Source organism: Paramisgurnus dabryanus, chromosome 4 (assembly GCF_030506205.2).
Source record: "Paramisgurnus dabryanus chromosome 4, PD_genome_1.1, whole genome shotgun sequence".
Classification (NCBI taxonomy): Eukaryota; Metazoa; Chordata; class Actinopteri; order Cypriniformes; family Cobitidae; genus Paramisgurnus; species Paramisgurnus dabryanus.
Window position 1 is genome coordinate 20664726 of NC_133340.1, and position 144179 is coordinate 20808904.

The window sequence follows — 144179 nt, forward strand, 5'->3', positions numbered from 1 at the left end:
CAGCACCGATTCAGCACCGCTTGATCGTCAGTATCGGCTCAGATTCGTATTGCAGATCTGGACCAAATCAGTGTCAGACACAGCTAATGTCTTTCAGTTACCTACTGTAAGGGAAAAGTGATCTGGGCCAGATCTGTAAAATGATATAAATACTGAACTGATGTTTAATCTGAAACCTCTATCTGGCACGGATCTGGTTCACAATCAGAAAACGTCTTAAGATAGAAGCGGAGGCAAGGAGCTTAAAACGGATCCGGGCCAAATGTAATTGCTATCTGGGATGTGTCAATGCAGATATATAGTGCGTGTGTTGATTCTTACCGGTCTCTGTTAAAACACTGACTGAAACATAGATTGACTTTCCAACCAGCTGGTCCATGTTTGGAAAGGTCTTAAGAATTACGTTCTTGGTCAGATCGGCAGTGCCCTCTCCTTTAACTATCTGAGAAACAAGTTCTAATGTAAGAGTATCCTGATCAAAACTCACTGACAATGCACTTGAAACCAATGTCCCAACTATTATGTTGTTAAAAAGACCTTACCTTAACTGCTTTCAGAGAGTCAGGGATACTAATTTTTCTCTCACCATCCATCACACCAAACACCACGTATCCTTGGCCCTGTACCTTCTGCCCAAACAGATACCTAGAAAATCCATTTCAGTTATTAATAAACTGATTTATCCTCAAGTTTATAGCAAATGATTAAGGAAATGCACTGCTAAATTGTTTTACTTGGCAAGAATTTTGACTGTTAGACGGTCATCACCCACATAAAAGAACGACTTGCTGAGTGTTAATGTGACTTCAAAAGTTGGAAGCACTATAAACCAAAACCAAACAACCATATAAACACATTTTATTAATTATCTTATTATTGCACAACACTGGTTTTCTTGCATCATATCTCACCATATTCTTTGACTTCAAAGTCTGCAGTGAACTTCTTCTGTGGAGTGTTTGCATACTGTGTGACTACCTTCCAGATACCAGAACTTAAAACATAAACACGTCAGATGTCATATTTCATACTAATGACTACAAAGCATGACAACAGAGATCACATTCACTGCTGTTTACAGCTTCAGTTTACCAATAAATTAAGGAGCTACATTACATGAGCTAAATAGGATTTAAACATCAACATACCTGGCAATCTCAGGGATTTTATAGTTTCCAGACTTCATCCCTTGCACTGAAAATACCTTTTCTCTCATTATGGTGATACCTTGTGGATTCTTAAAACACATTGAAAGTAATAAGAAAACAATATTCTGTGCTACTACCAGCATAATGAACTTCTTAAGTGTTAAATGTTTTGTGCATTAAGTCACTCTGGGCCACATTCGCAAAACTTGGGTAGTGTCAAGGAAGTCATATTACATATAGGCATTAGCCCACTTTTTTAGCAGACTGATCTACGTTTTTGACTTTGTGTGTGCCAAATCATTTTACAAGTGATTTCTTATTACTAGTTATTTTAAAGCGTGGATGCAGTGATTAGGTTTTTAACTGTTTTTTTTTTGTTTCAAGTATTTTTACCGTCTCTTTCACTAATAATAAACATATATTTGCATAAAGCATCCATATTTGTCCATGGCTATGTTGATAAGTGTATTACAAACTTGAAAAGTGTAAAATTGTGGTATATATAGAACAGATAAAAATATGTGATTAAATTGTGATTAATCACAAGTTAACTCACGACAATCATGCAATTAATCTAGATTAAATATTTTAATCTATTGACAGCCCTAATATATACATATATAAACAAATGGCTTTCGTAGAATAAACGTAACCTCCGGTAAACTTCTACAAAGAACCAACAACAGAGTCCTTTTAGAGTAGATTATTTCTAACAAACAAAATAAACAAGTAGATTACCTTAGTTCAAATCATAGCTAAAGCTTATTAAAAACTACACTTAGGTAACATTACTGAGTCTTACTACAGATCGGCTACCAAACCTCCCTTCATATAGCAGTGATGCATGATCGCCTTCTCCACTCGTCTATATAGGAAACTATCCAGACCACAAACTGTAAAGAAAATATGGACTTGTCTGTGACGTCACCAATAGGATTGTGAAGAGCTTTTTGAAGCCAATAGTTGGTGGAGCCTGCCGTCGAAATCTTGGCATCGCGTCACCAATTCACCCATCACAGACGTGACCACGCACTTAATTATGGAGAACTTTAAGGCTTAAGATTATTTAAACGGATGAGTTCCAAAACAATTCACGACCTTACATTTGTCATAAATGGCAAAATTTGCAATATATGGGTACCACCTGGCCTGGTTAGCCAGACCTACATCAAGATGTAAGGTCTGGCAACTCTTCACACAAACGGCTCAATGCAAGGGGCGGGAGATAAGGTTGTCCCTCAAAATGCCTCTGCACGCAATAGGATAGCGCTATGACCAATGAGAACAACGAAGAAGGTGACGTAGTTACCGTAACCAGTCGGCAAAACTCCAAACACATCTTTCTTGCTTAAAAAGGACTTCAGTAGGGTTATTTGCTCTTCTCTCAAAGAAAAACATAAGTCTAAGTCCTCCAGAGTCGCGGCCAAAGCCGCTTCAAAAGAAAGCTGTTCGCCAGCAGCAGCAGCCATTCGTTGCAGCTCTGTCGTCATCATGTTAAGCCCGCCCCACAGACGCTACACACGATGTGATTGGCCTGACCAAATTTTTTTTTTTGGAGCTGTTAAGTGTATTGTGAGTGCCTAGACTAAACCCTGGCAGCAAATATATTTTGCGGCCGCTAGGGTGCGTCTAGATTTCTAGGCTAGGTACCACCAGCAGGGTGTTAAAAGTAACACAGAAGCAGTGTTAGAGTTAATAAGATACTTAAGCAAACAGTTGAGTGATTATTTGATTATTGAAGACACCTGGTGATAATGAGCCGAACTACAACTACAACTTCCAGCCACTGCCTTAGATAAAATCAACTGAAAAGACATTTCTCTTATTACAAACCAGACTGACTTTTGTCTACTTTGAAATTGTTTGGTCACCGTTATGGTGATCAGTGGTTCCTTTAGTTGGTCAGTTTGACTCTTGTTTTCACACAGTCAAAATTCAGTACTCATAGAAAATAAAATGTTGATCAAATATATTTTACTCTCTATTGGATTTAACTTACAGAGCTTTCCTCAAATCAAGCTTTTCAAATTTTGAAAAATCCCATTAATCGCAACAATGGTGACATAATTCATATTGCAATGCACGATGGGAGTAATGAGTTTTATACTATGGTGGATCCCAGCATGCTTTGCAACATTGTTTGTCACCATGGGTCTGATTAATGGGGTGATTCATGATATCTGCACGTGAGGCAAAATAGTATTTCCAGCAAGTATTTTAACAATAAAATGTAAAAAGCTTTATCTGAGGAAAGCTGTGTTAGTGAAATCTAACAGAGAATAATATACATATGATCAACATCTAATTTTCTATGAATACTGAATTTTTTGACTGTGTAAACAATTTACTTATATCTATAAACCCTGTTATAAATACTTTATGAACTTGGTTTTAACAACCTTTGAAACAAATAATGTGTTTAATAAACACTGTTGCAAAAACCTCAAAAGCAGAAACAAGAGTCAAACCACCCAACTAAAGGAACCACTGATCACCATAATGGTAACCAAACAATTCCAAAGTTTACAAAAGTCAGTCTGGTTTGTGATAAGAGAGATGTCTTTCAGTTGATTTTATCTAAGGCAGTGGCTGGAAGTTGTAGTTGTAGTTCTGCTCATTATCACCAGGTGTCTTCAATAATCAAATAATCACTCATATGATTGCTAAAGTATCTTATTAACTCTAACACTGCTTCGGTGTTACTTTTAATACCCTGCTGGTGGTACCCATATAAACACTGAGCCGGTCTTAATTTAACACCGGGGAATTTGCTGTGGTCCAAAATCACTTTTTGTACCAGGCTTTAAACACATTTATCTCTGCTGTAAAGTTAGACATTTTAATATGAGGATTGACTCCCTTTAGGAGCCAGCCTCTAGCAGTTGATGAATTGCAATTTAAGTTGCCATAGAGATCGGAAAGTTGCCCCGTGGCCCAGACGTATAACAATAACAAAGTGCATGCATCCGAAAAACTGTCTATATATAGTTTCACAAATGAGACCCAATGTGTTTTAATTTGTCTTCTGTACCATGATCTCCACTGAGATTGCAGAGTGACTGACTGGATGCAGGTTTGGAGTCAGAGAAAAAATCCTGTATTGAACTGCAAAAGAGAGCAAAGAGAAAATGTCAAACCGATTTTTATCTTGTAGCCTATATGTATTTCTCTTTATTAATTGTATTTTATTTTGGATTTACTGTATATCTATCTTGAAGGGAACTCTCACGATATTTGTGGTTGTTGTCCATAAAATTTAAGTAACATTTAACTAGCTCAGATGCAAAAGCTGCTAAATGTCAAAATGAGATAATGATATTAATCGAATGCTCTGTGCATGTATTGTACATATATCAAATACTTTCACTTTAAATCCGTGGGTTGGAAATAAAATTTCAATTCCAATTCGGGAATCAGATCCATAATAGAGGAATCGGATCCTTGTTATAAAATTAAAATTGCGGTTCCACTTAGTGATTCCGGATTGCACGGTCACATAATTTTCACGTCATCTGCCAAGATCTGAGTAACCCGACCTGTAGCCATCCATCTGCGCACAGTGTGCAGGACATTTGACCGCTCGAATAATAAAGCTGCATCCAAAAACTTAGATGTGTTCGAGATCATCCGGCGCTGCGCAGACCGATCGGCGAGGTTTGCCGCTTGCAGTCGAGGGAGGAACTGAAGACGAAGCCGTCAAGCCGGACACCTGCTGCTTGCCGTAGTGACGTGTACGCCGTGTTTTCTTGTTTTTAATTGCAAATGAAGTGAATTAAAAGCTGAATTTGATAAAAACAAACCTTTTAATAAAAAGTTGCAACCAGAAACATTTTATATCGAATATTTTAATTGCTGCTTATACTGTATACCCGAAAATAACGGGAAACAAGCCTATATTATTAAAATACCAATAGAGTTTGTTATTTTCATTTTTATTATATTACAAGACACAATATAACTTAAGCATATTAAAGTGTTTTTTCCTGTTTTAAAACATCAATTTATAATGTTTAAAGAGGACATATTATGAAAATCTGACTTTTTCCATGTTTAACTGCTATAATTGTTTCCCCAGTGCTTCTATCAACCTAGAAAATGTGAAAAAGATCAACCCAGTAACTTAGTTTTGGTAAACCATTCATTCCAAGCATGTGAAAAAATAGGTCATTGTAATTTGGCTCCTATTGTGATGTCAGAATAAGGTAATACCGCCCCCTTTATCTGCACTATCCAACCACAGCACTGCCATTTAGTTCAAAGAGAAAGAGAAAGAAAAGAAGGACTTGACACCACAATTGAGTTTCAATTTCAACAAACCACCATCATTGTGATCAGTGTTTGCACTTCAGCCGCTCATTTGCATTTTAAATGACACACCCCAAACGGCACACTTTTGCTCAGAACTAGATTAAGACTTAGTTTACATATTAAAAAAATCTTATAATCTGTCCCCTTTAATGTTTATAAGTGGAACTAAAGGTTGGATTAAACTTGAAACGCACGTGATCGTTGTCATCAATGAGGCGACCAATCACGTAAAGCTGTTACGTCATCACAACTCCGTGCAGCCGCTCTGGAGAAGCTGCACCGGCTGAGCTAGCCGGCTACTCTCGAAACGCTCTTGCGGTACTTTAAAACCATATGACACAGTCACGTGCCTGCAGCGCCAGCTGAAGTCGGACAAAAATACTAACCGGAATGCACTGCTTCAATTCAGCCGCCGATCGGTCTGCGCAGCGCCGCATGAAGTCGAACACACCTGTTGACTTAATGACTCGCTGCCACATGTGGCAATGACCTCAGAGGCATGAAGGCAGCTAAGAGGAACGCTATCAGACACACTTCAAAGGCACAGAGGCGGACAATCCATGTGCCATGAGTAAAAGTCCTCTCCAGTATTTTGTTCCAATCAACTGGATTTGCTAATAAGCACAGTTTTTCAGCAGGAGGTGACCTCCTGGCTCGTTGGTGTTTTAAGCCCTCAACGAAGCCTTCAAGGCAGCGCTGCCTGGAAGGCACTCCACGTGCCCCAAGCGTTTCAGCCAATCACAGCACTGGTGCAAGATATCGAGCCTTCTGCCAGCTTCTGGCAGTTTGAGCTCAACGTTAGTGAGGTGAGTAGCGCAGATATGGTAAGATAGGAATGTGACTCTATTTGAATTTAGCTGAAAATGTTTCGAGTGTTTAAGTGACGTGTTTCCACGTGTCTGTGGCACGACTTTCTTTTTTGTGCCAGTTTCACGTATTGGTTGCTTAACTGTTTTTCCTATTTTCTTACCATTGTCGTTTGGGATTGGGGTTAGAACAACTTTGTTACAGAATTTTACATCCTCACCCTAACCCAACCCAACCACAAACGAAAACAGTTTAAAATTCTGACAAACATAAACCAATGCATAAATGACATAAACATTTATGCCAAACCCAACTTTATCCTCGCGGGAAAACAGCTGGAAAGAATGAGAGGAAACCACAAATCTAACCCCAACCCTTAGCGACAATGGTTTGAAAAAATGAAAAACGATTGCATAACCAATATGTGAAACTGGCACAAAAAGAAAGTCATGCCATGGACACGTGAAGACGCAAAAACACGCCACTTAAACGCTTGAAACTTTTCGAGCTGAATTCAAATTCAGTCACATTCCTATCTTACCATATCTGCGCTACTCACCTGACCAACGGTGAGCTCGAACTGCCAGAAGCTGGCGGAAGGCTCGATATCTAGCACCAGTGCTGTGATTGGCTGAAACGCTTGGGGCACATGGAGTGCATTCCAGGCAGTGCTGCCTTGAAGGCTTCGTTGAGGGCTTAAAACACTAACAAGCCAGGAGGTCACCTCCTGCTGAAAAACTGTGCTAATTAGCAAATCCAGGTGATTGGAACAAAATACTGGAGAGGACTTTTACTCCTGGCACATGGATTACCCACCTCTGCTTGCACCCGGGTTCCATGCTGGCCCCATCTGACTTAGCCCACATGAACCTTCTGTAGAAACTAAAGCCAATGTGGACTAAACCAAAGTCAAGTATGGGTGTGGTTGGGTTGAAGAAGTGATGAAGTTAATTAGATAATGAAGAGATGAACGAAGTGATGATTGACCATTAATGATAAACACCTGCTGTTAATAAACAGAATCACTAAAGAAAGATGAACAAGAAGAGAATAAAGACAAAAGACAAGCAAAACCACAACAACTACAAAAAATAAATAAACATTTCTTGGTGGAGCCAATGTAGACAGAAAAACGCTTAGGTTACTCACGTAACCCCGGAAAATAATAAATAAGTTAAAAACAGAGTCAAGAGTCCAACCAAAACAAACACTGATCACAATAATGTTGACTTTATGTGAAACAGCCAACATCTAAACCTAAGTTAATAAATAACTCTACAAGTAAGATGTAAGATGCTTCAGTTTTACTTTTTTAACACTCTGTAGTGTGGATCTATATACACATTAAGCAGTGTTAATGTTAATTTAACACTGGGGATTCCCTTTCAATACGGTTCACTTCGCATTGCGTCAGTTAGCTGACGCTATGGGGGAAACTCCTGTTTACTCCGTGACTGAAGCCTATTGGTTAACGTCTGTACAAAGTACAGACCAATGACGTTTGAACCCGCGCGCGGGAGGAACGTGTCCTTATATAAGCGCGGTTCAATCGTCAGGAGCTCATTATATTCGACTGAAGCGCGCAGCCGAATAACACTCGCTGCGTAGACGTTTGTAGCACGGCAAGAGACGCAATGCTTCGTTCCCGTTATTTCAGGGAACCGGGGTTACGTGAGTAACCTAAGCGTTCCCTTTCAATACGGTTCACTTCGCATTGCGTCAGTTAGCTTCCCATCACGCCGTGCATACACAACGTACTGAAGTGCCTTACCGGAGAGACACTGCGTGTGGCCCTATACCCGGCATATTCACAGCTTAAAAAGCAAATGTGTAAGCACCATATAAATTGTTGACGCGCACACGGTGGGGTTTTAAACGCACCGGGGGCACATAACATAGCACAAGACGGCGAGGTACCGAGCGCGCCGCGGCTGTGCGAGATAAGTAAATTCAGAGTCACGTTGGTGAGCTCGCTGAGCGCACCGTGGTGTACACATAAAACGCATGAGCGTGCATGATTGAGCCGAGAGAACCTGCGCTCGTAGGGCAGGGACGTCTAAGCTGTACAATCTGACAACGTAGACGGCGAAGACCAGCCGGCCGCGTAGCAGATATCAAATATAGATATAGATACCCCTGTAGACCAAGTTCATGAAGAAGCCAAACTCGCAGAGAGTGGGCTCTATATAGGACATAGCTCATAGAGGGGCGTGAGCCAGTGCGATGGTTTCAACGATCCATCTAAATAACCACTGTTGGCAAAAGACATACGTAGTGAGTGATCTGCGAAGCTCACGAACGGCCGATCTGACTATAATATGCGGCAGAACGGTTCGTAGCGTGGGATTATACAGATACCACAATAGTGTGAACCCAGGTGCACCCTCGAGCGCATCGGGATGCATATAGGTAGTATTATAGTGCACAGATCGGTGAGCTTTCCAAGCGCGCCGTAAATGTGTATTGACTATAAATTGCACGGGCACAGGTGAACACTTGAATACATCGTGAATGCATATAGATGAATCAGAGTGTTATAATGCACAGGCCGGCAAGATTCTCGAGCGCGCCGTCATGTGTTCTGATAATAAATTGTGCGCACATGGGTGAACTCTTCAGTGCACCGTGAATGCGTATAGATAAATCAGTGCACAGAACGCGCCGTGAATGTGTACAAATATGATTGATGAACGTAACGGTGGGCACCCAACGCACCGTGAACGTACACAGATGAACAACAATGTATGTGTCACAAATCATAACACAGCTGTGTATACAGGTGAGCTTTCCCAAGCGCATCTTATTGTATACCAAAATGTTATAGCGTGTACATGTGAGCTTCTCTAAGCGCACGGTGGACGCATATAATTAAAAACCATATCGTGCATACAGGTGAGCTAATGGGCACACCTTTAATGCAACAAACCTCAGTAGTGCGAAGCAGGGATGTCGAAGCTGTAAACTGACAACGTGGACGGCGGGGACCAGCCGGCCGTGTCACAATTGTCAAATGAGAAACCTCTAAGACCATGCCCATGCTCTAAGACAAGTGAGCATAATTGTCACGGGAGGTGATAACGTCAACGATCCATAAATAGCCTGTATTGACAGGTGCTCTAGTGAGTGATCTGTGACGCAGATGAACAGCTGATCGTCTGATGTACGTCAGACGTATGTGTCATCCAGGACCTTGGACAGTTCCAGAGCGCTGTGCCTCGGGCACCGTCCGCATCTGAGAAATGACAGGCTTATGAATAAAGTGAATGGCCAGCCGTAAAAGCATGGTTCGCTGTTACCGCCGCCGTCCGCATCTGAGAGATGACAGGCTTGTGAATTAAATGAATGGTCGGTCGTAAAAGCGTGGTTCGCTGTTATCACGGCCACATAGATATAGGTAGGGGAGAGAGCCGCCGTGCCTCTGTAGTGAGGAGAAAAGTGTTCCACCCACGATTCGCGGGGGGTATTGACTTTCAAATGTCACTAGACAGAATGGATCAGACTTTGCATAAGGACGCTTCGTGAAAGGGGTCCTAGCAGCTTGTGTCAATGTGTCATAAGGCACGTAATGTAGGTCGTGTCCCACGGATGCCATCTCCGCACGCCCATCGTAATGGGTTAATATTGGTAGTTTAAGCATGAGATGCGTATCACTCTGATTGAACATAGCTTATAAAGCGATGCAATGAGTTTATAAAGGAGATGACTCGTCAGCTTGTTCAGGGGGCGAGATCTCAGTCTGGTTCGGTAAATAATGAAACCACCGTAGATTGCCCGACCGCATTATCACAATAACACGGTCGAGAGTGCTGCAGTGCTAAATCATCCTCTTAATGTACCGTATTCACAGTACAAGGTGATTTATATGAGACAAACGGCGTTCCACGCGCCGAAGGCTGATTGCCGTCGTAAAGCGTGTTCAACCCACAGCAAATGCTGGGCTAGCTCGTAAGGACAGCACTTCATGCAGCAGTGTGTAACTTAAGCAAGCTTCCCGGCCGTCAGCTCGGGGCGGGACCTTTGCTTAGTCAAACTGAAGTGGACTTATGAACAATGCCACGATATTCAGCTTTCTGAGGCTCGTTAGAGGGGTACGTGCGCCCGTCTTAAACGAGATGCCGCGCGCGTCTGACTGTGCGCGCGCTTTAAGCTTTGAAACTTATTGTGGCGGGTAGCAAGCTCACTTGAGGTTGATATTACCCTTAATATCTCCGAGTATTGGAGCGGAGGTGTGAGCGTCTTCGGATCCGCTAATATAAATCAGCTATATGGCCGAAAAACGTCATAAACCGCTTGGCTGTAAGCCTTTGAGTGGCCGTCCGGAGAGGGCGCGATTCAAACGCTTGGAGCCATGCAAAAGTCTGAGGCTGTCCTTCCTCTAGGAAGAGAGAATAACAGCCGTAAGACCGTGCTCGTTTGCGCCATCAGCATCGTAGCGGAGAAACTGAGGTGGGCTGCGAGCGAATTTGGCAGAAAGGTGTTAGAGACACCGTACAGTCGTGGGGTGTCAATACACAGTATATGGCCAAACCGGGGTTTTTTCGGCTAGCGTCGATAGAATTATGGACAGCGGGCCGTGTGTGCGTATTACTGATTGCTTGTCAGTAAGGCGATAAAGTGTTTAGAGACACCGTACAACCGTGGGTGTCAATACACAGTAACGTAAGCACGGAAATTACTCTTTTTAGAGGAATTAAATACCGTTCGCCACTATAGTGAGGTCGCATAGCCGACAGTATTACACAGTATGTTTGGATAAACAGCACACAGAAAACATTTCAGGGCAGTCCAGCCGAGGCGCGACATAACCCCTTTTTCCCAGACAGTTTCGTTCTCTGTTGATGCAGCTATGCTGCGGAGACCAGAGCTCAGCCGTTCAGGTGCACAAGCCTCAGTAGTGACGGTGACCGAACGGCTCACGGAGCAGGGTAGTATGTCTAGGTAGTTTAATGTCAGACTGAACCCATCGCAGAGAGGAAGTCTGCCGCGAGGCCCGCGGTTTTGCCGTTTATTAAAAGGGCAGAAAAACCGGGTATATATATATAAGAATGTACCAATATTCAGCGCACTGATATAGGACGGGACTGAATAAAGGGAGGTATTCGGGCCTCAGTATATTATAAACAAATTCGTTCTGCCTCTGATTCCGTCTAAACCAGAGAGAAATTACCAGGCAGACGAAAAATGAGCTATCTGAAGTGAGATCGGCTCAGGCCAGTAAAGCTCTATAATAAGTGTTTTAGCGCTCCAATAGAGGCGTGTCCGCCTTATCGAGCAGACGAATGAGATCGTGCCGCTCCAGGAGGGGAGGGGCATGAAGCTCTCTTATAATGAGTGTTCTTGGTGCTCCAATAGCGGCGAATCGGCCCTATCGAGCAGACGAATGAGATCGCGCCGCTCCAGGAGGGGAGGGGCATGAAGCTCTGTAATCGTTGAACACTGGACAGCTGCATTTAGAGGCAGCGAGCCGTAATACCGCGTGCTAGCTAAGCCGTTAAGAGACCTCACCACTGTGGGGAAAGGAGCGAGGGACTCCGCGAGCGTGGAGCACGAGTGGCTGTGCTATGACAGAGACAGGGGCAGACCGCCCGTGTTTGCTTGTCGTATGCATCTATCCAGGTCCACGGTTCCCCGCTTGTTCATCTCAACAAGAGAGGAACGGCAGAGGGGAGCAGCTACACAGACAGAACAGCCATGCGTCGTGACGGTATCACCCGATGCACTCGGGGGATTAATATATGTGCCAGAGATCTCGCCACTGAATGTGAGAGGAGCGAAAGGACTCTGTAAGCATGAACGGTTGCGGTGTGACAGAACACAGGGGGGTTAGTCCGTGTGTGCTTGTCTATGCATCCATCTAGTCTCATGGCTCGCCGTGTGTTCATCCCGGCGAGAGAGGAACAGCAGGGGGAGCACGAAACATGGATAAGACAACCAAAGCATAAGCGCGGTCCCGGCGTGGGAGGTGCCAGACCGGTAACGCGCTCGGAGGAAATTCATAGCAGAGAGGCTCACCGAGCCGCTGTGCTGGACGCTATTACAACAGCGCCTGCTCTTTTAGCTTATAGCTTTATATTAAAAATATTGATCTTACCGGGCGGCCGCAGGGGAGACCTCGTCAGGCGTGTGTCCGCTGCACAGGGCTCGAACCACGGCAAGCGAAGGCTATCTTCGGTTCTCGGCCGGAAAGCGGCAGGGGAAGACGCTAGACCTGGACTCTGCTATCTTCGGTTCTCAGCCGGAAAACGGCAGGGGAAGACGCTAGGCCTGGACTCCGCTGCAGGGCTTTTGTCAACGGCGAGGTAAGGCTTCTTCTTTTTCTTCGGAGCAGCGAGAGGTTCGCGCTGAAGGAGAAAATAATGAGCTCCTGACGATTGAACCGCGCTTATATAAGGACACGTTCCTCCCGCGCGCGGGTTCAAACGTCATTGGTCTGTACTTTGTACAGACGTTAACCAATAGGCTTCAGTCACGGAGTAAACAGGAGTTTCCCCCATAGCGTCAGCTAACTGACGCAATGCGAAGTGAACCGTATTGAAAGGGAATCCCCAGTGTTAAATTAACATTAACACTGCTTAATGTGTATATAGATCCACACTACAGAGTGTTAAAAAAGTAAAACTGAAGCATCTTACATCTTACTTGTAGAGTTATTTATTAACTTAGGTTTAGATGTTGGCTGTTTCACATAAAGTCAACATTATTGTGATCAGTGTTTGTTTTGGTTGGACTCTTGACTCTGTTTTTAACTTATTTATTATTTTCTGATTGCTGTAACTTGTGTGTTTTAAACCTGTTTGTTATGGCAGAAAAGAGATAAAAGTGTCCAGTGTGATTCTATGATGGCGGTTAGGATATAGTGTCAAATATTGTCATGTAAAAAGACTAATATACTATTTTAGTTCACTTACCAAAAATATTTTTTCTGTCATTAACGTGATACTGTAGTATGACATTTGGCACTCTCATATCAGTTTGTAATTTTCAAGAAAGTTGAAATACTATACAGTTCAAATTTAACTGTTGTCTATTTTAGACACCCAAACATAAAGAATCAGAGTATGGATCTCAATAATGGTGACCATAAAATGAAAAGCTTCATGCTGCAATTCTGGGTATCAACAAATTACAAATCTTATCCAGAACTCCCAGAATGCACTGCGGCATGAAAAAATCATGATCATTTTGGCATTTTTCTTTGTCACCATTGTTGAGATTCATACTCTGAGACTTGATGTTTGTGTGTTTAAACTACACCATGGTTAATCTTTAAGTATATATTAGTGATGGAAATTTTCGTTCATTTTGGTGACTCGTTCATTTTCAGTTCGTTCACCAAAATGATTCGTTCAGACTCGTTCACTGATTCGTTCAGTGACCATTTCTTAATTTTACAAAAATACGCCAATAGGTGGCGAAGATGTGTGTCATTATGTGTTATAAGACAATGAATGACTTTTTGCAAAAACTCATTAGTTTTTAATAAAGCTCAAATTGTGAAATACTAAGCATAATTTTATCAAGTTACCGAATATATTAAGACACACGTACATTCATAGTACATCTAATCTGGATTTGTTGTAAATAAAGACTCCCGTGCATGCCTCCTCTGGTTCGTCAGTCATCAGATCCTCGTTCACGAATCATATAATTTCGGTCATGTCGTTCAAGACTTCGTTCAGACGCAGATGACTGATTTAAGTTCGGTGAAAGGGTGGATTAAACTATATAGACATATAAAACTATATTAAACAGAAATACAAATTTTTTTCAACAGTAATTACCTTGCTTATCATTTGTATTAAGGTAAATAGTCCGCCTAAACATGGTTACTATAACTTTATTAAAATAAAACCACATGATTCTTTTACAAGATTGTTTACGTTGCACTCGCTATCTATACGATCTCTCTCATTCATTAGGTTGTAACCTGTACCAGTCATTCAGTTTGTTTAAGAACGCGATCTCTCTATCTCTCTCACGTTCGTTCAGACTCAAAACAGCGGCTCGGTCAGTGAAGGGCGTATTCATTCAGTACGTTGAGCCAATCATATGCTCGGCCACAGCTTATACTCGATTGCCATTGGCTCGTAGTTTTGTCACTCTTTGAAGGCGGAAAGAAAGCCGCGCATCATTTGTCCGTGCTCCTCAAGAAGGGAGGGAAATTTCAGTGAACGAGAAATATGAGTCAATGGATGGCGTGAACGAGAACGATTCGTTCACATAAAAGATTCGTTCAAAAAGAACGATTCGTTCACGAACGTAACATCACTAGTATATATTGTTTTAAAATCTTCAGAATGACAAACCACTTTGAGAGTGCAAGATATCACACTGTAGCATCACATTACTGAGACAAAAAGATAAATCTGCCAAATGAGCAAACATAAATGAATAAATACATGTTCTAGATGTTCAATATTACGTATCAACCACCATAACAGAATTGCAATATAGTCTCTTCTTTACAATAACAAATATAACATACACAGTAATAGCAGCCAGTCAAGAGTCCAACTAAAACATCCACTGATCACAATAATGGTGACTTTAAATGAAACAGCCAACATCTAAACCTAGGTTAATAAATAACTCTACAAGTAAGATGTAAGGTGCTTCAGTGTTACTTTTTAACACTCTGTAGTGTGGATCTATATAAACACTGAGCAGTGTTAATGTTAATTTAACACTGGGGATTTTGCAGTCTACATCAAGCTCCACCAAGAAATGTTTATTTATTTTTTGTAGTTGTTGTGGTTCTGCTGGTATTTTGTCTTTATTCTCTTCTTGTTCATCTTTCTTTTGTAATTCTGTTTATTAACAGCAGGTGTTTATCATTAATGGTCAATCATCACTTCGTTCATCTCTTCATTATCTAATTAACTTCATCACTTCTTCAACCCAACCACACCCATACTTGACTTTGGTTTAGTCCACATTGGCTTTAGTTTCTACAGAAGGTTCGTGTGGGCTAAGTCAGATGGGGCCAGCATGGAACCCGGGTGCAAGACCAACTTGGGGCCCATATTGCAAGCCCATGGGGCCTACATTGGCCCCACCAAGCACTGCTGGCTGGGAACTATATCATTTTCCATATCTTACCTGTGCTAGCAGGTGTGTAGATGGGCTTATCTGTTTGCACAAAAATATATCCAGACTGGAACGAGACCATGACCACTTTCTCGAGCGTTGTGTGTACGTTTTTTGAATTGAATTTGGCTTCTAGAAATACATACTGCTTCTCCAGATCATTGAAATAATTTTTATCATCAGGAATCTAGACAACATAAAGGTCAAATAGCAATGAATTTTGCAGAAATGTTAATACGCAGACAGAACAATTATTTATTTTGCATTTCATTTTTATTTAAAATTATTAAATTTTTAGAAATTTACAACATAACTTTGAAAACTACACTCACTACAGTACATGCTTTCATAAAGACACAGAATCATGTAGTGTCACCTTTATGTCTGTAAGCATCTGGAAATTATTGCCCTTTGTCAGGGTCACAGATTTTGACAGCATGTCGATGTTTTTAGCTGGGAAGTTTTTTACTACGATCCTCACATTAATTTCTTCATCAGAGTAATCCTGAGCCTCCACAAACACGTTCTCTGAGGAACCCACCCTCAGTAAATTCGGAGCCGACAGGACAAATCTGAAAAAAGATAAAATCACTTTGTTTCAAACACACACGCACGCATGCACGCACACACGCACACACGCACACACGCACACACACACACACACACACACACACACACACACACACACACACACACACACACACACACACACACACACACACACACACACACACACACACACACACACACACACACATATATAAAATATAAATGTATACTGTTATAGTGTTTTTAATACTCACAGTGGATCACATAGTGTAAAAAGCGGCGAGGAGAGAAGAACAACAGACAACCACAGCAGCTCCATGTCTGTCTGTTACTGTGAGTGTCTGTTTATGTTTGTGCAGCACCACAGATTTATACCCATCTTCCCCTCCCGACACCACCTTTGAACATTACCCAAGAGCAACCTTTCGATCTCTATCAATTCTAGAGTTAAAAAAAATTATTCTTATCGTTTTACCAGCTAACAGAAAAAAGTTCTAAGAACGTCCCCAATGTTCTCAAAAACGTTCTGCCATCATAAAAAGTGACAGTAACACTTTATATTACGACCCGCATTGTACGGTGTAATTAAACAGAATTTACAGAGTATATGATAAGTTTGGGGTAATAACAGCATCGAAGCAGTGTTAGAGTTAATAAGATACTTAAGCAATCATTTGAGTGATTATTTGATTATTGAAGACACCCGGGGTCCGTTTCAGAAAGGTGGTTAAGTGAAAACTCTGAGTTTGTTAGCCCTGAAATAAGGGAAACTCTGAGTTTTCCGTTTTAAAATGAGAGATAGGTTAAACTTGAGACAGCGGAGTAAGTCAAGCCTGTTTCAGAAGGAGAGGTAACTTATACTCAGTATCTGTTTCCGGAGTAACTTACTCTCTGAACCTAACCTGGTCGGGAGCAGGTTTTATCCTGTAAACTCAGAGTTTATGGCAGTCTCCTCCCCATTTTTAAAGGAGTAGCTGTGTTTAATGTTGTTAGTTGCTTTAGTTCATTCATTCATTTTATTACATACACTGTAAAATATTTTTAGCTGTATTTAATTTAGAATCAAATTGCCAGTGCAAATCATTTTACCTTAGTGCTTTATATATTTTATAAATTACACTTAAATTTAAACAAAAAAATTAACAGTATATTAAAATGACTAGTAAAGCTAATGTGATATATTTAGGTGCAGAGACCGTCTAAGTGACTAAACTTTAAAGTGCTTTTACAGAGGATCCTGTAGATGATGATGCTGCATTTATTTGTAGGAAGTTACATTTATTTTGCGAGAGGATTTTGAGACCCCGAGTAGATTTTTGTCATATCCATTTGCATTTATGTGAGCGGTATTATTTTTCTTTGCAGTCATTTTAGATATATAAATATCCTTACATGAATAATATCAGTCTTTGTGGCCGTGCTCTTACATCTGAACAGCTGCCTTTACATTTCTTGTGAATCTACTCATCATTATCACTGGTCTAGTGGGTAGTGCTGTGTGCAGTGGTTTGGGCAGACGTACTGTCGACGACATGATTTCGAATACCGGCTTGGCGTATATTCTGTTTTATTCATGACAAACATTTGTAAGGTTTGTAGCCTTTTTATGCCCAAGTATTACGGTATGCCTAATTTCATTTTTGGCTGAGCTGCTGTCATCTTTTTGTCCATGGGATTGCATCTGCATGAAAATGAATATAATAACGTACAGTCCTTAGTTTATTTACTTCTGATATTTTTACCGTGATGAAAAATTTAATTTCACATTTACTAGAGTAGCAATTTCCAACATTTTTTATCTTTAAAAGATATGCTCGTAGTTGCTGTACACTTGCAGCAACACTTTCAGTTTTAGTAAAAGACTTCTTTGTCACGTGCTGTTGCCATGGTAAATCGTAATATCTGAGCTCCATTGATGATGGCTTTTCATAGTGGTCGTGCACGTGCTTAACTCAGAGTCAACTTCTCAGAGTCGATTGAACTAACTCAGATGAGCTGTTCTGTAACCGAAAACTCAGAGTTTCCTATCTCAGAGTAAGTCAACTCAGAGTTTAAGTTTAAACTCAGAGTTGGTTGAACCTCCTTATTGAAACGGGCCCCTGGTGATAATGAGCCGAAATACAACTACAACTTCCAGCCACTGCCTTAGATAAAATCAACTGAAAAGACATCTCTCTTATCACAAACCAGACTGACTTTTGTCTACTTTGAAATTGTTTGGTCACCGTTATGGTGATCAGTGGTTCCTTTAGTTGGGCAGTTTGACTCTTGTTCCTGCCTATGAAACTGTGTTTATTAACTCTGTGGGGTTTGACCATTTGGGGGCATTGTCAGAAGTTCTGATATGCTCTTACATTTGGTCTTTTATCAGTTGCTTTAAAACATAACAATGGCAAGTGTTTCATACCACTGTGTTCAGCACAAACTGGGCTAAAATATTATATGAGCTACATGCATGTACATGTTTGTATTTTTGAGTGAAAAAGGTTTATGTGTGGTTTTAAAAAAAGCAAAAATTTTAAAGGGGGCATATTATGAGATTTTTTTAAAGATGTAAACTAAGTCTTAATCTATGTCTGAGCAAAAGTGTGCCGTTTTGGTTGTGTCATTTAAAATGCAAATGAGCGGCTGAAGTGCAAACAATGATCACAATGATGGTGGTTTGTTGCAATTGAAACTCAATTGTGCTGTGAATTATTTTCTCTCTCTCAATTTCTCTCTGTACTAAATGGCTGTGCTGTGGTTGGTTAGTAGGGGTGTGCAGCGGAGTCAGTATTTGTATCTGTATTTGTATCTGTAACAGTCTCAAAATTATTTTTATCTGTATTTGTATTCGGATGGAACCGGAAGTGGGCGGGTCTTAACCCGGAAGTTTGTCATATTACACGAAAATGGCATTTTATATGCATTTTTGCTTTTATTATAATTATAACTTAAATAACTGTAAATATTTATTAATAATAATAATAATACAAAATTTTAATCAAAAAGACAAATAACTTGATTCTTGTTACTAATACGCATGGAAAGCAAACATCTCATTTTCAAAGCCTCATACAGCTTGTGCCTATGTGCTATGCATCATTGTATTGTAGCATTAAAATAACAAACTTGAGAGCACACTGACAAAACTGTAGGCTACATCACCTTTAAATGTTTTTGTGCCTGTCAGCACAGTTCCATCAGACCCGTTCTGTCTAAATGAATAGCCTACATTAATCCCTCGTCTAGCGATTCAAATAATTAAACATCTAAAATGATCGTTATTTGTAATTTTTCTGAGTGAAATATAACCTAATACTACTCATACATCCACATGTCTGACATCTTTGTTTCGGTTTAAAAACATACAGGAATTTGAAAATAAAATGCAGGACTTGCTTGATGTTTAAAGGGTTTTTAAGGGAGATAAAGTTCGGGAACTGATTTATGTTAAAAAGTTATTAAGATCGACAAACTCGCGCTGACTGACAGATCCGAAATACAACGCAGAGACACACAAGTGCGGCACTATATACACAGAATAGTTGAAAAACATCTGTTTTGACAAGAATTTATAAAAGCATAATAAGCATTACAACAAACTTGCTGAGCTCATTATTATCTATGTCCATATAGGATTTGCGTGAACATAACGAATTGTTTAAAAAAAAAACATTTCTCATTAATCTTCATCTAAATAATTAAATAATCAGATATGTACAGTATGCAGTTTTGACTTAGCTCAAAACAAGCAACATGATTTTAAACAGTAAGGTAATTAGAAAGATTTAATTCAAATGTTTCAATTGTTATTTGATTACTTTATTTTTATGTTAATTGCAATTCAAGTCATAGTAATCTTTAGTTTAAATTTAGCTTTTAAAATGTTACATTTTCATATTTTTTCTATTTACTTATTTATTTTATATTCACCAAGATTGACAATAAAGCTTGCTTGGATTAGAAGTAATTAAAAGATCATCTACCGGAGTCAAACAGAGACACGGAGTTATTAACGAATATTATATTATTACAGTGCAGCATTTTATCAAGGTTTTTTGGTCTTGTGTAATTAGTTAAAACGAAGAAAAAAACTAAAAGGGTCATTTTTTACAGCTGGGTTTAAAAAAGTTTGATATTAACAGCTTTTTTAAGATTTTAAACTAATTCCAAAACAACTCGCGTTTCTAAATAAGGATTGTGCCGAAAATGTCATTCATGTCATTTTATAGATTGCACTCATTCACTTCACATTCACATTATTCGTGCTTTAAGGGGTTTATAATTTACAGCTGTTCCAGTAAACACGTGATTATGCCCGGCCGAATATTTTCTCTGTTATTCGGATGAATTTGTTATTCGTTTTGAAGCAATTATCCGTGCCCTTCCGAATAATGTATTCGCTTCGGGCACATCCCTATTGGATAGTGCAGATAAAGGGGGCGGTATTACCTTATTCTGACATCACAATAGGAGCCAAATTACAATTACCTATTTTTTCACATGCTTGCAGAGAATGGTTTACCAAAACTAAGTTACTGGGTTGATCTTTTTCACATTTTCTAAGTAGAAGCACTGGGGACACAATTATAGCACTTAAACATGGAAAAAGTCAGATTTTCATAATATGTCCCCTTTAAGTCACTGATATAAGTCCACAAAACCCATACTAAACATGTTTTAACAAGACTTTCCTAAACAGAATCTAGTAGTCTAGAGTTTTTTCTTTAAAATAATGTGAAAGTCATCCTGCCTACTCATTCACATAAACCAATATATTGATTTAGAAATTGTAAGACACTTTTTGTTTAGAGAGGCCGTATGCGAGAAGGATTGATTGACAGCTAGCAAACAAAGGATAACATAATGAGCTGCATAATGAGCTGCATAATGAGGCAGAAGTGAACTACAGTAAAGAATGTGAGGATAAATGTATACATGTTTGTTTGAGGTTATATTAAGAAGTTAGCAATATAATCAAAATAGAAATGAAGGTCAGTAGGACATTTTCAGTTTATTTGGAAACAAACCCTATTCAAAAACTTAACTTTTATAAGAAACTGATAAACAACAGAGCTGTAAACTTCCCGTGGCTCATGTTACCATATAACTTTATGTCCAAAAAGTGTGAATATGTTTTTCCACTTCATAGTTTTGTACTGATGAGAGGGATGCAGACCTGTAAGAGAGTTATGAACAGCTGTTAGCATAAATTGTCCCCAGAAATACCCTTACATACATAACTGATGGGTAAATGGTAGCACTACATTCAGATAAACTATCATGTACATAAACTAAATTAGTATTTCAGATAAACATGCAATGATTAGTTATATAAAAAGCTGTTTTCAGATTACTGTTTTCAGATGCCCATCCCCTTATCGTCGAGCTTCTGTTTTAAATGCATTTCTTTAAGCGAGTATGAACTTTAAAAACACATCGCATATGGCGTCCATGTGAGCAAGCTCGCGTCTCCGTGTAAACAACACGGAGCTCATAATAAAACGGTGTCGCGTGTAATGCGCAATGTATGGAATGCGTTGCATGTAAACAATATCATATTACAGCAGATCCCCCAGTGCAGCATTACTCGAAGTTGCCATGAAGGATACGAAAGTGAATAACTGTGTCTAACACTGTACAGCATGTAACAATGAAATCCGCCATTACGTGATCACGCATACTCGTTTCTAATTAAGCATGTAAACATGGAATCATATTACAGTACACACTTAAAAGATACAGCAGTGCAGCATTACTCGAAGTTGCCATGAAGGATACGAAAGTGAATAACTGTGTCTAACACTGTACAGCATGTAACAATGAAATCCACCATTACGTGATCACGCATACTTGTTTGTAATTCAGCATGTAAACATGGAATCATATTACAGTACACACTTAAAAGATACAGCAGTGCAGTATTACTCGAAGTTGCCATGAAGGATACGAAAGTGACTAACTGTGTCTAACAATGTACAGTATGTAACAATGAAATCCGCCATTACGTGATCACGCGTACTCATTTGTAAACAATGCGATTAATGGGGTGATTCATGATATCTATACGTGAGGCAAAAAAGAAAATTTCCAGCAAGTATTTACAATAACATTTTAAGAGCCAATTGTGAACATATATTTAAATCAACATTTTATTTTTTATGAGTACTGCATTTTTTGTGTGTGTAAACAATTTATTGAAATCTACAATCTTTGTTATAAAAACCTTATAAACTTTGTTTCAACAACACTTGTAACAAATAATGTGCTCAATAAACACAGTTCTCAAAAGGAAAACAAGAGTCAAACTGCCCAATTAAAGGAACCACTGATCACCATAATGGTGACCAAACAATTATTGTCTTCAATAATCATATAATCACTCAAATGATTTTTTAAGTATCTTATTAACTCTAACACTGCTTCGGTGTTACTTTTAACACCCTGCTGGTGGTACCTATATAAACACAGAGCCGGTGTTAATTTAACACAGAGGATTTTGCTGTGCAGGTAACATTTGCGGGCATATTTGAAGTGTTGCTTTGCAATCGGATATGCTTGACTCTGAAACTCTTGTTAAAAACGTTTTATTTCAAATGACATAATAATGATGTTAAGCAGGCTTATCACCCTGTAGCCCAAGACAGCTTTCCACTGAAGCTAAGCAGGGCTGAGCCTGGTCAGTACTTGGATGGGAGACCACCTGGGAAAACCAGGTTGCTGCCGGTAGTGGTGTTAGTGAGACCACCAGGGGGTGCTCACCCTGTGGTCTTTGTGGGTCCTAACACCCCAGTATAGTGATGGGGACACTATACTGTCAAAAAAGCACTGTCCTTTGGATGAGACGTTAAACCGAGGACCTGACTCTCTGTGGTCATTAAAAAACCTTTGCCCATTGGCCTACTAATCATCCCTCATACTAATTGGCTATATCACTCTATCTCCTCTCCACTAATGGTGTGGTGGGTGTTCTGGCACAATATGGCTGCTGTTGCTGTTGACGGAAAATTAAAAGTTGCGATTTTCTAGGCAGATGTGGCTAGGAACTATACTCTCATTCTGGCTTAATAATTAGTTACTTTGCAGCTGTAACATGGCTGCAGGAGGCGCAATGATATTACACAGCAGCCGAAAATAGTCCCTTAGTAAATTTTAATGGCAGCGGATTATTTTTGGGCAGTGTGTAATATCATTGCGCGTCCTACAGCAGTAAAGTCCTTGATTATTATGCCGGAATGAGAGTATAGTTCTTTGCCATATCTGCCTAGAAAATCACAACTTTTAATTTTCCGTCTGTCTTAGCACACTAACTACAGAAGAGTCAAGTTTTAAATAGGAAAAATATCTAAACTATTTGATTATTTTTAGGTGCATGCTAATGGTCTAATCAGATTCTATTGATTGTGCTAAGCTATGCTAAAAGTACTAGTGCCAGACACGGAGATCAGCTGAATGGATTCCAAAATGGTAAGAATTAAATGATTAACTTTAGGGGAGCTGGAAAATGAGCATATTTTTAAAAAAGAGGAGTGTCTCTTTAAGCCTTACAGTTCTGCATAATTAAGGGCATGGTCCCTTGATTGACGTCTGTCACTACTGTTGAGCTAGGCAGGCGTGGTTTCAGCAACCAGCCACTTCAGGTTGACCTCCATACCGCCTCTTTTCACATTTTCGGTTATGCACAGTGACGTGATGCCAAGATGGCAACGGCATGTCCCGCAAACTATTGGCTTGAAAAAAGCTCTTCATAAACCTATGGGTGATGTCACAGACACTACGTCCATATTTATATTATTTTAAACAGACAGACCTCTGCAGATTTCTCTGAATTATCACAAGACCTGCATCATCATGATAGAAAAATGTATTATGACAAAATGATTGTGTCCCTCTAGAATACTTCATACTTATTCATTTAGCTGACGCTTTAATCCAAAGCGACTTACAATTGCTATATATGGTCTCTCACATCAAACGCGGGTGTCTTATCCACTGCGCCATTACCATCCCTTTAGAATACTAAACTGCATATATTCATACTCTCTTTTATTAAAAAATGTTTTTATTACCACAAAGCATACAGTATGGACTCATAATAGGCCAAATAACATGAGAAACAGAGCTTCAGTGAAATTAAGTCTGATTCATATAAACAGCTCATTAGAAAGTAAAAAGTTAACCAATGTCTATGATTTCCAGTAAATGACCTGCTGAAATGTTGTGTAAATTGAACCTTTGATAAATTGGCAAATGCTGTATTGATCTTTTGGGGGTAAAGCTAATATTGATCAGCACATTTTACCTTTACCTACACATTTTTTAAATGGTTCTCTATTTAGACCAGTGGTTCTCAACCTTTTTCACTTCAAGGTTTTATTGTGTTGCCCACACCAATATTTGAAGGCCCCCCACTCACTCAATGTTTTCCAAATAAAATGAACTAGAGCTTGGAATGACTAGGCAGATGTATATTCACAACGAAAATTGTCAAAAAATTAAGAATCATCTTGATTTTTGCTCGCTTTTGCTTTTTTAATTGTCTTGTTTTGTCTTAATTTTAAGTCATCTTGAGGCCCCCCATGGAAATCTACTGAGATTCCCTCCTCTATGGGGCCTCGGCCCCCTTGTTGAGAAACCATTTAAAAATGTTTTATGTTTGACGTTACAAAATAACGTTTGAAAATGGTATAATGTAACATTCTTATAATGTTCAGACAACCCAGAATTAGAATGTCAAGAATACAGGACACTTTTTATGTTGGCAGAATGTTTTTTGGAATGTTGGGAACTTTCAAGGAACGTTCTTAGATTTTTTTCTGTTAGCTGAGTCATGGTGCTAGTTACACCAAGGTTTTAGTCCCAATGAAAACACACATAGTGATTAAACATAATGGGCCCTATCTTGCACCCAGCGCAATTGACTTTGTCAGTGACGCATGTATCATTCGTATTTTGCGCCGGCGCACAGCGGGGTTTTTCCCTCCACAGATGCACGTCAGCAAACTAGGGAATGAACTTGCGCTCCCTGGGCGGTTCAGCGCAAAAAGGAGGCGTGTTGCGGCGCAAACCATCTCTTATGCTATTTTGCAGTTTCAAAAAACAATTGCGCTACTAACAAAAAAAACTAGTCTAAAGTCAGTGGCGCGTTGCGCGTGGTTCATTATGCTATTTTAAGGGCGCATGCTTGACCATAATGTATAGCGTGCACAACGCGCATACACTTTGCTTATCTAATCTACACAGATGCAACAGTTATTTTTGCAAATCATAAATTGTTACACTTAAAAATATTAATACACGAGATAAGGGGAATCATAATGGTGAGCATTGTGATGATAGTTTTTATTTATTCTCATGCAAATAACGATTAAAATATTTTCATAACTTTGTTGTGTGGCTGTATTACGTTTATTTTATGTAAAAAATAGTTAAAATGTTTTCATAAGAAACCTTAATGTATATGAACTTGATTTGTAAGAGTACTTTGGGGTTGGACCTTGTTTGCGTTTCTTGGGTCCGATTTCAAAGCCCCCAAACCCTTTCAGCGGTGAGGGTGGACGCAGCGATGTCCTCTGCTGGCGTCAAGTCCTGAGGCAGATCCACCTCCCGTTACACGGCGTGCCCGATTTATGCTGGCAAGCGTGGGATTCCCCCGTACAAGGACGTCGGTCTCCTCGGCTGTGAACCGCTCCTGGCGTGCGCCTGGTAAATCCGTCATAATAATAGCAACCCGCCATGGAACTTGCGCCCTTGCGTTTAAAGGGAATGTTGGCTAGCGTTCTGATTGGTTTATTTGACGTTACGCCCAAACCACACCTATGAATAATGAACCTACTTCAGACCAACCCCTTATTGATTTGCGCCCGGCGCAAGAGTTATTTCTCACGCCGGGAAAATAGCAACAGCGCCCAAGATCCACCCACAAACTCACTTGCGCGTTGCGCTTCGCACTTGCGTTTCAGATCGTTAAAATAGAGCCCATATTGTAACCTTTATGCGGCATAAATCCTTTAGGATTAAAGCACTGACGCGTCTCTGTGGCAATTTCAGCAGGTGCGTACACTGTAAAAAATTGCTGTTAAAAAACAGCCAAATTTAACAGTATGATTCTGTTTTTTAACAAAAACAGAAGTATACTGTTAAATTCTGCATTCTGTAAAAAAACAGTTCTCAGAATAATGTGAATTTACAGCCCTGAGAGTCCACCGTTTAAGACTGAGTCCCAAATCACACCATACACCCTTATTCACTATTCCCTACATAAGTTTCCTAATGATCCACCTAAAATCAAGTCAATGAGTTCAGATACTGAAGCGTTAATGATTGACACCTGCTGCTAATAAACATAATCACTAAAGAAAAGAGAAATAAAAAAAGAGAAGAGATGAGCAGAAACACTTACAGACACAAAGACTTTGATGAACATCAACTGAAAATAACAGAACACAATAAATCTCTCCATATATCACCAGAGGAGAATTAAACATTTCCACAAACACCATTACCATCTTCACTTAGAAACCACTTTGACTTGATTTCTGTTATACATTTACAAAAGTTCTTACTGAGAACAAACAGGTGTTTACTAGACTTTACAAGCAATTTCTTTAAAGTCACCATTATTGTGATCACTGTTCTCATTAGTTGGGCTCTTGACTTGGTTTACAGTCAGGTTGCTATAACTGTGTCTTTATGATGCATGTTTGTTATGGCAAAGAAACCCAAGAGATGATAGAGTCTCGTGAGGTTGGATGAGTGATTGTAGATCAGTAGTTTATTTTACCAGATTCATGGAGCTGAATCATAACAATTAATAATACTTAGGAATGTTTATGACTAAGTATTTACATATTTGAATCAGAATCAAAACAAGAATTATTATTAGTCCACTAATCTGATAGCTTGACAGAGTTGTCTACAAATGGATTTTTGCAAACTTGAAACCAGTTCTCAGATGACACTCACAAACATCAAGAATCAGCCTACGATTCTCAACTAGGGTGACAAAAGAAAATGGAAACACAGTTCATCGGCCTAATGAGTTTTGTACTATGCAGATACCTAGCATGCATTGCAGCATGAAGCTTTTCATTTGATAGTCACCATTGTTGAGATTCATAGCCTGATTCTTGATGTCTGTGTATGAATTTTGCTTGCATTTTTATTTCATTTAATCCCAATGTTTTTAAGATTCCTCTGGCTACATCAACACTCGGTTTCTGTCACATTATAAGACTACTATATGGGCTTGACACCCATCTAATCACTTATGAGCTTCTGTATAAATCAGTAAATAACTTTTGACTCATGAGACAAACACCCTAACTGTCATTAGTCAGTGACAGTAATTTATTTATACTTTTTTGCCATATTTAATGTCTTTCAAATCACATTGATAAGCATGAATAAATATAACACCAAATAGCAAACCCAAGGATCAAGAGTCCTACTAAAGCAACCGCTGATCACAAGAATGGTAACTATTATTTAGTGATTAGACTATTAGACTATAGACTAGAGCTGTCCAAACTCAAAACAACTTGCACTGACATATCTTAAAATACATCAGTGCCCTTTGTTTCGCCTGAAAATGCACAAGTAATGTTTTTAGTTAGGCATGTTTGTTAAAACTTGTTATATTTCCTAATTAAACTATTCCTGGTTTAAGATAATACCTGTTCAGGAAACCACACATTATGATTTACTTCTCAGTAAGAGCTAATGTACATATAAAATAAAATCTAACTGGTTTGTAATAAGTGAAGATGGTAATGCTGTTTGTGGAGTTGTTTGATGATCTTCTTGTGAGATCTTAGGAAATCTGAGTAAGTCTGAGTCTCTTCTAAGTCTGTAAGTTGAGTTCTGCTTGTTTTCTCTTTAATTCGGTTCTTGTTCATCTTTCATTCAGTGATTGTGTTTGTTAACAGCAGCTGTTCATCATTAATCACTCAATCATCACTTCATTATCTCATTCACTTCAACATTGGCTCTGTGTCTTTTACTCTTTGTAGTGTGGACACATTAAGCAGTGTTCTTTTGACACCAAGGATTTTGCGATGGGGTTTAAAGGGTTAAATATGTAAGATATAAAAACACAGAATGCTAATGTTTTTTAACAGTCCGAAGGAGACCGTAAAAAAACATTATCTTGCTGGCAACCAAGCTGCCAGTTGATTACTGTTATTTAACAGAATGTGCTGTTAAAAAACAGAAAACCTAACAGTCAAATTTGCATACAGAAATATGTTAATTTTACACAGACATTAGAGAAAAGTCCTTGTATTTTGTTTTTTAAATCATGTGAAATTAAAAACTGATCAGGGGATTTACACAAGATGATAATGTGAGAGATCGGTTAGTGTTTAATGTTTTGTTTTGTCAGGATTTGGCTCAGTTTTTGGGTTACCATTGTGCTGAAGAGTAGTGTGGTTGTTTAGGTCAAGGATGGGCAGTAGATCATTGATGTTATGCTGCCTGTTGTTTTATTTTAAAGCAGTAACTTTGTAGTTTGCTTATGGTGAACTACATGAGATTTGTGTGAAAGTTTAAATGTTTGCAGTTCAATTTTAGAAGTAATATTTGTGTTCAATGGACTCAAATGTATTAAGTTCATAATACTAACACCACCATATAAATATATATATATATATTTATAAACTTGAATGGATCCTGCAATTGGTTTCCTAAATGAAATGAGTTGCTTTCAGGGCATTATAACATTAACATACTGTTAAAATGGGGAGCTGTAAATTAACGAAGTAGAACTGTATTTTAACAGAGGCAGAACCGTAAAATAACATTATCTTGCTGGCAACCAAGCTGCCAGTTGATTACTGTTTTTTAACGGCACAATTTTTTACAGTGTAGAAAGGGTTTATGATAAAAAAAGCTTACGTAAAAAATACTCGCAAGACATTAACTTTACTTTAAATTGAGTTTCAATTGCAACAAACCACCATCTTGTGATCAGTGTTTGCGCTTCATCCGCTCATTTGCATTTTAAATGACACACCCAAAAACTTTTGCTCAGGCCTACAAAGTGGCAACTTTAACATGCTGTAATTAATTATCTGTGAGGGATTTTGAGCTAGAACTTCAATTACGCACTGTGGGGACACCAAAGATTTTAATTGCAATTATTATTATATACAATTATTAGAGGAACATTTTACCTCATATGTGAGCATGTCATTCTGTGCCCCCATGAACTCGGCCATTGTTGAAATTGTCGTCTGCGACTGTACTGTTGCGTCTACACTGCCTGTCGAATGAACACGTACCATGACCAAAACCCTATCAAAACAATCTCATTAAACAGGTAAAAGACAGTATTAAATTAAAGCCCGGAATACACTGCAGGATTTTTGCACTCCTATAAGATCATTACCTTATCACACTGTGCGACATGGATCGTTTAAACTCGGGTACGAGAGGCATGTAGACTGTACGATGTTGACACGGAAGCTTTGGCGGCTGCGTCACACATTACCAGCATGCGCTCATGGTAAACAAATACCAGCGCGCAGGTTGTAGCAGCAAACACACTGTGCGGTGATCATGCCGAATTTCTGACACTGTCAGAAAACTATCGAAGGCTATCTTTGGACGCAAGACCGGGAAAACGGGCGTATTTGAACCTCTCTCACTGTACGACATAGGACCACAGATGAAGAGCCACGATCACAGAAATCGCGACGATTGTTTCACGATGGCAATCTTTCATCTGGGACAGCCAATTATCGTGCAGTGTATCCAGGGCTTAATGGGCACATCTTTGATTTGGAGTTTGTATGCAAAATCCTCAGTTTGAATGGGCATGAGACCTCTGATTGCAATTACATACAAATAGTTATGAGGAGAATCAATGAAGGTATACTGCTCGTTACTGAAAAAAGCTTATTACGAAATGATGTACAAATCAAGTGAAGTGTACAGTGGTAAATTTTTGTAAAAATGTGTAAAATATAAAAAGCTCACAGTAGAGATAATTCAGTACCAATAACGTAAAGGTTTAAAGGAATTTCTTCCTAAAGTTTTCTCCCACACATCATAATGACATCAGAAAAAAAAGAGGCCACACTCTGACATTTTTCTAACCAGCATGCATCTTGCAGTGATCACTGGTGTGTGTATGTGTGGGTTATTTCTAAATTAGCTTGTTCATGTATAATGCATGTACAGTATAAGGATTTTTATGTGCATTTTTCTTCAACTGTCAGAAAGATATCTGGAGATCATTCAGAGAGTTTTCATGGTCTTGCATTACTGCGTCTTGGTCGGCCATTTTGCTGTTATTTAGGAGAAATGATGAGTGTTGAGACATTGTTTGGGCGGAGAAGATTTTAGGCAACCCTAAACTGATAAATGCTATTGCACAAAACTAACATGCACCAATAGCACTTCTTTGCTTAATCATACTTCAGTTACACCATTTAAGTTACTCAATAATCAGCTCTACAGGCAAAGATTATATCTTAAAATAATATAAGGAAGAAAAATGAATGATAAAAGCACTACCACTTCTAGTTACTATCGCACGCAGGGAAAGGTGCAGGTTTACCGACATAATGGATGTGCTTGCAGTGTCGTTGGCTGTGGTTATTATTAACTTTCCTTTGCTAACATTATGTGAGCCACTGTAAGTACTGTACATTGATTTTCATTAATAAAACTTTTGCTGCTGCTTTTAACTTGAAAATTCTCTGAATGTGAAATTATGAAATGTGTATTGATTTTGGAAATTCAGATACGTTCTCTTAGCTCCTAATTTGCTGAGGGTGGGTTCCCCAGAGAACGTGTTTGTGGATGCTCAGGATTATTCTGGAGAAGACCTGAACGTGAGGATTGTGGTCAAGAACCATCCACGGCAAAACCTTGAGTTAGTGTCCAAATCGGTCAAACTGACAAAGGACAATGATTTCCAACTCCTTACAGACATTAAGGTAAAAGCTACTTGTTTTCCTAACTACAATAGTTGTCATTTTAAGATCTCAGTTCGTAAAAGTTTGGTTGTCGAAAGCAGGTCAGTTGATGTTTTGAGATCTCAGTTTGTAAAGGGTCATCGAAAAGCAGCACAGTTAATATTTTGAGATATTTTGAGTAACATAAATTCATTTGACAGAAGCTGTATCCCAGTTTAAAATTTTAAGACCAAATGTGCCCAAGACCGTCCTATTTTGAAGATTACTTCAAATGTGGCCTTAAAATGTGTGCTTCTCTCCCTCAAGTCAGATTAGTACTTGTAAACTAAGAAATTTGGATTATCAGATATAACTATTACAAATGTTATATATTCTGCAGATTCCTGCTGATAAAAGCGTCTTCTCTGATGATCCTCTGGAGAAGCAGTATGTGGTTCTGCAGGCTCATTTTCCAGGCAACGTTCTGGACAAAGTTGTCAGGGTGTCATTCCAGTCTGGATATATATTTGTACAAACAGACAAACCCATATATACACCTGCCAGTACAGGTAAGATCACGTAAACTAAACAAAATATGACTTCATGCCATTACGTGAATTAAAACAAAACTGCTTTATGGATTACAAGGACTTCTGTGATTTAGCATTTTATTTTATAATTTGACATGATTTTAAAACATGCAATCGAAAAACTGAAATGGCCAATACCATAACAAGATTTGATTTAATCTTATAAATGATTTGACAATTGTAATGTGGAAAGAACTAGGGCCTGGAAAAGCCTGTGGTTCCCAAAGTGAAGGGCGCCGTGGGGGGGATGTTAGGGGGCAGTTGAATTACATTTTATATTTATACAATGTGTCTGTTGTATGCTGTATTCTGATTGGCTGAGAAATGTTCCGTGGGTATGCATACATTTCTGATAACTGCACACCTAACTTGTCAAATGTATTAAAAATAGGCAAAAGAGCAATGTTTGTGGTAACCGTGGTATAAGAGGAATAATTGACTCCGGTCCTTTGCATTATTTGAAAATAATGCACACCCGCGGTGTAACCGCACTCCGCTTCGTGCTGCATTGCACCTTGGGTGTGCATTATTTTCAAATAATTCAATGGCCCGTCGTCAATTATTCCTTAATTATTTTTTATATTTATTTATTTGCTTAAATATTAAATATTTTATTTATCATTCATTTATCATATATTTTCTGAAATCAAACCTCAGAAAAATAAAATATCTTAACTTAATGAAATATTTTATTTTCCAGTTAATTTCAGGATCTTCTCCTTAACTCTTGATCAGCACCCGCTTGACGGCACTTCTATCACAGTTAACATAATGGTAGTTCAACTCACTGTTTCGTTTTTGCATAGGCTACAGTAACTCAAATCACCGTAGCCTCTGTTGTTTATTTAAAAAATCATTCACTTCCTCTTTATATCCATTTGCATTTCTCCCAAGAATCCTCAAGGCATCACCATTGAAAGTTCTTCATTCTTTCCAACTGGAGGAATGAAGAGTGGTTCTTATCCTTTACCTGAAATCACCAAGTCAGTTCATTGTTGTAGCGCTGAGTGATGGATTGTTACATTTGAGCTAATAATTTAGTCTATGTTGGTAAGATTCAAATTCTTCCTTTTGTGTTGTGTTTTGAAGCTATGGGCTTTGGAAGTTAGTAGCAAAATACACGGACACGCCACAAAAGAACTTCACTACAGAATTTGAAGTGATGGAGTATGGTAAGGTCTGTCTCCTTTTGAGAGCATACAGTTTTTTGGTCAAAGCTGCACTAATATACAAATGTTTATTTTCAAGTGCTACCAACCTTTGAAGTGACTTTAAACCCAAGCAAATCATTCTTCTATGTGAACGAGGACAGCCTGACAGTCGATATAGCAGCTAAGTATGAGAGATTGAAGTCTTTGAAGCAATTGTAAAAGTACTTTGTCAATTTAATGTAATCATCAACTGTTTCACATTATTTTTCCCCAGGTACCTGTTTGGCCAGAAGTTGACAGGAAGTGCATTCATGATATTTGGCATCGTAGACGATGAACGAAAGTTGAGCATCGCTGACTCACTGCAGAGGGTTCCGGTAAGCATTTATTTCCAAGTTTCAATCGCTCGGCTTGCACACAAACCGTAAACAATTGAATGCTGTAGATTTAGCCCTTTGTTTTTCTGTAGATTTCTAATGGAGAAGGAAGGGGAGAACTGACGAGACAAATGATTCAGGGCACCTTCCCAAACATCGAGCAACTGGTCGGGAAATCCATCTACATTACAGTCACCGTTTTAACAGAAACTGGTAAGTGACGAATTGAATTATGACTTCATGTCTGTGTTTGTGCATGAGTGTGCAAAATAAAAACAAATGAAATGTTGCTCTTATTGTTTGATTTTGTTGACACTTTCGTACTAATGGTTATGCCGTACGTGTGTTTCAGGCAGTGAAATGGTAGAAGCACACAGGAGAGGCATTCAGATTGTGACTTCACCTTACACCATCCACTTCAAGAGGACACCTCGGTTCTTCAAACCAGGGATGTCTTTTGATGTCTCGGTACAAATCTTTTTTTTGGAAGGTGAAACATGAATGTTATGGAAGGCATATTTGGCCAATTTAAAATAAATTATTAAATGATAAAATAAAAATGAAAATGAGATTAACAATTTTAATTTTGAAAACTGCATGCAAAATATATGCCAAAATTGAAAATGTAAAGACAAAATTTCATAAAAATTTTCATGGCAATAATGCGCAGTCTCTGTAAAAATGAAGTATAAAACATAACTGATGATTTGACTTTATTTTTAAATGATTCATTCAATTTACTAAATTTTTTTAAGGTAAGTGGTCGCAATCAATTTATTTAAACTACATTTAAACAAAATGTAGCTTAAATTAATTGATTGCAACCACTTACCTTAAACAAATTTAGTAAATTGAATGAATATTTTTTTCAGTGTGCATTGTCACCATGAATATAAAAATTACATTTTGCATCGTTTTCAGGACCAAAAGGAAAAAATCTTGTTTAAATTTATATTTTTATATTTAAAGGTGACATATGACGAAAATCTGAATTTTCCATGTGTAAGTGCTATAATTGGGTCCCCAGTGCTTCTATCAACCTAGAAAATGTAAAAAAAAAATAGTAACTTAGTTTTGGTAAACCTTTCTCCGCAAGCATGTGAAAAATAGGTCATTGAAATTTGGCTCCCCCTGTGATGTCAGAAGGGGATGATGCCCCCCGTTAATCTGCACTATCCAACAACAGCAATGCCAATGAGTGCAGAGATCATCTCATTTGAATTTAAAGGAAACTGCAAATTTTTGCTCACACCTACAAAGTGGCAGTTTTAACATGTTATAATAAATTATCTATATGGTATTTTGAGCTAACACTTCACATACGTACTCTGCTTGTGTAATGTCCCCTTTAATCAATTTATTTGAAATTGGCGGAATGAGTCTTCCATAAAATGTTACCACTGCAAACCCATACTGTATGATAACACTAAAGACTATAAACCATGACTGCCATAATCTTTTTGAATGCTGTTGTTTAATGTTTCTTCTTTTCCCTTCCCAGGTGTACGTGACAAATCCTGACCAGACACCTGCTGTAAGTGTGGAAGTGGAAGTCAATCCTGGAGGGGTCAGAGGTCGAACAAAAGCCAATGGCATTGCAAAGGTCACCATCAACTCTCAAGGAGATTCTTCGAAGCTGGAGATCACCGTAAGATCTGACTATCAACTGCACTGATGTCACTTTCAGTTGTAAATAATAGAGTGCTGCAGGGTTGACGTGTTTTTGTAGGCTAACCCGGAAGTTAACGAGACAGTGGTTCCCTCATAAAAAAGGCCTTTCCCCGCCAGCGTTTAAAAAAAAAAGTTGCCAGCCAGCGCCAGCATTTTTCATGATTTTCACAAAAGTTGAATGCCTTCCAGAAAATGTTCTTCTTTAAATATATAAACAAACAATATATCAATTGAAAGAACAGACCCTCTGCTTTCAAACAAAAAACAACTTTCATCCTACTTCATTAGTTCTCTTTTTATCACCTCTCAAATATGGATAGGTTTCTTCAAAAACACCAAATTTTGAGCAAAAAGCTGAGATAATTCAATTTTTGTGAGGGACTTTTGATAGATTCAGAGCGATCTTTAAAACATACACGGAGTTTTCTCTCTTTTACGTGAGGCGCTACTTCCGGTTTGTATAAAAGTGCCACCTGGTGGATAATAGCGGTATTGCGGAAAGCCGGAAATTCTCGTCATTGGCAGGGAAACGTTTTCTCCAACAAATTAGTCTTCACAGATGAACACAACTTTTATGAATTTTGAAGTCAAAATAGAAAAACGCATTTACACGTCAACAGTGAACTTGTTGAACAAAACGTGTACACAGAAAATATGTAATCCCTGCGGCACTCTATTAGAAACAGTGTTGGCGATAATCACACACACCTAGCTACAAGTGCTGATGCTTTATATTCGCACAAATGTAGCTTATCTGTTTGTCAATATTTTTGTAATAAGTTTTAACCTCTTAGACGTCTAGCCAGCCCACCTCACTCTGGCAAGTGAAATACCCCAAATAAAAAGGCTGTTGCTCATGAGTCCTACTGTCTACAAACAGAGTCCTGTCTTTTGAAAGCTAACACTTCAAATCTCACTATAAGAAATGCAGAACTGCCCTAGGCATAACCATTTCATAGATATGGCAGCATAAATACAGCTTTCAAGATATTTTCTCTTTTGAAAAATTTCAATTTTTACATTTCTATGGCAAAATAATTAACAAGCCAATTGTAAATGAGCCTGAAAATATAATTGATCTAAAACCACAGGTCTTGACAGTCTATTTTTAAAATTTAAAGTTTATACAAGCAAAAATTGGGTTTTTACAAGCTTTTTTGTTTCCAAAACCACTTGGAGACTTTGAAGGGACACTTGGTTACCACCTTCTACATTGAGGTCTAACATGCTTATCTGACCTTTTCACACACACACATATATATATATATATATATATATATATATATATATATATATATATATATTAGTATGTGACTGAAGAATGTCTTTATCTGGAAAATTCTAACTTTTTGGATGTATATCAAAAGGCATTTATGTGCATTTTTTTTTGTTTGTCCTATTTAAAGCCTCCAAAAGGACACCCAATTACTTACTCATATAAAATGAAACAATGTTTTTATTTACTTATATAATTTTGCATGATTTAGAAAGATGTACAACGTTATATAACAAATTAAATTGTTTTTATATGTTTACAATATAGTAGTCATCAACATACTGTGATAAAAAGTACTGCACGTAGCTTGGCAGTGCTTTGAGATGACTCAAAAATACAAACTATTTACAAAGTATTGCACGCAGCTTGGCAGTGTGGTGACATGAGTCAAAAATACAAACTATTTACTAAGTATTACACGCAGCTTGGCAGTGCTGTGACATGAGTCAAAAATACAAACTATTTACAAAACAAACTATTTACAACATGTTGCACATTGCTAGGCAGTGTTGATACTTAGGTCCTAAGGGACAAGCTGATTAAGGAACTCGGCAAAGCAGTTTCTGTTAGGCTGGAAGCAAAAACTTACATCACAAACATGGCACTTCATGGGAATGTTCAGCTGGCACTCACTCGAAAAAATGAACTTGGTTGGAGTCAGTTTTACTAAATAATTTCTTGTTCACTTTACTTAACAAACACAAGTACTGTAACTGCATATAATTGCTACAGTGCTGTCTGTGGTGATGTGCACTGGCATGTGTGTGTTTTAGGCAAAGACCAATGACAGACAATTAGAAGATAAGCAGCAGGCGGTGAAGACGATGACGGCTCACGCTTACAAACCCAAAGGCGGCTCCAACAACTACCTGCATATTGGCATTGATGTGGCAGAGCTGGAGATCGGTGATCAGATGAAGGTTAATCTGAATCTGGGGAAGGGTGCAGAAGTCCAAAATCAGGATTTCACATACATGGTGTGTGGACACACTTACATATACAAATTCATCAAGCATTGTAAACGTGTATTATCTGTTGTTTAGGTTAAAATTAATAGTTCATAGATCTTTCTCTTTGTCATTGTGGTAATGTGTTGTATGTTGGCTTTGCTATCTCTTTGTTTTGCCTGAACAGATTCAAAGTAAAGGGCAGATTGTGAATGCAGGCAGGTTTAAGAGAACCGGGCAGTCTCTAGTGACTCTGTCTCTACCTGTAACGAAAGACATGTTGCCGTCCTTTCGCTTCGTGGCTTATTATCATGTGGGCTCATCTGAGGTGGTCTCTGATTCAGTGTGGGTTGATGTGAAGGACACGTGCATGGGAAAGGTTGGTCAGACATCGAAAGGCACAAAAAAAACTGTATTCAAAGTGCTAAATAAATATGAAAATAGATTTTAGATGATGAAATATAATGAAATAGAAACGTGGCAGAGTATAAAAGTTTGTTTAGGAATAATATTGGCCATATACTAACCGGATTTGATATCCGCTTTGATTTCTTAATGATTAACACAATGTTGATATTTTCAAGTATTGCTTAGAACATGAGTCAAGTTTTCTTTCCTGTTAGTCTCCCAGCAAGAAACAGAATTTGATATTTTCAGTTATCTATAAACCCGATATAGTCTGGCTATGAGTAACCCCCCAGATAGCATGCAAACCATTGAAACAATGTTAAAAACAATTGATTTGTCAATGTTAACTGCATTGAATCAATATCAGGTTTGCACGCTCCATTAATATTGAAAAAAATATTGAGATTTCAACAAATCGTCATTATTGAGATCAGTGTTTGCTTAAGTTGGGTCCTTGACTCTTGTTGTTCACTAAGTTAAATCTTTCTTTTCTTTTTTTTTGTGTTTGTATGTGTTTATGTAGAAACACATGTGCATTGGAAAAGAAAGATGTGTTTCAAAGTTAAGTTGAAACTGGTTGCTTTTTGTGAAGAAGTCAAGATTATATCAAATTAAGCTGCTTTACATGATTATGTTGATCCATTTTTGACATTTATAATTGTTTTGGTTTGTAAATACACTGTGACAAGACAAACAGAAAAAATGTTGACACATTCAGACATCATTACTCATCCTACAAATCTCAACAATGGTGACAATATGGTGACAATCATCAAACAAATTCATATAAAACGATCAACTGCAATGCATGCTGGGAGTTATAAATTACTTTAGTACTACGATGATACCCAGAATGCTTTGCAGTATGAAGCTTTCTTTGTTGATCGTCACCATTGATGAGATTCATAGACCGATTCATGATGTCAGAGATAGATTCAGTAATTTAACTTTTTTAATGTGTTTTTGTAATCCTCAAAATAACAGACCTGACACTGTTTCCAACTAGTACTGTAAAATCAACTTTTTGCATAACTTTACCAGTACTTCATTAATATCATTTAGGTAGTACTACAAGAATTAAACTACTTGATAACATTAGATCTTTGTTTTCTTTGCAATAGCAGATGTATTTTAAAACACTGCTTCAGCAGTCAAAGAAAACTTACCATTAAACACAAGAATAAAGGGCCCAACTAAAGCAAACACTGATCACGATAATGGTGATTTGTTGAAATTTCGATATTTTTTCGATATTAATGGAGGGTGCAAACGTGATATTCATTCAATGGTATTAACATTGACAAATCAACGATTTTTAACATTGTTTCAGTGGTTGCATGCTATCTGGGACACTTTTAGCCAAAATAAACTGTGAGATGCATGATTTCCCATCGTGTAAGTCAACAGTGATTACAATGTGTTTGGTTTCCTTTAATGTTTTCATTTATTTTTGGGTTATGTTTAGAACTTTCACTACAGACCAAATTTTCCCTTATTTTAGCTTAGTTGTCTGGGCGGTGTTTGGACAGCTATTAGACATCTTTTAAATGCAAAATTGCTTGCTGGGCTCTCTTCTTGTGATCACATTAACAAAGAAATCAACTACTGACTACCTCCCTAAAGGACTTTCTCTTTCCTGTTTTAATCCCAGCTGAAAATTGAGGTAAAGAACCAGGAACAATATGCCCCAGGTGACCCCATCAGCCTGAGAATATCAGGAGATCCCGGAGCTAAAGTTGGCCTGGTGGCTGTAGATAAGGGTGTGTACGTCCTTAATAACAAGCACAGACTCACTCAGACCAAGGTAATTCATCTCAAACCATATTATTGGATTTTTGTTTTTTTTTAGTGCATTCATTTCTCTTAGTTTGTTTGTCTCTATTTGTAGATCTGGGATGTCATTGAGAAACATGACACTGGTTGTACAGCAGGCAGTGGTAAAGACAGTATGGGGGTTTTCTATGATGCTGGTTTGATGTTTGAGTCCAGCACGGCTGGAGGAACCAGCATCAGAACAAGTAACTAAATGGTTCCCTCATATTAAACTGTCTTTCTCTGATATAATATACAGTATGGCCTGAATTATGTGGACAATCAAACGTAGTGCTTAAATTTCTCTTTACTGAAATTAACCACAGCAATAAATTATTGCGCTTTTCCTTTGCTGGACAAACCGTTCTAAAGGTTATTTTCACTTGAGCCTCGTTTGGCACGGCATGACATTACAAACCTTTCTCAGCCCAAAAAACGAATGCTGTAATGACATGACCGCTCAGGATTGGTCACTCAGCTGTTGTCTGGCTACACGTTTCTCACTTTAGCTGCACTACAAAAAAATTACTGTTTTTTTTTCAGTACAAATATATATTTTTTTTAAATCAAGATGTATTTTCTTGATGAGCAAAATTAACTTAAAAAATAAGGGTAGTTCTTAAGCAAAAAAATATACAATTTAAGTGACAAGCAAAATAAATCTGCGAATGGGGTAAGATTTTTTCTTGATTTTTTTCTTGAAGTAAAGGAACAGTACGTAAGAAATGTATATCAATTAATCATAAAATGGCCCTGATATGTCACTAGACATTAAGAAATAATTTTCATTTCAAATACGTATATAACACAGTGCTTTGGCCAGGATATTGTCATTTAAAAAGTGGAGTTGCAGCTCTCAACTGATGTTTATGTTGTCATGTTGTGTATTGGCCACCAGTTGTGTGATTGCAGTACCAGTTTTGGCCACAATTCTACATACTGTTCCTTTGAGTGTTTAAGAAAAAAGTTTTTTGTCTAAAAACTAGACTTATTTTAAGATCATATTGCTTATCAAGAAAATTGATCTTATTTTAAGAATTTTTAGACATTTGTACTGAAAACAAGACAAGAATACTAAGTAAGAAAGTCATTTTTTTGCAGTGTGGTAAAGCATGTTATTTGAATAAAGTATAAGCAGATAGTCCTGAAAACAAAATAAAAATCATCCTCTACAACATGCCCGATAAACCATTGCATTACAAAGGCAATGACTGACACAATTATCAACCCCACAGTGGAAATTGAATCCATACCTGAGCACAGTCGGATCGAAACAGATACAAATGAGAACGATTTGACACAGCGATAGAAAAGCGGCTTTAGAAGGGAATGTCCACATACGTTTGCCTGTGTAGTGCACTGTACATAAAGCGCTTCCTCAACGAGCATCGGTTTTACATTTTAACACAATCGATTTGATTTGTGATCTTCTTGTAGTAAATGAGTGCATTGCACCATCTGAAAGAAGACGGAGAGGACTGATTATTCAGGAATTACAAAGGAATCTAAGTAAGAAGCTGAGAATTACACACACAACACTGAAATGCATAATTTTTATCCGCTACCATAATTTTTCTTATTGTTGTGCACTGCTGTTGTGTTCTCAGCTGCTAAATACTTTCACTCGTCTGATCTACTGAAATGCTGTTTGGATGGAATGTATCGGGATAATTATCAGGTAGCATACTCCTGTGAGCGGCGAGCCGCCTTCATCCTCGATGGATATGAATGCGTCAATGCCTTTCTGGACTGCTGCAGGGAATACGAATTGCATAACAAAGTCCTAGATCCAAACGAAGAACAACTCCTGGCACGCAGTAAGAACATATAGTCATTTGCAAAAGTAGCACTTTAAGGAGCAGTTCACATTTGGCATCTAAAATTGCGTGAAAAACACGACCAGATCATTTTCCTTCTTCCTTCCAGTGTTCTGAATATCCATTCTTTCCATTCTGAATAGTTGAAGTATTATTTACTTGCTGCAGTACAAACGCGCATGGAAAAAGAACGGGTATGGATCGTGAACTTGTCGATCTCTATTTTACCCCTCTTGCTGCACATCTACTTTCAAAATAATGTATTTGCCCACGCAAAAGACGCCCCATGTGAACCGCCCCAAGCCAATTTCTCATAACTTTGAGAAGAAACAGCTCTTAAGATCAGAACGATAATAAGAGAGTTGATTTCAAAGCAATGTCCACATACACAACACATCAACCTTTCTATCTGACCGAGGTTCAGTAGTGTGCACAATAAACACAGTATAATTGTTTTTTAAAACTACATGCATACATACAAAAAATTGTTGTTTAGGTGAGGAAGACGAGTTTGATGAAAACCAAGAAGACATTTTGGTCCGTACACAGTTTCCTGAAAGCTGGCTTTGGGAGGAGATCAAACTACCAGCCTGTCCACCAAACCAGATCTGGTGAGTGAAAGTTCATAAACTCCTTTGAGGTCAGCCATTTGATACACTAAAGCAAGATGGGGCATTACTCTAGTAAAGGAAGCCCCACCCCTTCCAGTTAAAAGAGCCAATCATCATTCTGTAATAAGCCGACAAGTTTAGTGTGTTTAGTGAGGTACTCGCCAATAAGAATATCATGAGAATATCACTTATTTGTGTTGCCCCATCCAAGTAGATAGGACTTTAGTCCAGCTTGACTTATATCTGTTGAGTGCCACATATTTTCTAAAACGACTTTGATGACAGCCAGCAGATGTGGTTGAAAGGTTCAGTTACTGATCCAACTCGAAACTTTTTTCTCGATTGTGCCTAGCTATGAAACTCCTTTTGTGAGAAATGGGCTTTACCTGAAAGACTCCATCACCACTTGGCAGATCACAGCCATCAGCATGTCCAGAGCTAATGGTAGAAAGTCCTTTTTAATATTCCGTGATCTATTCTTATCACACTTTTGCAGTTTCTATTTATTGGCATTCGCTCTTTTTCATCTGCAGGTATTTGCGTGGCAGATCCTTATGAGATCACTGTCAAGAAAATCTTCTTTATTGATCTGAGAATGCCTTATTCAGCTGTGCAGAACGAACAACTGGAAATTAAAGCTATCGTTCACAATTATAGTAATAAAAAGCTAAAGGTACTGACCAACACCATGCTTCTCTTTTCAACCTGTAAATGTGCTCCACGTGCTGAAGATGCGATTCTCACCTTGAGCTGTTCTTCTCAAAGCAGGTTCACTTGACATTTCAGACATCAGATGGTATTTGCAGCAGTGCCAGTAAAAAACGCAAAAACAGGGTAACGGTTGCAGTCAACCCCATGTCTTCTAAAGCTGTCCCGTTCGTGATCATTCCTATGGAGCGAGAGAATCAGTGGATTGAAGTGAAGGCGTGGTGCTCTTATTATGATGATGGAATCAGGAAGAACCTGAGGGTTGTGGTGAGTCAGTCACAACCTTTATTACCATCCCTGCAAGCAAGCCTATTATGGCCCTTTATTGGCCCACTTAGGGCTAGCAAAACGATGGGCCCTTAGCGCTGGCCCTCACTTAGCCCCCAGGAAGCTCTCATACAGCATTTTACTAAAACTAAACCTAATAATAATATAAATACAGTGCTCCTGCTCTCTGTATCTCTCCAACTTTGTTTCAGTCTGAAGGTGTTCTTACTGAAGTCGAGGAGACAGTTGTGGACCTTAACCCGTCAAAGTATCCAGGTACGGCTTCAGAAACGTGCACTAAGCGCATACAGATCAGAACATTTGTATCAAGTGTTTCAGGGTTTTTTTTCTTGATCCAAACAGATGGCCTGCAGAAGGTTGCCATGAGGAGTGGCATCCCAAATCGAAGAGTCCCATACACACCCGCATCCACATTCATCACAGTACGAGGTAAACATCTCATTCTCTGACGTACAGTATATAACTTTGTATATGTTTGAACTTACCCATGTAAGTTTACTCCCTGTCTTCTCTATGTTCTTTGCCTCCAGGTGAGGAGATCAGTCAAACAATTGAACAGGCCATCAGTGGAAATTTCATGGGACAGCTTATAGTCCAGCCCAATGGGTGTGGAGAGCAAAACATGATCTACATGACTCTACCTGTTATCGCCACTCATTATCTGGACAGCACCAATCAGTGGGAGACTGTCGGCATGGAGCGCCGTAAAGAATCTATTAACCATATCAACAAAGGTCAGCAAAGCCTCGCGCTTATCTCCATCATCATTTTTACATGAATAGGTCATTTGGGGGCGACCATGCCCCAGCACGATTGTCCCCCCTACCTACTCCCCCAGAAGCATGCACTCACTCTGTACAAAGCAGGAAGTAAAGAGCTCTCTTTTAATACAAGAACCCATAGTAATGTTAAGTCTGTGTTTTTTTTATTCTGAGTTGTTTGGTGCACGATTACACACAGTCTGTCGTGTGTGCATCTCGGACATTTATGTAACCCTGCTGCGCGCATCAGAAGGTCTTTAAGAAGGCGGATGAAGGTGAGTGGTTGCGCAACTGACGTCTCTCCTTTTGAAACGCCTTTCACGCCCCAGCCCAAGTGAATCGTGCCTGAGCTCACCTCTGCAAGCCGGCCTGAGTGAGATTAACCAAACCATGCCTGGGCGGGGTACAGAGCAATCTCCCTAGTGACTAGTCAAACGACCACTTTGGCGTATAATGGCCTTTCCACTTGAACATAGATCCCTTCAAGTATATATAAATTGATCCATCTGCAAAATCAGAGCTCTCAAGTTTCTAAATGAAAAAAAAAGCTTCATAGTAATGGTCTATAAAACTCGTGCCTTTTTTCTTTTGTACTTTCTTTTTCTTCTTTGTAGTATATTGGACAGCACAACTTATGTGTTTCTTGTGTGGTTCGCTCCCAGATTTTCCTGAAGTGTTAAGATCTCCATATAAATGATGTAACTGCATTATCTTTTATTTATGATTGCGGTGAAGGTTATCAGACAGAGCTGACCTTCCGGAAACCTGACGGCTCCTATGCTGCCTGGACGCACAATCCCAGCAGCACATGGTAGGCAACTAGTTTGTTACTGACAAAACCTTTTTCTCTTTTTCATGTTTGTTTAATTAAAGTTTCTATAGACTAAAGTTTCTATAGTTTCATCGGATGCACGTGGGTTTCTAACCTAACCCTAACCCTTGCACGTCTGGCCCGAAGGTAACTTTCGGTCTTTGTTTGTTTATCAGTATGAATAGTGGCTAAACTGACCTCTGGAACAAATACCTTGTCAAAAATTAAAATGTTTGGGTTTCTAAGACGAGGGGAGATGGCGAGCATGGATCACTGCTGTGTGAAGAGAGGAAGTATTTTTGCGGAAGTATACCGGAAGTTATGTTTGGGCCACGAAAGAAGTTTGTTTATGATGTTTCCGTTGAAACTGTCTAGACATAGAATTCAGAAATGTTATTAGCGACACCGGTGGTCGTTAAGTGAACTACAGCAATTTATTGCTCATGTTCATTTCATGCACCACTCTAAGGCCCAATCCCATTTCTCTGTCTTCCCCCTTCCCCCTACCCCTTAGTTTTGCACGTTCACAAGAGAGAAAGGGCTATCCCAATTGGGCCATACATGCCCTCTCACGTGAACGTGGAAAACTAATGGGTAGGGGTAAGACAGAGAAATGGGATTGGGCCTAAAGTGACTTGAGCAAACCTATGTTTGCTAATTAAATTAAAATGAAGGCAAAGCTTATAAATGTTGGGAAAAACTGTCCCTGAGTTCTTCAAATAAAAATATGTCTAAAGTGTTTAGCTCTTGTTTTATAGTATCCTAACCCATTGCAATAAAAAACAATTAATATGTGAAGATTCTTGCATATAGTCCTTGTAAATGTGTGTAGGATTTCTCTCTTTTGTCTTATGAAGGCTCACAGCATATGTGGCTAAAGTATTTGCAATGGCCAATGACTTGATTGAGATACAGGAAAACGTTATCTGCAGTGCCCTCAGATGGTTAATCACTAAACAGCAGGCAGATGGCACGTTTACAGAGACTGGCCCGATATACCAAAGCGAGATGACTGTAAGTTTATTTTGACCTGAGAAAATGAAAAGCTGAGAATGTAGTGTTTGTGATAACAAAGTCCTTTCATTCGTAACAGATGATTCAGAGAATAATTGACTCCAGTTCATCAATATCATTTAACAGTGTTCTTGACCATTGTTGTTAGGCCACAATAAAAGGTGATTTAAAAACTACAGGGAAAAATATTATATATTTTAATATTTAAAACTTTGTCAAGATTTTAATTTAAATAAATGTAGCATGTAAAGCCACATCCTGTATAGATGGTTCAAATAACATATACTTCAAGTATTTTTCCTGCAGACCAATTCTTCACCTGCACATTTGTTCAATGAACATTGTTTAGTTTGTTTTTTTGATATAGTTACAAACTTGATTAGACAAAATCTCTTTGTATTTGATTCAGGGTAACGTACAAGGTAGAGACTCGGACGCCTCTTTGACTGCGTTTGTCCTTATCGCCATGCAAGAGGGCAGCAGGATTTGTGCTCAATCTGTCCATGTGAGTCAGAAATTTGTATACAGTCCTGTGATGTCATAGCGGAGCGTCTCTGACTCTGTGTTTCTCTTTCAATTTCAGAATCTTAAAGGCAGTATGGACCAAGCCATTCAGTACCTGACGCTCAGACTTTACAGTCTGACCAGTCGTTATGCTGTCGCCATGACTTCTTACGCTTTGGCTAACGCTGGCAAGCTCAATATAGACGTCTTGATGAGATACTCCAGCCAAAACAAAGGTTAGAAACGTATTATTTAACCCAACAGAAACCGTACATACAACATTTAATAGTGAAATAAAAAGTAACAAAATTCTCATCTCCCATATCAAGATAACTCTTAAAGCAACACCAAAGAGTTTTTTTTACCTTGAAATAACGCTTCCAAAACAGTTTCAGTCGTTCATCCACTCTAAACAGGATGAACAGCACTTTCACATTCGCTTTGCAGCCCTCTATCGGCCAAAACCGCACTAAAGAAGTTTCCAAACGTCGGGTAGTGGTCCTGTAGTTCGAGTGAATACTACAAAAACTTGCTTTACGGCAGACCTACAATCCAATCAGAGCCAGCTATGCCTCAGTATTTATGACAGTGGGTAATGGACAATTACGCTTCTAACCTGTAGGGGGAGCAAAGAGCCAAAACTCTTTGGTGTTGCTTTAATAAGGTTGAAGGGATCAGGCAGTATTAGTTTATGAGACATATCTGTTGTTAGAGCATTTGTGTCACAGCCTATACTGTGCAATTAAAAATAGAGAAACCTTTTATTTATCATAAATGCATTGCTTTAACTGCAATTTGCACGACCATTCAGGTCATCTTAACATGGCTGTCATGCTTGACATCATTTCAGTTTAATAGGGCTATTCTTATTTTTTAACGTCAGTATGTAAACCTTTATAAATATCGGACACTTTTAGACGGAAGGTTATGGCAAGTTCCCGGGCAGCGCTATCACTCCCTTGAGGCCACAGGCTATGCTGCACTTGCCTTGGTGAAGGCCAAGGATTTTGAGAAAGCAGGTCAGGCTGTGCGCTGGCTAGCGAAGCAGCAAACCCGCTACGGAGGTTACGGCACAACACAGGTACGTATTTAGATGGTAAAATGTAAGGGTTAGATGATGCATGTGTAAGGTTGAATTTTAGTTCTGCCCAAGGGCGTAGGTTTGATTCTGGCATTGGTGGGGACCTAAATAAAATGGTTGCATTGCAAAAACTGTTTATCACCGTTTACTTGACACAAACAACAGACAACTCAGTATGCACTTTACTCAGTGACATCTGACTCGCCACCCCCGGCCATCCCAAATTTATAATAAACAATTCGTTATGTCCACCTAGAGCCTAATAAACAGTAACTGTTTAAGTCTTTGTCAAAAAAAAGAAAATCACATTGTAAGATATAACCATATTTACTTTATAACAATGAAGAATATGCAATTAATATTTAATTCTTAATTTAATTTTGCCAAAAAAAATCCCAGTGTTGAACTTGGTACATATCATGCTGTTTCCTGAACAACGTTTATTAACGTTTCTGTAGTTCACATTAAATCTTCTTTTCATTAACAGACAGTTAATCAGTGTGAAAAAAGTTTTAAGTTTAAAATGCAACCTCACATTATGTCTACATCTGTGCAAGTAATGACCACAGTGCAGTAATGTAAAGTATTCAGCAATCATGACATGAATTCATGTTTTTACCATGTTGGGGTTATTTTCTTTCATGGATTAGGGACCCCCAAATAACATTGCTACCCCATTTATAAAAGGTTGACAAAAGTTTGCAACTCCTCAGGTTAACATGGGATTGTCGTGTTTTGGTGAAAACACTGTCCTTGAATCATTATGTGACACAACTTTTTTGTGCATGAAACAGTTACAGTGGGTATAATAATACTTTCTTCCTCACTTACCTGTAGCCCGAATAATCACGCGCGTCTTGTTGAGTGAACTTTGGCGCGTTGTACAAAGTGAAACCATCCTATCACAAGTAGCGAGTAAAGACAAGCACATAAAGTGATGTGATTTAGAGAGGCGGGACTCAAGAAATGCTAATCCAATCATATTAGCAATGTGATTAGAGAGGCGGGACTAAAGAAATGCAAAGCCAATCATATTAGCGATGTGAGTTACGGAGGCGGGCATTGCAGAGAACGAAAGCTGTTAACCGTTTGTGTACCACATAGAGCGTCATTTTTACAGAACGGGATTGCAAAAGATTTCTAGTCTCATTTAAATGATTCCTGAAAAAATATAATAAGTAAAAAATAGAAAACACAAGAATAAGACGGACATTAGTGGTTATATATAAATACAGATTAATTGTTTGGTCGAAATTATTGCTAGGGACAATTCATTCTTCCCTGAATATTGCTAGGGACATGTCCCTAGCGTCCCACCCTAAATCTACGCCCATGGTTCTGCCTAATGTGATTTTCTTTCCAAATAAATCATGCAACGCAATTTACTAAGGTTTGCGCTTGTTAGTTTACTGGTATTTGTGCCATTATTTAATGCCTAGCAAAGCATGTCTTAAAGGAATAGTCTACCCTTTTGCCATATTAAACTATGTTATTACCTCAACCTGTACGAATTAATACAAACCTATCTTTTTTCAATGCGTGCACTGTACAGCGCATTATGAATGTGTTAGCATTTAGCCTAGCCCCATTCATTCCTATGGTACCAAAAAAAAGTTTCATTTTGTGGCACCATACTTACTAGTATAACTCCTCATGTAACAGTCTTTAAATAGGGAAAACACAGAAGTATTTGGTGGCTTCCCTGTTTGGTACAATAGGAATGCATGGGTCTAGGCTAAATGCTAACACATTCACGACGCGCTGTACAGTGCACGCATTAAAAAAGATAGATATGTATTAATTCGTCTAAGTTGAGGTAATAACATAGTTTAATATGGCAAAAGGGTAGACTATTCCTTTAAAGGACACATATTATGCTATAATAGTTGGAGACAATAGTATCTTTAGCCGCATTAGCGCTACAACGTGCAAACAAACACATTTAGAAAAGCTTTTAGATAAAATTAACCAGTCAGTCACTGGCCGCGGGGGTGAGGCTTTATCAGTGTGATGTCACATTTACGCGCTCATGCTAATTTGCCCTTTATAGTAATTTGAATTGAATTGAATCTTTATTGTCATTTGTACATCTTGTATACAATGAAATTACATTGCCTACCCGGCCAGTGCATAATAATAATAAATGAATAAATAAATAGATAAGTAATAAAAGTACTAAAATCAATATAAAATATAAAGAGTAAAAGAGAAACAACAATATGTTCTGCCATTGCACATGATTTAAGATATTAAGAGTTCAGTGACCTAATGGCCCAAGGATAAAAACTGTTTTTCAATCTGTTTGTCCTGCTCTTAATGCTCCTGTATCGTCTGCCAGAGGGCATAAGTTTGAACAATAGTTGACCTGGATGTGAGCGGTCGGCAGTGATTGCCTTAGCTCTTCTGAGACACTGCGTACTAGCAATGTCATCCAGTGTGCGTAGGCGACTGCCTATGATGTGTTGTGCTGCCTTAATGACCCTCTGCAGGTGTCCCCTGTCCGCCACTGTACAGTTAGCATACCATACTGTAATTCCATAAGACAGAACACTCTCAATGGTGCTCTGGTAAAATGCTACTAGCAGTTTCTCCTCTAGATGGTTCCTTCGAAGTACCCTAAGAAAGTGGAGTCTTTGCCGAGCCTTTTTTACCACAACAGATGTATTAACAGCCCAGGAGAGGTCTTCAGTTATATGTATGCCTAGGAATTTGTAAGAGGACACTCGTTGAACACAGTCTCCATTGATGTTCAGTGGTGCTGGTCCCCCCTCCTCCTTGTGTTTCCTGAAATCAATGATCATTTCTTTAGTTTTACTGGTGTTAAGCAGTAGGTTATGTTCAGTGCACCAACCTGCCAGCCTGTTAATCTCATCCCTGTATGCGGTCTCATCACCTCCATTGATTAAGCCAATAACTGTAGTATCATCAGCAAATTTAATGATGGTATTTGATGGGTGGGCGGATGTACAGTCATATGTGTACAGTGAATACAGGAGAGGACTCAGCACACAGCCCTGAGGGGAGCCTGTGCTGAGCGACAAGGTGGAAGAGCAGGTGGTGCCTACCTTAACCGTTTGAAGGCGGTCAGTCAAGAAGTTCTTGATCCAGGCACAAATGGAAGGGGGGATATCGATGGTGGTCAGCTTTTCCACTAGGATATCAGGTATTATGGTATTAAATGCCGAGCTGTAATCTATAAATAGCATCCTGACATAATTCCCTGACTGCTCCAGATGGCTAAGTGCTGTATGTAGAGCAATATTGATGGCGTCCGCCGTAGATCTATTTTTCCTGTAGGCGTACTGATGTGGATCCAGATTTGGGGGGAGCCAGGACTTAATGTGATTTAAGATGAGCCTCTCAAAGCATTTCATGAGAGTTGATGTTAGAGCGATAGGTCTGTAGTCGTTTGGACACTTTGGGGCAGGAGACTTTGGAACAGGTATAATGATAGCAGTCTTCAGGCATTGAGGGATGGTGGCTTGTGACAGTGAGAGGTTAAACAGCCTAGTCAAAACTCCCACAAGCTGGTCAGCACAGGCAGAAAGTACCTTACCAAGTACTCCATCCGGACCTGCTGCTTTCCTGGTGTTCACAGTCTTCAGCACCTGCCGCACTTGATGTTCCTGGAGCGTGAGTGTGTAGTAGCTGCAGGTCTGTGGTGGTCGTGCTCCTATATATGGTGTCTCACTTTCAAAGCGGGAAAAGAAGATGTTCAATTCCTCAGCCAGTGATGCATCAGCGTTGGTGATGACAGGTGTGGAGCCCTTGTAGTTGGTAATGCTCTCAAGTCCCTGCCATACCTGCCTAGTGTTGTTATTGGCGAGTTGTTCTTCCACTTTCCTCTTGTGAGCCTTCTTAGCAGCTTTAATGCCTCTCTGCAGCTCTGCCCTCGCCACACTGTACTGTTCTTTATCACCTGACTTAAAGGCATGGTCACGGGTTCTCAGGAGTTTACGGACATCTGAAGTCATCCATGGTTTTTGGTTTGGATATATCCGGATACGCTTCTCCAATGTTACACTTTCAGTGCAGCTTTTTATGTAGAACAGAACAGTCTCTGTGTACTCCTGTAGGTCAAGATGATCAAATATGCTCCACTCCGTGTGCTCAAAACAATCTTGAAGCTGAGAGAGTGCTCCATCAGGCCAGATTTGTACGTTCTTTATGACAGGTTTAGATTTCCTCCTGAGAGGGGTATATGCAGGAACCAGAAAAAGTGAGAGGTGATCTGACATGCCTAGGTGTGGAAATGGTACTGTCCTATAGGCTTGCTTCACATTGGAATAAACCTTGTCTAATGTATTCTTCCCTCTGGTTGAGCACTGTACATACTGAACAAAGTTAGGAAGCACAGACTTGAGGCAAGCTTGGTTGAAGTCCCCAGCCACAATAAAAGCTCCCTCTGGATGAACCTGCATTTGTTTGTTCATAATGTTGTAAAGCTGTGTGAGCGCTGTGCTAACATTAGCACCTGGGGGAATATACACAGCAGATATAATCACCGTTGTGAGCTCTCTGGGCATATAGAATGGTCTGCACTGCACAATCATTACTTCCAAGTCCGGGGAGCACTGTGTATATATAATCCTACTGCTTGTACACCAGTCTGAATGAACATAAATGCAAAGCCCCCCTCCTTTGCTCTTACCGGAGCTTTTAGTCCTGTCGTAGCGGTGTATAGAACGGCCGGTTAGCTGAACAGCCGAGTCCGCGATAAGTGGATGTAACCAGGTTTCTGTGATGATCATTAAACTGCAGTCTCTGATGTTTTGGTTGTTCGCTATAAGTAACTCCAGATCGTCTCTTTTATGTACGATAGACCTGGCGTTAGTTAGGAAGATGCTAGGTAGCGAGGGTTTGAAAGGCAGTTTCCTTAGCCGAACTAATAGGCCGCCCCTGCAGCCTCGCTTCTGCCTACGCTCTCTCCGCCGCCTACGCCGTCTCGTAGACCCGACAATAATCCAGGGTGAACCCGGTGATCTCGCTATACTCTGCGGAATGTTGTGACACCGCTGATACTCCGTCGTAATATCCACCCGACATGAGAATCCCACCTTCCTCAACATAGCTTGATTGTAGATATATTTTGTTTCACTCCTACTCCTTCTAACACTCAATAATATCCATACAATTATATAAACAAAACACTGAGACCGATAGCCAAAAGCCGCTGCGTCCGTGCGCGCCGCCATCTTTTTCAGATGGCCTATTGTCTTTATCTTTTAATTTAAATCTAAAAAAAAAAAACTTTTTTTTTGTCTGTTTAGGCTACAATCATGGTGTTTCAGGCTGTGGCTGAGTACCGAATTCAGATAAAGAAAAATACAGCTGTTAATTTAAACCTGGACCTTTCTATAGAAGAGAGGAAAAGTCCAATCAGCTGGACTTTCCAAAATTCCAACTTGCGCACTACACGCTCGGAAAAGGTGAAACAGGACTCATGTTTTTTTATTTCTTTTGCCAGCAATTGAATAACATGACATTTATTTCTGTTTTTTTCTGTATGTCTGATTACAACATCAACAGTTTGATATCACCAGGAGCTTCAACATGACGGTTCAAGGGAAGGGAGTGGCCACTCTCTCTGTGAGCGCAAACTCTCGCTTTAATGCTTAAACACACCGCTGCGCGTGGCACACTCAGATTGACAGACTCGCTTTTGTCTCACAGGTGTTTTCTCTGTATTACGCTTTACCAGAAGAGAATGAAAACGACTGTAAAGTCTTCGATCTCAACGTGAAGATGGAGAAAGAGCTCTTAGGTATGTTTCAGTATGAGCATGTCACGTGATCACGAGTACAACTCTTAAAAACATAAACATCCAAACAGCATTAAAGCGATACTCCAGCCAAATATCAAAATTACCCTATGAATCACTCATCCTAAAGCAATCCGAGATACATGTGTCATCATCTTTCAGTCGAACACATTTGAAGTTATTTTAGTAAATGTCCTTGCTCTTCGTAGCTTTATATCAGTAGAAAACAGGGATGCAATTTTATATGAAAAATATCCATATAGCAAACTTTATAAACTTTATAAACTGTTTGAGCTTGAATCCTGGCTCGACGTCTTTTGCCAATCCCATACACCACTCTCCACCCTGTACTTTCCTTTCCTTACATACATAACTGTCTATTAAATAAATTCAAAAATTGCACAACGATTAATTCTAATGCACCTGTATCTACATGTAGTTTCTTATCCAGGGGCCACTGAAAGTTACAAGTTTACCCTTGAATACATGTGAGTAACCAAAAAACGCATTTACCCACTGTCTCCAATTTGTTCATTCTTAACATTTGTAATTTATAGGTCTTTAGTATACTATTAATAAATGTCTGGATGAGTATGTAAATTAATCAAGCCAGCAATACATTAAGATGTCGCCTTACATGTGCAGTTTTAAGGATGCTGAAAGAGATTCTACCATGAGCATTTTTGATATCGGCTTGCTTACGGGGTTTAAGGTGGATGAACATGATCTTAAAAAGGTAAATCATTTTTTTTAACGCTACTTAAGATAATAATTATTTGCTAACATCCTTGTTTTACTCTTGTTTATCATCAGTTGTATAGTAGGAAAGATAAATACATTCAGAACTTTGAGTTGGACAAAGAGCTTTCAGAAAGAGGATCTCTGATCATATACATAGATAAGGTACGCTGACACTTTTCACATACATCTTTTTTTATTTCTCTTCATTCATATCTACTTCACTGGAGATGCATAGAAATCTCAAGTGATTTGATAATGCTGTGTAAGATATTAACCTTTTCATTTCTTCTTAGATATCTCATAAAGAGATGGAAATGATTGCTTTCAGAATCCATAAGATGAATGAAGTGGGCATGTTGCAGCCCACTGGAGTCACTCTTTATGAATACAACTCTCCAGGTATGCTGCTCAACACGGTAAAGAAAGAAAAGTACTGAGGAGAAATACACACAACGATTATTTCTGCCAAAAACACGACAATACAGGCAAGCATCAGTGTAATTTATCAGTAAATCTTCTTTTGATTTCCACAGATAAGCGCTGTGTGAAGTTTTACCATCCTCAGAAGAAAGACGGATCTCTGAATCGACTCTGCAGCGAGTCGTTGTGCCAGTGTGCAGAAGGCACGTTTACCTCCGCTGTTTAAACCCAAACACATTTCTTCAATGTAACACAATATGTCTTTCTACTAACAGAGAACTGCAGTCTGCAAAAGAGAGGAAATATTGACATTAAGGCAACGCGTGAAGAACAGGCCTGTGTGCCTGAAATTGAGTACGGTAAATAACCAGAATCATTTCGTGAATTATGATCAAGTCTATCTCAGTTTTCCTTGCCAGCGAAGCTATAATGTTTAGTTATTTTAAAGATGATGATGTACCTGTTTGTATTGTAGTTTATAAAACCAGGGTGGAGGCTGTTGACTTTTCAGTGTACGCAGACATCTATAACATGACCATTGAAGAAGTACTGAAGGAAGGTATAACTTGTCGTATTCATATATTCAGAATCTTATTCTAATATAACCGGTTATTAATAAGATGTTCACCATGCTGTGTTTGTCTTTATCTAAATGACCAAAATAATACATCTTTACAAATTGTGTTTTCTAGGCACTGATCCGGCTGTTGAAGGCACCATAAGATCTTTCCTAGCTCACCCTCACTGCAGACAGTTTCTGAATTTTAAAAAGGGCAAGACCTACCTGATCATGGGCAAAACCAAAACTCTTCCCAAAATTGGTGGAAGGTGAGATCTTGGCTGAATTTAGATTTGTATTATGTAGTTGGTGTCTGCTTGTTCGTCCTCTATGTTTTCAAGTTTCTTTAGTTTCCTTGTATTCATCTATATCTTGTCATCAAAGCCCTGTTGTTATCTCTGTTGTTTGCAGGTGTATGTGAAGTGTTTCTAGAGTGTTGGTTTCATGTTAAAGGGGACAAATCCTGAAAATCTGACTTTTTCCATGTTTAAGTTTCCATAATTGGGTCCCCAGTGCTTCTATCAACATAGAAAATGTAAAAAAATTCTTAGTTTTTGTAAACCTTAGTAAACTTTTGTAAAGCTTAGTAAAGTTTTGGTAAACCACTCTCGAGTCTACAAGCACGTGAAAAATAGGTCATTGAAATTTGGCTTATAATAATACCGCCCCTTGATCTGCACTATCCAAGTGAGCACGTGAAACTAAACTTAAAACAATTTCTGCGCATGAAGGTATTGTGTGAGCACATGAAATGATTTTTTTTACTCCAATGTCACCTTAGGGGCTCTGTACAACACTTATAGACATCTAAAAAATGGATAAACATGTTAAAATGTCATGTGCTTTTGTCAGATTGAGGTATCATCTGGGTGAGGACACCTGGATTGAATACTGGCCAACAGCTGTGGAGGGGCAGACGGAAACATACAAAGACAAGTACAACGACATTACCACACTCGCCAAGAAGCTCACCTTGGATGGATGTACCACTTAAATATATTCATTAGCTGAAATTTTGTCATCTCTAATGGCTTTGAATGCTGCCAGGTGCCAACTTTGCTTTTAATTCCAATGTATTTACAGCTTTTCAAATATTCGCTTTATGCAATATGTTTAACCCAAGACTGCTTAATATATAACCCTGAAACAACTTAAGTCAAATAAAAACGCCAAATGCAAACCGTCTCCATTTTTACTGCCCAATTAACATGCACATCGTTTCTAGATTCGTTGGGTATTGATAAATAAATTACACAAATGGCTTCATTCATTGGTTGTACTGTACATCTCCTGAATTTTACAAATAGGGAAAGTTTCATAATCTAAGTGCAGATTTGGTTTGATCAGCAACACTGTAGTAAAAAAAATGAAAGCCCACTGGTTTGAGCATGCATTTTTTTCTTTTTTTTTAATGATGACTAATCAGTATACTGGTAGCAGATGACATTCAAAAGACACTAACCAGCTGGAAATTGAATATTGAAACCTGCCCAGAGAAGAAACGAGAGTGCCTAGAGCTAATTATGGACCTTCTTGCTGTGAGGCAAAAATGTGAAAAAATGCCACCCTTCACTGTACCATCCCGAAAGAAGGGATTAAAACATTGAATAGAAATTTTTGAGTAATTAATTATAATAATAAAATAATAAACATTTAGACAGCCATATGCCGGATTAAGAGTTGTTAGTGAGTCATCCGGATGCTTATTTAATGGGTCTGTCTGACACACTGAAAAATAGGACAATAAACTTAAAGATATGAATAAACAAACATTAGCTTAGCATTTTGCCAGTGTTGTAGTACTCGAGACTCGTACTCGTACTCGAATACATTTGGAATCTGACTTCTTCTCGAGTCCACATGAGTCCCTTTTAAAATATATACTACTGTTTCTTTAAACTGATGTAAGATTGACAATAACAGTGGTTGGTGATTTTTTACGTGCATCAGACTGGCGCGAGGTCAGACCTGAGGAAGTTTTTGCACTGCCATGACTTTTACCTCAGTCCAGTTAGATTAAAGCATTATATAAGCCGCTGTTACCCAAAATGATAAGATGGTGGCACTAAAACACAGAGTGGCACTACACATAATTCCAGCAGTAAACGAGTCAGCAGAATATTGTAAATTTAGTCTACATATATTTCTCTATTATTTATATTTTATTCCTCATTTATATCTTAGAAGAGAAATTATTATGTGGTTGGTGATAATCATTTTAAACTCTTAAATAGAATACATCCAGAAAATATAGGAAATGTGTATATAGTATTAAAAACTGTAAATAATAATAATAAAAAAACTGTAGTGTCAAGTTTTTATGGTAAATTCCCCTTCCACTTGAGCAATAGAAGGAAACTGCAGGATCTCTTAAACCTAAATAAAATAAAATTTTAAAGAAATTAGTCTTTTTACTTCATCTTGGTCAAAAACGCTCAAGACGTGTTTAGTGCCAAGAGAGGTCACACTAAACACAGACGATGCCTAAAGAAGAAATTTAGTCCTAAACATTTTAATTTCATGTATTTTCTCTTTGTATCTTAATAAAATAGTTTGAAAAATAAATATGGATGGACATTAAAACTTCTAAAACAACAAGTCTGGTGCTGGTGGCCTAAACATTTTTGGACTCTACTGTAGCTTATTAGCAATATCTTTAACTAAATTATTATTTTGTTTCATAAAGAATACATATATTTTGTAAATTGTTATGCTGTGGTTTGTGTTACAGTGGACCTGTGTATATTGTAGGACCAAATATTATAGAATGGATTTCAAATCATTAAACTGAGGGTGACTTTGACATTTTTAACAAAGCATGAATTGACTGAGATCAGACTATGACCTTAAGTCTTTTCTCAGATCCAATTTTATGTGGACTCGTTCTTGACCCGGACTCGACCTCCTTTGGACTCGATCTTGACTCGGACTCGAATGAGCTGGTCTCGAATACAACACTGCATTTTGCTGTTTTCTGTAAATAACTTGACAATGACATGTTTAAAAAAACATATAATGAAATTCTGAGTTTTAGAGGTATCATCTTCAGAGACAGAAAATGGTCAAACCTGTGGCTTTATCTGCAATGCATTTCTAGTTTCAAGGCCAGTTTCATTTCATTTTTCATAAAAAAGACATATTTGTTTTGTGGATTTATTACCATTCAACCCCTTTATAACAACTTTTTCTTTATGACTGTAAGTAATTTTGACTTCTTAATAAACTTCCAAGTGCCTGCTTTCAAATGAGACCAAACTTATGCTTTAAGTGCAGGGTTTTCCGACTCTCACTAATCAATAAAAAGGCAACAAATTTACCAAAGGTTGAATTTGCACAACATGTTTACGCATGTCACGTGACTTTTGGGAAATCTCACTGTGGCTGACTGTTATTTCTCAGACACATCTCTAAATCAATCTGTTAAATAAAGAAAATAACAGTACTTAATCTGTGTATGTGTATTAAAAATCGCAACATGAGCATGAATGCATTACAACATAAAGTGTAAGTGAAACTAACTCTCTGAATCAACTTGTCTTCCAATCACATTGGTAAATATAAATTGTATTAAATGCCCATAGACTGAACACAAGGACACACAATACAATCATTAGATTAAGAGTTGGCTCTGTTCTTTTATTAAAGATCTGTTAAGATAAAATACAGACTACAAAAATCTATATACTGTATGATAGTGTGTGGCTGCCTAGTAGTGATGTAGGCAAAGGGGTATTGACGTATTATTGGGCTGAATAAACATGAGCAAATGCTCACAGTAACATACAGACAGACAGGAAGGATGAAGGTGCCCCTGCTGTGGTGGATTGCTCTTCTTTCCCTACCCCTGATCACATTATGTGACCCACTGTAAGTATTTAAAATGCTATTAACTTATAGATTTATTTATTTATATATAAAATGTGATTTTTTTTCTTTCCAGATTCATTCTGTCAGCTCCTAATTTACTGAGGGTGGGTTCCTCCGAGAACGTGTTTGTGGAAGCCCAGGATTACTCTGGAGAAGACCTGAATGTGAGGATTGTAGTGAAAAACCATCCACGCAAAAATTTGGAGATACTGTCCAAATCTGTGACGCTGACAAGGGACAATGATTTTCAAATGCTTGCAGACATACAGGTGAAACGGCTAAATTGCTTGTATGAATTAGTTTGTGATTTAGGGTATACAAAGCCTTGTTCATATAAATTATTTCTTGTGGTGCAGATTCCAGACAACAAGGATTTATTTTCCGATGATCCTCTGGAGAAGCAGTATGTCTATTTACAAGCTCAATTTCCATCCAAAGTTTTGGAGAAAGTGCTCATGGTGTCATTCCAGTCTGGATATATATTTGTACAAACGGACAAAGCCATCTACACACCTGCTAGCACAGGTAACTTGTGTTTTCATTGAATGAAATATAAAAATGTAGTTTTACTAAATAACTTTTTAATAAAATCTTAAGCATTTAATTCCATTCTCTCTACAGTTCAGTACAGAATCTTATCCGTGACTCCCAGCCTTCAACCTATGGAAAATTCTGGAATTTCACTTGATATTATGGTATTTAACACTGCTTCTGTTCACTATATATATATATATATATATATATATATATATATCGATGATTTTATAATTCCTAATAAAAGACAGTATAACATTAAGTTTAAATGAACAATGCATGCTCATTTGCAAATTCACTTTTACACGTGCTCCCTCCAAATTCCCACCATTTAAACATCCACGAACCAATCAGATGTCAGCAAACTTTGACACGCACAATGATTGACAGGCAAAGCGTTTTCTAGCGTTTGCAACTGTTGCATTAAGAGTTTGACGTGTTGATGCTGTACTGTTTTAAATTGAGTTGACATCTGTATGGATTTGTTAAAAGCAGTCATGATAAATATGTTTTGTCAGTATTGTACTCTTTGGAGGGTTTAAGTGCGAGCAAGACTTAACAAGTCTTGTTTACACAAGTTGGGGTTTTACACATAATGTACAAACAGTTCTCTGTGAACAAATAATTTATTATTAAATCAATTATTTATCATATTCCAAGAATCCTCTAGGCATTACAACAATGGGAGAAGTGGTTTATCCACATCAAGGAATAAAGTCAGGGAAATACGGCATACCTGCATTGGCCAGGTGCGTTCATACTATATATGAATTTGATTGGCTCATTGAAACCTATATCTAGCTTTTAATCATCTGTTGATGATGTGGTTGATGCTTTTATATGTAGTCCTGGCATCTGGAAAGTGGTTACAAGGTTCAAGAACACTCCACAGAAGAACTTTACGGCTGAATTTGAAGTCAAAGAATATGGTAAAAGTTCTTGTCTGTTTTTCATTATACTGTATATACAATTATGTTATTTTAGTTGTAAATAATGAAATTAATTATTTGAATACACGTTTTTGTGATTTAAATTTAAATTATTACAGAACATGTAATTTATGAATTACATTTTAACAAATCAAAATAACTTAAATCCTAAAATAGCTTACATGTTTTATATAACTGGTTGCTTTTAAGAAACCCATAGGAATTAGGTATTGAACATTTTATGATTGGAAATGAAAATAGATTTGTTTTTACTTTCCATTTATTTTTTATTTATTTATTTATTTATTTTTGATATCTCACTGTGTGGCATTTTTCCTCCTTTGTGCTGCCCCAACCAATTTGATTTTTAGACCTCACAATTGTATCATCAGCTGTTTTGAAGTTCTTGTTTTGTGTTTTTTTATAGTGCTTCCAACTTTTGAAGTCACATTATCGCTCAGCCAGTCGTACTTCTGTGTCAATGATGAAAGTCTTACTGTCGAAATCCAGGCCAAGTAAGAACAAATATACTTGTGTGAATTGTGTCAGTGTTTGTTTTTTGTCAAATGTGTTCTTTAAATACTTTGATGTTTACCCAACAAAATAACAATTCTCGTGATACTAATACATTCTGAAATTAAAGATGAAGTTTTATTTTTCCAGGTACCTATTTGGAAACAACGTAAACGGAAATGCAATTGTGGTGTTTGGCGTGATGGATGATGAGAAGAAAATAAGCATCCCGTCCTCTCTACAAAGAGTCCAGGTGAGCTTTACAGCTGAATGTGCGTAACCCCAAGCTTACGTTTTCAAGTTATATAAACTGATTTTGACTTTTACCCAGATTTTAGATGGAGAGGGTCAAGTCAAACTCACTAAGATGATGATTCTTCAAACCTTTCCAGATATTAACACTTTGGTTGGACAATCACTTTACATCTCTGTCAGTGTTTTAACAGATACTGGTAAGAAATTTTACCATAATATTAGCTGAGTGATGTGAGTGTGGAAGATTCTGTTGGACTGACCAATGGCAGACAGGAAGAGTTTCATATTTTTTGTAGTTCTGATTAGTGTTACACATTACACCAGTGATGGGCATTCCTGGTTCTGGAGAGCCACTGTCCTGCAAAGTTTAGCACCAACCCTATGCAACAAACTTTGCAGGACAGTGTCCCTCTAGGACCAGGAACGCCCACCCTGGCAGTTCATACTACATCTTCCAGTTTGTGAGCTGAACTGAAAGTTTTTTGTCTTAATATTGTTTGCGTTCAGGCAGTGAAATGGTAGAAGCACACAGGAGAGGCATTCAGATTGTGACAACACCACACACCATCCGATTTAAGGGAACACCCCAGTATTTCAAACCTGGAATGCCTTTTGATGTCTCGGTATGAAACACGAAATTCCAAATTGTAACCATGCTGAAATTTCATTTATCTAAAAGAATGATTTTCATGCAGATTTTAATGTCTTTCTGAAAGGTTTATGTAACAGATCCTGAACAGATTCCTGTTAAAAATGTGGAGCTGGAGGTCAATCCCGGAGGGGTCAAAGGTCGTACAAAGGGCAACGGGATTGCAAAGTTTACTGTAAATTCTCAAGAGGGAACGTCTACACTTGAGATCACGGTTAGACCTGCCTTCATCTGCTCTCATGTTCATTTATCTTTATTAAATAGATGTCGTTCTTCTTCAGTGTGGCATGGCATTAAAAAATCTTTCTACCTCCAGGCACGAACCAAAGATCCACGTTTAGCAGATGAAGAGCAGGCAGTGCAGAAAATGACAACACAGGCCTACATAACCAAAGGTGACTCCAAAAACTACATGCACGTTGGCATTGATGCTATAGAGCTTCAGATTGGAGATCAAATTAAAGTCAATCTGAATACTGGAAGAAGTCCAGGAGCCAAAGATCAAGATTATACATATATGGTGAGTGATACCTATATTTTATCTGATCAAATCTGTAACCCTAAGTCAATTATTTAGGATTCTTACATAGCATTAAACCATATTACCACTGCTACGTGCTGACAAAAATGTTGGACTGAGTTCTTGATATTCAAATATAGTCTTTTACTGATTTTCCTGGTTGACCAATGCTTCCACCAAAAATGTGTTCACCTGCACATGGAGACACATTTAGCTGTATAGGTAAAAAAAAATATCGTATCGGTGTTTCGTCCAGACGGATCTATCGTTTTGGGAACCTGAAACTGGGTACCAACATGGAAAAACTGAACACGACACCCGTAAAGCTGTATATTTTATGATACAAGGATGTCATCCCCCCACATCCCGACCCTAGTCAGACATCGCTACATCATGTAACAGCAATGACAGCAACGATGCTACATACTTGTGTTCGTGCAGATTATCTTTATTAAAGCAAAATCGTCTGCTCCTTTGTTACGACAGTTTGCAACAAATGACAACATCAAAGTTCATCCATATACTCAAGAGTCGTATTCTCTATCTCTTTGGCAGAATTTACAGTGTCACATACTGGTCTGGCATGTATACTACATACAGTACTGTAGATCTGAGTTGATTTCAGTGGTTTCGTGTGTATGCAAGTATTTTTTTAGATGACGTCATGTTTATGGACCTTTTTAGAATGTGGAAAGAAAGATCGGATAGGGAATGCTCTGGCTCTGTACATTGCAGTAATACGTTATTTGATTTATGTAAAAATATGCCATACTGTATATAAATAATAGAATATTCGTGCACCCTGCAGTTATTAAATGTCATGTGTTTCATCAATGTCCTCCATATTTTTTTTCAGATCCTAAGTAAAGGACAGATTGTAAAGGTGGACAGGTTTAAGAGAAGAGGACAATCTTTAGTGACTTTGTCTCTACCTGTAACTAAAGAAATGGTGCCGTCATTTCGCTTTGTGGCTTATTATCATGTGGGTTCATCTGAGGTGGTCTCTGATTCAGTCTGGGTTGATGTGAAGGACACATGCATGGGAACTGTAAGTGAGAGACCTATTATATATAAATTCGATACATCAAATGTCTTTAATATCCTTCGCTTTTTTCATTTACAGCTAAAAATTGAAGTAAACGAGCCTCGGCCGTTCTATGAACCTGGTGATGGCTTCAGCTTGCAAATAACCGGAGATCCTGGAGCTAAAGTTGGACTGGTGGCAGTAGACAAAGCTGTGCATGTGCTCAACAAGAACAGATTCACTCAGTCTAAGGTCATGAAGCCTCATCAGACTCCACGATACAAACAGTTCATGAGTTTTACTGGCAGAAAGATTTCTTGACCGGTCTATTTGCTCTCTGTAGATCTGGGACGTCATTGAGAAACATGACAGTGGTTGTACAGCAGGAAGTGGTAAAGACAGTATGGGGGTTTTCTATGATGCTGGTTTGATGTTTGAGTCCAGCACTGCTGGAGGAACCAGCACCAGAACAAGTAATGTATCTTTCAGATTTGTGTTAATCCATGTACGGTTTTCAGATTCAAACCACAGCTTAAGTGTTTCATAAACGTTTAAATATCAGAATATTTATTCGTCATTAAGAGATTATAAATTCAAATAAAGGCATTTGCCAGAGATATTATGCAAAATTTAGTTTGGACATAAATGTGTGTTGGCAGTGTGTGAACACAACAACCCTACAAATAACATCCCACTCCTTTTTAATCCACATTAAACCTCATTACATTTATTTGTTAATGTGACATCACACTGATAAAGCCCCGCCCACAGGCACTGAGTGAATGGTAATTTTATCCAAAAACTTTACTAAATTTGTTTGTTAGCACATTGTAGTGCCATATTCACAGGAATCATATAATTTCTTAATTGAAAGCAATCACTGTCTGTTGATAAGAGAGGGAGGAGCTGTAGCTCATTTGCATTTGGAGGTACACACCTGAAAACAGTTTGCATGATACATGCTCTTTAAGTTCAGGTTACTGTAGCTTAGTGCTAAATGTTAAAGATTGATTTCTATGATCTGATATGATGGAGGCTAAAACAACATTCTGAAGTGACATTCAAACATGATCTAATCTTATATTAAATATGAATGACTAAATATCTTCTAGTGCCGGAATGCCCCAGAGTTTCAAAGAGAAGACGTAGATCCAAGAATCTTTGGCAAGTCAGCACTACACTGGGTAAGAAGTTTGCTTTTTACTTTTTACATCTGTTGAATGAAAGAGCACTTTATATCACAGAAGAAAGTGCTCTGTGCTTTTTACAACTGTTTTTAAAGCACGGATATGAATTTTTTTCAAGTGCAAAAATAAATGTTTTCCAACAGTCACTTTGTCTTTTATTATATTATCTCTTCTCAATGCTCTACACTGTTGTTATGTTCTCAGCTGGTAAATACTCAGGTGATCTGAAGAAGTGCTGTGTTGATGGAATGAAGGAAAATAAACTGGGTTACAGCTGCGAACGACGAGCCACGTACATCGCAGATGGACAGGAGTGTGTTCAGGCCTTTCTGAGCTGCTGTCATGACGTAATGTCTCAAAGCGTTGAAGCCGGAGAGCAGGAGATGATTCTGGCTCGCAGTACGTAACCTAAATACTAAATCTATTTGGCTGCTTGTCAACTTCGTTATTTACATTTAAATGTGCTTGTTTATTGTACTTTTCCAGCCTTGTGTGACTAAAAAATTGAATCCTTGCAAATACAGATTTTACCAAATAAAATCATCCGGTTTAACTAAGGGTGTGATATGAGATTGCATTAAAGACCACAACATTTTGATGAATTGTTCCTTAAATTCTGTATTAAAATTTTCTGTTAACCTACACAGGTGAAGATGATGACTATTATGAGAGTTTTGATGAAATCACATCCCGTACACAGTTTCCAGACAGCTGGCTCTGGAGTGAGGAGGTTCTGCCCCTTTGCCCGGCTAATAACAAGTTATGGTAAGACACAAAACAAGTGATTTAGGGCCAGATTTACCAAATGGGGTAAATAAGCGTGAGAGAGCAATTTCGAAGGAGCGCAGATGGGAGTGTGAATATCTGCAGGTTATTTACTAAAAAAGCGCAAATTAAATAAAACAGGCACAGCCGCTGATTTCCATAATGACCAACGCAATCTACTAAAAGCAGCACATATAAGTTCAGGGTTGCAAATAAGTAAAGCTGATCTTGAGTTCAGAACCACAGACATTGGAGCTAAAAATTCATCCCAGCTAACAAAGCATTGTACACTGAAAAACCTGGAGGACTAAAAATTAAGTTTCGAAACGTCTGGTATTGTGTGACTTCTCCTAGTGACTTATATTTTATTTCCTTCAGCAAATAAAAAATAACATTGGTAAACAATATTTTGAAAAATATGTTCCTCTGGCATTACAAATAAACTGTTACATATTAAAACAATACTCTGAATTGTATCACACGTGCGGTTTGTCCATGAAGTAAAACAGCATGAAATTCATTGCACAGGTTTGAAGTAGCACTAAGGGAACTGTCCTTACTCTTCTAGCTTTGCACTTTATTTATGTATTTGTTTGTGTATTTGCATGCATGCTGAAGAAACTTGTATCATCAGAAACAAAACTTCTGCCAATGGAGGCATGTTTAATGTCATTCTTTCTTTCATGAGCTAACACGTAAATTCTTGTTATCTAGTCAAACAACGTCCCTCATCAGAGATAAACTCTACATGAAAGAGTCCATCACGACCTGGCAGATCTTTGCTGTCAGTCTGTCAAAAACCCATGGTGATTTTAGTTTTTATTTACATGTTTTGGTGTAAAATTGTTTTAGACAGTTTGACATACATTTACTACATTAAGCCTAATTGTCTATAACGGTGTTCTTCTCCAAAGGTATCTGTGTGGCCGATCCTCACGAGATGATCGTCTATAAGAGGTTTTTTATCGAGCTGAAGGTCCCGTACTCAGCAGTGCGCAATGAACAGCTGCAAATTAGAGCCATCATTCACAATTACACCAAAAAGAAACTGAAGGTAAATAATCACAGTCATTTTATTGCCATTTGTTTAGGGATTGTTTATTTTGCATAGACACACATCCGCTGTTAATGCAGATGACGTCCCTTTGCTCATATGTGTATCTTTTATAGATTCATTGCATTTGTGATTTTTTTCTCAAGGTGCGGGTTGAGTTCGCAGAGACGGAGCACATTTGCAGCGCTGCCAGCCGGAAGGGCACATACATGAAAGAAATCGAGGTTGACTCGATGACCTCCGTGAGCGTCCCGCATGTGGTTATTCCCCTGGAGCTGGGCAACCACTGGATTGATGTTAAGGCTGCAGCATATGACTCGGTTCACACTGATGGAGTGAAGAAGATCTTAAAGGTGGTGGTACGTCAAAAGTTCATCTGAACGTTTTTATGATATTTCTTTAAGGTGTTAAATAAGTCTGCGTCCCCAGAGTGCGCTCATATGAAGTTTTATACTACAAAGATCATTTATTATAGCATGTTAAAATTGCCCCCTCTAGGTGCGAGCAAATATACCTTTTGGGGTATTTAAAATGCAAATGAGCTGATGAAATGCAAACACTGATCACCATAATGGTGGTTTGTTAAAATTGAAACTCAATTATGCTGTCAATTATTATATTTTTTTTCTCTCTCTCTTTCTCTCTGCACTAAGTGGCAGTGCAGTGGGTGGATAGTGCAGAGAGAAATAGAAAGAGAAAAAAAAAATAACTGACAGCACAATTGAGTTTCAATTTTAACCACCATTGTGGTGATCAGTGTTTGCATTATTGTAATAGATTATTGTAATAGGACTTGCTAACTACATCACAAAACAGGCAAAATCTTAAAGAATGGTTTACAAAACTAAGTTACTGAGATGTTATTTTTCACATTTTCTAAGTTGATAGAAGAACTAGGGACCCAATTATAGCACTTAAACATGGAAAAAAGGTCAGATTATCATGCTAGTACCCCTTTAGAAATCTCGCCCCGGCATGAAAAACAACGTCACATGCCAAAAATTCTAATTTTATTGCTACATGACAGCGCTGCAACAGGAGTTTTCAAAAATCTTCACACTAGTAGGAGTTTTCATAAAAGCTTGGCTTCAGTCACTTGATACGGCATTTGCGTGTGCATAAACAACCAAACCGCAAAAGCTACGGTTTTGAAATTACCCATATATGTGTGGACATGGCCTCAGAAAGAATATGTGCTTTAGGAATATGTGACAAACATCAGGGTTATATAGCTTTGGATGTCACTTCAATCAGTAACTGATATGAACAAATACAGACCATTTATCTCCATCTGTTTTCAGTCTGAGGGCCTGCTGACCATGGTGCAAGAAAAAAACGTTGAGCTCAACCCTTCTAAAACAGGTGAGTTCAACTTAAATCATAGTTTTTACTCCAAAAGATCCCAAAGCATCAGATACCAACCGCAACCAACTTAAACTGCACATCTTTCAGTACTGTCTTTCATCTGTCAATCCTTACCTATATAACAGGTGCACAACATGTGTCCATCAGAAGCAGCAAACCCATAACTCAGGTTCCGAACACCCCTGCCAACACATACATCTCAGTTACAAGTAGGAGATCAGATTTAAATTACCGTTTGATATAACAGTTTTGTCAAAGCTGTAACTTAACCCTTTTATCATCTGACCTTTTTTGTTCCCCAAGGTAAGAATTTTAGTGCTATGATTGAGCCGGCCATCAGCGGAGATTTCATGGGTCGCTTTATTGTCCAGCCCCACGGTAATGGAGAGGAGATCATGATCCACATGACTCTACCTCTCATTGCCACCCATTATCTAGATAGCACCAATCAGTGGGACGCTGTCGGCATGGACCGCAGAAATGAAGCTGTTAACCATATCAACACAGGTCAGCAGACCCTCCCGCTAATATGAACTCCTCATCTTAAATCTGATATGCTTTTATACAACATGATCTTACTGAAAGTCGTGTTATAGTCACAAAAAATGTTATTAATTTATTTGTGTCCATAGCACAAAATTCTGCTTTTTTACTTGCCTTGAGCACAAATTTCTATACATAGTTTTTTGTGGCCCGAGTCATATTATGTATTGCTTCCTCTTTTTTCTATGTTTAATGTATTGTTGCTTGGGGTTAGGGTTAGATTTGAGGTTTGTGTTAGGATGTCTACGATGTGTCAGAAAGTAATTCTAAGCCTAACCCCAAGCGGCAATGGTAATAAAAAACAATGAAAAAACAATACATAAAATGACACAAAAAAGAAAGTTGTGCCACGGCCAAGAAAAACTATTTATAGAAATTTGTGCAACTGACACGAAAAAGACATTAGTGCTCAAGGCACGTAAAAAAGCTAAATTTCGTGCCATGGACACAAATAAATGAATAAAATTTTTCGTGACTATAACACAACTTTCCATGAGACCAGTCTGCTTATAGTAAAGCATGATATACTAAAATTTTATAGTCTTTGCATTGATTGATGATGTCATTGCAAGTCATTTAAATTTTTGTCCTTTGTAGCTTTATTAGAAAAAACGACAACACGCCAGGACTCGAACGCAAATGCTATTGCACAATATGTCAACATGCAGACAGCATGGCTATTGGCGAAAACTGAATTAGTATTTAATAAATAAGATGCATTTAGATCACAAGCGACGATGAATTGATAATGCACAGTACCAATATTCTGCTTTAGTTAACATAAAAATTATGTTATTTGTTTTCAAGATGTACAAACATGGTGCACAATTTTTTTAAAAATATAAGACAAAAATATGTAAAACAGAAAAAAAAATTATAATATTTTTTGAAAGTCTGACAAGAATATTTATATTTCATATGCTGTTTTCTTTAAGGCTATCAACAAATGCTGCATTTCCGTAAAGGGGATGGGTCATACGCCGTCCTGATGAGCACACGTAGCAGAACATGGTCAGACTTCGTTGCTTTTACATAATGATTCTTAGAAGTAATCTGCTCCATTAAGGATATGATTTATTACTGTTCTCTTATTTGAATATGTTTCCTGTGATAAAGGCTGACAGCATATGTGGCTAAAGTCTTTGTGATGGCCAATGATTTTATCGACGTAGATGAAAATGTGCTCTGCAGCGCCCTCAAGTGGTTAATCAACAAGAAACAGCAAGCAAATGGCATGTTTAAAGAGGACGCGCACGTAGATCATGAAGAGATGATTGTAAGTATGGCTTTAGCAAATAGTTTTATAATCAACTTCGACAATAGAGAAAGACATCAAATATTGTTTTAAATGTATACATTTTCAGATAGTGATCATAGACAATGGGCTCTATTTTAACGATCTGAAACGCAAGTGCGAAGCGCAACGCGCAAGTGAGTTTGTGGGCGGATCTTGGGCGCTGTTGCTATTTTCCCGGCGTGAGAAATAACTCTTGCGCCGGGCGCAAATCAATAAGAGGTTGGTCTGAAGTAGGTTCATTATTCATAGGTGTGGTTTGGGCGTAACGTCAAATAAACCAATCAGAACGCTAGCCAACATTCCCTTTAAACGCAAGGGCGCAAGTTCCATGGCGGGTTGCTATTATTATGACGGATTTACCAGGCGCACGCCAGGAGCGGTTTACAGCCGAGGAGACCCACGTTCTTGTACGGGGGAATCCCACGCTTGCCAGCATAAATCGGGCACGCCGTGTAACGGGAGGTGGATCTGCCTCAGGACCTGACGCCAGCAGAGGACATCGCTGCGTCCACCCTCACCGCTGAAAGGGTTTGGGGGCTTTGAAATCGGACCCAAGAAACGCAAGCAAGGTCCAACCCCAAAGTACTCTTACAAATCAAGTTCATATACATTAAGGTTTCTTATGAAAACATTTTAACTATTATTTACATAAAATAAACGTAATACAGCCACACAACAAAGTTATGAAAATATTTTAATCGTTATTTGCATGAGAATAAATAAAAAATATCACCACAATGCTCACCACTATGATTCCCCTTATCTCGTGTATTAATATTTTTAAGTGTAACAATTTATGATTTGCAAAAATAACTGTTGCATCTGTGTAGATTAGATAAGCAAAGTGTATGCGCGTTGTGCACGCTATACATTATGGTCAAGCATGCGCCCTTAAAATAGCATAATGAACCACGCGCAACGCGCCACTGACTTTAGACTAGTTTTTTTTGGTTAGTAGCGCAATTGTTTTTTGAAACTGCAAAATAGCATAAGAGATGGTTTGCGCCGCAACACGCCTCCTTTTTGCGCTGAACCGCCCAGGGAGCGCAAGTTCATTCCCTAGTTTGCTGACGTGCATCTGTGGAGGGAAAAACCCCGCTGTGCGCCGGCGCAAAATACGAATGATACATGCGTCACTGACAAAGTCAATTGCGCTGGGTGCAAGATAGGGCCCAATATGTTGTATGCTGTTAATCAAATCCTGCAGTAGCATAATTGCTGTAAACAACATAGATTTCACATATAAGTTTGTGTTGATGCAGGGTGATGTACGTAGTAAAGATGCAGAAGCCTCGCTGACTGCGTTTGTCCTGATCGCCATCCAAGAGGGCAGTGAGATTTGTGCCCGATCTGTCCATGTGAGTCAGAGATTTGGATACAGTCCTGTGATGTCACAGCATTTTAACACCAGAGGGTTTCTAACTTTGTGTTTCTTTTTCAATATCAGAATCTTAAGGGAGGTGTGGACAAAGCCATTCAGTACCTGACTGTCAGAATTCACAGTCTAACCAATCCTTATGCTGTTGCAATGACCTCTTATGCTTTGGCTAATGCTGGCAAACTCAACAGAGACATCTTGATGAGCCACTCCAGCCAGAATGAAGGTCTGTAACTTTTAATATATATATATATATATATATATATATATATATATATATATATATATATATATATATATATATATATATATATATATATATATATATATGTATATATATATAAATAGATCATAAAATATGGGTAGGTAATTTTGAGCAAAAAGCTGATATTATTACATTTTTGTTAAGGACTTTTGATAAAGATCAGATTCAGAGCGATAATCAAAACATACACAGAGTTTTGTAAACAAGCTGTTTTATAAGTTGGGTAATAGTGCCACCTGGTGGATAATAGCGGAAATATGAATTGCCATAAAAACTTTTCATTTTCAGGGAAGCGTTTTCTCTTAATTAACGAGATAACTCATCAATGGCAGGGAAAGAGATTAAGGTGCATTGTGTTTTAGAAGGATCTCTAGACAGAAATGACAAAACATATGTAAACAAATAAAACTAGCAAAAGTGTCTCATTTGTTTTTATGAAATTTCTAAATTTCACAGTGCCATAGTTAAAAAAAATCTTAAACAGGATATATTATAGACATGGCAACCTTGTCTGAAACATGTCTCCTAAACAGCTGGTACTTTTTGGCAAGTTTCCGGGCCACACTATCACTCTCTAGAGGCCACAGGCTATGCTGTACTCGCCCTGGTGAAGGTGAAGGATTTTGAGAGAGCAAAACAGGCAGTGCGCTGGCTGGGCAGACAAAGAGATCAGTATGGAGGTCCAGGTACCACACAGGTACAGTTTATCCAAAAGTGAAAGAAATGGCCTTCTACGTTTACCCTCATGTTACTTTTAAATCAAGATTTCTGTCTGTTTTGTTAGGCAACCATGATAGTTTTCCAGGCCGTAGCTGAATATCGTACTCAAGCGAAGAAGCAGGATTTTAATCTGAATGTTGAAGTTTCAGTGGAGGGAAGGAAATTGAATAACAAGTGGACATTCACGCGTTCCAACAACCACGTTACTCGTTCTGAAAAGGTGAGAGAGAAAATTTCAAACGCGTAAAAATATTTGTTTTATTAATTGACTAAATATTTTTTAAGATTTTTCGGGTCCACATTACAGGTGAAACTTACACAAGACTTCAACATCACTGCTCGAGGAAACGGGGTGGCCACTCTCTCTGTCAGTATTTAAACTAGTTTTTTTGTATTGCAAACAATTAATGGATTTATTATTTGCCCACAAATGAAAGTCCAGCCATTATTATGTAAGTCTAAGGATCTAAGTGTGTTATCTCGCTCTGGTCTCACAGGTATATACTCTGTATTATGCTCTGCCCGAGGAAAAGAACACTGATTGTAAAATGTTTGATCTCACTGTGCAGATGAAAAAAGAGCATCAGGGTAATAATGCATAGCATGCACAATTTTAATGTGGATGTTTGTTTAGTAATACATCAGCTATTAGTAACATTTAACAATGTTGTCTTTCTGCATAAAGTTTCCTATCCGGGGGCAATTGAAACGTACCTACTTGCTATCGAAACCAAGTAGGTATACGATTTCTTGAATCTTTCCATGTATAATCTATTCTATAGTATTATTTACAGAGCTCGAATGCAAAACCCTCAAAGTGCGTCTGACATGTTTTCTTGTAAATTAGCATTTTTTATCAGACTCTTAATACTCTTATTATTTCTGAATGACCTAAGGCCGGGATTAAGTGGATTTAAAGTGAAAGTATTTGATGAACGGATAACCCATATAGCAAGCAACCACTGAAACAATGTTATAAATTGTTCTCTTAAAAACACTGCTTCAACAGCTAAAGACAACTTAACATTGAAACACAAGAATCAATGGCGTAACTAAAACAAACACTGATCTCCATAATGGTGGTTTATTGAAATTTAAATATTTTTTCAATATTAATGGAGGATGCAAACGTGATATTGATTCAATTGGATAAACATTAACAAATCAACAGTTTTTAATGTTGTTTCAACATCTGGGAATGCATCTTTGAAATGCATGTTCAATGTTTCCCCTGGTGATCTATGTTGCATTGTCCAGTTTCAAGAATCCTGACAGAGACGCTGCAGTGTCTGTTTTGGATATTGGCCTGCTGACTGGATTTAAAGTGGATGAGAATGATCTTTTAAAGGTAAAATATTATTACATGAATTATAGCAGCAAGAGCCACGTGCTGAAATCCAAAAGTCATACATCATAAACTCATTCATAAGAAATGAGAAATAAGTTCTTCATGTGGACTTGGAAGTCAATTCATTATATTTGAGTATGATAATATATTTCTCCTCTTGATCTATCAGCTCTCTAAAGGGAAAGACAAATACATTGACAGATTTGAGAAGAATGTGGACCTTTCAGAACGTGGATCTCTAATGATCTTCTTGAAGAAGGTTTGCCCACATTTTCGGTCTCTGAGACAATACAGCATTTACAAAAATATTTTTGTTAATTAAAGTCAACATGAAATGGAAATAGTTATTTTCTTTGCTTCCTGTGACGTATATCCGAGTGAAAAGGCCTTAGAAATAAAAAATAAACTTGGGCTGTGTCCGAAATCTCTAATATGCTGCCTTTCGAGGCAGCATTCAAAGCCATCAAGGCACATATTCAATGTCTGCTTTACTTTCTGTCTCCTGAGAGACCTTCATCGTCTTATCCCACAATTATTTGCGTTTGTGTGCGCAATGATTGGTCGAGCCTGGTCGAGTTCGTAAAAATAAAATGGCGGGCAAGAAAGTACCTGGAGCTCAAATTTAGTGTAAATAAAGTTATATTTTCACTTTTACACCTATTAATTGCATTTCAGGTGAGAAATTTGTATTGTAATTTTTAAATATGGTATTAGTTATCACACAAAGGCGCTCTCTGTTTATATTTCAAACTAAAATTTCTTTACGCTGCCTATGAAGGTTGTCCAAATTCATTTCCCGGAGCTGCCTTCATTGTCATTGCCTCATAAGGCATCGAGCAACAAATCAGCTGCCTAAATTTTCGGACACAGCCCTTATTTCGTCCATTGAGAATGGATTGGATTGTAATAAGTTGGACCATGTTGCTAATTGCTGCAGTATTTTCTCTGGCTATAACAAATCTCCAATAGCCCGCCCTTGCGCCATTCATTTTTTATTACAAATTATGAGGGCACATAAATAAAAAAAGAAGCTCACAGATAAGTAATTTATACAAAAATACCACAATTTTCCATGAAAAATTTAAGTTTTTTTATTTGAATTTCATGGTGATTCAGTTAAATGGATTGTTTTAAAGCCACAATATGTAAATTTTCACTACTAGATGTCACTATTACACAGTAAGACAAATACAAGGGAAACAAGCGATGAACCATTATTTTAAAACAGGAATTTACACAACTGCATTAAATATAAATATAAGTGGTTTTTGAATATTTTCTTACAAAAATTTTACATATTGTGGCTTTAAATTAAATTTATTTTTATTACATAGCATGAACAAGAGTAATGCAAGAGATGTTTATCCGACACCAAATTTAAAGGTGTAGTGGATGATTTTCTCAAATTTTAGAAAAGAACCTTCTCCACTTTAAAAAAAAAAATGCAATTGCGCAACACTCCTGATTGACATCTAGGAGGACCAATAGTCTTGATGATCCACCCTGAAAAAAAAAATCCTCCACAATACCTTTTATTTGCCAGTGTTACAAATTTGGCTGCTACACAGCACAACAGGAATTATTCAGTAATCATTTAAATTCAGTGCTAAACGTATGTGGAGAAATAATCTCTATTTCAAATGATGAACAAAACATGAAATTAAGTATAGAAATTTTATAAATATGCAAGCAATGTGGCGGTTTGTCTTCACTTAGTGATTGTGAAATACTCAAAAACAGTACGATTATGTAGCAAAATTAAAACAACTGTATTTGTTAATTTGAATATAAATACCAACAATCGCCCATGTTTCTCTAGATATCTCGTAAAGAGAGGGAAAGGATTGCTTTCAGAATCCATAAGATGAATGAAGTGGGCATGTTGCAGCCCGCTGGAGTCACTCTCTATGAATACATCTTTCCAGGTATATTGGTATCACATATACCTCAAGTGACCACATAATGCACAAACACACACTGCTCTTACACATGTAAATCCACAGATGATCGTTGTGTGAAGTTCTACCATCCTCATAAGAAAGATGGAGCTCTGAATCGACTCTGCCATGAGGATCTGTGCCATTGCGCTGAAGGTAAAAGAGAAATTAAATGTGGAATGTTAGATCAGTATGTTTATTGTCTTCGTGTGAGTTACAAACCAATGAGAGATAACCCCTTTTGCATTAACAGAAAACTGCAGTTTTCAAAAGAAGCATCATATAAAAGAATCACAGCGTGCCGACAAGGCCTGCGCCAGCGAAGTGGACTATGGTAAAGATTTGTGTTTGTGCGAAGTGTTTGCCCTTTGGAGCAATGTGATGGACTAAAGCTGGTGTTTAGTAAACTATATCTCATTTATTTTCTAGTTTATAAAACCAGGGTGGAAAGTATGGATCTCTCACTGCATGCAGACATCTATAACATGACGATTGAACAAGTACTGAAGGAAGGTACCGTGTATGATGCTTTCCTAAATAATCAACCTTTGACTAACACGGTTTAAAGTAAAATGGCTGGTAGTGCATGCACACTTATTCAGAGTTCAAAACCATTTCAGCTGAAGTGAAATGGTGTAAACAGAGGAAACTATTTGCTGTGAAATTACTAAGTACTAAGGATTTCATGATACCGTGTTTCTTGAGCTTCTGTTATGGTGTGCTGCAGTCCACACTGATGATTACACAATTAATGATAAGGCTTGTTATCGGACTAAAATTGCAAATATACAAACACAAGCTCACTGGAGCTAAAATGTGTTTTTGTGTTTTCTAGGCACTGATCCAGCTGTTGAAGGCACCATGAAATCTTTTCTGGCTCACCCTCACTGTAGAGAGTTTTTAAAGCTTGAAGAAGGCAAGACCTACCTGATCATGGGCCAAACCAAAAGCCTTCCCAGGATTGGTGCAAGGTAAGATCTCTATACTTAGGTTCATTGGGGGGTTGTTGTGTGGCATGTGTCGTCAACCATGTCTATGTTGGTTTTTCAGCCTGAGGTACAGCTTGGGTGAACGGACTTGGATTGAATACTGGCCAACACTACAAGAGTCCCAGACTGCAGAACACAGGGATCGGTACAATAGCATCACTGCGTTAGCTGACCAGCTCTTCAACTTTGGATGCACAACATGAAAATTCTCATGAGCTGTGTACATGATTCTGTAAATTTTCTTTTTTGTCATCTTACACATTTATAATATGATATTATCCATAATATTATCCATATTTTATCTTCTGGCACTGGCTGGCACACTGGGGTTAGCAACCTCACACTTTTTTAGATCAGATAATTTGACTACAAAAAACCTGGTGGACATTTCCATTGCCTTTAAAAGTGCAATTTGTAACTTTGTATAAAGACCTTACATAATGAGTTCTATTGTTTTTATTACCTTAGAATGAGGAATTTAGAATATATAGACATAAAATGCACGTCTCTGTCATGTTTCTGCAGTAGCCCTTTAGAAGCAAAATTAGAAATGACCTTAATATATTACTTTGTAACATCACACTTCTGTATTTGTATGAAACTACAGACAGATTTTTATTTTTATGAAAGATATGTTACCAGATGAGATCAAATGATGTAGAGCTCTCTGTTGTTCAATGTAAATTATTATAAATGAATTATTAAATTAAATAGATAATCACAATCATGATGTGTTGTCAATTGTCAAAATAATTTACAGCTGCAAACACAGATAGAGTAAATAGAAAAACAGTTAGTGTAACAGAAACTCCAGTGATTATGCAATTGTGGTTGTTGATTTCTAGTTGATTGTGAGTTTGCAGTTTTGTGTAGATAAAACATTTCCTAAACCTTCTCCACCCAAACGGTGTTTGACCCAAGTCAGTGGCCGCTAACCTGCGTATAAATGCAATGCACACTATAGACTAAACAATTGATAAAACTGTACCGTGAGGTTACGTAGCATTCCCCTGTCAGAGAACACACTGATGTATCATTTAATAATCTTAATATTCATGTGATATTTTCACAGTATTTTTTAAGATTTATTTTTTAAAGATTTATATATATTAGCAATTCCATGCAAATGTCAACCTTACCATAAAACATAATACTGATACCCATTATATTCACTCATTTTATTTCATATTATTATTATCATCACCTCCTTGGTGTTGTTTTGACTCAATTTGTGTACACACAAAAATAAAATTAAATATTTTTTTATGTTCTTTGAAGAGCTGTCCTCTTTCTATTTGAGTAGTATTATTTCTGGTTATCTGGTTTGTGCATTTTTTTTTCTTTCACAGAATTCATAAAAAGTATGTTGTAAAAAAATTTTGTCCTTCTTTGTCACATGTATAACAAATGCATCCAATGAAGTCCTTGGCAACACATATTAATTATGATAAATCTTTGTTTTATGTATTTGAGGTAAATTTACCAAATATAATTATGGAAATGGTCTTTACTTAATATCCTAATGAGTTTTGGTGTAAAGATGTATTATTTTGACCCATATAATGAACTGTTGGCTATTTCTAGCAATATACCTGTGTGACTTAAAAAATGTTAATGGATAAAGAAGTGTATTGTTACCTCATGAGCTGGCCAAAATGATCAATGTCAAACAGTGTTGTTTTATTCATCTGAAAAAAAATTAAGACCTAAATATTCAAGAACTTCTTGACAGATTTTGAGAATTGCACTTAGGAACATTTTTACTTTATATGAACATTCTAATTCTCAAATTATAAAGCTATTGTTATGATGGGTGAGAAAACTGTAATGCGAAATGGAAGCGTAACTGCGTAACGTTGATTTCACAACTGTCCCTTCATGGAGGAGATCAGTGCTGAATCATAGGTCAGATCCCCGCCCGTGTTGCCTAATAACGACAATCACTGTGATGGGAGGGAGACCAAGGATAAATTGAAAATGAGCATGTGATGGTTCACTTTCGGTGCGGGACAAACAGGCATGATGTATGTGTGGCTACTGACTGCTGTGGTGGTCTTCTCACCCCTCCAAACACACGGTCTGCCCCTGTGAGTATAAAACGCATGCTGTATTGCAATCACAATGTACAAGTTTACAATTCCTATATACAGCCTGTCTTTCTCCATCATTACTGTCAATAGAATATTGTATGTGTAAAGTGTGTACAGCATTTGTTTCGCTACCACTTAGTCAAATGCATTAACTGCTTTATATGTTACAGTAAACCCTGTTTAAATAAATCACAAATAAATGTAACATCATAATGTAGCATTTCAGGAATTCCTGTTACTTTTGCCAGCCTTAGTTTCACATGATATAAATTAATTGTGGGTTTGAGCACTATATACATTCTTGTGTTGAAATGTGTTGAAATGTGTTGCAAGTAGTAAAACGGATTTCTCTTGATGTATTCACCATTGTTTGTCTGTTAAAGTTACATTCTCTCATCTCCGAACCTGTTACGAGTGGGGTCCCCAGAGAAAATATTTGTGGAGGCGCAGGACTATACTGGAGCGAGTCTGAATGTTAAGATATCATTGATTAGTTCTCAAAGCGACAGACGTGAACTAACCAGCACAACAATTTTCCTGACAGCTGCCAGAAACTACCAGGAGCTTGTGGGAATAACGGTAAGAGATCTGCTCACCCGTGCTCATTTTCATCTCACGTTCTGTGTTTTTACTTTCTATTTACTCTGTCTCTACCTGCAGGTGCCTAGTAACGCGTACACCTTTCAGAAGGGACTTGAGCAGTATGTTGTCCTTCAAGCTCAGTTTCCACAGAAGCTGCTGGAGAAGAAGGTCCTGTTGACCTTCCAGTCAGGACACATATTTTTACAGACTGATAAAACCATCTACACCCCAAACAGCATGGGTACGTCCTTAAAATTCACTATAAGATTGATTATGATAGTGGTGCAATGTTCTTCATATTTATATGAAATATTTGGAAATTTTTGTCTATTTATTGTTCTCCCAGCATTGGGTCTAAAAGGGACAAACCCAACCCACTGGGTTGTAATTTAGCCTGTGCTGGTTTGTTTTTTTACTCATTGTTGGGTCTAATTTAACCTTTTCTCTGTCAATTTGGCCTAACAGCTGGGTTTGTCCCTTTCTTATCCAAGGCTAGGTTGAAAATAACCCTTTTTTTTTAGAGTAGTTTTTTTAACATTGTTCAAAATTTCAGCAGGATTTTTGTTTATTGAATAATGAATTTTTATATTTCTCTAGTGTATTACAGGGTTTTCTCACTCAGACCAGGAATGGCGCAGGTTTTTGAAAGCGGAGTTCGCGTGGAGATCTTGGTAAATGTACATTATATCTGTGTATTTGTGTGCACAGATACGTATAACTGTGCATGTATGTCGGGAAATATGGTTTGATGTTGATGTTAAATGTCACATTTGTAATGTTGTATTGGAATATGTCTGTGTTATACTGACAGACACCTGACGGCATCAGTCTTGAGAGAAAATCTGTCAATTCTAATGGTGGGATGACTTCAGGAACCTTCAGCCTCACTGATCCAGCAAGGTGAGCACACGTGAGATGCATGATTTCATGCATTTTAGGATTTTGAAGTTTAAACCTAATGCACATATTGTTTGTTCTTTAGTCTGAGAACTATTCTTAGTATGTTAGACAACATGAAATTAATGTCAACAGTAAATAGTTTTAAAAACAATATCTGTGGCTAAAGATCTCAATGGTCTTGAACTCTCTATTCTCATCTAAGTTTGTACTCGTTCTGTGAAAACCTGTTTTGTGATTTACTGTTTTGTTCATAAAATCATCCTACATCAGGTAAAGAACATTCTGTGAAAATATAACCTTGTTGAAATCAATGAAGTTAAGATTGAATTCAATTTGAAATCAAACTTTGATGCTCCTGATTTCATTATTAGATTATGAGACTTGGATTCCACAGACAGTGTTACAACTAATTATATGATCATTGAATTATCATAAAGATGATTATTTATTTAATTTATAGTTAATAAAAATATTATTTACTTCAGATGTGTCCCAAATTCTGACCTAAAGGTGCATTGTGTAACTTCAGAAATGCAATATAATAGTTATACCTATATTATTAGTGGTTTATAAAGACCTTACATAATGAAATGTTTTGTTTTTATTACCTTAAAATGAGCTGTTTTCATTTACATAAACTGTGGGTCCCCATACATGGAAGTGGCCATTTTGCACCACCATGTTTCTACAGTTGCCCTAAATGGACAAACTGCTCTATATAGCGAGTTGTCTCAGATGACAACATGTTTGTCCTGTGATGGCTACCATAGCTTCTCTATGCGTTTTGAATAGAAGGGGTGAGCTGTCTGGATCTGATTTCTTACAAAAATCCTTCACAAAAAAGCAATTATTCAGCTTTTTGCTAAACAAGTTTGTGTTTTTAAAGAAACATACCCATATTTAACAGAAGAAAAAATATAGATAGGATAAAACGTATTTTTTTCCCCGTTTTGTTTGTTTATTGTTTGTTTGAAAGCAGATGGTCTGTTCTTTGATTTGATTTGATATATATATATATATATATATATATATATATATATATATATAGTATGTTTATATATTTTTAAAAGAACATTTTCCTGAAAACTTTTGTGGAAAATCACAAAAATATACTGGCAGGCAACTTTTCAAAAAATGGCTGAAGGGAAATCAGTTAAAGGTCCTTTTTATTTTGTCATTAATTACTCATACTCGTGTTGATATTTTTGATAAAATCCAATAACCTTTTGAGTCCTCATAGCCAGTAACGTAACTCACAACTTTCAAGGTCCAGAAAGGCAGTAAATACATGTTAAAATAGTCTGTGTGTCTGCAGTAGTTCAATCTTTATTTCATGAAGTAATGACAATACATTTTGTGTTAATAAAGTCAGTCGGCATCATGCATCAGCCATAGACATAGATATATACATGCCTCATCCGACGGCTCCATAGATTAATGGGACATTGATGTATATATTTCATCTTTTTTATTTGTGTTAAACAAATGTCTTATGGGTGTGGAACATGAGCGTAATTAATGACAAAACTTTCATTTCTTGGGTGAACTTGCGCACACTTTTCAAGAAAAAGTCATTTTTTGGTAAGCTAATAAAATAATGAATAATGATTCTTTCACCCTGGTGGTTTATTAGTCAGGGGATGTGGAGCCTTGTGGCCTGGCACCAGAACAACCCGCAGCTAAACTTCACCACCAAGTTTGAGGTCAAAGAGTATGGTAGGTGTGTCATAGAGGTCTAGATATCTGATATATCTAGAGATCTGGTTACATAATCTCAGTTTCCTTCTGTTGCTCCTGCAGTCCTTCCCAGCTTTGAGGTTTCCCTGAAACCAAAGAAGGCCTACTTCTATGTGAAAGATGAAAGTTTGACAGTCGATATCGAAGCCAAGTATGGAACCTCTACTCCATGTTTTTTATATACTTGCTCATGTTACATTTCTTCGTAATGTTTTCAGAGAGCTGTCACTGCATGTTTGTTACATCAATTTGTGTGTCTCCCTAAGGTATTTGTTTGGGGAGAAAGTCAATGGTTATGGGTTTGTTGTGTTTGGCTTGATAACCAACGATAAAGGAAAGATCAGTATTCCAGGATCCTTACAGAGAGTGACGGTAGTACACACGCACACATTCAGAAATAATATTTTCTAACATTTCTAAAATAATATAATTTAATGTTTCTCTATCATTTACAATAACAAAAAGTTCTTAAACTATACAAAACATATGTTTTAAACATTGTAAGAACATTAAAACATAACACTGCATAATTATTTTCATATAACACAACCAAAAAACGTTCTTAAAACATTTAAAAAACTGGACGCTTTATATGTTGGCATAACGTTATTTGGTACTAAATTTAAATAGTGAACTGTATACACACTGTATACACACTCTCGCTTCTGTGTGTGATTTCAGATTTGGGATGGAAGTGGAAAAGCGGAGCTGAAGAGGAAACACATCTTGGGGACCTTCCCAAATATAAATCAGGTTGTCGGCCAGTCACTGTATATCGCCGTCAGTGTTTTAACCGAGACTGGTAAGAGACAATCACACCTGCTCAGTGTTTTGTAATGAAATGACTAATAAAATAACTTGAAATTTATTTTTAGATACACTTTATATTGGAAGCATTAACAAAAAATAAAACGTATATATCCATTATTTACATTAGAGGCGAGACAAAGAGCACAAGTACAAAACTATTGTGACATGCAGTTTGAAAGGTCAGAAACATGTGCGCTCCTTCTTTCGACTGAATGTAATTAAATTTACTAGGGGCTGATACAGTTACCTTCACCTGTCTGTCAGTCGAATGGTATTTTTCAAGTTAGACATTTTAAATGACTTGCTCAGCGCAAAATTTTGTCCAGTATGGCACCCCTTGTGGTGATGCTGAGAATGCAGCACATACTTTCAGAAATATCTAAAATTTTAAGCTTGTGTGGCTGGAAGCATCTGGATTTATGTATGTTTACATATTGATCTGTGTATTATTAACGTATATAATAATAATTAATATTATTATTACTTTTATCACTAATGTATGTGTGTTTCAGGCAGTGAAATGGTAGAAGCGCAGAAAGGAGGCATTCAGATTGTGACATCACCATACACCATCCACTTCAAGAGGACACCTCAGTTCTTCAAACCTGGGATGCCTTTTGATGTCTCGGTAGGAAAAAATGCTTTAATACTTAAGAAAATCTAATAATCTAAAAGGGGGAATATTGGATGCTAAAGTGAATTAAAACTAGTTAAGATATCTGTAAAACATAATGTTGAATTTTTTTACTACATAAATAGTTCTTGGTATTGCTTCATGAGATCCGCAACAGCAAGGTTGTGGGTTTGATTCACATATTCTGATATAAAAAGTATACCTTTAGTCATTTAGCATATTTTTATTTGCTTAAAGGTTTATGTTACAAATCCTGATGAGACGCCTGCTGTGAATGTGGATATAGAGGTTAACCCTGGAGGGGTCAGAAGTCAAACGAAATCCAATGGCATTGCAAAGGTCACCATCAATACTCCTGGAAGATCTTCCAGACTGGATATCACCGTAAGATCTGACTATCAAATGTTTCACTGATGATCGAGTACCGGAAACGGACAGTTCGATTAATTCTACACTTGAATGAAAAATGTGATAACAAACAAATGTTGTACTTCCATAAATATTAGAGATGCACAGATATAACATGCGGATACAGAAAGTTTGGTTGTTAGATTAACTTGCATTAACTACATTCTGACAGTTTCATTTTCTGAATTTTATTTATTCATATTTTGAATAAATAAAATTCATTGAACATTGTCAGAGAAAGATCCTTCTGATTAGTGTGCAAACAATAAATTAATACACACGTTTTTATATGATGATATTTAGACTTTATTTACTGAACTGACCACCACCAAAGTATCGCACTCTGCTATAACAAACATGTCTTAAACACACAAAGTTATAGCAATCAAACAACTGAACAATGTAAGAGTCACGAGTCAAGTTTAACTAAATCAAACACTGATCACAATAGTGGTGACTTTAAATGAAACAAAATCTCAACCTAAAGTAAGAAAATGACTCTACCAATAAGATGTAAAAATGCAATTTTAGGTTTCAGACAGAGATGGTGAGAGAGAGGATAACAGTGCTTTTAATTCTGCTTCATTGTTACTTTTTAAGATTCTGTAAGATTGGGACAATATATACATCCAGCAGTGTTCATTAAACTCTGGATTTCTCTATTTGAGGGCTTCCTGGGGGCTAAGTGAGGGCTGCCCATGCAGGGCCAGCGCTAAGGGGCCAACGTTTCGCCAGTGAGCAAACCTGTGCGGGGCCCTTAGGCTATGCCCATACAGGCCCATTGTAAGCTTACTTGCATCAACCAACTTCTACCGAGCTTTTGGTCTAACTTCAGGCTCACAGCGATGTTTTTCGGGAGAGCAGGGGCTTCATCCATAGTGTTCTGCCATGGACACTGTGTCTGTTCAAAGACTTACGTATGGTAGACTCATGGACAGAGATGTGTGCCAGTTCCAATTATGCATTCAAGTCTTAAGCTTTTACTTGGGGGTTCTTCATTGAGTTTTTGGTTGTGCCTTAGGGGTCATCTTGGTTGGGCACCCATTCCTATGAAAGGTCCACTTATATACAATTTGTCAAACTGTCAACTGATGGATGTCTTAAAATTTTGAGATTGTTTTGTATCCCTTTTCAGTCTTGCAACAACTCTTGATCAGATATCTTTAGAGAGCTCCTTCTTGCAAGGGATGATTCATAAGAGCTGATGCTTCTTAAGGACAGCAATCTTAAAATCTTTTTACAGACTTTTTTGCCACTGTACTTTACAGATAAAGACCAGAGATCCACAGTTGCAAAGTGATCAACAGGCAGTGAAGACGATGACAGCTCAGGCTTACGTGTCAGGCACCTCCAAAAACTATCTGCACATCGGTATTGATGGCGCAGAGTTTCAGATTGGTGACCAGATGAAGGTCAATCTGAACACGTTAAAAAGTTCTGGAGTTGGGGATCAAGATTACACATACATGGTGAGTGACATTCACTTCATGTTTTATGATAAGATCTTATAAAGAAAAAATACTATCTAAAAGTTTTGTTTGTATGATGTACATCGGTGATTGACTTCAAGACCACAAAACTTGAAGTCCACATAGTTTCTACGTAATTTATTGTTGTTTTATCTTATTTAAATGCTTGTTAGGTCATATTGGTTATAATTTTAAGTTATATTGAGGACTCCTCGGAAGTTTGTTAAAGCCCTTTGATCGTATGAATCTTATAAACCAGTGTTTCTCAATCCTGGCCCTCAAGTACCCCCTCCCAGAAAGTCTAAAATGTACCAAAGTAATCAAGTTTTTTTTTAACTGTAGTAATACCATGGTTAATTTTCGTAAGGGAGCTGCTTTCTTGGCCGCCATATATTTTTTTTAACTCGACCAGGCTTGACCTATCAAATTCTCTGTCCATGCCCACATATGGAATTGTGAGACAGGAAATAAACCTAACATTGGATTTGGACGTCCCTTGATGCCTTCTTTCTTTGGAATGCTGCTTCCAAAGGCACTGATTGGGAAGCACTGTTTTAAATAATAACTCGTATAAACCATAAAAGGTTTGCCAGTGTTGTAAATCCTTACGCTTGTCTCTTTTAATCCCAGATTACTTTCTTTCTTTTACTCACATTTACTAATGTATATTTTCAGATCCTAAGTAAAGGGCAGATTGTGACGTCGGGCAGGTTTAAGAGAAGAAGACAATCTCTGGTGACTCTGTCTCTACCTGTAACCAAAGACATGGTGCCATCTTTTCGCTTTGTGGCTTATTATCATGTGGGTTCAAATGAGGTGGTGTCTGATTCAGTCTGGGTTGATGTGAAAGACACTTGCATGGGATCGGTGAGTTAGCCCTGTTTATGTGATACCATGCACCAATCGCCATGCGTTCAATCTGTCATCTTCTATATGCTTTTCCAGCTTAAAGTGGAAGTTCGTGATGCTGTGAATGTCTATGCACCCGGTGAAAGGTTCAGCCTGGTGTTAAAAGGGGACCCTGGAGCCAAGGTTGGGCTGGTGGCCGTGGATAAAGGCGTCTATGTCCTCAACAACAAGAATAGACTCACTCAGTCAAAGGTATGAAGAATAAAACACTTCTTTGGTAACAGAAAAGAGGAGAGATTTTCTCACCTAAACTCGTTCTTCCTCTAAAAGATCTGGGATGTCGTCGAGAAACATGACACCGGTTGCACGGCAGGAAGTGGAAAAGGGAGCATGCAGGTTTTCAGTGACGCCGGCCTGCTGTTCGAGTCCAGCACCGCTGGAGGAACCAGCATCCGAAATTGTACTTCATTATGAATGATCCATATGATGCCTAAACATCTAATGGATGAATCTTAATAATTTACCGTTATTTTCTGTTCCAGATCCTGAATGTCCTTCTCCATCACTGAGAAAAAAACGAGAAGTAACAGTCGTGCAGCACTCCAATTCTTTACGTAAGATTTAAATAATGTATAAAATAAATGTGTGACTGCTGGCTTAACACAGCAAGATTTTTATAATACAAACCATAATCAGAATATAATCAGATTATCTGTTCGAAGCGTAAAAAATTTTTTACAACCTTTGACCAGCACGGGGCAACGTGGACTTGAAGTGGATTTTTTTAGAAGGGAAAATCCTAGCACTCCTAATATACTAAGTGTGCCAAATGTTACAGCTTTCTACCACATTGTTTTAAGATCTTCTTAAGACTTTGAGATCATATATATATATTGTTTTGGTAACTTTGTTTAACATTGTTTGATTTTAAATCTTGGGTTTCAGACACAATCATCATCTGTCTCTCTGTCCTTTTACCTCCCTCTAGTGAATAAGTACACTGGCCTTGAGAAGGATTGTTGTATTGATGGAATGAAGATCCTTCAGGGTTATACTTGCTCATATCGGTCGTCATTCATTGTGGATGGAGAAGAATGCCAACGCGCCTTCTTGCACTGCTGCGAGGAGATGACCCGTGTAATGACGGAGTCTGAACAGAATTCTGACCTGACTCTAGCTCGCAGTAAGATCTTCCTCAGCACTATCACACCACCTTCACTGCTGCACATGTGCTTTGAGTCTGATCTTCTGCTCAGTTTATACTTCTCTACACTTAGCTTTCTTAGTTACTGTTGCTTGGTCTGTTTTCATACAATTGGGAAAATAGCTTTTGTTATTTTTTTGGCTTGAAATGACATTTGACAGTTGTTACTTTTCTACAAGTGTCAAATGTTAGTTTTTTTATAAATGAAACATTCTTTGGCCCACAGGTGAAACAGAGAATTTCATGAATTCTGATAGCATCGTGAGTCGAACCCTCTTCCCTGAAAGCTGGCTTTGGGAGGAAGTGACACTGCCTAACTGTCCATCACTGAACCCTAACTGGTCAGCGTGGCTTTGATGCTCATATACAGTAGTTTCGAACAACCTATTATGATCCTGTTTCAATAAAGCTTCTTTCTTTTTAGTCAAACAACATCTGTTTCCAAAAATGATATCCAATTGAAAGACTCAATCACCACGTGGGAAATCACTGCTATCAGCCTGTCCAAGACTCAAGGTACAGACTGGGCTTTCTCGGTTCAGCGTTCGGTTACAGTAGGTCTCCCACCTGTTTGTGATTTCAGTATATATACACAAAACTCCTTCGATGTTTCTGTTTTTGTTACAGACTCAGTTCAAACACTGGGCTAGCATGTCTAGTTTTTTATTTAGCATCCAAAGCTTCTGTTACATACAAATATAATAACAGTACTGTCTATGAGTATTAACAGCAACACACACATGGACGGTACCCTGATATTAGGTTGAAAAACATTATTTTATACAAATTAATAAACTGATAATATAATTATAAAAAAAATAAAACACACTCTTTGTCTCTATGAAGGTATTTGTGTGGCAGATGTCCATGAGATGACAGTGAGAAAAGTATTTTTCATCGATCTAAAGATTCCTTACTCTGCTGTGCGCAATGAGCAGATTGAAATCAAGGCCGTTATTTACAACTTTTACAGTTCATCAGTAAAGGTAAGATTAGCTAAACTACAGTAACTATGCTAAAATGTAATAAAAATAAATGTGTAAGCGATTTATCTGCTGTCGGGGCTGAATGATGGCCATCGTAAAACAGAATTTGCGATGATTTTTATGATTTTAGTTCCTAAATGGCAGATTCAAAGATGGATGTTGTCACGGTCCTGCGATCCGAGATAACCTGCTATTATTTTTATGATCTTACTGAGTAACCAATGAAAATGCAATATAAAGTATTGATCAAGGCGACATGTCTGTAAAATTTAAATTCTGTGTAAAGACACTGCTGAGCTTAACATTGCAATAGTTATGATGAATATTCAGTATTACTGTAAATACAGGGAAATCTTACAGTGTGAAAAGTTAGAAAACGGCACTCCCATTTAGTGCAGAGATAGAGAGAGAGAGAAAAGATATTTGACAGCACAATTGAGTTGCAATTTAAACAAACCACCATCATTGTGATCAATGTGTTTGCATGTCAACCTCTCATTTGCATTTTTAAGGACACACCCAAAAACGGCACATTTTTGCTCAGGCCTCCAAAGTAGCAATTTTAACATGCTATAATAAGTTATCTGTGTAATATTTTGAGCTAAAACTTCACATACGCACTCTGGGGACACCAAATACTTCTTTTACATCTTGAAAAATTTCATAAAATGACCACTTTAAATTGCGTTGTGGCCTACCAACAGTAAGTGTCATTATTGTACAGTCTAGATACATATCCTACCCAAGTTTATTAGATCCATGTCACACATTATGATCTGTCATGACACACGCTTGTAGCAGGTTTAGATGTCTGATGTACAGTGTTGAGGAAAGTTACTTTTAAAAGTAATGCATTACGATATTAAGTTACTCCCCAAAAAAGTAACTAATTGCGTTACTTAGTTACTTTTCATGGAAAGTAATGCTTACGTTACTTTTGCTTTACTTTTGCGTTACTTTTTTGTACTTGGCTGAGGCTTGATGTCTTTCAGGCCTTGCAGGTTTTTTATGATTGCAAAAATGTCAAGCTCTGGCCTGCCATCTCTGTTTCTGACTCAAACTGTTCCCGCTCAGGCGCACAGAGTGCGTAATTCTACGTTAATATGTTCAATTTAATTAAGTACATTATTTTATTTTTTAATTGAATTAATTAAACTGGAAAGTAACTCGCATTACTTTTTTAAAAAGTAACTCAAATATTAATATGTACATTTATAAAGTAATGCGTTACTTTACTCATTACTTCTGAAAAGTAATATTATTACGTAATGCACGCTACTTGTAATGCGTAACCCCCAAAACTGCTGATGTATGTGTGTGTTAGATGTGATTTTCATGTCGTCTTATAGGTACGTGTGGAACTAAAGGAAACCAAGGATGTCTGCAGCATGGCCAGTAATAAACGCAAGTACTACACCACAGTGACAGTGAAAGCCAAATCGTCTTATTCGGTACCTTTTGTCATTGTGCCGCTCGCTTTGGGACGTCACAGCATCGAGGTGAAGGCCGCCGCGTCAGGACGTGGGGGCGACGGCGTGAAAAAAGATCTCCTGGTTGTGGTGAGGCCAAGAAACCTTTCTAAACAAACCTAAAAGGATCTGGTCTCCACTGTGGTTTACCAGCTCAACCAAAAATACACGGCTGGTTCTTTAGTACTTTTGGAATATAAAGAAATCAGTTTTTATTGTATGTATTTGTTCTGGTTTTATACAAAACACCTGCTGATGACTTCTTGTCTGTCTGACAGCCTGAAGGTGTTTCGACCAAACTAGGGGAAAATCTACAAATAAGCTCCAAGAGCGGTAAGAAGCATTTGGAGATACACACCACAAAACCACTATGTGTTTCGTTTTGGCCACAGTCGTAGCATTTTATAATATAGGTTCATAAATAATTTATATAGCTGCTTGGTTAAATGTAACATACGGGCTAATGATAAATGAAGCCAAATTGATAATTTCTTCTTTCGCTATTACTTTAGCTAAATTGGTTATGGTTTACGTTTTCACATTAAAATATCTATAAAATACTAACACGGTGTAAGTCACTTTGTAGGCTTTCGTTATAAAAAATGATTTATTACGTCATGATTTGTGGCTCCAGTCTGAGTGATTATAATTGGCAGTGGAGGTGAAGACTACTGTACAGGTCCCATGATAACACATTCCTTCACAGCGTCATCAAGCAGCCCCATTGTGTGGTGAAAATTACATATTGTGCCTTTATGCCACACTGATTCAAATTCCCATCCTGCTTTAAAAATGTGTGTAAGTAAAGCACGATCACACAACTTCTGCCTCTCCAAACAGTTACCCCTAATGTACAGGTGGTCAAGAGCCTTATACTAAAGGACCAAGCACCAAACACTCCTGCCAACACGTATATCACTGCCACAGGTGAGTTTACTAACATCTGTCAGATGTTTTAAACATAACAGCACACCTGATTTACCAACGTATTATCACTCTGTGCGCAGGAGAGTCGATCAGTATCACCATTGAGAAAGCCATCAGTGGTCAATCCATGGGATCTCTGATTTACCAGCCTGGAGGTTGCGGAGAACAGAACATGATTGGACTGACCATGCCCGTCATTGCCACACATTACCTGGACCGAACCAGTCAGTGGCGCACAGTGGGCGTTGGACTCAGACAAAAAGCTGTTACATATATCACCAGAGGTAGTTCATCACAAGTTTGGAGTATTTTCACCAGTTCATTGCAAATGAAAAATGCTATAGTCTAAAAATTGAGTTTAGATTGCCAAATGTTATGGGGTCATATCTCAGCCTCATATATAAAACTCTTTCAAAAGTTGAATTTAAAATCCATTTGATAGAGGGGTCACATCTATTTTGCAAGCCTCTGGATACGATCAGCGTTGCAAACGCAGAGTAAATGGATAGAGTTTGTTTACTTTTATGTGTGTGATTGACAGGTTACAATCAACAGCTGGCGTACCGTAAAGGTGACGGATCGTTTGGAGCATGGATGCACCGTCCAAGCAGCACCTGGTAACGGTTGATGTTTACCTCTGCATTTTTATCATTCAGGGATCTCCGCTTAAGACTCTAATTTGTGCTTTCATCTTATGTTTCCTTGAGGCTGACGGCATATGTCGCGAAAGTGTTTGCAATGTCCAGTAACATTGTGAACATAGACCGAAATGTCATCTGCAGCGCCCTTGGGTGGCTGATTTTGAACAGGCAACGGCCTGACGGGTCTTACAGAGAAGACGCACCTGTAATTCATGGAGAAATGACTGTGAGTCATAATATAAAATGTGACCAGTCACGGAAAGTAGGGACACAAGTCGGATCTGGGCATTTTGAGTTATTCACAGATTCTAAAAGTGCAGTTTCTAAGCTTTCCAACGATGTGTAACACATGGAAATCTGATAAGATTTGGAGAAGTTGTGGCCATTTGAATATAGGAACTCAGAAATACTCAAACCGAGAAAATCGAGACGAAAGGGACTCTTCTTTTCAGCTGGGGGAGACAATAGGGCTCATTTACATCTCATTTAGCTAAGCCATGCCCCCTGTAAAACCCTTTTTGAGATGTTCTAGCATCATATGTAGTATTTTATGACCAAATGACAACCCGCAAAAATAAACATGACTCTTTTACCTTTGTGGGGATCACAAGTCGAATCCAGTCTGTTTCAGATTATCCAATGACCATATTTGTCCACAAATGCGTATAATCCGTGAAATATAGATTGTTTACATCAGATTTCGCATGAATGTCTGGTAATACAATATAATATATAATCTGAAGACTATTTAAATCGTAACATGTAAGGGTATATTAGCTTACACTCCGTTAAACACATGAACCCGCCTTCAAAGTTTGTATTTAAAATAGGGAAGTAGTATAATAGATCATCCAAACAGCGCCGTCGAAAACGTGACATCCTTTAGAGAGGTTACCAATGGCTCGCTCGTTTCTCCATCAGCCAATGACTTCATGGAAAATATTGATAGACAAAACATGTAGCCAATTATATGAAGAATACCACTATATCTGTGTAACTTCTATGTGTTTGGACTCATGCTGCGCTGCAAGAACTGACATACAGATGACGTCAAAGTACCGCGAGAGCGAGTCGAAATTAAACTACTCCGTAAGATTTCTTGAAGAGCTCTCGCGGTACTTTGACGTCATCCGACTGCGGCGCCGCATAAAGTCAGTGACGCGGCTGACGTACGATGCGGCTGACTGTTATTTGTTCCGCCCCAGCTTCTTTTATTTTTCTTTTGTTTTGTGCGCCCGAGCTTTACAGTCTGGGGAGACGCAGGCTATAAGTTTGAAAAAAAAAAAAAAACTTAGCAAACATGTCTGAGGAACAGGGCAGCGCGTCACTACAGTCACGTGACTTCACGCTCGAGCCGGAAGAGAAGACAATGCTGAATAAAGTCGTAATTCTGCTATTTTTGGACCAAACTGTATTTTCGATGCATCAACACAATCTTACTGACCCACTGATGTCACATGGACTACTTTGATGATGTTTTTATTAACTTTCTGGACATGGAAACCATACATAGATTTTCAATGAAGGGGAAAGCTCTCGGACTAAATCTAACGATAAAACATCTTAAACTGTGTTCCGAAGATGAACGGAGGTCTTCCGAGTTTAGAACGACATAAGGGTGAGTCATTAATTACATTATTTTCATTTTTGGGCGAACTATCCTTATTTAGTAGTCACGCTGTTCCCTTTGGGGGCGGAGGCGAAAACACAAGCTTATACAGTATGTAAATATACACACAGACAATGACGCCCCCGCTGCACGCTAGAATCTCCGGAAAAACAAGCCTATTTTAACCGCAAAATGTACGCTTTTAAATATACAAAAACTGCTATCTCAAACATGGAGAGGCTTCTTCGTGATCTCAACTAACAGATTCTGCAATAAAACGAAAATCACAAATTTCGAAAAAAAAACCTTTGTTTCTCATTTTCTCGAAACTTGTGCTGCCGACTTGAGTCCCTGGTTTCCGTGACGGGTCACAAATTTCCTAATCATATTTACTCAGTTTGATACTAAGTGGTCCATTTGTGTTTTTTTACTGCTGCTCTGAACAGGGAAACGTCAAGGGACAAAACTCTCTAGCATCCATGACGGCATTCGTGCTTATTGCTCTTCAGGAGGGGCGGGGAATGTGTGGCGGTATTCCTGTAAGTCTGCTAAAACTAAACATCATTGATGTTTATAAATATTATAAAAAATAAATTAATGTGTTTCATTAATCTTTTCTGCGTTTCATTCCTCTGTACTCCCCAGAGTTTCCACAACAGCATTACTCAAGCCACTGCCTACCTGAGAGCTCAATTACATGCTCTGTCAAATCCGTACGCTGTTGCCATGGTGTCCTACGCTCTGGCCAATGAAAATGCACTTAATAAACAAGTCCTGTTAAGCAAAGGCTCTGCAGGTAAAGAAAAAAGACTTCCCAGTATTTTCCATATGAACATTATTTTACACATTTGATCTAGGGGGTGTTCCCCAAAACCATTGTTATCTAACGTGATAGTTTCAGCCCCTAGTAAGTTGTTCACTGGCTGGCATATCTCAATATGAGATGACAGGAATTCACAGGAATCCAATCTATTTTAACTCTCGCTTAAACGGAAAGCTCTGACTAGCTGCGTTTCAGTTAACCTTTGAATTGCACAAATTGACATTGCAAATTGAAAATACGACCAATAGAAAAACATCAGTTGCCATTGGCTGTGTTTCCATTGGCTGTATTTTAATGGAAATGCAGCTTCTGTCGGTTTTGGTAAATAAGTAAAGAGCAGCAGCTCATTTGTATTTAAAGATACAGACACAAAACCTTGACATGACCTTACTATGTCGATATTAAAGGAAAACAATCACCGTTTTTCAATATTTTACTATGTTCTTACTTCAACTTAGACTAATTAACACATACCTATCTTTTTAATGCGTGCACTTAATCTTTGAACAGCACATCATGAATGTGTTAGCATTTAGCCTAGCTCCATTCATTCCTTAGGATCCAAACAGGGATGAATTTAGAAGCCACCAAACACTTCCATGTTTTCCCTATTTAAAGACTGTTACATGAGTAGTTACACGAGTAAGTATTTTCTAAGCGATTTTCTAAGCAGATAAAAATTTGAAATATATTTTATGGCAGAAGAGCACTTAGTTTGCTTCGACTTTGGCGCGCAGTAACATCATCACTCCTGACTCCTCCCCCTCTCGCTCAAACTTCCGTCAATATTACTGCACCTGAGGTCAAAGTGCTGCAAACTAAGTGCTCTTCCCCCATACAAGATAGTTATCATTTATTATCCGCTTAAAAAATGTCCACGTTTTATTTTGTGCCACCATAATTATTTGTGTAACTACTCATGTAGTGTTAGGTGGCTTCTAAATTCATCCCTGTTTGGATCCTGTAATGAATGGGGCAAGGCTAAATGCTAACACATTCACGATACGCTGTACAAAGATTAACTGAAAGCATTGATAAAAGATAGGTATATATTAAATAGTCTAAGTTGAGGTACGAACATAGTAAAATATTGAAAAACGGTGGTGTTTTCCTTTAAAGATATCAAGGTTAAATTTTCACAGTGTGTTTTTTACATTATGTAAGATGATTTTACATAGAAAAAAGTAAAAATGTGATAAACTGGTAAGTGCTAATGTAATGAACACTAAGACAATAATAACAAAATTGCTGTACAATAGTTTTGAATGAGAATCATTAAGAACTCAGCATTCCTTCGCAGCTCCTCTGTAGTACCAAGCAGCCTCAAATAAATACGAGCCAAAGATTTTCATCCTCTCCACACTATGCTGTGTTTATGTTGACTTACGTTTAATATGTGAGTGTTTATCTCATTCGATCTAATACAGATGGAAGTAATTGGCCTGTGGGTGGGAGCTTTTACTATGGCCTGGAGGCCTCCGCGTATGCGCTCCTTGCATTTGTCAAAGCCAGAGATTTCCAGAGAGCGGCTCCAATTGTCAAATGGCTCAATAACCAAGCGCGTTCCGGTGGCGGATATGGCACCACTCAGGTATTTAACAGACAGTAGTAGGCTACATACATGCATATCTATTAGCATGTTGGCTAAATATAAGAACAGACCATACACCCAGAGCTTAAAATTTAGTTCTTCTCACACATCACCATTCCAGGCCACCATCATGGTATTCCAGGCTGTGGCCGAGTACAGGATCCAGGTAAAAGACGTCAAGTCAATGGACATGGAGCTGACCATCCGGGTGGAAGGCATGCGGCCCGTTGTGTGGACTTTCAACAAAAACAATGCTTATCTTACGAGGACAGAGAAGGTGTGTGTGTGTGTGTGTGTGTGTGTGTGTGTGTGTGTGTGTGTGTGTACCTGGTAATTATCACATCCCCAGAAAGATAGGAATACCAGTAAATATTGACCTTGTGGGGACATTTATGAGGTCCCCATGAGGAAACAAGCTTATAAATCAAACAGGATGATTTTTCTCGAAAATCTAAGGTAGCAGAGAGTTTTCTGTAATGGGTGGGGTTAACGTTTGGGTTAGGGGAAAGGAATAGAATAAAATATACAGTTTGTATAGTATAAAAACCATTATGTCTATGGAATGTCCCCACAAAACATGGAAACCAGAGTGTGTTTGTGTGTGCGTTTGTTGACAGATGTTAGACAGAAATCTACACAAGTGATATGAAGGATCTGTTTAGTGAATGTAATTTTGATTATTGTTTTATTATTTTACATCACATTGTTCGTTGACAGATCCCATCTAACAGAGAGATCACCATCACTTCCACAGGTTATGGAGAGGCCTCTGTTACCGTAAGTAAATAAAAAGCAATGCTCCAAACTTAGACACTTTGCTTAACTTAACCTATGTGTTATTAATCTACTTTCAGGTTATGACTACGTACTATGCCAAACCTAAAGAGAGAAGCACTGACTGCAAGAACTTTGAGCTCGAATTGTTGTTTGAAAAGGAGGATCGAGGTCTGATTTTCATTGCATATAAATGGCATTATTATTATTATGAATATGTGCTTTATACAGTATATACTTTGCAGTATATCACATACAGTAGTGAGGCATTAAGGGAAATGTGCCTTGCCTAAACAAATGGGTTTTCACATTTTTGTCAGCCAAACCCCATTGACCTTAATTATTTACTTGACGTACCCTCAAGAGTATTTAAATAAATATTTTAATTATTTAATAGCACATTTGCATGTTTAACAAAAACTTTTATTTTTCATCCATTTTCATCTGTAGTATTTTACATAGACTAGTTATTAGTATTGCCTGTTATTGGACCTTTATCTGGTATTTGTTTATTGGTACATAAAACGTATCTGTCTGTTTTGCATGAGTTCTCAGTTTTATGTCGTGGTATACTGTATTTGTTTTGTAACATTTATATATTTAAATTCTTCAATTATTTATTTACTTTTCATGATTTCATTATAACTGAAAAAAACTCAACTCACAATCCCCCTGAAATTCCCCACGAACCACCAGGGGCTCGCAAACCCCAATCTGCAAAACCCTGCCTTAACATATTCTCTCTCTCTCTCTCTCTCTCTCTCTCTCTCTCTCTCTCTAGTCACTTATCATGGAGCGAGTGAAAGTTACAAACTCACCATCAGCAGCAGGTGGACAAACGCTTCTCTGTTAATCTGCAGAATTACATGTGAATATTTCTTTGGAAATGCTCTGAGGTTTATTTTGATTTTTTTTTCAGATATCTGTCTACTGATAGAGACGCCACCATGTCTATACTTGATGTGTCCTTACTGACCGGCTTTGTTGTGGATGAGGCCGATCTAAAAGCGGTAAAAAGCTTGCATCATGATTCAAAATTTAGTTTCAGTTTTAAAACTGCACTGCACAAAATGATTTTCAAGAAAACATTTACTTAGTATTTTTGTCTTGTTTTAAGTAAAATTATCTAAAAATTCTTACATAAAGATGCTTTTTCTTGTCTATCTTCAAGAGTTTTTTCTTACCCCATAGGCAGATATTTTTGGTCTAAAAACTAGACTTATTTTCTTGGGTCGTTTTGCTCATCAAGAAAAAACATCTTAATTTAAGAATTTGTAGATATTTTTACTGAAAACAAGACAAAAATACTAAGAAATGTTTTTCTTGAAAATATAAAAAATTTATTCAATTTTTTTCAAACTAAACTGGCTTAAATCTTGACGATAGAGGTGATGATGAAAGCTCTCCAACTCTCTGTTCTTCTCTTGCAGCTGTCGACAGGACACGGCAGACTGATTCAGAAGTTTGAGATGAATACGCAGCTGTCAGATCGAGGATCTCTCATTCTCTACCTGGACAAGGTATCTGTGTGACTTTGACACATTTAAGTCCCAAACATTATTGAAAACAATAAAAATGTAAAACTAACAATGATTTTAAAACTTTTTCAAGTTTACAATATGACTATGAATACAGAGGGCCACTTCTCCATTTTCACAGAGAAAAACAAAAGCTAATCTTGATTTACATATGCACTGATATCCACATGGGCTGTTTCTGTTTACGACGTGTGTATTACCTGTACTTTGTTACTGTAAATGCTCAGTTTCTGTAAGCTATCGTTTTACACACTGCAGATTCCTCATCAATCGAAAAACAAAGTGACCTTCAGACTGCACAGGGTTATGGATGCAGGTTTTCTTCAGCCAGCTGCAGTCACTGTATATGAATATTACTCTATAGGTATGAAACAAATTCATTAACACCTTATTTATTAAAAATCCCATTCTCCGTTCAGTTGCATCACTTACAGTACAGGCATGTTGGATAAAGACTTGCAATATCCACAAATGTAGAAGATGAATTAACATAACACTGTACAAGTAAACATCATTGTCTTCTATGACATGTATAATATCATCAAATGAAGTGCTCAGATGCAAAAGCCCCTAAACACCACCTTCAGTAAAAATGGATCAATTAAACAATGATTTTAATGCTCCCGGCATGTATTATATGTTAATCAAATCATTTTGCTTCAAATCTGCTTAATCCCGTCCTCAAACCATTTAGAAATATCGGGTTGTTGGCAGAATCCAAACAAACATTCAAGTCCTTAAAGTGCATGAAATATGAATGTGAAACAACCATGGATCCTGGTTAAACTTGTGTTCCTTATGAGCACTTGGTCCTGAATACAACCCGAAAGTTGCAGCCACATGCATCACAGTGCCCCCTAATCAATCCCTCCAGAAAAACGCAATTATGCGATCGCACATATATCTTAGCAGAAAGTTGAAAAATGTTGCATTTACTTGACACAAGTGCAGCCATGTCCCTGTTGCCATGGGATTGTTCTGAAGTGATGTGATTGAAAAGGTTTTTGACATTTGTAAAAAATAACAACCATAACCTTTTCATTGCAATAAAATAGAAAGTACAGAGCCTAAACATAAGAAACTGATCAAAAATACTCATTTACAAAAAACATGTCAGATGCACATTGAAACCATTGTTTCTTAATATTGTATTATCTGTGGTACCACCACAACAAAATGTACCCCTGTGATGTCGTTTCTCTATGTTTAGAAAATCGCTGTATGAAATTTTACCATCCGACCAGAAAGGAAGGAGCTCTTAAAAAAATCTGCAATAAGGAAGTCTGTGAGTGTGCCGAAGGTACAGTATTACAATATTTCATGAAGAAAATACAGTAATACTGTTAATCTGCAGGATGTTAATGTCTCTCTTCATTGCTGTTATAGAAAACTGCAGTATTCAAAGAAAAGAAAAAATCGATGAAGCTCTGCGAAATAAAAAAGCCTGCGAACCGACAATAGATTATGGTAAACCCCCTAAAATACATCTGTGTACTACGTATTTGTTTGTATGTTTTGCATGTTTTGTGTGTGCATGCAATAATTCACTACTGACATTTTAATGCATTTTCATAGTTTTTAAAGCTGTTCTTCTTAATGAAGACGACGACCTCTCATTTGTTTCTTACACCATGCGGATTGAGATGTCCCTCAAGAAAGGTACGATTTTGGTCATTTTAATTCAGTATTCAGTTATTGCTTCATGGCTCACCCATCATGTCTCTCTGTTTTGCTTTATGATAGAAGTTAAAACTATGCATCGGTCATGTCTCAACATACTTTTAATTATGTAGGGCCAGAGAAAGACGTTGTGGGGAAGAACCGTATTTTTACTTCACAAATCTCCTGCGAAAAAGCTCTGGGTCTAAAGAAGGGCACCAGCTATCTGATCATGGGCCAGACTAAAGATGTACAACTGGATGGTCGAAAGTGAGTGCATTTTTACGTTATCATATTTAACCTGTGATGTTACACACATTGTTACACACATTCGTTGGTAAGTTATTAAAAACCTTGTTTGAACGGGTGTCTGTTTGATTTTTCTTCAGTGGTCAGTACGCTCTGGGTGAAAGGACATGGGTGGAGCATTGGCCAACAAAGGCCGAAAGTGAGTCCAGCCCTCAGCTCAAAGCCAAATATAATGGCATGTTGAGTCTCCAGCACGACCTCCGCTATGGATGTTAATATAAATGCGTTCACCGCCGATCGCTGCTTTGTGCTTTGAATCATCAACATACAGGACCGAACTTGCATGTTAAATTTGAGCTAAATATAGACAGTTAAGTATTGTTGTTTCAGCTATAAAGGATTTGTGGAAGACAACTGTACGGCTGGTCAATGCTTTCTGCTTATTTCTTCTGTTGTATTATCAGCGCAAATGTTAAAATACAAACCTTTATCCACGTGTAAGCAAACTGATGAAATAAAGATGGTCTAGCATGAACAGTTTTACTGCCAAGTCTTGCTTGCACACAAAATGAATTTTCCAAACCCAGAACAACCAAAAGAAATAATAAAAGATAAGAAATAACTGGCTACCAAGCTAACAGAGAAAAGTTCTAAAAATGTTCTTTAAAAGTAAATATAGAAAACAGTTGTTTTAAGCAATGTGTGAATATTAAAACTTGTCATTATCATATTGTTTGAAAATTATAGATGTAAAATTCCTCTAATGTTCAGACAACCCAGAAACGTTCTTACAACATTAAAAAAAGTAGCCTGGTCCAACCAGACTCTCGTACATTCATTTCATTTGTACAGAGAGTCTGGCCACGCTCCATTGCAAAGCGTTACTTCTGTTAAGGAGGGTCCTCTGTTGAAGTTTAAAACTATTAGATCTGCCCACTCTGCATCTGCCATAACCAATCGCTAACGTTTGGTCGTGACGTATGTAACTCAGTCTGGCATACGACCTCAACATCATCGTTCTTAGCCACCCCCCTCTGTTCGCTGATTGGACCTGCAGATTTTTGCAGGTGAAAATTAAACTCTACAGAGCAGTCCCAGACGTAGGGCCCTATTTTAACGATCTAAGCGCATTGTCTAAAGTGCACAGCGCAACGTGTAAATGGGCATGTCCGAATCCACTTTTGCTAATTTAACGACGGGAAAAATGGTTTGTGCGCTGACTCATGGTCGAAAAGGGTTGGTCCTATTGTAATGGGAGTATTTTGGGCGTACCGTGCAGTAAACCAATGAGAGTCTCAGCTCTCATCCCCTTTAAAAGGCTGTTGCTCTGGCACTATGTCTAATCCCTATTTAGATGACGGACTTTGTAAACTGAAAAACTAAGCGGAGGAAGAAGATCCCCAGTTTAAGATTAATGTTAAATAATTGTGTTGTTTTTCACTTGTATTGAAATTGTTATTTTTTTATTAAAACCTTTAAAACCCGTTTTCTTTTAGTCATGGAAGTAAAAAAGCAGGCTTGTAATTCCTTTAAATGTATGGCTATCCAATATCATCAAAAAATAATTTACAAGTATGTAAGATAAGGTTTGTACTCTAAAAATACTTTATTTGTAACAAAAAGGAGATAAAGAATTTACAAACGGCTCTATGCGCGTTTCAGCACTTTGGACAGCGGTTTTTTTAGCAGAGTTTTTTTTTAAGCATGACTTAAAAATGTTTCTCATCTCACCATATCCGCAGGTACAGAGTCATCATATAATAAATCCGTGAGGTAGCATTTAAAAAAACATTTAAAATGCATTTGTTTAAAGCAAAGCATTTATTTACTTACCAGGCTGCAGGTCTCATAATTAGTCCTCATTTATGTCCAAGAGATTCAATAATAATCTTTTACATTCAATCCTTTAATCTTTCATATTTAAAAGCATTTTTGTGCTGCTGTGCATTCATGTACTTTGTGATAAGCAAACCCGCGTTGTCCTCCCGTTTATAGGCGCATACTAATGCGCTCTTTAAATAACATAAAACACATTCTTGAAATCATTCTTGAATCTTTCTAGCCATCAAAAACTTGCCGACATAAACAAAGGGACTCAATCACCAGTGCAATGGATTTTTGTTTGTGTTATCCACAAGAAGGCCTAAATTGATTCTGAAATCTAATTGGTTAAAAAATGGTTTACAATTAATGGTGAACAAATGATGTTTTATAAACAAGGTTTGGGAGGAGCCGATCAGTCAATGAACAAGGCTGGCTCTCGATCACTAATCAACACAACAATTTAGTACCAGCTCTATAAATAATAAAGACTCCTTACCCTCATTCTCCGGAATTATCGCAAACCCACCTCCACCCCTTCGCTTCACTATGTACAGGACCGCAACCGCAAAACGATAGAGCCGGACTCGTTCCTGAGTCCAAACGCACATCAGGCCGAAGCCGTTTCTGGTCTGTTTTTCGGGGTTGTTGCGGACAGAGGTGTAAAATGTGCCATGAGTAAAAGTCCTCTCCAGTATTTTGTTCCAATCACCTGGATTTGTTAATTAGCACAGTTTTTCAGCAGGAGGTGACCTCCTGACTCGTTGGTGTTTTAAGCCCTCAACGAAGCCTTCAAGGCAGCGCTGCCTAGAAGACACTGCACGCCCCCGAGCGTTTCAGCCAATCACAGCACTGGTTCTAGATATCGAGCCTTCCGCCAGCTTCTGGCAGTTTGAGCTCACCGTTGGTCAGGTGAGTAGCGCAGATATCGTAAGATAGGAATGTGACTGTACTTGAATTCAGCTCAAAATGTTTCGAGCGTTTAAGTGATGTGTTTCCACGTGTCTGTGGCACGACTTTCTTTTTTGTGCCAGTTTCACGTATTGGTAACTCATTCTTTTTCTTATTATCGTTAGTGATGGGCAGAGCGAGGCTTTGTGAAACACTGAAACAGTTGAATCAATTGTGTCGAGGCCTCGAAACATGGATTGAAACTGCCTCCACAGTGACACCTAGTGGTCATTTGCACGTATTGCCATAGAGCAGCCTTGACAAGGTTTTAGAAGAGCGCTGACAAATTGTATCCCACATGTTGTGTAGTTGATACAAATGATCAGGTGGGAGAGTGGATAGTGTCCTCGACTCGCATGCAAAAGCCCTTTGATCGAACCCCGGGAAACGCATTGTTATTACCGTCGTCACAATTAAGCTACATATTTTTTGTTGTTGTTTTAACATCTGTTTGACAACTACATGAGCTTTTAGGCTCATCATTGTCAATAACTATAAGCTGGTCTATTTAATAAATAAATTGAATAGAGATAAATACCACATGAACAATAAGAAATTAATAAAATATATCAAGCCACCATGTCACATATAAATATCTGCTGTGTGTGGAAGGACTTAGCCTACTTCTTTTTTTACAGATAATTTCTCCAGCCTTTGAAAAACTCCTCTCACAAAAACCCACAAGGTCGATATGCGTTTATTTCACTTTTATACAGATGTGCGATTGTGTTGTCTGTTCCCGACCGTGCCAATCAAACGCTGATTCGGCAGACCACACCTGATGAAACACTTAGTGAAACACTTCGTGGCTTCGTTTGGTCATAGTCACGTGACATGGCTGTTTTGAATCACGCTTCGGATCAGTGTTTCGACACATCTGCGCTTCGGGATCTCGCAAAGCTTCGGAACAACTGTTTCGCGTCAGCCATCCCTAATTATCGTACAATTGTCGCTTGGGATTAGAACAACTTTCTGTTACATAAAATGACATCCTCACTCTAACCCTAACGTCATGTGATGATGGTTTAAAAGGATACGACTTTTTTTATAAACCAATACATTAAGTGACATCCTAGTGCAAACAGCAAATCTAACCCCAAACCGAAGCGACAATTGTTTAAAAATAGGAAGAACAGTTGAGTAACCAATACGTGAAACTGTCACGGAAAAGAAAGTTGTGTCAGGGGCACGCAATGTGGTGGAAATACGTGACAATGTCACGCAAAACTGAGCAAAATAATGCGTGACTATTTCACGGATATTTGTGAAATCATCTTGAACATTTATTAAAATGTAATAAAATCAGTCTTTATCTCAATCCTTGCACTTCATATTTTTTGTGCACAGCAGGTTAAAGTAACACATTACAAATGTAACATCAGTAACATTTTAATCAACAATATTTAATTTAATTATTCCCACATTTTAACAAATTTTTTTTATTTAAAATCAAGAGACTGAAATTTCATAAAACAGAGAGAACTGAACTGTATGTATTTGTATATTTTCTGCTGATCTGAGAAGAGGTAGAAGGACATCCCTATCTGTCACAGGCTTTTTCTCTAGTGACATACTGAAAATACAAAACTAGTGGGCTACATTATGGCCTAATCTGATTTTTAAAAATCTATTTAGTTTAAAAAAAGGAGAAGATACTGGACTGTTTGAAAGGATTCTTTATTAATTCATAATATTACTGTTTTGTTACGTTATGATACCTCAGTGACTGTGTAGAGACACTGCCCCTACACTGACAGCCATGATAAAACTTCCTATGCTAGCATAAGAAATATCTTAGACAAATGATAGCTATACCAGTTAGAAACTGAGAAAACACAGATTAAAATTATATTACTTTAGAATTCCTTGTATAAACTGTTCAGGCTGTGTGACAAAAACTCTGATCATAAAAAAATACTGTTTTACCCTAAAATGTGTTTTGTGTGGATGGAATTGGCACATGTGGCTGTTTTCGTCTGATTTAGTAAGTGCGGTATAAAAACCAAGCAATGTTGCAACTGCCACATGTTGCAACTGTCCCCACTCTTCCCTATATATAATCACAGTGCACATTATTTTGAAAACCACAGATCATCTCGGGACATACTGAGCAAATAATGGCATTAGAAGACTTTTATGAAAATATTCAACATAGAAATGCTAACAGGAGCAAATCTGAACCTCGAACATCGAGTCAGAACCGAGGTAAGAGGGAGGGTTGAACTGGTGTTGCATGTCACTCAAATTTGACGAAAAGTTACTGCAAATACTTTGATCTTTTCTCTATTCTTGTGCAAGACAATTTAGCAATTTACTTGATTTAAAACTTTACTTCTCATAATTTAAAGTGTGTCATTTTGTCTTTGTTTTTGTCCTCTTTAACAGGAAGAAGCAGATGGTTTGTGCCGATCACGGTGTTACTTGGGCTCATATGTGTTCTTCTGGTGGCCGCCCTTATAGTGCAGTATATCCATCTCACATCAGAGAAAGACCTGAAGATGAGCTACATGGACATATCTAAAGAATATAATGAAACTCTGAACGGCCTGAAGATGAATTACAGTCAACTGACAAAAGAGAGAGAAGAACTACAGAAGAGATTTAACTCTATGAGCCAAAAGAAACTGGAGTTAGAGACCAAAGTCAAGAATTTGAATGATGCACTAATGAAGAAATCAGGTATGTAGAAATTAATTGGTTTGGAGTTTTTTTCTATTCTTTTGTCATTTTTTTAAAAATAACCAGCAAATATAAGATGTCTGCCCAATGTGCAGATCATGTCTATAGGGAATGTGGAGTTGACGTCACGAGTTGTTGCATTATGAGTAATCCGCCATATTTGCAGGATCGCGTCCTATCCCGCTGTATTAGAGTTCATGTGTTGGAGGTTGTTTTTGTATTTTCTGTCGAGATTTTAATAAACTTCGATATGTTTGGTCAGTACTGCTCGATCAAGCAGGTCACGCGATCGTTCAGGAAGGAAACTGAACTACGGAATACGTTTTTTCAGCTTTTGTTCATGGAAAAAACAAGGGAAGCCGGTGCAAGAGATGACGAAAAGATGGCGGATCGCGTGGTTTGCCTGCTGCAATCAGGAAAAAAAAACGTTTACTTTTCAAAATGTGTTCGCTGCATTTTCAGTCATTCAGTAATTTGTGTTTAATAAAAGCAGAACCACTTAAATTGTCTTGTTTTTCTGCTAACACTGTCAAACTAACTTGTAAATGCAAGTTATCCCAGATAGCATGCAACCATTGAAACCATGTTAAAAATAGTTGATTTGTCAATGTTAATACCATTGAATCAATATCACGTTTGCACCCTCCATTAATATTGAAAAAATATTGAAATTTCAACAAATCACCATTATCGTGATCAGTGTTTGCTTTAGTTGGGCCCTTTACTCTTGTGTTTTAATGGTAAGTTTTCTTTGGCTGCTGAAGCAGTGTTTTAACAAAGATCTTTATGTTATCAAGTAGTTTAATTCTTGTAGATATACTTAAATTATATTAATGAAATACTGTTAAAGTTATGCAAAAACATCTTATGATTTTACAGTACTAGTTGGAAACTGTGTCAGGTCTATTATTTTGAGGATTACAAAACCACATTTAAAAAGTTAAACTACAGAATCTATCTCTGACATCATGAATCGGTCTATGAATCTCATCAATGGTGACGATTAACAAAAGAAAGCTTCATGCTGCAATGCATGCTGGGTATCATCGTATTACCAAACTAATTTATAACTCCCAGCATGCATTGCAGTTGATTGTTTTATATCAATTTGTTTGATGATTGTCACCATTATCGAGATTTGTAGGATGATTAATGATGTATGAATGTGTCAGCAATTTTTCTATTTGTCTTGTCACAGTGTATTTACAAACCAAAACAATTATTAATGTCAAAAACATAATCATGTAAAGCAGCTTAATTTTATATAATCTTGAATTCTTCACAAAAAGCAATCAGTTTCAACTTAACGTTGAAACACATCTTTCTTTTCCAATGCACATGTGTTTCTACATAAACACAAACAAACACTAATAAAAAGAAAAGAAAGATTTAACTTAGTGAATAACAAGAGTCAAGGACCCAACTAAAGCAAACACTGATCACAATAATGGTGATTTGTTGAAATCTCAATATTTTTTCAATATTAATGGAGGGTGCAAACCTGATATTGATTCAATTAAGTTAACATTGACAAATCAACTGTTTTTAACATTGTTTCAATGGTTTGCATGCTATCTGGGTATTGATTCATTCATTCATTTCTGATCACCCTAACCACATGAGTTATAAAAATAAATGTTTAGACAATTTTGACAATTGTAACAAATATTTTTTATTAAATGCAACTGCTCAAACCCACTGCTTGTGACTCTTTAAATAACATAACGTTAGCTAAATATTTAGCATTTTGTTTGTTTTAATAACTTGTCCAAAACAGAAGTGCCATCTTATGAACATCTTATGTTGATTCATCGAACAGAATACAATGGAGAATTTTTTTATAGAATCATAAAGATACGTAGGTATTAACACATTGTCACACTGCAAAATCCCAGGAGTTAAATTAACACTGCTCAGTGTTTATATAGGTCCATCTCTAGAGTGTTGAAAAAAGTAACACCGAAGAGAGTTAAAATCTGCAATCTGTGACTTTCTCCTCTCTATCACCATCTCTGTTTGAAACCTAAAATTGCATTTTAGATCTTACTTGTAGAGTTATTTTCTTATCCTAGGATTAGATGTTGTCTGTTTCATTTAAAGTCACCATTATTGTGATCAGTGGTTGTTTTAGCTGGACTCTTAACTCTTGACTGTTAGCTTGTTAGTTTTTTTAACCGTGTTTAAAACATATTGTTATAGCAAAGAAAAAAACTGTTGTGTAAATTGATATTGATAGTTAATGTACACTGTCAAATATAAACATTTAAATGAACAGATTTAATAATACAGTTTTTCCTCACTCATCAAAAGCATCTTTTTCTGTTAAAAACGAAATACTACAGTTTAAGGTCCAGAACTCTCATAGCAGTTTGTTATTCTGAAGGATTTTGATAGGGTGCACATAAAGCATTAACCCCTGCACAATGTAGATGCACAGACATCAAGAATCAGAGTATGAATCTCAACAATGGTGACAAAGAAAATGGTAAAAAAGTTCATTATTTATTCATGCCCCAGTGCATTCTGGGAGTCCTGGATGAGATTTGTAATTTGTTGATACCCAGCATGCATTGCAGCATGAAGCTTTTCATTTTATTGTCACCATCATTGTGATTCATACTCTGATTCTTGATGTTTAAGTGTCTACATTAAATGGCAGTTAATCTGTAAGTGTCAGTGTTTAAAAATGATTCAGAATGAAAAACTGTTATGAGGGAGCTGGATATCATACTACAGTATCATATTATTAACAAACATAATTACTTCTAGTAAGCAATCATTTTTAAAGGGGACATATTATGAGATTTTTTTAAAGATGAAAACTAAGTCTAAAATAGGTCTGAGCAAAAGTGTGCCGTTTTGGGTGTGTCATTTAAAATGCAAATGAGCGGATGAAGTGCAACCACTGATCACAATGATGGTGGTTTGTTGCAATTGAAACTCAATTGTGCTGTGAAATATTTTATCTTTCTCTTTCTCTCCATACTAAATGGTTGTGCTGTAGTTGGATAGTGCAGATAAAGGGGGCGGTATTACCTTATTCTGACATCACAATAAGGGCCAAATTACAATGACCTATTTTTCACATGCTTGCAGAAAATGGTTTACCAAAACTAAGTTACTGGGTTGATCTTTTTAACATTTTCTAGGTTGATAGAAGCACTGGGGACACAATTATAGCAGTTAAACATGGAAAAAGTCAGATTTTCATAATATGTCCCCTTTAAATAAAGTGTTATTTGAAAGTAAATCCTAACAACCATAGAAATGCACTAGTGTCTCCTCTTCAACCACAACAAACATGCGTTAAACACATGTAATTATAATAGTCAAAAAAGCTGAAAAGCTAAGACTAAGACTCAAGAGTCCAATTAAAACAACCACTGATCACAATAATGGTGACTTTAAATGAAACAGCCAACATCTAATCCTAAAATAAGAAAATAACTCTACAAGTAAGATCTAAAATGCAATTTTAGGTTTCAAACAGAGATGGTGATAGAGAGGAGAAAGTCACAGATTGCAGATTTTAACTCTCTCCGGTGTTACTTTTGTAACACTCTAGAGATGGACCTATATAAACACTGAGCAGTATTAATTTAAAGGGGACATATTATGAAAATCTGACTTTTTCCATGTTTAAGTGCTATAATTGTGTCCCCAGTGCTTCTATCAACCTAGAAAATGTTAAAAAGATCAACCCAATAACTTAGTTTTGGTAAACCATTTTCTGTAAGCATGTGAAAAATAGGTCATTGTAATTTGGCCCTTATTGTGATGTCAGAATAAGGTAATACCGCCCCCTTTATCTGCACTATCCAACCACAGCACAACCATTTAGTATGGAGAGAAAGAGAGAGATAAAATATTTCACAGCACAATTGAGTTTCAATTGCAACAAACCACCATCATTGTGATCAGTGTTTGCACTTCATCCGCTCATTTGCATTTTAAATGACACACCCAAAACGGCACACTTTTGCTCAGACCTATTTTAGACTTAGTTTTCATCTTTAAAAAAATCTCATAATATGTCCCCTTTAACTCCCGGGATTTTGCAGTGTAGATCCTGTGCTGTAGAGAAAAAAGATCTCAGCTTGCCGAAGTTGGTTGGGCAAAGACACCTCAGCGGAGGCTCGCAGTGTTTTCTCCACCCTTTCTCTCTCTCTCTCTCTCTCTCTCTCTCTCTATCTCTATCTCTTTCATTTAGGATTTGAGTTCGAGTGAGTGCGTTGCCTCTCCCTGTGTGTTTCACCAGCTTGCACAAAGAGTGATTTCTCTAAAAGAGCAGCACGTTTGAGCTTTGTGTCTTTTTAAAGACAGCCACTCTTTCGTTTCACGGTCGGGTGCGTCTTCTTAAAGATGGCATTCCGCCCGTGCTCCGTTTCTGGATGCGGTGTGTTCATCGCTCCCTGGGATGGCCACGAGCGTTGTCTTTCGTGTCTGGGGCTCCAGCACGCAGAGGCAACGTTCCGTGATAGTTCATGCTCCATCTGCGAGGGCATGACTATGGCGGATTTACGAAGACGGGTGTCGTTTCTCCAGGAACAGCCCCCGCCTTCCAAGCCTAGTACTGCTAGGAGCGCAGTTACTAGGCTTGCGAAGGATGATCTCCGTATAACGGTGCTGGGTCGGTCTGCTGGTTCGTCCAGTAGCTCCCAGCGCCCTGATCCATTGCCTGCGGAGGTCCCGATGGAGACGAGCGGCCCGTGTTCTACGGTGTCCTCGCGCTCTGTTGAGCCTCCACCGGAGACTTTGTCCACTGTAGCATCGGAGGGGGGGGGCTGTCAACCTCGGACGCCGATCCAGACCTGCTCCCTCCTTCGGGAAAGGTTGCGGGACCTGCATTCGACCCCGAGACGGCAGCCATGCTCGCTCGGGCAGCGGTCGGCTTGGAGTGGACTGAACCTCCCCCACCCGAACCGTCCCGCCTCGACGATTGGTACTTCGGGGGTGCCAGGGCTTCTCAGTCCTCGCCCCCAGTGCCTTTCTTCCCCGAGGTGCATGAAGAGCTGACGCGGTCGTGGAAAACCCCGTTTTCCTCCCGGAACCGGCCGTTTCAGCCTTCACCTCTCACCTCCCTCGAGGGTGGAGATGCCAGGGGGTACACTGGTATCCCGTCAGTGGAGCGGCCGGTCGCGATGCAGTTGTGTCCGGTCGGTGTCGCTTCCTCCTGGCGGGACCAGCCTACTCTCCCCTCACGGGCCTGTAAGCCTTTGTCCGCTCTAACCGGCACTGCTTACAAAGCCTGTGGGGAGGCAGCTTCAGCCCTGCATGCCATGGCATTGCTGCAGGTTCACCAGGCTAAGGCTCTGAGGGACCTGCACGCGGGGGTCATGATTTGGCGGAGTTCTCCGAGCGGCTACTGACCTGGTGCTTCGTGCCGTCAGTCGTGCGATGTCCACCCTGGTGGTCAAGGAACACCATATCTGGCTGTGCCTGGTGGACATGAAGGATGCTAATAAAACCCGGCTCCTGAATGCTCCGGTTTCCCAGGCTGGCCTGTTCGGCGAGACGGTCGAGGAGTTTGCCCACCAATTCTCCGCGGCCAAGAAGCAGACTGAGGCCATCGCTCAGATCATGCCACGTCCACGTCGGCACCTCAGCCTGCTCCTCGCCGAGGGCTCTTCTAAGAAGCGAGGAACCGGTCGTCAGCAGTCCGCTCAGCCCGCTTCAAAGGGTAGAAAAAGGAAGTTGAAGCGGCCCTGAGACGGGCGACCTAGAGATGGAGGAGATCGCTCTTCAGTAGAGGGTGAAGGCACCACTCCCCCACCGGAGGAGGGCCAGTTGGGGAATCCTTTGTTTCTTTTTTCTGTTCCGCCGACTTTTCAGTCGGCACCCACACAATCACAGAAAGAGCGAATTCCACTTTCATCTCTTGGTCTTCAGATAAGCGCCGGAGACACGAGCGGGCTCATAACCCCCCATCGTTCTCTGACTCATCAGAGGAGTACGAGAGCAACGCACGGGGTTATAACCCCACCGCGCACTCCAATCTCTCAGGGAGTAGGAGACAATCATGGGCTCATAACCCATCGTCTTCCTCCTCCTTCACCAAAGGGTGCATCGAGTGGTGTGAGGTGTCTTCAACAGAGCCTCTCTTACTCACCCACCCAGCAGCGGACTCAGGTGAGTGTTACCATACACAACACTGCTGTCGGTGCCGCCAATACGCACACACCGGCGATCTCCTCCGTTGCGCCCGCCGCGGTTACACCGATCGTGCCTTTAGTCCCTCTCGCACGGTGTCTGGGGCCGTGGGAACAGCTTCCCAGCCCGTCGCGTTGGCTTTTACGCACGATTCGTCTCGGCTATGCGATCCAATTTGCCCGGCGTCCCCCCAAATTCTCCGGCGTTCGTTTCACTGTGGTGAGAGCTGCTGATGCGCACGTCCTCCGTGTGGAGATCGCTGTCCTATTGGCGAAGGACGCGATCGAGCCGGTCCCTCCAGCTGAGATGAGGTCAGGGTTTTACAGCCCTTACTTTATTGTACCCAAGAAAAGGGGCGGCTTGCGACCGATCCTGGACCTGCGTTCGCTGAACCGTGCACTTCACAGAATGCCGTTCAAGATGCTGACGCCCAAGCGCATATTTCCATGCATTCGTCCAAACGATTGGTTTGCATCTATCGACCTGAAGGACGCGTACTTCCACGTATCGATTCTCCCCCGGCACAGGCCGTTTCTCCGCTTTGCGTTCCAGTACAAAGTCCTCCCATTCGGGCTCTCTCTGTCGCCCCGTGTATTCACCAAAGTAGTGGAGGGGGCTTTAAAACCCCTGAGAGAGAAAGGTGTGCGCATTCTCGCGTATTTAGACGATTGGTTCATAATAGCTCAAACACGTCAGACGCTGTGCGATCACAGGGATTTAACTCTAGAACACCTCGCTTGTTTGGGTCTTCGGGTCAACTGGGAAAATAGCAAGCTTTGCCCCGTGCAGAGAATCTCTTTTCTCGGGATGGAACTGGACTCGGTCGATTTGACAGCTCGTTTAACAGAAGCGCGTGTACAGTCGATTCTGACTTGCCTGAATACATTCAAGAGCAAGAGCGCGGTCCCGCTGAAACTATTTCAGAAGCTCCTGGGGCATATGGCAGCAGCCCGAGTGGTGTCACAGCACTCAGGCTGCTGCATATGCGACCGCTTCAGCATTGGCTTCACGACCGAGTCCCGAGGAGAGCGTGGCTGCGCGGCATTCACCGTGTTGTCATTACACCTGCGTGTCGTCGCACTTTCCCTCCGTGGTCATACCGTGCGTTTCTTCGAGCCGGTGTGCCTCTGAGACAGGTCTCCAGGCATGCAATAGTATGCACAGATGCTTCGGACACGGGGTGGGGGGCCACGTACGATGGGCTTGCGGCTTCGGGGGTCTGGACGGCACCCCAGCTGCATTGGCACATAAATTGCCGAGAAATGTGGCTGTATATCTTGCGCTCGTCCGTTTCAGCAACGAGTTATGGGGCAAAGATGTATTAGTTTGCACAGACAATACTGCGACCGTTGCGTACATCAATCGTCAAGGCGGTTTACGCTCGCGTCACCTGTCGCATCTCGCCCGTCACCTCCTCACTTGGAGTCAGAAGAATTTGAGGTCTTTTCGTAACATTTACATTCCGGGCACGCTCAATGTAGAGGCGGATGCACTCTCTCGGCCTGCGCGTCCCGGCGAATGGCGACTCCACCCCATAGCGGTTCAGCAGATTTGGAGACGTTTCGGCAAAGCGCAGATAGATCTGTTTGCTTCCCCAGAGATGGCCCATTGTCGCCTTTTCTATTCACTAGCCGACGACTCGCTCGGCGTGGATGCATTGGCACACAGCTGGCCGCGAAACATGCGCAAATACGCGTTCCCTCCGGTGAGCCTCATTGTGCAAACCCTATGCAAGATCCGGGAGGACGAGGAGAGCGTGCTGTTGGAGGCACCTTATTGGACAACCAGGAGTTGGTTTCCAGAACTCTCTCTCCTCGCGACAGCCCCTCCTTGGAAGATTCCCCTGAGGAAGGACCTTCTTTTTCATCAAGAGGGCACATTATGGCACCCGCGCCCCGACCTGTGGAACCTCCATGTGTGGTCTCTGGACGGGGCACAGAGGATTTGAGTGATTTACGGCAAGAGGTATATAACACTATTGCTTCAGCGCGAGCGCCGTCTATGAGGCAGGCTTACGCGCTTAAATGGAGCCTGTTTGTCGACTGGTGTTGTTCCCAAAGTGAGAACCCCCGAGAATGCCCGACTGGTGTTGTGCTTTTGTATCTCCAGCGTCGTTTGAAGAATAGGCTGTCACCATCCACTATTAAGGTCGATATTGCTGCGATATCAGCTCACCATTCACCCGTAAACGGTAAGACAGTGGGTCAGCACGACCTGGTCATTAAAGTTCTCAGAGGTGCTTGAAGACTGAATCCTTCGCATCCTCCCTCTATTCCTCCTTTGGACCTGTCCTTGGTGCTGAAATCACTCCAGGAAGCCCCATTTGAGCCTCTGCATAGTGTGAGTGTTAAATTTCTTACTATGAAGACTTTAACTCTCCTTGCTTTGGCTTCTGTTAAGAGGATAGGAGATATTCATGCATTTTCGGTCGATGATTCGTGCCTTCAGTTCAGGCCAGCTGCATCCAGCGTAACACTGAGACCCCGGCCCGGCTTCGTGCCCAAAGTTCCCACCACTCCTTTCAGAGATCAGGTGGTGAATCTGCAAGCGCTGACTTTGGAGGAGGCAGACCCAGCCATGGCTTTGTTGTGCCCTGTTCGTGCACTACGTGTGTATATAGACAGGACGCAAAGCTTTAGGACCTCAGACCAGCTCTTTGTCTGTTTCGGTGGTCAGCAGAAAGGGAAAGCTGTCACCAAGCAGAGGATGTCCCATTGGATTGTGGATACTATAGCCTTTGCATATCAGAAGCAAGACGTGCCTTGTCCATTTAATTTACGTGCCCACTCTACACGCAGTGTGGCATCATCTTGGGCACTGGCTCGCGGTTCCTCGCTAACGGATATTTGTAGAGCTGCAGGCTGGGCGACACCTAATACGTTCACAAGATTCTATAGTGTTCGTGTCGAGCCGGGATCCTCGCGGGTTCTTTCTGTTAACCAGTTAAGAACACAGAGGGTCGGCTCGTGTGTCGGCTTGGAGCCTCTATTTTGGTGCTGCACATTTGCACCATTATGGAAGGCCGTCTAGGCAAAAATGTCACAAAAACAGTTTTTGGCTCTCCTCCACCGCCCTGATAGCCAATGTTGCAGAGCATCCGCTGTCAGCCTATCACTGATTTATTCTCTGTAAACCTGTGTAGGCTAGGCGTCCACATTTGTCCCCTACTTGGGGTTCATTTGTGTGTATAGTCCGTGGGGTTTTAATCCTCCACGTTTTTCCTTAGCAGAGCCTGCTCTGCATCTCTCTGCATACCATGTATTGTTCAGAGACTTCTTATGAGCAACCTGTCGGTTGTTTCATATTTTTATGTCATCCATTTAACCTTAGGGGGTGGCTTCCGCAGTGTTCTAGCTCCGCTCAGTTTAGACGCTTCCCCAGTTCGCTGGTTCACTATCGTGGGTTAGGGAACAGGTAGTGACCGGCCTTCTGCATTTCGCCTTAGGTTCCGCCCCTTATGTGGAGGGCGGAGGGCTTTTATAGACACTGGAAGGGTTCAGCTGCAGTGGCGTTTTGGTAGGGATTCCCAATTCGTCGGTCACGACGTGACGTCTCCGTTCCCTTCTTTCAGGGAACGAGGGTTACATACGTAACCGAGACGTTTTTCATGGAGACCAAATCATTATTTTTACTTTTTTACTAACATTACAACTTGCTTCCAGAGTTCTTTTCTAAACATGGATGATGTTTAACTTCTAAACAACTGCTTTCAGAACAAGATACAAGTGTTCAACTATTCCAGCATCCACACACGTGATTTAGTAAACAAATCTTCTTTCTGATGTGATGTAATCACAAGTCAAATGGATATTTAACAAAAAATTATTACATTAAATCTCCAGTTTGCATTTGTTTTAGATTAATTTGAAGTCACCATTATTGTGATTAGTTTTTCCTTTAGTTAGGCATTTGTTCTTTGCCTTTCGTTGAACTAACTCTCCTCTTTTAGCAATTATAACAGAGTTTTATTAACCCTACTTGTTCATTGTTTGATGTAAAGGGAAATATATCATGACATATAAGGCTGCCTAAAATTAAAACGTGAAATTGTAAAATAACATTAAAGAGATAAAGTATAAAAAAATCATGTTCCATTATAATGACACAGTTTTGAAAAAGACTGTTGCAACGCTTTAGTTTTTTTTTTTTTTTTTGCATCAGAAAGACATCAACACTTCCGATACAAATCTCCACAATGGTGACAGTAAATGGTAAGAAAGTTGCACAATTTTATCATGGCACAATGCATGATGGGAGTAATAAATGAGTTTTCTACAATCCTGGTACCCAGCATTCATTGCGAGATGATGCTTTGTTGTTGATTGTCACACAGCAAAATCACCAGTGTTAAATTAACATTGCTGGTGTTTATATGAGTGACACTAGACCTGGTGGTCCCCATATAAACACCAGCAGTGTTGATTTAACACTGGTGATTTTGCTGTGCACCATTGTGGGGTTTCATAGTCTGATTGTTGAAGTCTCAGTGTGTCAGCAGAAAACCACAGATTAGATTTATGTGAATAAAACAACTCTTCAGGCTTTATGGATTATGGTTACAGTACAGAAGCATAACAGGATTGACAGAACATAAAATAACTTAAATTCAGGGACTTTTTTTGTTTGAGATTATTGAATCACAATAATTAACCACCAGCATATCAACAGTTTCAGACTTAATCTATTACATAATCTTCTGCTCTAACAAATGTGCTTTAGAAACACACTGTCATAAATAACAGAAGACAATGCCAAACTTCAAGACCCAAGTGCCCAACTACAGGAAACACTAATCGACACAGTGGTGACTAACTTTATTAACCAGATTTACAGCCATTCTTCATCCATGTAACTCTGCAAGCAAGTTTTGTAAAAAATTGTAATTTTAGTTTTCAAACAGAGATGCTGATAGAGACGCAAAAGTGATAGATTGCTGCTTTTTACACTTTTTAAAAGTGTAAGATGGATTCATGTTTACACACGGCAGTGTTCATTTATCTATTGCATTTAATATAATGACTTTCTTCATCATTTTATTATTACTTTTTCCAGAAAAAGAGCCAGTCTATAAGAAATTAGAGATAGTTTAATTTCAAAAAGTAAAAATAATGATTTGGTCTCCATGAAAAACAATATTTTAACTTTGTTTCAATGTAATTTGTTTATCTTGGGCTGAAGAACTATTTTGATTGATATTAAATTAAAAAAGTTTTAACCAAATCAAAAATATAGTTTCGGAAAAACGAATAAATGTAGCTGTAACAAATTACAGCAATTTTTTTAAGTTGATCTATATACAGCATTTTTTTTACGTTGATCCAAAGTTTCATTTTTTTCAGTGTACATATCCACTGAGGAGAAGAGTTGGTCTGATAGCAGGCAGTTCTGCAGGGATTGTGGTGGAGATCTGATCATTATCAACACTGGAGAGAAGCAGGTAGAGTTTATGTGAGTGAGTATTAGTGTATTACAGAATGACAAAAATTATCCATACAGTATTATTTGTTTTACACACACAGAGATACATATCTTCAATCGCCACAGGCGTAGTATGGATTGGTTTGTCTGACATAGCAGAGGAAGGAAAGATGAAATGGGTGGATAATACAACACTGAATAAAGGGTAAGAAAACAGTCACTGTGTACATGCATATTTACTTTGCAATGCAGTAATGGTTCTGTAATTCTGATCTGTTTATCCCATACACACTGTTTAGGTTTTGGGCTGAAAACGAGCCAAATGATTACTCTGGAAGTGAAGACTGTGTTGAACTGAATCCTAAAAAAACTGTCCTAAAAAACTGGAATGACATTCCATGCACAAACAAAAGAAGATGGATTTGTGAGAAATAGGGTCCTTTCTTCTTTTGTTGTGATTTTAAGCAGTTATTATGAAGTCGTTGTTGCATTCACTTAAGTTTCTGATTTATGTTTCTTTTAAAACTGTGGCAGCTTATTAACTGTATCACTTTATTTTGATTACATGTATCTACTTTAGAGTAAAATTAATAGTGTAAAATTGTTTGGGAACTAGATGGAAATGTAATTATTTTCCAGATGTAGACAAACAAACTGATAAACACCTCAACTCTTGACTTCCATCAAAGAGGACATTTATCCACCATTATCACCAAATCAAAACTCTAAATTGTGCTGTCAATTGTTCTCTCTCTCTCTCTCTCTCTCTCTCTCTCTCTCTCTCTCTCTCTCTCTCTCTCTCTCTCTCTCTCTCTCTCTCTCTCTCTCTCTCTCTCTCTCTCTCTCTCTCTCTCTCTCTCTCTCTCTCTTGCACCAAATGGTGGTTTCATGGTTGGATAGTGCATATTATTTAAAAATTGCAAACATTTAAAATAGTAAGTTCAAATGACTTATACATTTAATTTGATTATACTTAAAAATTGTACTGTTTACAGTTGATAACAATACACCACCATCACAGTGGTGTAATCATGTAAAGCAGACTGTTTCAAAGATCAACAAGTGCAACAACTGGATAAACTCAGTATTGTTTTAAACATCCTTTTGTTAGTTAAAAATGATTTTCATGTTGGGATGTCTGTGAAGTTTACTAACTCAGGTTCAGATCAGCCATCTGCACATCTGCCCTCACCCTGTTTATATATCAAATGAATTATTAATCTATTGAGTGAGAATAAGTTTGTGTAACTTGCAGATGGGCTTTTTGAAATAAAATATCTCAAAGTAACCTTACTCAAAATTCCAAAGAATCATTACACTTTGTTTTAAGTTTATCTCAGCAGTTTTAGCAATGATATAAAGAGAAGTGTATTGTGGCTTATGGAAAAGGGAAGTTTGTACTTTCAGAGTTAACTGATGGTCCTGATCATCCACAGCACCCAGCCTTCAGTTTGTCTTCTTTATCACACTCACGCTTCATAAATTTCTGCAAAAAAAAAAAACAACAACAACAAATGAGATTGAATCAGTGTGTTAAATAAAGGAGACAAACAGTGTGCAGGCATAAAGAACGTTTCGGTTACTCACGTAACCATGGTTCCCTGAAATAATGGGAACAAGCATTGCGTCAGTTTGCTGACGCTATGGGGGGAACTTCTGTTTACTCCGTGACTGAAGCCTATTGGTTAACGTCTGACCAATGGTGTTCGAACCCGCGATAGCGTGCCGCATGTGTTTCCGTGTAAGTGAAGGTAAGACGGCAAGTTAACTAAATGCGCCATGCAGTGTAATTCAATAGAGAGTATGAGAGTAAGCTAACCGAATGCACCGTGGCACATACATTAATAAAACAGCGGGCATACAGGTGAAATCAATGAGTGCACCATGATGCGTGTGTGTGAGTTTAAGCAGACAAAACCTGCGCTTGTAGGGAAGGGACGTCTAAGCTGTAAAATCTGACAAACGTAGATGGCGATGACCAGCCAGCCGCGTTGCAAATGTCAAAGATAGAAATCCCTGTAGACCAGGGGTGCCCAACCCTGCTCCTGGAGGGCTACCGTCCTGCAGACTTCAGTTCCAACCCAGCTCCAACACACCTGTCTGTAATTATCAAGCAACCCTGAACACCTTGATTAGCTGCTTCAGCTGTGTTTGATTGGGGTTGGAGCTAAAATCTGCAGGACGGTAGCCCTCCAGGAACAGGGTTGGGCACCCCTGCTGTAGACCAAGATGCAGCCATACTCCATGTAGAGTGCGCTCTGACACCAAGTGGACATTGTTCAATCAGGGAGGCATACGCCAAAGAGATAGCCTCGACGATCCATTTAGATAGTTGCTGTTTAGTAACTGATGCCCATAGAGTGATCTGCGAAGCTCACAAACAGCTGTTCTGACTTACGAAAAGTGGTGGAGCGGTTTGTTTAAATTCTTAGCGCTCTTACAGGACAGATAGAGTTAGGAGGCTGTTTGCAGTCCGCCGGTGGGAAAGCGAGTAAAAAGACCACCTGAAGCCTGAATGGCGTAAATAAAACTTAAGGAATGTACAGTAACCCGCTCTTGGTCTAAGGATTGCTTTCCTATCGTTAGGACCGAATTTGAGACAAGATGGATAGACGGAGAAAGAATGTAAACCGCCTACTTGTATAACCGATGGTATAGCCAGAAGGAGAACGATTTTAAACCAGAGGGCTCATAAGTCCGCCTGTTCGAGCAACTCGAAGGGCGGACCCCGTAAAAGCTTTAAGGACCAATAGATCCCTAGGCGGGACCGTGTGCGGTCGTGGCGGGTTGAGCCGACGGGCGCCTTTTAGGAATTTAATGACGAGGTCATGTTTTCCAATTGTGAGACCAGTGAGGATCCGCAAAAGCTCAGAGTCAGGCTGGGGGCGTGTCTCGCTGGGCTCTTCTGCAGCAGCGGCATCCTTATCCAAAGCCGCCCAATCCTCCAGTTCCTCCGAGGACGACAAATTGAGAGCATCCTCAACGCCAAAGAAGACCATGCCACTGGCGCTCGGCAGGGGGAGCTGGTCTTCCTGGAGACAGAGCACGCAGGGGAAGATCCGGCATGTACTCATCTCGGGCTGCTCTTCCGGTTCACGTCTCCGCTGCTTTTTGGGCGGGGGAGCACGGGAAAACATTTTAAAGGTGGTAATACTGGCACGCAGCACAGCGAGGGGAAGGAGCTCGCAGTGGGTGCAGCACGCTCCGTCGAGCGCGGACTCAGCGTGAGCAGGACCCAGGCAGGTGACGCACTCCAAATGACAGTCCTCCATGGCGAGCCTAAATGCCGAAGCGACATTTTGAAATGCTCTTTTAGGGGAAATTCTCTCTGGAAATTCGCTCTTTCTTATCTGCCGGAAAGCAGGCAGGGGAAGATGCAAGGCATGGAATCTGCTGCAGGGCTTAATTCGACAGCAAAGTAGGGCTTCTCTAGGAGCAGCAAGAGAATTGCACTGAAGGAGAAATAAGGTAAGCGAAATGGCATTCTAATCCACGTTATATAGAGCATAAGCCCCGCCCTATCGCAGGTTTCAACACCATTGGTCTGTAATTTTTACAAATCACGGAGAATTTACTTCAATCACGGAGTAAACAGGAGTTTCCCCACATAGCGTCAGCAAACTGACGCAATGCGAAGTGAACCGTATTGAAAGGGAACCACAGGCATACAGGAATATTACAAGAACACTTATCCCAGACTTAAATGCATGTTTGAGCTGCTTTAATTAAAAAACATCTTGCACTGACACATCTTAACATCAGTGCCATTGTTTTGTCTAAAGAAGCTTACCAGTATTGTTTTTTGTAAGGCAAGTCCGTTCGGACCGAGATCTATGATTGGTTGAAAATGTTTTGGTCCTACGCCTTTTACAGATGACGTAAATTTCTACAAATTCATTTAAACAACTTAACATAGTAATTGCTATCAGGATGTGACCTGGCTAACAGAAAAAAAGTTATAAGAACATTCCCTGAAAGTTCCCAAAAACGTTAATCACCTAATTAGTTTGCTAATCAAAAGTTTATTTTCTGTCAATAATGTAAATGAGATCCAGCACTTTCACAGCAGTTTGTCATTATGGAGTTTTAGAAACTTTGGACAAAAAATATTCGCTGTATATTTGGGATTCACAAACATTGAGAATCCAAGTATGAATCTTAACTGCTGTGAAAGTGCTGGATCTCATATACATTACTGACAGAAAATAAACTTTTGATTAGTACACATAAAAAGGTGACAATATTTACCATTATGTACCAACTGCCACAGAATGACACTATTAACTTTACATGTTCATAACAAATGTGGTGTATTAACACAGAGTTAACACAACCAAGGAAAAAACTAGCAAACAAAAAGTCAAGTGTCAAGAGTCCAACTAAAACAAACACTAATCACAATAACGGTGACTTAAAATTAAACAAAACATCAACATCTAAACCTAATAAGTGAATTGTGTTTTCTACAGCAATATATTTACTGAACATTCAGAAATAATGTTTTATAAAAAAAATAAATGCAATGTTTCTCTATCATTTACATAACAGTCAAACAAGTCAATATAATAAACAGTTGTTGTTTTAAACATTGTGTGAACATTAAAACATGACTTTGTCATAACATTTAAAAATGGTAAAATGTAACATTCCTCTAACGTTCAGACAATACAAAAACGTTCTAAGAACGTCAAGAAAACTGGATGCGTCAGAGCTGATGGTGTAGTGCAGTGGTTCCCAAATCCAGTCCTCGGGACCCCCCTCCCAGCATGTTTTAGATGTCTCCTTATATGAAACACCTGATTCCACTTATCAGGCTCCTTCCAGCCGCGTGATTTTTTTTCCCAAACCAGTTAAGATAGGAGTTTTACTTAAACATGAGCTCAGGGGCAGAAAGAAATTTGATTGGTTCACAAAAATGACCAATGAAATTCCTCAACCGGATCCTTCAAGGCAGCTTCTGCAGTGAAGCAGTTCGAGCTCACCGTTGGTCAGGTGAGTAGCGCAGATGGTTAGATAGGAATGTGACTGGTTTTGAATTCAGCTTGAAATGTTTCGAGCGTTTAAGTTACGTGTTTCCATGTGTCCGTGGCATGACCTTCATTTTCGTGCCAGTTACTCAATTGTTTTTCCTATTTTCTCACCATTGTCTCTTAAGATTGGGGTTAGAACAACTTTGTTACAAAAAATGACATCCTAATCCAAACCCAACTCTAACCCCAACATCAAGTGAAACCAGTTTAAATTTCTGACAAATAAACGTATAAACCACTGCCATTCTAACCCAGACCCAACTTCATGCGAAAACAGTCTAAAATTAAAAAAACCACAAATCTAACCCCAATCAACAATGGTTTGAAAAAAGGAAAAAAATGAGTATTCAACACGTGAATCTGGCACGAAAATGAAGGTCGTGCCACAGACACGTGAAAACGTGAAAACACGTAACTTAAACGCTCGAAACACTACAAGCTGAATTCAAAACCAGTCACATTCCTATCTAACCATCTGCTCTACTCACCTGACCAACGGTGAGCTCGAACTGCTTCACTGCAGAAGCTGCCTTGAAGGCTCCGGTTGAGGACTTTCATTGGTCATTTTTGTGAACCAATCAAATTTCTTTCTGCCCCTGAGCTCATGTTTAAGTAAAACTCCTATCTGAACTGGTTTGGGAAAAAAATCAAGCCTTCCAGCCTAGCCTGATGAGTGGAATCAGGTGTTTCATATAAGGAGACATCTAAAACATGCTGGGAGGGGGGTCCCGAGGACTGGATTTGGGAACCACTGGTGTAGTGGACGGTGCTCCGACACATGGTGCAGATACACTTCTGGCGACCTGAGTTTGAATTCCGTCTCGAGGTCCTTTACCAATCCCATACCCCTATACTTTCCTGTCATCTCCTTACACTGTGTATCCAATAAAGGCAAAAATGGCACTTTTTACGTTTTATACACACACCGAGATATATATCCTCAATCGCATTTGGAAGGGAAGACGTGCTGAACTGAATCCTACAAAACCTGTCCTAAACAACTGGAATGACCTTCCATGCACAAACACAAGAAGATGGATTTGTGAGAAATAGGGTCCTTTCTTCTTTTGTTGTGATTTTAAGCAGTTATTATGAAGTCATTGTTGCATTCAATTCAGTTTCTGATTTATGTTTCTTTTAAAACAGTGGAAGCTTAATAACTGTATCACTTTATTTTGATAATATGGTATATCCATAATGGTGGATTGTTGAAATTGAAACACTACATTGTGTTGTCAATTGTTTTCTCTATTTTCTTGCACTGGTGGTTTCATGGTTGGAGTGCATATTATTTAAAAATTGCAAACATTTAAAATAGTAAGTTAAAATGACTTATACATTTAATTGGATTCTACTTACATTTTTTTACAGTTTACAGTTGATAACAATACACCACCATCACAGTGGTGTAATGATGTAAATGCAGACTGTTTCAAAGATCAAAAAGTGCAACAACTGGTAAACCCAGTATTGTTTTAAACATCTTTTGTTTGTTAGAGATGCTTTTCATGTTGGGATGTCTGCGAAGTTTATTAACTCCAGTCAGGTTCAGATCAGCCATCTGCACATCTGCCCTCACCCTGTTTATATATCAAATGAATTATTAATCTATTGATAAGTTTGTGTAACTTTCAGATGGGCTTTTTGAAATAAAATATCTCTAAGTAACCTTACTCAGAATTTTCAAAAGATCATTACATTTTGTTTTAAGTTTATGTCAGCAGTTTTAGCAATAATATGATATTGAACCAGTGTTTTAAATAAAGGAGACACACGGTGTGCAGTGATAAAGAACCACAGGCATACAGGAATATTACAGGAACACTAGGGGGTGGTTTCCCAGACATGGCTAATCCCAGACTTAAACGCATGTTTGAGCTGCTTTAATTAAAAACATCTTGCACTGACACATCTTAACATATATCAGTGCAATTGTTTTTCTATTGTTTTTTGTAAGGTTTGTTTGTAATAACAATTTAAATGTCCTAATAAAGGCCTAGTCCTGGATTAATCTAAACCCTGTCGGGAAACTGCCCCTAGAAGTTTATATTGATTGACAGCATTTTTAGCATAATATTATTTGTGATAGTTCTCATTTATTGATCATAATGAAAAATCAGAATTAAATGTAAATGCACACAATATTAACACAACAAGCTTTGTATTTCAAGTGCTTTGCACCTACAACGAAAATGAATCCGGTCAGTCTTTACTCACTGTCAGAATAAAAGGTAGGGGAAAGCAGGGGTAAAAGTACACTTTTTCAGAAAACAATTTATTTTAAAGGATAGTGTTTTAAACAGAGATATTTGCTGTGGTCAATAACTCACGAGTGTGGTCTCCCAGATAGCATGCAAACCATTGAAAAAATGTTAAAAACAGTTGATTTGTCAATGTTAACTTCATTGAATCAATATCAGGTTTGCACCCTCCATTAATATTGAAAAAATATTGAGATTTCAACAAATCACCATTATTGTGATCAGTGTTTGCTTTAGTTGGGTCCTTGACTCTTTTTATTCACTAAGTTAAATCTTTCTTTGCTTTTTTAAGTGTTTGTTTTTGTTTATGTACATATAACACATCTGCATTGGAAAATAAAGATGTTTTTCAAAGTTAATTTGAACTTGATACTGATTGCATTTTGTGAAGAGTTCAAGATTATATAAAATTAAGCTGCTTTACATGATTATGTTGATCCATTTTTGACATTTATACTTGTTTTGGTTTGTAAATACACTGTGAAAAGACAAACAGAAAAATTGCTGACACATTCAGACATCATTACTCATCCTACAAATCTCGATAATGGTGACAATCATCAAACAAATTCATATAAAACAATCAACTGCAATGCATGCTGGGAGTAAAAATTTAGTTTAGTACTTCGATGATACCCAGCATGCTTTGGAGCATGAAGCTTTCTTTTGTTTATCGTCACCATTGATGAGATTCATAGACCGATTCATGATATCAGAGATAGATTCATTAGTTTAACTTTTTAAATGTGTTTTTGTAATCCTCAAAATAACAGACCTGACACAGTTTCCAACTAGTACTGTAAAATCATAAGATGTTTTTGCATAACTTTAACAGTATTTCATTAATATAATTTAGGTATATCTACAAGAATTAAACTACTTGATAACATAAAGATCTTTGTTAAAACACTGCTTCAGCAGCCAAAGAAAACGTACCATTAAAACACAAGAGAAAAGGGCCCAACTAAAGCAAACACTGATCACGATAATGGTGATTTGTTGACATTTCAATATTTTTCAATATTAATGGAGGGTGCAAACGTGATATTGATTCAATGGTATTAACATTGACAAATCAACGATTTTTAACATTGTTTCAATGGTTGCATGCTATCTGGGCTATCACAGTGGTTTTTAAAGTGGGGGCTGCGTGGCGCAAGGGGGCCGAAGCAAATTAGAAGAAAAGAGCAAAAAAAAATTATATACCAGTCTTTTTAAAATACAAAGAATTTATATTATTATGCGTATTTTTATGAACACAACAAGCTTTGGTTTGTATTCCAAAATATGTGTTAAAGTGAAGCACCTACAAAGAAAATGAATCTGGTCAGACTTTACTCACTGCCAGAATAAAAGGTAGGGGAAAGCAGGGGTAAAAGTAAAATTTTTCAGAAAACGATTAATTTTAAAAGATAGTGTTTTAAACAGAGATATTTGCTGTGGTCAATAACTCACGAGTGTGAGGTTGAATTTTGAACAAATGTAAAACAACTACATAAGTAGTGAATTACTTTTGACTCTTTTTCTGAAGAAAGTAATAATAAAATGATTAAGAAAGGTGAAATTTTAAATGCAATAGTTAAATGAACACTGCTGGGTGTATAATACACACTTCAGGGTCTATTCTTTTAGTATACACTTCAGTGTCTACTTTCTGGGCGATGCTTCAGGATCCCCTCATCTTATTGTAATGTAATCTCAACTCGCCCAATTCACTCCGCCTGAACTGTGTCTTGCTACGAATTCCGTCAATCTGGGATCATCAGCTGAGGAAACCTAATTGCCGGCCTGGCGAGGATTTTTCACCACCCAGGGCTTTCTTCTAATTCCTAGATGAATTCGGCCGACGTCGGGCTTCCGCTTGTCTCCTCCACTGCTGATCTTCGGGTATAATGAAATCCGGCTCGAAGGACCAAAATGTCAGGTATATTTCACTTATTCCTTAACAAAATAAGACACACTCAGACCTCAAATAAGGTTTCACAATTCTCGCGAAGGAGAGAGCATATCTCATAAAGATATCTTCAGACTGTCTCTCTCTCTGATTCTCTCTTTGCAATCTTATTTTATTTAGATGAGTTGACACCCAAAAAGATAAGTCAAAGGCAATAAAATGCTTCATGACTTTAACACACACATACATATCTAAAAATATCTTAGTACTAGGCTATAGGTGAAGCTGTATGTTAATTCTAGATAAGCGAAACTCTTTCCACCACCTCTGGTTATAAGGAAACACTCAAAGAAACACACATAAATGGTAATAAAATAAATCATTATCTCCAACAGTCACGCCAGTGCGACTTTTAAAGGGGTCATATTATGAAATATTTTTCAGATGTAAAATAAGTCTTTGGTGTCCCCAGAGTGTGTATGTGAAGTTTTAGCTCAAAATACCATATAGATAAATAATTACAGCATGTTAAAATCACAAATTTGTAGGCCTGATCAAAAGTGTGCCGTTTTTTGGTGTGCCATTTAAAATGCAAATGAGCTGATGACATGCAAACACTGATCACAATGATGGTGGTTTGTTGTAGTTGAAACTCAATTGTGCTGTCGTTGGATGGTGCAGATAAAGGGGCGGTATTATTGTAATTCGCCTTGCTACCTACCTCACAAAACAGGCAAAATCTGAACGACCTTATTTTCACATGCTTGCAGAAAATGGCTTACCCAAACAAAGTTACTGAGTTGATTTTTATCACACTTTCTAGGTCGATAGAAGCACTGGGGACTTAATTATAGCACTTAAACATGAAAAAAGTAAAATATTCAAGCTATGACCCCTTTAATAAAAAATAGTCCCATAGGCAGGAAAAATACTTGCAAAATGTGACTATTTACTCGCAGTCTGGAGCCCTGCTGTAATTGTACAGGTATTAGCTGGCAACTTTATTGCCAGTAATGTACTGTAAATTTCACAAAAAAAAATTTACAGCATATATCATACAAAAAAAAAACACAATGATCAACACAGTGAATACAGTTTGTCATTTTTATTCAACATAGAAAGCAGACATACAGAAATATAATGTAAATATTATAAACTGACACAAGCAGAAGATCAGTGATTGTTTTGTGTCTTTACTTAAAACTAGAATATTGATTTTATTTAGTCTATTCCTCATGCACAGCTATAATACGTCTCCAAAAAATGTAACCAATACTATATTATACACCAGAACGTATAGCAGTAAAGCAGTTTAAAGTAATTTGGATGTCATTCCTTTGATAAACAGAAACATCAATCAGAAACTGATGTAAATACATTTACATATAGTCATTTACCAGACGCTTTAGTCCAAAGCGACTTACAAATGAGGTAAACAATAGAAGCAATTATAGCAACACAAGAACAGCATACATAAGTGCACTAGAAATAGTCTCATCAAGTCCAACACAGTATACATAGCCAAGGGTTGGTTAGTATTGTTTTTAAGAATATACAGATAAAGAAAAATAGGGAAAGATAGTAAGTCCTATATTAGGAAGTGAGGAAATGGCGGAAGAGATGGGTTTTTAGCCGAGTCTTAAAGACAGCTACAATGTTAGCAGATCGTGTCGCGACCAGCATATAGTGGAATGCGATAATGTATGCTATAGGCGATAATGTTTTTTTCCCTTTTTGAGATGGCACCACAAGCCGTCGCTCGGTGACAGAGCGAAGGGATCGAGAGGGTACGTAAGGCTGTATAAGCAAGCGACGGTAAGGGGTGCCTACCCAATGGTGGTTTTAAAGGGGTCATATTATGAGATTTTGTTAAGATGTGAGATAAATCTTTGGTGTCCCCAGAGTGCGTAAGCGAGGTTTTAGCTCAACATACTCCACAGATAATTAATTACAGCATGTTAAAATTGCAAATTTGTAGGCCTGAGCAAAAGTGTGCCGTTTTTGGGTGTGACATTTAAAATGCAAATGAGCGGATGAAGTGCAAACACTGATCACAATGATGGTGGTTTGTTGTAATTGAAACTCAATTGTGCTGTCAAGTCCTTCTTTTCTCCCTTTTTCTTGCTGCACTAAATGGCAGTGCTGTGATTGGATAGTGCAGATAAAGGGGGCGGTATTATTATAATTCGCCTTGCTACCTACCTCACAAAACAGGCGAAATCTGAACGACCTAATTTTTAACATGCTTGCAGTAAATGGCTTACCCAAACAAAGTTACTGGGTTAATCTTTATCACATTTTCTAGCTTTAAATTTGATGCAAGCTGCTATACGAAGCCAGTGCAACTTGACAATGATAGGAGTGACGTGCGCCCTCTTTGGCTCATTAAAGGCCACTCTTGCCGCTGCATTCTGAATCATCTGTAGGGGTTTGGTCGTGCAGGCTGGAAGTCCAGCCAGTAGCGCATTGCAGTAGTCCAGCTTGGACAGGACAAGAGCTTGGACCAGAACCTTGCCCTTGCGATCGACTGACTTTTTCCACACAGTAAAATCCCCAGTGTTAAATTAACACTGCTCGGTGTTTATATAATCCACACCAAGATTGGTGTTAAAAAAACACTAAATCAGTGTTAAAGTTAATAAGATAATGAAGTGATTGAGTCATTAATAGTGAACACCTGCTGGTCATTTTGTGTCAAATCAACTCAATTTTGGAATTGTTCCTGTCTTAAAAATTTTATTTTGTTGACTCTTTTTCTGGAGAAAGTAATACTAAAATGAGGAAGAAAGCCAAATTATTAAATGCAATAGATGAAATCACCATAGTTAAATGAACACTAACATCATCTCTGTTTGAAAACTAAAATTACAACTTGCTTGCAGAGTTACATGGATGATAGGTTTAACTTCTAAAGAACTGCTGTTAATCTGGTTAATAAAGTAAGTCACCATTGCTCCGATTAGTGTTTCCTTTAGTTGGGTACTTGGGTCTTGAAATTTAGTGTTAGATTTCTTCTGCTAATTGTGGCAGTGTGTTTATAAAACACATCTGTTAAAGCAGAGGAAGATGAGAGAAGTGAAGTCTATAACTAACACTATGTTAATTAGTATAAAACTTGGGAGTCAATGATATCGTAAAAAAAAATTATCACTGAATGTAAGTGTCTAATTTATGTTCTGCCAAACCTGTGAAGCTCCCATGAAATCCAACAGTGCTGTAAAAGTCCACATACCCTGAAGAGTTAAATATTGTTTACCCAAATCTAATCTGTGGTGCAAGACAGACACACTGAGACATCAACAATCAGCCTATAAAACACAATCATGGTGACAATTAACAACAAAGCTTCATGACGCAATGCATGCTGGGAACCAGGATTGTAGAAAACTCATTCATAAATCCCATCATGCATTGCAACATGACAAAAATTTAGCAACTTTCTTACCATTAACTGTCACCATCGTTGAGATTTGTATCAGAAATCATGAAGTCTCTCTTAAGCAAAAAACAACAACAACAAAAAACACACTAAAGCGTTACAGCAGTCTCATTCAATACACTGTCATTTGCATAGAGCTTTTTATATGTCTGTTTCTTCATAATAAATTTGTGACCAAATGTTTCAATAATTTGTAGAGTAGAAAATAATAAAAATAAACAACCTGAGAAGGTCTGGAAGGGCTTCCCTCTACATGAAGCAATGAACAAGTGGTTTTACTAAAACATTGTTGCTATTGCTAAAAGAGGAGATTTAGATCAGTGAAGGTCAAGGGACAAATGCCTAACTAAAGGAAACACTAATCACAGTAATGGTGACTTCAAATGACCTCATAACAAACACAAACTTATGATTTAATATGATATATTTTGTGGCAAATGTCTATTTGACTTGTGAGACATCACGTCAGAAAGAAGATTTGTCTACTAAATCACGCGTGTGGATGCTGGAATAGTTGAGCACTTTTTTTTGTATTTTGTTCTGACAGCTGTTTAGAAGTTAAACTTATCCATTTAGAAAATTATTCTGCAAGTTATCATTTTATTTTTCAAACAGAGATGCCGATAGAGAGGCAAACGTGAAAGATTGCAGCTTTTGGAGGCATACACCCAACCGTATTCATCTATTGCATTTAATAATTTGTCTTTCTTTATTATTTTAGTATTTTCTCCAGAAAACGAGTCATCAAAATAAAAATTTAGAGACAGGAAAATGTCCAAAATGTAATTGATTTGAATGACCAGCAGGTGTTCACCATTAATGTCTTAATCATCACTTCATTATCTCATTAACTTTAACACTGATTCAGAGTTATATTTTTAACACCAGTCTTTTTTAACACCGATCTTGGTGTGGATTATATAAACACCAAATAGTGTTGATTTAACACTGGTAGAGTTAATTTAACACTGGGGATTTTCCTGTGCATGTTTAAGTGCGATAATTGGGTCTCCTAGAACAGGGGTTTTCAAACCTGTCCTGGAGGACCACTAGTACTGCACAATTTGCATGTCTCCCTCATTAGACACACCTGGTTTAAATCTTCAGCTCCTTAGTAGAGACTGCAAGACCTGAACTGGGTGTGTAAGGTAACTGAATGAAGTGTGTCACAAAAGGGAAACATGCAAAATGTGCAGTACTAGTGGTCCTCCAGGACACGTTTGAAAACCCCTGATCTAGAAAGCATGAAAAAGAACAACCCATTTGTTTTGGTAAATCATTCTATGCAAGCAATTAAAAATGTAGGTCATTCAAATTTAGCCTGTTTTGTGACGTAGGTAGCGAATCTAATTAAAATCAGCCACAAAAATAATCAGCCACTTATGCAGATAGAAAGAGAGAGAGAGAGAATATAGCGGTATCTTGAACTAAAACTTCACATTTGCACTCTAGGGAAACCAAAGACTTATTTTACATATTTAATGCATCTCATAATAATGTAATTAAAACAATTTTTGATTTTTAAAAACATTGATTTTCACATATTCTCACAAATCCATTTTTTCATCAGTGAGCATGGAATATCATTCCATTTGTTTAGGGAAGAGTCTGGAAAACTCCTTATTACAACACAGTCCTCATTTCCACCATCATTATTCGGCTCACCTTGGCCCCAATACCTAAAGCATGTAATTAGATTATTCAGATGTTGAACAGTATATACTGTCTATATATGACTGTCTGAACAGAAACATTTAAGATACACTTGGTCAAAAATAATAACCAGAACCATGAGATGCTTACAGTCAAAGGTGTGAAAACAGGCTTTAATAATCAGCCACATTATCTAAGACAAATACAGCTTGTACATGAAATTTTAAAAATGTTACACACAATGTAAGCACTGAAAAATTTCTGTCGTTGTACTTATACTTATTCTAGTGTCAATATTTTACATTTTATAATAATTAATTTGTTTGCCATAGAACAACAGTATTTAACTAAATAGTTCCACGAATAACCTTTGACATCTGTACATCAACTTTAAAATACTTCTGCTATTGCAAAAAAAGAGACCTTATGTTATCAAGTAGTTTAATTCTTGTAGATATTCCTAAATAATATTAAATGTGTCTTTTTTAGTGTTCCTGTGTGTTTATGTAGAAACTCATGTGCATTGGAAAAGAAAGATGCGTTTCAAAGTTAAGTTGAAACTGATTGCATTTTTATGAAATCAAGATGGTATAAAATTAGGCAGATTTATGTTGATCCATGTTTGACCATTATAATTGATCTGGTTTGTAAATCCACTGTGACAAGATAAACAGAGAAAATGCTGACACATTCAGATATCATTACTCATCCTACAAAGCTCAACAATGGTGACAATCATCAGACAAATTCATAAAGTGGCAATGCTAACATCTTCATGCCATGGGCCCTTTAATGAAATATTGCTAAAAATGTGTAAGAAATGGATATTACAGTACTAGTTGGGATAAGTGACAGATCTGTTATTTTGAAAATTATAAAATAAAAAAAATTCATTAAGAAGATAAAACTACTGAATCTATCTCTGACATCATGAATCAGTCTATGAATCTCATCAATGGTGATGATCAACAAAAGAAAGTTTCATGCTGCAATGCATGCTGGGTATCATCGTAGTACTAAATAATTGTGTGACTAATTTATGAATTTGTTTGATGATTGTCACCATTGTTGAGCTTTGTAGGATGAGTAATGATGTCTGAATGACTCAGCATTTTCTCTGTTTATCTTGTCACAGTGGATTTACAAACCAGAACAATTATAATGGTCAAACATGGATCAACATAAAGCTGCTTAATTTTATACCTTCTTGACTTCATACAAATGCAATCAGTTTCAACTTAACTTTGAAACACATCTTTATTTTCCAATGCACATGAGTTTCTACATAAACACACAGAAACCCTAAAAAAAGAATGTCAAGAGTCAAGGACCCAACTAAAGCAAATACTGATCACAATAATAATGGTGATTTGTTGAAATGTCAATATTTTTTTCAATATTAATGGAGGGTGCAAACCTGATATCGATTCAATGGTATTAACATTGACAAATCAACAGTTTTTAACATTGTTTCAATGGTTTCATGCTATCTGGGTAACCTTTTACTAAAGGGTGGTTTGAGGAACCAAAATTGTTCTTCTATGGCATCATCCTGAATAAAGTTTAATTGTAAGTATATATATATATATATATATATATATATATATATATATATATATATATATATATATATATATATATATATATATATATATATTCATTTATAATTTTCAATAATAATATTAAAGTATAATTCAAGGAAAATTTGTTTGCTTACACTTGATACGGTGGTGTATTATCCACCCATTTCATCTTTCCTTCCTCTGCTATGTCAGACAAACCAATCCACATGTCCTCCTTGATGATTGATAATATGTGTCTCTGTGTGTGTATATAAAACAGGTGATATGATTCTTATGGTTTACCACACTCTTACTAACTTATACAAACTCTACCTGTTCTTCTTCAGTGTTGATAATGACCAGATCTTGACCACGATCCCTGCAGAACTGCCTGCTGTCAGACCAACTCTTAATCTCACTGGATATATAATACATGTATGACCCTTTCAACAAACAAAAACACACAGATGTCAAATACACTTATCTTTTATGGAAAAAAAAAGAAACCAACAGTTATACACACCTGATTTCTTCATTAGTGAATCTTTCAAATTCTTGATGTTGGTCTCTAACTCCAGTTTCGTCTGACTCATGGAGTTCAGGCTTTTCGTTAGCCATTCTTTCTCATCAGTCAAACGTTTGTTATCGGTCTCCAACTCCTGTTTCTTCTGACTCATAGAGTTCAGGCTTTTCGTTAGCTCTTCTTTCTCGCCAGTCAAACGTTTGTTATCGGTCTCCAACTCCAATTTCTTCTGACTCACAGAGCTAAGGGTTTTCTTTAGCTCTTCTTTCTCAACAGTCAGTTGACTGTAATTCATTTTCAGGTTGTTCGAAGTTTTATTGTAGCCTTCAGCGTTGTTCATGTAGCTTCTCTTCATCAGGTCTCTCTCTGCTGTGAGATGGATGTACAGCACTAAAATGCCAACCACCAGTAAAACACAGATGAGCCCAAGTAACACTGTGATGAACAAGGAGCATCTATTTCTACCTGTCAAAGAGAACCCCCACACAAATTAGGAACTCCAAATCATCAGATATTAAGTTTAAATTCAAGTATATTGCAAAATCTTCTTTACAAATCCAAAGCAGGAAAATGACAGAATGAGATTTCACTTACTGCGGTTTTGAGCTTCAGTCCGGTTCTGACTCTGTGTCCAAGGTCCAGATGGTGGAGGATATTTTTCTCCATCATTTTCATAAATGGTTTTTACTTCCATTATTTGCTCAGTATGTTCAGAGATGATCTAAGTACTGTGTTTTATAGTGACAGCTTTAAACAGGGTGTGGTTTTAAGAACCGATCTTACTGATTAGAGAAACTCCGTCATTCAGTCATGTGTGTATTATGTGCACGTATTTTTGTGCCAAATCAATTTCTTATTTCTTAATCATTGGCAAGCTCTCATAGGGCCTGCGATCATTATTGATTTATTTCCCATTCTCTGCTTTAACTGTGGTAAGAACACAGCTAGACTATTTTTAAAAATAGTACAAAAACACTACATAATATAGAATTAAAAAAGATACATGCAGGTTATTCTAAACATGTGCACATGTGCTGTATATTATACTTTCTCAAATTTGTAATACATGTTTTGAGGATTATTAATATGTGAATACTTAAATATATGAAAGTGAGCCATACGTATATGAAATTATACTATATTATTTACACTGCTGCCAAAATTACCAGTTTAGACTAGTGTTAAGCTGGTTTATACAGGTCATGATAAGAAATGGCATCCAAAACACAACATGCTGTAGACCAGTTGTGCTGTTTATTTCCAAAGTGATTTTAGCAACTGCTGTTCTGTTTTTGCTTTTATACAAAGCACTGCATTTAAGGTAGATGTCATGGAGTGACTTTTTAAGGGCGGAACTAAAAGTGACAGAGATTGGTTCCGCCCGGACCGAAATCCCCAAACACCAGTTACTGCAGGGAGCTTGGCTGAATCCGAAATCGCATACTTACTGTGTAGGTACTTAATTTCACGGGGTGCCTACTTAACGTGCGCTAAGGCAGTATGTACATTCGCGTTAAAGGGGCCATGGCATGAAAATGTTAGCATTGCCACTTTGTAGGTGTGAGCAAAAATAGGTCATTGAAATTTGGCTTTCATTATGATGTCATAAGGATATCTTATTAGAATAATACCGCCCCCTTAATCTGCACTATCCAACCACTGCACTGCTATTTAGTGCAGAGAGAAAGAGAGAGAAAAGAAGGACTTGACAGCACAATTGAGTTTGAATTACAACAAACCACCATCATTGTGATCAGTGTTTGCACTTCATCCGCTCATTTGCATTTTAAAAAACACACCCAAAACGGCACACTTTTGCTCAAACCTACAAAGTGGCAATGCTGACATTTTCATGCTATGACCCCTTTAAAGGGGTCATATGATGAAAATGTTAGCATTGCCACTTTGTAGGTGTGAGCAAAAATAGGTCATTGAAATTTGGCTTTCATTATGATGTCATAAGGATATCTTATTAGAATAATACCGCCCCCTTAATCTGCACTATCCAACCACTGCACTGCTATTTAGTGCAGAGAGAAAGAGAGAGAAAAGAAGGACTTGACAGCACAATTGAGTTTGAATTACAACAAACCACCATCATTGTGATCAGTGTTTGCACTTCATCCGCTCATTTGCATTTTAAAAAACACACCCAAAACGGCACACTTTTGCTCAAACCTACAAAGTGGCAATGCTGACATTTTCATGCTATGACCCCTTTAAAGGGGTCATATGATGAAAATGTTAGCATTGCCACTTTGTAGGTGTGAGCAAAAATAGGTCATTGAAATTTGGCTTTCATTATGATGTCATAAGGATATCTTATTACAATAATACCGCCTCCTTAATCTGAACTCTCCAACCACTGCACTGTTGTTTAGTGCAGAGAGAAAGAAAGAGAAAATAAGGACTTGACAGCACAATTGAGTTTGAATTACAACAAACCACCATCATTGTGATCAGTGTTTGCACTTTATCCGCTCATTTGCATTTTAAAAAACACACCCAAAACGACACATTTTTGGACTTGACAGCACAATAGAGTTTCAATTACAACAAACCACCATCATTGTGATCAGTGTTTGCACTTCATCCGCTCATTTGCATTTTAAAAAACACACCCAAAACGACACATTTTTGCTCAAACCTACAAAGTGGCAATGCTAACATTTTCATCATATGACCCCTTTAAGTATGTACAGCATTCGCCATGTTGACGTTATCATGTGACATATTACGTAGTAGACTTGTTCGCGCTCATGCGGAACCACAAGAACCGACAGGAGATTGACATCACAATACCGCGAGAGCAACGCGAAATCAGACTTCTCCGTATGATTTCTGGAATCGCTCTCACGGTACTTTGATGTCATCCAGCTGCTGGTTCTTACAGCGGTGCATAAACTCGAACAAACCTAATAACAGACATGAAAACGTATGCGTGTGTATGAGGGACAGGTGCACTAACACCTGATTGCATCAGTAACTTGATCTGTAACAGTGTTACAGATATATTACACATTATTTTGTAGTGGACAAAATAAGTAAAACAAGCAGATTGTAATTTAAAGGGGACATATTATGAGATTTTTTTTAAGATGTAAACTAAGTCTAAAATAGGTCTGAGCAAAAGTGTGCCGTTTTGGGTGTGTCATTTAAAATGCAAATGAGCGGATGAAGTGCAACCACTGATCACAATGATGGTGGTTTGTTGCAATTGAAGCTCAATTGTGCTGTGAAATATTTTATCTCTCTCTTTCTCTCTGTACTAAATGGTTGTGCTGTGGTTGGATAGTGCAGATAAAGTGGGCGGTATTACCTTATTGTGACATCACAATAAGGGCCAAATTACAATGACCTATTTTTTCACATGCTTGCAGAAAATGGTTTACCAAAACTAAGTTATTGGGTTGATCTTTTTAACATTTTCTAGGTTGATAGAAGCACTGGGGACACAATTATAGCACTTAAACATGGAAAAAGTCAGATTTTCATAATATGTCCCCTTTAATATCGATTGTCAGATGACAGCTGTGCTTGAATACAAACTAGACAATGCAGGCAATGTGATTATATACATTTTAGTGAAGCAATCTCTTGTATTTACTTAAAACAACAGGAAACATGAATAAAAAAATGAATGAATAAAACCATCACAATAAATGAAAACGTATAGAAGTGAATCCCATATGAAACAAAACTTTATTCAAATGTATTTTTCTAACAACACCATCACATATTTACTGTCAGCTCAACACAGCTGTGACAATTCTACAGCTTTATTTTCATGAATCAGCTGAGCACTTTGTGGTATATCCTGGGTCTGTGCGTGAAGTCTGGGTGCTGAGGAACAGCCCTGTATGTGTATCGAAATCACCCGATTGGCTGGTCTCCGGTCGATTGCTTTGCTTTCCCGTGGCATCATGGGAAAGCTGGGATAGAAGTGTCCATCCGATGCACGCTTCAGAATCTGGGCGGACTCAGTAGGGCATCCGGGGATTTCTCGCCTACTGATTTTATGGATACTGAGGATTCGGACGTACTACTCTGTTCACGTGCTGTTTCCCCTACTACATTTTCAGTAAGTAGGCAGTTTCTGACAATACTTAAGTACACGTTCCTCTGAATCTTGCGAGAAATAGTCCAAAATCCCGCTAATTCTCGCCTACCCTTTTACGTATACTGAGGTTTCGGACATACTATTTGTTCGCCTACTGCTTTTTGCCTACTATATAGTATGGCAGTATGCGGTTTCGGATTCAGCCCTTGATTTTTTCCCCCAAACCAGTTCAGATAGGATTTTTACTTAAACATGAGCTCAGGGGCAGAAAGAAATTTGATTGGTTCACAAAAATGACCAATGAAAGTCCTCAACCGGAGCGTTCAAGGCAGCTTCTGCAGTGAAGCAGTTCGAGCTCACCGTTGGTCAGGTGAGTAGCGCAGATGGTTAGATAGGAATGTGACTGGCTTTGAATTCAGTTCAAAATGTTTCGAGCATTTAAGTTATGTATTTCCACGTTTCCACGTTTTCACGTGTCCGTGGCACGACTTTCAATTTTGTGCCAGATTCACGTGTTGGTTACTCCATTTTTTTCCTTTTTTCAAACCATTGTCGATTGGGGTTAGATTTGTGGGTTTTTTTATTTTTAAACTGTTTTTGCGTGAGGATGAAGTTGGGTCTGGGTTAGAATGGCAGTGGTTTATTTGTCAGAAATTTAAACTGTTTTCACTTGATATTGGGGTTAGAGTTGGGTTTGGGTTAGGATGTCATTTTATGTAACAGAAAGTTGTTCTAACCCCAATCCCATGCGACAATGGTAAAAAAATAGGAAAAATAATTGAGTAACCAACACGTGTAAGAAATCAGGGCTTCACTGGTCACAGGTGTATAGATGAGCGTTGCGATTGCGGATTGGTGCAGTGTTAAGAGAAGGAGGAGTATAAAAAGAGCGTCAGAAGTTTCAGATGGAGCAGTTTATTCTAGCCGATCCGGCGAGAGTTGAGTGTTTGGGCGAGCACAGTGGACAGAGGATATTGTTGGTGGGGCAAAGAAGGATAAAGGAATTGACAGCAACAGAGACTGGGCTGAGTATATTGAGAGCTATATCTGACTGTGAAACGTTCGATGGAAGTGTGTAACAAACTCTGAGTGGTTGTAAACAGGAAGACTCACCGGAAGTACTGCCGAAGGAGGCCGTTTAAATGAAGTCACACGGCAGCAGGGAATTTATGTACTTACCATATGCCCAAAGCTAAAGCCAGCATATTGTGTTGTACGCCCCCCTGCAAGCAGTGGCGGATTTAGGCGAGGGTATTTTTTACTCCAAAATGAAGATGGAAAGCAGAGGTCACACAAAGTGCAGCACTACACAAACCAATAGAGAATAAGTCAATGGGGCAAAAACAGCCACGAACAGTAAATGAGGGAGAAATAATTTAAATCTGATGCTGCACAAAAACTAGCAATGCATCAAAGCCAATGTTGTTACTAATCTTTCACATACCCAAGACTGTGTTAAAAGGTTTTAAAAAAATCCAGTCTACAATCACTTTATATTAAAACTATGTTTTCTTTGATGTTTTCTTCACAAACATAACAAAAGGGTTGTGAATTTTACCACAGTGTATTGTTGAGTTTTTGAAAAATGTTCAAAGCATTTTCCCAAAATGTGTGTCAACATAAGATTTTTCACCAAAAATCATTCCATATGCTGAAAGTTGTGGCCAAATTAAGACTCAACAGCACCCCATAGTGGACGAAAAAATCCCCAACATAACATCAGCAGGGCTCCAGACTAACATTTGAGAGAGGTTGCACTTGCCTCAATTTGGGGGCACCAGTCACTGGGTGGTGTAAAAACAAAAAATAAACACTAAAACTAAGTCCAAACATGTTTAATGCATTAATAATTCATTAAAACCTAAGTCCAAACAAGTTTAATGCATTAACAAATTAATTACAAATACAAATAATTGTATACTTTATATACATTAATTTTGTTTTTTACTTTACCATACTTATTATTTTTAACATATATTTGCCTTATTGTAAACCATTAAACTTACAATCAACTTTTTATTACTTTGTTGTAAAAGCTTTAGGCTACTTTAACACAGACTTGAGTAAAGAAATGACATTCTTGTGCTGTAATCACTACAAAATGTCTCCATGCACTCTGAAGATATCATTTGGCCAGAACTTGTAATCTAAGGTACTGAGCACAATGTATTACGTTTTTTCTGACTTCTAGCGTGAATATGCAGTGTACAGCGCTATTTTTAGGCTTTCATTGATTAAACTAAAGCAGCTGATCTCCGCCTCTTTTATTAGTGCCATTTTGCGAGCGTGTGGAGGTTGTGGGGAGATTATTTCATCAACTGCGCTGAAATATCAGAGAAAGCTCTTACATACACATAAAAAAACCACTGTGCAGCATCGTTAATTACAACACCGGACTCTGACATCACATAATATTAGTTCGCGTTATTTTAAACCCGTCATTTCTCCCGAAAACGAAAGCAGAGGCTCTCGCCCGCAGTCTCCATAGACCACCCCTCAAAACTATCAGGGCAGAGGCGGTCGAAAGTGGACAAAAGAGACGGGTTTAGAGAGGTGATATGCACCTGAGCTGATAGAAAGGCGGGGGAGTGGGCAACAACAGGAAGAGTGACTGAATGCGTCACAGACGTAATCGCCTGCGCATTATATTAATATAATTGTATTTAAATTTCACAGTCCAGCCAGTGCGACATTTAATAAAAAATAGTCATAGGCAGGGAAAATACTCGCAAAATGCGACTATTTACTCGCAGTCTGGAGCCCTGTAGGGTTACATTAGTTTTTTTTCTGTAGTAACATTATTTACTTCACCACAAAATAATTTTTATCAATGTAGGGCTATTACTAGCCGGTTGACTTACCAAAGCCCCATTTTCGCGTTTATATTTGTCTTTAAGTCTCTGTTCATGTACTTTCCCAGTCCCTGTGTCACTTTGTGTTTATCTTTCGCGCCGCAGCATGCACCGTTATGGACTAGTCAATTTCATTGTGAAAGAAGGGGGTGTAAGTGTTTAGTGACAGAACATGAACTGGACATTTTAACTACTATTTCAAAGTTTCAACGTATTTCTTAAGAATATTAATACAATTTACAATGCTTTTGAAGTGTTCGTGATGATAAGGGTTTTATTTATTTATGTAGGCTATTTATTAGGTTGGTTGGGGGCCACCCTAATTTGACCGCTGGTGGGGGGCCCCGGGCGGCCGCCTACCTATGCCTCTATGGTAAGACCGCCTCTGCCTGCAAGCCCAAGTGAATTCCCAGTTGCCCTTTTATGTACTTACAATATGCCCAAAGCTAAAGCCAGCATATTGTGTTGTACGCCCGCCTGCAAGCCCAAGTGAAGTCCCAGTTGCCCTTTTATGTACTTACCATACGCCCAAAGCTAAAGCCAACATATTGTGTTGTACGCCCGCCTGCAAGCCCAAGTGAAGTCCCAGTTGCCCTTTTATGTACTTACCATACGCCCAAAGCTAAAGCCAGCATATTGTGTTGTACGGCCACCTGCAAGTCCAAGTGAAGTCCCAGTGGTTACACTTTATTTTGATAGTCCACTTTAGACATTCTACTAACTATAAATAACTTTGCAACTACATGTCAACTAACTTTCAATATTTTGCAACTATACGTCAACTAACTGTCATTAGAGTATTAGTAGATTGTAGGGGTTGGGGTTAGGGAAGAGGTTTGGGTAAGTGGAATAAGTTGACATGCACATGCAAAGATACTTATAGACAGTTGAATGTCTGTTGAGATATCATCGCAATCAAGTGTTAGTAGATATTAAGCAGACAGTTTACTAATTCTCTAAAGATAAGTAGTTGATAAGTAGTTGCAAAGTTACTTATAATAAGTTGAATGTCTAAAGTGGACTATCGAAATAAAGTGTTACCGTCCCAGTTGCCCTTTTATGTACTTATCATATGCCCAAAGCTAAAGCCAGCATACTGTGTTGTACGCCCGCCTGTAGGCCCAAAGAAGCCCCAGTTGCCTCTTCTATACACTCACCGTATTGCATGCTCACCTGAATATCCAAGTGAAGATCCAGCTGCCAGGTCTACACTTATTGACACGCCCAAGTGAAGCTCCCGTTGTCCCTTGTATACTTACCGTATGCCCCAAAGCTACAGCCAGCGCATTGTCTTGTTATACTTACCTGTATGCTCCAGCGCAGATCTAGTGGACCCCTCTGAAGCACCCTGCCTGTTCGTCGACTGGTCCCCAGTGATACAAAGCAGCGGAGGCCTTTTAGATCCCACCAGTTCGGTGTAAGTCTGATTTCGGCAGCCATTGTGTAGTCTCACCTGCACCTGGACGGACTAGAGTGAAATCCGCTGGGCCGCATCGGAGTTCGTCACGTGTAGCAGCAGGTACTCATTTGAAATTGTCTGAGAGATACATTTCTTTAATTGCAGCTAGTTGTCCACTGTCAAAGTTTGGTCGGTTAAAAAAAATATGCAGTTGCCCTCATGCTGTTAGATTTTGTAACTACACCATTATGCAGATTAAAGGGGTCATAATGTGAAAATCAGACTTTTTCCATGTTTAAGTGTTATAATTGTGTCCCCAGTGCTTCTATCAACCTAGAAAACGTGATAAAAAAAGATCAACCCAGTAACTTTGTTTGGGAAAGCCATTTTATGCAAGCATGTAAAAAATTAGGTGGTTCAGATTTCGCCTGTTTTGTGAGGTATAGCAAGGCGAATTACAATAATACCGTCCCCTTTATCTGCACTATCCAACCACAACACTGCCATTAAGTACAGAGAGAAAGAGAGAGAAACAAAGGAATTGACAACACAATTTAGTTTCAATTACAACAAACCACCATCATTGTGATCAGTGTTTGCCTTTCATCCAGTCATTTGCATTTTAAATGACACACCCAAAAATGGCACACTTCTGCTCAGGCCTATACAGTGGCACTTTTAACATGCTATAATAAATTATCTGGGGGGGTATTTTGTGCTAAAACTTCACATATGTGACCCGTCACGGAAACCAGTGACACAAGTCGGCAGCACAAGTTTTGAGATAATGAGAAACAAAGTTTTTTTTTTCAAAATTTGTGATTTTCGTTTTATTGCAGAATCTGTTAGTTGAGATCACGAAGAAGCCCCTCCATGTTTGAGATAGCAGTTTTTGTATATTTAAAAGCGTACACTTTGCGGTTGAAATCGGCTTGTTTTTCCGGAGATTCTAGTGTGCAGCGGGGGGCGTCATTGTCTGTGTATATATTTACATACTGTATAAGCTTGTGTTTTCGCCTCAGCCCCCAAAGGGAACAGTGTGACTAGCGTGACTGAAAATAATGTAATTTATGACTTACCCTTATGTCGTTCTAAACTCGGAAGACCTCCATTCATCTTCGGAACACAGTTTAAGATGTTTTAACATTAGATTTAGTCCAAGAGCTTTATGTCTCCTCCATTGAAAATCTATGTACGGTTTCCATGTCCAGAAAGGTAATAAAAACATCATCAAAGTAGTCCATGTGACATCAGTGGGTCAGTAAGATTGTGTTGAAGCATCGAAAATAGTTTTCCTTACTCAAACATGTTCTGAGGGCAGAAAGAGTGTGATTGGTTCAAAAAAATGACCAATCAAAATGCTCGTTACTGGTTTAAGCCCTCGGCGGAGCCTCCAAGGCAGCTTCTGCTGTGAAGCAGTTCGAGCTCACCGTTGGTCAGATGAGTAGCCCAGATATGGTAAGATAGGAACGAGACTGTTTTTGAATTCAGCTCGAAAAGTTTCGAGCATTTAAGTGACGCGTTTTCACGTGTCCGTGGCACGACTTTCTTTTTCGTGCCAGTTTCACATATTAGTTATTCAATTGTTTTTCCTATTTTCTTACCATTGTCGCTTGGGATTGGGGTTAGAACAACTTTCTGTTACATAAAATGACATCCTCACCCTAATCCAACTCTAACCCCAACTCCAAGCAAGAACAATTTAAATTTCTGACAAATAAACGTATAAACAATGCCATTCTAACCCAAACCCATCCTCGCGCGAAAGCAGTATAAAAATGTGCTGAAAACCACAAATCTAACCCCAATCCCAAGCGACAATGGTTTGAAAAAAGGAAAAAAAATTGAATATCTAATATGTGAAACTGGCACGATAAAGAAAGTCGTGCCACGGACACGTGAAAACGCGTCACTTAAATGCTCGAAACTTTTCGAGCTGAATTCAAAAACAGTCTCGTTCCTATCTTACCATATCTGCGCTACTCATCTGACCAACGGTGAGCTCGAACTGCTTCACTGCAGAAGCTGCCTTGGAGGCTCCGTCGAGGGCTTAAACCAGTAACGAGCATTTTGATTGGTCGTTTTTGTGAACCAATCACATTCTTTCTGCCCTCAGAACATGTTTGAGTAAGGAAAACTCCTATCTGCAGAATGACGACTTTATTCACCATTGTTTTCTCTTCCGGCTCGAGCATGAAGTCACGTGACTGTAGTGACGTGGCTGCCCTGTTCCTCAGACATGTTTGCTAAGTTTGTTTTTTTCAAACTTATAGCGTCATTTTCTTCACAGACTGTAAACGAAGCTTCGCGCACAAAACAAAAGAAAAATAAAAGAAGCTGGGGCAGAACAAATAACAGTCAGCCGCGTCACTGACTTTATGGGGCGCCGCAGTCGGATGACGTCAAAGTACCGCGTGAGCTTTTCAAGAAATCTTACGGAGTAGTTTAATTTGGACTCGCTCTCGCTGTACTTTGACATCATCTCTATGTCATTTCTTGCAGCTCAGCATGAATCCAAACACACATATGTTACAGAGAGAATTCATTATATAATTGGCTACATGTTTTGTCTATCAATATTTTCTATGAAGTCATTGACTGAGGAACAAGCAAGCGATAGGTAACATCTCTAAAGGACGTCATGTTTTCGACGGTGCTGTTTGGATTATCTATTATACTACAGCTCTATTTTAAATACAAACTTTAAAGGCGGGTTCATTTATTTAATGGAACGTAAATTACTGGAGTGTAATCTCATATACCCTTTCATGTTACAATGTAAATAGTCCTCAGATTGTATATTATATTGTATTACCAGACGTTCATGCGAAATCTGATGTAAACAATAGACTATATATCTATATTTCACGGATTATATGCATTTGTCGACAAAAATGGTCATTGGATTATTCACACATCTGAAACAGACTGGATTCGACTTGTGATCCCCACAAAGGTAAAAGTCCTGTTTATTGTTGCATGTTGTCATTCGGACTTCTTTCACAAAATACTAAATATGGTGCTAGAACATCTGTAGCTCAAAACGGCTTTACAGGGGTATGGCTTAGCTAAATGAGATGTAAATGAGCCCTATTGTCTCTCCAGCTAGGGAAAAGGGAAAAGTGTTAACTTTTTTCTTCCTCAAATTTCTCAGCATTCTCTTTCTTGAATGTGTAACATTCAAATGGCCACAACTTCTCCAAATCTTATCAGATTTCCATGTGTTACACATCGTTGGGAAGCTTAGAAACTGCACTTTCAGAATCAGTGAATAACTCAAAATGGCCCAGACTTCTGTCACTACTTTCCGTGACTGGTCACATATTACTAATAAATATGTGAAAACGTTTCTTTGTGTTTTTAAATGTAATTCTCATCTTACTGTAAATGACTGCTTGATTCTGGATAAAACTCATGCAGTGTTTCTGGTTATCATCTGCGTTTCGATCAGTGGAAATATCTCTCAGGTTAATGGAGTTGCTGTAATTCTTGTGTTCGGTGTTGTAATAGATGTTCTCTGACTCCATCACTCATGTGTGTCTTCAAAGTTCAGCTGTGATCTTTAGCATGAGAAGTGATGCGTTTTATGAGACACTTCTCCAACAATTTACATACAATATTGCTGACCTTCAAAATACTAAACCGCATGTTTGATTAAAAGCGTTAAAGGAAAATCCCAGGTTTAATAAAACTTCAGTTCAATCTGGAGCTTTTGTACCATAATGTTCATCTTTTACCATTAAAATTATTTTAATTAATTGGTTGTCACTGCATATTACAAAACATTCTTAGAACTTTTCTCTGTTGGCTAGGCTGGAAGGAGCCTGATGAGTAGAATCAGGTGTTTCATATAAGGAGACATCTAAAACATGCTGGGAGGGGGGTCCCGAGGACTGGATTTGGGAACCACTGTGATAGACCACACTCGTGAGTTATTGACCACAGCAAATATCTCTGTTTAAAACACTATCCTTTAAAATAAAATGTTTTCTGAAAAATGTTACTTTTACCCCTGCTTTCCCCTACCTTTTATTCTGGCAGTGAGTAAAGAAGACTGACCAGATTCATTTTCATTGTAGGTGAAAAGCACTTGAAATACAAACCAAAGCTTGTTGTGTTAATATTGTGTGCATTTACATTTAATTCTGATTATCCAATATGATTAATAAATGAGAACCATCACAAATAACATTATGCTAAAAATGCTGTCGATCAATATAAACTTCTAGGGGCAGTTTCCCGACAGGGTTTAGATTAATCCAGGACTAGGCCTTAATTAGGACATTTAAATTGTTTTTACAAACAAACCT

General features: G+C 38.3%; 5 protein-coding genes across 6 annotated transcripts in view; 3 read left to right on the plus strand and 2 right to left on the minus strand.

The window, feature by feature from the left end:
- Positions 1–16309, minus strand: part of LOC135760480 (complement C3-like) — a 78027-nt gene extending 61718 nt beyond the window's left edge. The window contains exons 1-9 of one of the 2 annotated variants that reach the window (XR_012336539.1): positions 16154–16309; positions 15727–15922; positions 15363–15537; positions 4180–4253; positions 1149–1237; positions 912–994; positions 735–822; positions 543–645; positions 322–442 (exon numbers count right to left, since the gene is read on the minus strand). Coding sequence is in view for 1 of the 2 variants with exons in the window: in XM_065274472.2 (XP_065130544.1) it covers positions 322–442; positions 543–645; positions 735–822; positions 912–994; positions 1149–1237; positions 4180–4253; positions 15363–15537; positions 15727–15922; positions 16154–16218 (994 nt within the window). In the remaining variant the exon portion in view is untranslated. The remainder of the gene's footprint in view (positions 1–321; positions 443–542; positions 646–734; positions 823–911; positions 995–1148; positions 1238–4179; positions 4254–15362; positions 15538–15726; positions 15923–16153) is intronic. The other variant, XM_065274472.2, reaches the window with a different exon arrangement.
- Positions 16310–30406: 14097 nt separating this feature from the next.
- On the plus strand, positions 30407–55259 carry LOC135760485 (complement C3-like). The gene is made up of 41 exons (XM_065274480.2): positions 30407–30519; positions 30628–30823; positions 31182–31350; positions 32072–32145; positions 32266–32354; positions 32461–32543; positions 32620–32707; positions 32797–32899; positions 32992–33112; positions 33252–33367; positions 34401–34547; positions 36620–36823; positions 36981–37172; positions 38853–39005; positions 39090–39219; positions 40451–40522; positions 40621–40830; positions 41327–41441; positions 41794–41885; positions 41975–42114; positions 42207–42416; positions 42629–42692; positions 42780–42866; positions 42968–43171; positions 43934–44009; positions 44867–45023; positions 45433–45528; positions 45607–45763; positions 46445–46608; positions 51879–52037; positions 52138–52197; positions 52282–52372; positions 52809–52857; positions 53015–53105; positions 53183–53272; positions 53404–53509; positions 53644–53733; positions 53806–53889; positions 54006–54089; positions 54223–54358; positions 54942–55259. The coding sequence occupies exons 1-41, from the start codon at positions 30449–30451 to the stop codon at positions 55081–55083; spliced, it is 4962 nt and encodes a 1653-aa protein (XP_065130552.1). The 5' UTR covers positions 30407–30448; the 3' UTR covers positions 55084–55259.
- A 2548-nt stretch (positions 55260–57807) lies between these two features.
- Positions 57808–98711, plus strand: LOC135752240 (uncharacterized). The gene is made up of 82 exons (XM_073814584.1): positions 57808–57956; positions 58030–58225; positions 58313–58481; positions 58578–58651; positions 59151–59239; positions 59337–59419; positions 59847–59934; positions 60083–60185; positions 60264–60384; positions 60695–60810; positions 60904–61050; positions 61153–61356; positions 62213–62404; positions 62480–62632; positions 62724–62853; positions 63493–63564; positions 63772–63966; positions 64215–64332; positions 65047–65138; positions 65247–65386; positions 65533–65745; positions 66688–66748; positions 66877–66960; positions 67055–67258; positions 68230–68305; positions 68411–68570; positions 69854–69949; positions 70039–70195; positions 70768–70931; positions 71019–71174; positions 71262–71321; positions 71452–71542; positions 71640–71688; positions 72212–72302; positions 72472–72561; positions 74122–74227; positions 74306–74395; positions 74493–74573; positions 74669–74752; positions 75075–75210; positions 75290–75426; positions 77246–77315; positions 77702–77897; positions 77979–78141; positions 78498–78571; positions 78712–78800; positions 80434–80516; positions 80601–80688; positions 80804–80909; positions 81219–81339; positions 81860–81975; positions 82219–82365; positions 83658–83858; positions 84534–84725; positions 84804–84959; positions 85038–85167; positions 85250–85321; positions 85696–85890; positions 86138–86252; positions 86336–86427; positions 86758–86897; positions 88247–88456; positions 88645–88699; positions 89207–89293; positions 89374–89577; positions 89835–89910; positions 90001–90160; positions 91990–92082; positions 92189–92339; positions 93794–93957; positions 94079–94234; positions 94675–94734; positions 94812–94902; positions 95513–95561; positions 95651–95741; positions 96162–96251; positions 96528–96633; positions 97480–97569; positions 97656–97736; positions 97845–97928; positions 98063–98198; positions 98318–98711. Exons 1-82 carry the CDS (start codon positions 57856–57858, stop codon positions 98451–98453), a joined length of 9885 nt encoding a protein of 3294 aa, XP_073670685.1. The 5' UTR covers positions 57808–57855; the 3' UTR covers positions 98454–98711.
- A 4224-nt stretch (positions 98712–102935) lies between these two features.
- On the plus strand, positions 102936–116489 carry LOC135760483 (uncharacterized). Its single transcript, XM_065274478.2, has 5 exons — positions 102936–103154; positions 103335–103628; positions 115118–115215; positions 115298–115401; positions 115496–116489. Exons 1-5 carry the CDS (start codon positions 103067–103069, stop codon positions 115629–115631), a joined length of 720 nt encoding a protein of 239 aa, XP_065130550.1. The 5' UTR covers positions 102936–103066; the 3' UTR covers positions 115632–116489.
- A 14697-nt stretch (positions 116490–131186) lies between these two features.
- LOC135760443 (uncharacterized) lies at positions 131187–132252 on the minus strand. Its single transcript, XM_065274427.2, has 4 exons — positions 132153–132252; positions 131559–132023; positions 131369–131478; positions 131187–131294 (listed from the first exon to the last, which is right to left on the minus strand). The coding sequence occupies exons 1-4, from the start codon at positions 132250–132252 to the stop codon at positions 131187–131189; spliced, it is 783 nt and encodes a 260-aa protein (XP_065130499.1).
- Between the last annotated feature and the right edge of the window lie 11927 nt (positions 132253–144179).

Coding starts and splice junctions, on each gene's coding strand:
- LOC135760485 (XM_065274480.2), top strand. CDS start 30,449: ATGGATGTGCTTGCAGTGTCGTTGGCTGTGGTTATTATTAACTTTCCT. Junction 36,824..36,980: donor ATCAGGATTTCACATACATG/GTGTGTGGACAC, acceptor TTGCCTGAACAG/ATTCAAAGTAAAGGGCAGAT. Junction 42,867..42,967: donor CACATTCATCACAGTACGAG/GTAAACATCTCA, acceptor CTTTGCCTCCAG/GTGAGGAGATCAGTCAAACA.
- LOC135752240 (XM_073814584.1), top strand. CDS start 57,856: ATGCTCACAGTAACATACAGACAGACAGGAAGGATGAAGGTGCCCCTG. Junction 70,196..70,767: donor CCACTCCAGCCAGAATGAAG/GTCTGTAACTTT, acceptor TCTCCTAAACAG/CTGGTACTTTTTGGCAAGTT. Junction 90,161..91,989: donor TAATTCATGGAGAAATGACT/GTGAGTCATAAT, acceptor TGCTCTGAACAG/GGAAACGTCAAGGGACAAAA.
- LOC135760483 (XM_065274478.2), top strand. CDS start 103,067: ATGGCATTAGAAGACTTTTATGAAAATATTCAACATAGAAATGCTAAC. Junction 103,155..103,334: donor AACATCGAGTCAGAACCGAG/GTAAGAGGGAGG, acceptor CCTCTTTAACAG/GAAGAAGCAGATGGTTTGTG. Junction 115,216..115,297: donor TCAACACTGGAGAGAAGCAG/GTAGAGTTTATG, acceptor TTACACACACAG/AGATACATATCTTCAATCGC.
- LOC135760443 (XM_065274427.2), bottom strand. CDS start 132,252: ATGGAAGTAAAAACCATTTATGAAAATGATGGAGAAAAATATCCTCCA. Junction 132,024..132,152: donor GACTGAAGCTCAAAACCGCA/GTAAGTGAAATC, acceptor TCTCTTTGACAG/GTAGAAATAGATGCTCCTTG. Junction 131,295..131,368: donor TCAACACTGAAGAAGAACAG/GTAGAGTTTGTA, acceptor ATACACACACAG/AGACACATATTATCAATCAT.